This window comes from Cibotium barometz, chromosome 38, assembly GCF_041138505.1.
Source record: "Cibotium barometz isolate CiBa-2024 chromosome 38, ASM4113850v1, whole genome shotgun sequence".
Classification (NCBI taxonomy): domain Eukaryota; kingdom Viridiplantae; phylum Streptophyta; class Polypodiopsida; order Cyatheales; family Cibotiaceae; genus Cibotium; species Cibotium barometz.
In genome coordinates this window covers 43,044,007-43,188,185 of record NC_141083.1, presented here as the reverse complement: position 1 = coordinate 43,188,185, position 144,179 = coordinate 43,044,007, and the positions used below count along the sequence as shown (strand labels likewise).

The 144,179-nt window shown below is 42.5% G+C and overlaps 1 protein-coding gene across 4 annotated transcripts; it reads right to left on the bottom strand.

Moving 5' to 3' along the window:
* Nucleotides 1-50,008: 50,008 nt before the first annotated feature.
* MIA40 (Cox19-like CHCH family protein) lies at nucleotides 50,009-124,383 on the bottom strand. 4 transcript variants are annotated; one of them, XR_015262546.1, is made up of 4 exons: nucleotides 124,185-124,383; nucleotides 55,784-55,909; nucleotides 50,381-50,609; nucleotides 50,009-50,259 (listed from the first exon to the last, which is right to left on the bottom strand). XR_015262546.1 is itself a non-coding variant. In XM_086777808.1 (4 exons), exons 1-4 carry the CDS (start codon nucleotides 124,237-124,239, stop codon nucleotides 50,472-50,474), a joined length of 354 nt encoding a protein of 117 aa, XP_086633934.1. In that variant the 5' UTR covers nucleotides 124,240-124,367; the 3' UTR covers nucleotides 50,009-50,471. The 4 variants fall into 4 exon arrangements, 3 of the variants coding, with proteins under 3 accessions (XP_086633934.1, XP_086633933.1, XP_086633935.1); XM_086777808.1 differs by adding an exon at nucleotides 100,596-100,630 and having other exon boundaries at nucleotides 50,009-50,609; nucleotides 124,185-124,367; XM_086777807.1 differs by having other exon boundaries at nucleotides 50,009-50,609; nucleotides 124,185-124,381.
* Nucleotides 124,384-144,179: the final 19,796 nt, after the last annotated feature.

The following is a 144,179-nucleotide window of genomic DNA, read 5'->3' as shown; positions in this document are numbered from 1 at the left end:
TAATTAAGAAATTATTCTAATTCCTTTGAGAGGTGTTTGGAGCATAGTATAAGCACCTTGCTCCTCATATATCAGCTCATTTGGTCCATGGGACACGTTACAACAATGAAAAACACAGTCGGCAAAATCTACAATTGAAGCTATCCCTCTCCATTAGTAAAAATTGGTCTTGCCATTCTCTAATTAAGCTTATATGGAGTATGCCTAGAAGTTTTCATGCCATTTGGTGACCTAATCAAGCTATAAACTCAACTTCAATTCACTCTGCTCTCCAAAATCCGCCTCTGTTATTATTGCCCCTTAATCCATGCATTTCTTGATGTTTCTGGGCAAGTAAGGGCTCAAATCATAAGGTTAGAAGTTTCTCTACAAGTCTATATCATTAGATTTGATTTCTCCCTTGATTTGAAGGGTCAATAATTCACTTGAACATTGGTAATTTTTTGCATGAAAATAGAGAGCTTGTTTTGGGATTTCATGATTAATCACTTGCATTAGCACTAATCATTCTTGTACTGAGATTAGACATTGACCTTGAGTGTACTCAAGTGTCAAGACCTTCTCAAAACCCTCAATGACTTCTTCATTTGTGATTCAGAAGTTTAAAGGGGAGTCCTTCCACACACGGCAAGTTAAGATTAAATTTATGTTAATGAAGGATGGACTATGGAGCATTGTAAATGAAAGGGAGAAGTGTCTGGAGGATGAAGGGGATGAAAAGAACAGATGGTTAAGACGAAAGGAAAAAAGATTAGCCACCATTGCATTAGGATTGGGAGATGGATTTATTCATCATATTGCATCACAAGATACATCTGAGGATGCTTGGGATGAGCTAGAGAATTTTTTTGGGGAAAAGTAAAAGAATTAAAAAATAAGCTTAAAAATACAATTCTTTGGCTTCGACATTAAGGATAGTGACTCTGTCACATGGGAGTGAGATTTTTGAAAATATTTAATTATCTAATTTTTGTAAAAAGAAAGCTTGTAGAGCAAGCTTGGGCTAAAAATAGCCATGTAATCTATTTTTGATGAAATAAAATACTATAAAAATAGTCAAGTGGGGATGCTTTTATCACACGCTTGGGGGGTAGTTGGGACCCAATTTGGTGTTCTCTCTGGTTTTGTATTTTTCTGTGCGTGCATTTCTCGAGGTCTTAGTATTCCTGTTTTAGTGGTATCAGAGCCAACGTACACTCTACCAAAAAGATGTGTGATTGGGGCACTCAAACGGCCTAGTCCTCTGTGCGAGGTGAGGAATGGCAACACAAAACCCAATGCGACAGCGATAGGTCAGAGCACCGGCACACAACACCTCTCATAGCCGCGAACACCGGCCAAGCACAGAGCACCGCACTGGCTTAACAACGCTGGCACATGATGCCGCCAATAGCACACCTCCAATTGGCACATCACGTCGAACGATAGAAGCAAGATTGGCTGGCACAACACCGACAATGCCTCACTGGCCTAGTAGAAGCAACGACTGTATGTCCCCTAAGAGACAAGTGAAAGACATAACCCAATCTTCTGCCGAGCGATCAAATAATATGTGGGATAATATGAGAGCATTGTGGTAGCACATGGTGAACCGTGGGGGAAAGAAGAAGAAGAAGAAGAAGAAGAAGAAGAAGATAAGGAGAGATGAAAGAGAAGGAGAGAAGAAAGAGAAGAAGAAGAAGAAGAGAAGGAGAGAGAAGGAAAAGAAGAAGAAGAAGAAGAAGAAGAAGAGGAGGAGAGAGAAGAAAGAGAAGAAGAGGAGGAGAGACAAGGAAAAGAAAAAGAAGAAGAGGAGGAAAGAAGAAAGAAGAGAAAGAAGAGGAAAAGAGAGAAACAAGAAGAAGAAGAAGAAGAAGAGGAAGAAGAAAGGGAAGAAAAAAATAAAGAAAGAAAGAAATAAAGAAATAAATAATATGTGGGATAATACGAGAGCAGTGTGGTAGCACCTGGTGAGCTGTGGGGGAAAGAAGAAGAAGAAGAAGAAGAAGAAGAAGAAGAAGAAGAAGAGAAGGAGAGATGAAAGAGGAGAGAAGAAAGAGAAGAAGAAGAAGAGGAGGAGGAGAGAAGAAAGAGAAGAAGAAGAAGAAGAGAAGGAGAGAGAAGGAAAAGAAGAAGAAGAAGAAGAGGAGGAGGAGAGAGAAGAAAGAGAAGAAGAAGAAGAAGAGGATGACAAGGAAAAGAAAAAGAAGAAGAGGAGGAAAGAAGAAAGAAGAGAAAGAAGAGGAAAAGAGAGAAACAAGAAGAAGAAGAATAAGAAGAGGAAGAAGAAAGGGAAGAAAAAAAGAAAGAAACAATTATTCTAGTAACGATTAGTGCTATACTCTCTCGACCAAAATTGTTTGGATTTTGGACTTAGTGACTCAAGATGCACCAATAGATATGCATGGATTCGAGACTAGAGTAATCTTTTGTGAAAGATATGCAAGGATTCGGGACTTGAGTAGATTTTTTGGTTATGCACCTAGATCAAGGTCAACGTTATTCTGGGATTCTTTGATTATTTTTTTAAAGCAGTTTATGTCATAATTATGAAGATAATAGTTTTGAGTTTATGCATAAGGGTAGACATATTGTTATGTGGCTTTTCTTGGTCGCCTAACTTAAGTGAGTGCCCATTGCCTATCTCTAACCGTCTATACAAGGCTTGTGGCTATGGCTAGCTTTTTGATACATCTTTGGCTCTCAACCATATATAATGTGAATAAATCCTAGGTTAGGGGTGGGGATTTTGGATGTATAGAGAAAAGAGTTAACAACCCCCCTCCTCCTTACCTAGTTGCCTATGGAAGCTATAAATGATGGGTATGTCATTAAGAGGATCTTCACAACAACGACCTCATCATGTGAAAGTGTTGCACCGCCTTTGGAGTAGCTTCCCTTTATTGTGGTTGAAGATAAAATTATAGCCAAAGATAATGAACTCGAATAAGAACATCTCCTCGAACGCCTGCATATTGAATGCTTCCAAATATAGGATACACATGACCATCCCTAGCAAAGTGTGGGCCCAAGGTTAATGTCAAAGGGAAGGCCTTGCACATGAGATTTTTTGTACTTGTGCCAGTGCATGGGACCCTTATCTTCTTTGAAATATTGTAAATAGATACAAATTATGTCAAGACACTTAATGGAAGCTTGGATGGCAACACATGGGGCATCCTAATGTGAGGAAATAAACTAGACTATCATCCCACACATCCACTTTCTATTGGGATCATGCCAAATAGTAGAGACTCGAATTCAAGAAAGTTGAGAAGGAGAGGGTTAATCTTGTTTTTGGCTTCATATTCCATCCATATCATGCTCCTGTGCATAGCATGTACGTGGGTTTTACTCTTTGGTTAACTAGCCCAACGTATTGTGTGGCCTAGCAGTCTCAATTGTAGAGGTAGTGGAGCTACCACTTGGGCTGATTCTTCAATTCAGTGCTGTGAAATGCCTTGTCATTAGGGCTAGCCTTATTTATCCTAAATGCTCTTTGATGGGCGTGCTCTGCAACCCCACCACAATGTTTGAAGGGTTGCTTTAGGTAGTGTCACATGAGTGGGACCTCAAGCCTGTGTACACCGTGAATGGAATTGTAGGGGCAAGGAATATTTTTGGCAAGCTTGTAGATGGCTTCTTTATAATCATGGATTTGTGTTAGGTGGGAGAGATCCTTGTTGGGAATCTCATCTTGCATTATTTGTTCTACTTCAAAAAGAACAAGTTGGTGGGATGAAAATGGCCAGGTGGGGGGGGTCACATGCCCAACTATAGTGTGGTTTTCTGATCAGTGTCGAGCAGCGAGACCTCACCTCCTTTGTGTGGTTTGCTATCTTGTATCTATTATGGTGGTTCTTCAAAAACATTGGCATTGAGGTTTGAGAATCCCATCCCCTAGGGCTGGTCTTCTTTCTCTATTGCAATTCCTTGGAAGGCCTCGGCAACCTTTGGGGCCCCAAATTGAGGTTTGGGAACTCCATTCCCTAGGGCTGGTCTTCTCTCTTCATTTGCAGTTCCTTGGAAGGCCTCAACATCCTTTGGGGCAGCAATAGTTATGGTTTTCTAATCACTGGCCTTCTAGGTACATCTCAAGATGGGGGGCCATGGTGGGTGAAAACTTGTTCCATAGTATGGCCCATCACCCTAATCACTAATTATTCAATGATTAGAACACCACTAAGGCCGAGAATGGCTCTTTGTCTCCTTCTTCTAGACCCTTGGTGGAATCCTCAGCCTCTTTGTTGGCACTTCACTAGGTCCTCTAGGGCCTGACCCCCTTGACTTTCCATGCTTATTGAGATAATCTTGTAGCTCCATCTCATCGATAAAATCAAGTGCTTCACTACCCTCCATCTTGTCGAAGGTAGGGTAGGCCACTTACGCTATGGTAAAAAAAGAGTGCATTGGCCACCTTTTTTGTGCCACAATACAGTGGTATAGGATAACCATGAAAATTATGTGGCAAATAATAAACTAATTTATAATGATTTGTATGTGGCCCTCATGTCTAGGCCCTCTTCATGAAATCGCATGGTCCATAACTGCATCCACCAAGGTAGCACACTCTACAAACTATTCTGCATTGTAAATGATTGGCTCTACATCATCCTTTGCACATGGATTCCTTAAAATAGCACACCAAGCATGATAATTAGGATGAATTCTCTAATTGTAGATATTTACTGGCTACTCTAGACTACACCTGATAGATGTCCCCTTTGAAGATCATCATGTTCATCAAGTGCATATATTCTGATGGCACCTTTCTACAAAGCTTGGTGAACATGTGCAGGTTCAATGATTGGTCCATGTCATATCCCTTATATATAAACATGAGTGACATTTCCTAGAGAACAAAGGTGGAGGTATTGGCAGGGTTATGGTGCTACAGCACCAGATTTAGTAAATGGACTACCACGTCAAGGATCGACTGATCCTTTTCAACATCTACCCCAAACAACATGGTTAAGTTTGGTCTGCGGTGGCGGGCACTTGGGAACTTTCTTTAGCTAACTCTTACTACAGTGATGGCATCTTTTTTTCTCATTTCAGCTACATGCAATGCAATGTAGTTCTTCTATTAGTCTAAAGGTCGTTGACCTTGGCCTATTGCTTATGTAAACCTCAAGGCACCCTTTTTTTTCTTCTATAATAGGTTTGTTTTTTTTGTTCAAAATTGTCTGTTTTTCTAAGATCTAGATCGTGACCTATCAAGCTCTGCTTTTGCAAGTTATAATTATGCTTCAAAGTGCATTCTTTCCATCTCCCTGATGGTTACAAGCAATGCATCCTTGGATTTTAGCGTTCATGAATCTGGGCCTTCCATAATCTTATCTACTCTTGTGAAATGGGAATCTGTTGTGCAATTTCTATGGCCCTTTGTGCATGTACATTGTGAAGCTGAGAAAGTTGAGTAGAAAAATGGTGGATCAACTCGATACATCTAGCTTGGATGTCCAATTATCTAGTTGGATTTAGGGCATGGCTCTCAACATCATCGAGCTGGAACTTACATCTTTAGATATCCATTCATCAAGCTGTTTGGCATTTGGGGATAGCGGTTCCATTATTTATGGGACTATATGAATTCTTTTAGTCTCTCATTCTTTGCAATGTGCTCTCTTGCAAGCCTTATCCAGTGATGGTTTCTTGCATGGTCTTGGTAGAGGGGCCTTTTATTTCTTTTCCCTTGCCTTTTTCTTGTGGTTGTGGCCTTTGGGAATAGGTTTTCTCCATGTCAATGTCTAACTCTGAGGTTATCATCACTAACTCCATCCCCCTTAACTTGAACTTCTTCCTTCAGCCTTTGAATTTAGGAGCTTCTTCCTTTGACCTTTGGTTTCAGGAGCTTCTTCAATGGCCTTTGTTTTTAGGAGCATTTTCGGTTATGGTTTGTGCCTCGTCCTCTACCTTGGGCTTCTTTGTCGATGGGGGAGTGAATAGTGATTGCTTGGGTGGTGTCGCCTTTAAGTTTCTTTTCCCTTGCCTTTTTCTTATGGTTGTGGCCCCCAAGAAAGGGGTTCTCTCCATGTCAGTGCCTAAGGTCATCACTAAGTCTATCCCTCGACTTGATCTTCTTCCTTTGGTCTTTGGTTTCAGGAGCTTCTTCCTTCAAACTTTGGTTTTAGGAACTTTGTGGTTTTTGCCTCCTTCTCTACCCTTTTCTTCTTTGTCGATGTTTGATTCTGAGGTCATCACTAAGTATATCCCCCTTAACTTAAGCTTCTTTCTTCAGCCTTTGGTTTCATAAGCTTCTTTCTTCAGCCTTTGGTTTCATAAGCTTTTTTGGTTGTGGTTTGTGCCTCCTCTTCTACAGCTTCTTTGCCTCCCTTATGAGGCATGTGCCGGGTCTTTCCAATCAGCGCGGGAGTTGTTTTGAAGGGCCTCTAGCCTTGAATAGATAGTTCTGGTCAAAAGAAGTCCTACTCCCACATACTGATCTCCCAATGTTAGCAATTTTTCTAGCTCTCTATATACTAATTTTGTGAAATTCTAGCTTGCTATCTCTCCATCTTACTCTTTATAAGCTTGGTAGAGTTTAAGGAGCACCCCGATGTCTACCTCTCTATAAAATGATTTGGCTTGTAAAAAGTGAAGTATGTGCATATTGCTTTGGTTGGGGTGACTAGGTATGGTAGCATGATGTCGAGTCTAGCGAGGCTATGTTGGTTTTCTGAGGTCAAACAAGATTATCCTTTCTACCTCTATGTGGCATTATGCTTAATCCAAACATGGCTCCCTTTGGGAAACCTTGGTGAGTTATGCACTTTCTCCATTATCAACCTAAGAATGACCATTTTCCCACCTTGGCCTTGGACTAGAGATGTACATGGAATGCTTTAGTTGTTGTGTGTTCATAAGATTCCATTGCTTGAAAGCATCATAGAAAGTTCATTCCCCAAGGTGGTAGCCTAAAGAAGTTGAGGAGGCCTATTTTTTGTAGGAGCCTACTGGCATTCACATCCTCAAGAAAAAACATGTGGAAATCTGAAGCCACCATGGCATATTATGCTTTCTCTATGTAATGATCCTTGATATGAAACTTGATCATGTGCCCATTCACCCTTTCTAGCTCTATACCCCACCCTATCATAGTGATTTGAAAAGGAATATACGGGGGATTCCATCCTTGGGTGCAACAATTTGCTTCCTTGTAGGCCTCAAGTCCTAGGCGGTGCTATCGTTTTTGTGACTGTCATTTTGATTCACTCTTTGCATTGATGTAACAAGCTAAAAGTAATGGGCCTTCTTGGCTTGGCAATTATCTTTGCAAGATGTAACTAGTCTTGGCCTATAGCTCTATGTGCCTTGATTTCTGGAAGAGGTCCCTCATGGGGCTTACCTCTTGTCAACTCAGGATAAGAAAGGCAACTTGTAAACCCTAATACACATAGGCACATTCTCTAACCACGCTATTTGTGGGAGCTATGATAAATGGAATAAATATGCAAAGGAGTGTGCACTACAAATACCTTTTAGGATTTAAATGGCTAGCTTGTGATGCGAATCGGTGATTTGAGCCTTGCAACCCGTTGATTTGGTGATGTTAATTGTTGTAGGAGAGTGCTATGTGTGAGCAATTGAGTTGATTTGAGTTGATTTTGGCAAAGATTCGGGAAGATTTGAGTCCAAATCATCAGGCAAAGTTGTGTTATGTCTAGGTCTTATGCCTTATATGGTGTTCCCAATCAGATCGGCCACATGGTAATTCGCTCAAATCGAGTTGATCCAAATGTGAACAATCCGAATGTTGGCAATGTGGTTGTTGATGATGTGAACATAAGGGATTCAAATCAGAGATAATGATTCGAACGTTGATGATCCAGTTGACTCAAGGCGATCTAAAAAATATAATGATTCAAACGATCTGAAACTTGTACACCATCTATCTAACAATGGTGGGCTAGCAATTAAACTACTTCTTGGTTAGCTCTCATTGGGTAATCAGCCACTCTGTGAGGGCCTTGGCATCTAAAGTAGGCTAAAGGAGCTCACATTGGTGCATTAATATATCTTGGTCTATAAGCTCTTGATGCTATTTATATTAAGATGGTCAATTGGTGTGTGTTTATAGCATCAAATATCCTGGTTGGGCCATGTGGTGTTCACCCCCCTTGGGCTTCCACCAGCTATGTCTAGGTACTCAACATAAAATTTAGGTGTGTTAGGAGGTTCATCAATAATTGGCTCATTCTCAATGAGCCTTGTAGGAGTAATTCTTGGTGGGGCTGATTGAGGAGGTAGCATAGGAGGTGAAATCTCCATGTCCCTACAAGGACTCCTAACAACAATTGGGTTGCTTCTCGGATAAGCTGTCGGATAAGCTACATTTTTGCCATTGAGAGGTGGCACTTGCAAAGCTAATGGTTATGGGGGTGGTGCCAATAATGGTGGCACTCCAATCATCCTCATCATATGTTAGGTATGGGGCAGTAGTTGGTTGATTCAGGATTTTCATATCTTCTATAATACCCACACCACGTTTCTCGCCTAATGGTTCTCATCCCTATGGACACCGAATGTTCCTCCCACCGTATTGGGTCTAATGTAGAGGGAAGCCTCACGTTGGCTTCAGATCTGTAGTTTGTTTCCCTTATGCAGTTAAAAGAGAAATCTCTCCTTTTACTACGATGCTTTGTGTTGTCGAGGTGATTTCCTTAGGAGAGGTCCTTACTTCACTTGGCCGTAAAGTTCTATGTTCAAGGTTTATGTTGGATAGGAAAAATCCCCCCAGTTGAGACCTTTCCGTCCTTCTCACTTCCTCGGCAACTCTTGGGATGTATGCATTACTTTCCTCATCTGCATACATTGTTCATTGGTGAGATGATAACATTTGTTGACTAGAGGTGCGTCCATAAACTTGTGGTTTCCCTCTACATCCCTCTGTATGTTGGTGATGTTGAAGAGGTTTCCCTAGGTCCTCATACTATCCCAGATTGCCTTGATTGACTCTAACTCTTCTCAAAAAGAATTTGTTTATCACATTTGGAGGTTGAATCACGATCCCTCCATGTGAGCTCTTGAACTCTCAAGTACTCTATGAGGTACTTGTGCCCCTATTGGCACACCACGGTTAAATACTAAAGGAGTCTTCCATAGAATTTGTGTCCATCTTGCACGAAATGACTAAAACTTTTAGGCTATCCAAAATCTCTGGTTCATGCCCTAGCATAGCTAGAATAGCCGAAAGTGACCATCTCTCCTCCAAGAGAACCCCATTATGGTAAATGTAGGTGAAAACTTTTGCGGTTTCATGATAACGTTGTAGCACATAGGTTTCATTTGTCATTTGAGTGCAACATTCTCACTAATAGCTTGTCTTTTTCTAGTAGGACAAGCTACAGAAGCTCTATAAGGACAATATGGATCGAGTCTCTTTCGTTGTAAAGAACTATTAGTCTTCTTCCGAAATAGTGTTTGGCACTATGAGGGAGATCAATTCTACTTGTGGTCTAGTACCACTCCCTGATGTCGCCGCATGAGACAAGTCTCATATTCAAAGGTCGGGTTGGAATAAAACTGAGCAATGATTCGACTTGATTATAAATGCATAAGCACTTGATCCAGCACACCAGGATTGCTCTTGATGATTTTATGATTTTTAAGTTTTTATGGACCTTTATGGTCTTTTCTAAGGTTTTTAGGATTTTTGAGTTTTTATGGACCTTTATGGTCTTTTTATAATGTTTATATTTTGACAAGAAACAAGAAACTTACAAAAGAAAAGAAAAGCATGCAAGATGCATACAAAAACATGCAAGGTGCATATATAAAGATAATACACTTAAGAATTCTTTTTTATCTTTTCTTGTTTTTTTTCACTCTCTCGAATCTAATCAGATTGACAATCTAGATAATAAATGGGTGATCTAGATGTTGAACGATCCGAACATAATAAGATCTAAACAAACAACGATGTTGAAATCCAGTGACCTAAATATCTTGACAATCCAAGGATTGGATCGACGATCTTAATATGCCTATAATCTGGATTCTCTATGATCTAGAGATAAGATCAATGAATGTCCACGATCTGGAATGGAAATCACTCGATCCAAAATATGTAATAATCTGAAAGACAGGCAATCCAAACACTACACGATTTGATTTTTGGGATAATCTAATTTCTGAAATGATTTGAGAATAGAATTGTTGGTGAGATTGAGTCTCTTGAGCAGATATCAGTGATCAAGATTAAATGTGGGTTGGGTCGATGATCGTGACTTGGGATTAGCAATCCAAAAGTGCATTTATGGTGGTACCTGCCACCGGTTTCAATATATATTTAAGGTACTGTAGGGGTCTTTACTCAACTTTATACTTTCTTACAAGATAATATTTGATTGGTACCTTGTTAGCCTTCATTTTGGTATAGGCGATCCAAATACTACACGATTTAATTTTTGGGATAATCTGATTTTTGAAATGATTTGAGAATAGAATTGTTGGTGAGATTGAGTCTCTTGAGCAGAGATCGGTGATCAAGATTGAATGCGGGTTGGGTCGATGTTCGGGACTTGGGATTGGCAATCCTTAAGTACATTTATGGTGGTAGCTGGCACTGGTTTCAATATATATTTTAGGTACTGTAGGGGTCTTTACTCAACTTTATACTCTCTTACAAGATAATATTTGATTGGTACCTTGATAACCTTCATTAGTACAAGAGAATATTTGATTGGTATCTTATTAACCTTCATTGGTACAAGAGAATATTTGATTGGTACCTTGTTAGCACAAGAGAATATTTGATTAATATCTTGATAGCCGCTTTTAAGTATGTGGCAATGAAGATCATTTACAAAAAACAATACGTCATTAACCACTGTTAGGCTCTGGTTTAGTGATCTGGACGTGAATATTTAATGACCTGGATCTAGACGATTTGGATCCAAGTCAATGACCCAAAAATTCTAGAGAACAAAATCAAGTTTTTACATATTTTTAATTTTGAAATGATTTTCTCAATGTTGTTTTTTGTTTTTTAACATTGAAAAGGTTGCTTAGAAATACTCCAATATCATGATTTTTATTTTAAAAAAAACAACAACTACAAAGATTAATACCTTGATTAAGGTAATCTTGATTAAGGTAATCTTGATTAAGCTAATCTTGATTTAAAATGCAAAAATACTAATGTACACTAATGTCATCTTTATTCTAAGGCTAATGCTCATAGTCATGATAAAATCAACCAAGTGGAGAGAGAACCTACCTCAGTCACACCCAAGAGAGCTTTCTCTTTGATCCACCACTCCCGTGAGACAAAGAATAGAACAAATTAAGCATATAAAACACAATCGGAGGTTAAGGTTGGAAGCATATCCTAATCTAATCATGCAAGTCCACTCCCAATCACACCAATAGCATACACAATCACACAAAACAACTCAAATAGTACTCTAGAACACATTTTCTTAACATTATACCAAGGGTTTGCATTTAAGGGAAAGACAAAGTATCTCTATAGATCTTGACATTGCCCATAAGAGACAATCGACTTGATAGACCACCTACATGACTTATGCCTAGAAAACATGTGTGTGGTGATGGTTTGTATACTTATGGAATATTTTTTTTACTAATTTATTGTTGTTTTTTTTATAGGTGAAGAGGATTCGAAATATTGAGGAGAATATGCATAATATTATTTGTTGGCACAAATTTTTGTAAACAAGCTTTGTATATACATGTGCTAGCTTGTGCACATTTTGATTCATTTTGAAAGCTTTGATTTATCAATCTTAGGCTTAAACTTTAATACTTTTCTAAAGCGTGGTATGCTTTAATCCTAGCCTCAATTTATGGACACTCTATTTTGATCTCATAAGAGAGTGTTGTGCAAGTAAAAGCATCTTTTTGTATTTTTGGAGCCTATGGCCTATTTTGGAATGAAGGAATTATGTAAATACTCATGTGTGGAGAGAGGCCACACATGAGAGGGGAAGATTGCATCCAATGTTAAGTCGTTATTTTGAGCTAAGTATTTTACTTGTTATTTATTCAATTCTTGAATATGTTGAACTTGTGGTTTTTTATGAGTTGAGTGGACTAAATAATCTATTTTCTTGCAAGTCTCTATTTTCCTAGAAGTGGATCCATGTCAATAATGGACCTAGGGCCATTCCACCATACACATTCTTGATATATTATGCATGTAGGGGGTAGAGAATGGCCCTGGGACCATTCTACCATGCACCAATAGTTGGCACAAGGGGATATTCTACTAGTAGGCAGATTAATGTTTTGATGTAGCATGTGGGAATAAAATGGCCCTAGGGTCATTCTAGAACATTGTGCATGGTAGAATGGCCCTAGGACCATTCTAAAGCACATTGTACATGGTAGAATGGCCCTAGGACCATTCTAAAGCACATTGTGCACAGAAGAATGGCCCTAGGGTCATTCTAGAACATTGTGCATGGTAGAATGGCCCTAGGACCATTCTAAAGCACATTGTACATGGTAGAATGGCCCTAGGACCATTCTAAAGCATATTGTGCATAGAAGAATGGCCCTAGGGACCATTCTATCATGCGTACCAATAGTTGGCACAAGGGGTACAGAATGGCCCTAGGGCCATCCTACCAGGCACATATTATGCATGTAGGAGCCATTCTACCAGGTGCTTTCTTAATATATTATGCATGCAAGGGCCATTCTACCAGGTGCATTCTTGATACATTATTCATGCAAGGGCCATTCTACTAGGCGCATTCTTGATATATTATGCATGCAAGGGGGTGGAGAATGGTCCTAGGGCCATTCTACCAGGCACGTTCTTGATATATTATGCATGCAAGGGGTAGAGAATGGTCCTAGGACCATTCTACCATGTAACAATAGTTGGCACAATGGGGGTATAGAATGGCCTTAGCGAATGGACCATTCTACCACACGCAGCTTGATGTTTTAATGTAGTATAAGTGGGCATGGTAGAATGGTCCCTAGGGCCATTCTATACCCCCTTGTTCAAGGTAGTATGATGGCCCTAGGAGGTATAGAATGGCCTAGGGCCATTCTACCATGCATAATGTGCTTGGTAGAATGGCAGATTGATGTTTTAATGTAGCACAACTGAGAATAAAATTGCCCTAGGGCCTTTGTTTCATGCACAAATGCGCATTGTAGAATGGCAATTCTAGCATGAAAATTGATGTTATAATTTAGCACAAATGTGCATGGAATAGCCCTAGGGCCATTCTACCAAGCACATTATGGATGGTAGAATGGACCTAGGAGGGCCATTCTAAAAGCACATTGTGCATGGAAGAATGGCCCTCCGGTCATTCTACCATGAACAAGGAGGTATAGATTGGTACTAGGGCCATTTTACCAAGCATATTCTTTATTTTCTATGCATGTTGGGAGTAGAGAATAGCCTAGGACCATTTTACCATGCATCAATATTTGGCAGAAGGGGGTACAAAATGGCCCTAGGGACATTCTACCAAACAAATTATTATTTTATTATAGCACAAGTGGGCATGGATGGCATTAAGGCCAATCTATCAATTACATTGTGTATGGTAGAATGGCCCTAGGGCCATTCTACCATGCATATTTATGTTTTAATTTAGAACAAATGGGCATGGAATGGCACTAGGGCCATTCTAAAGCACATTATGCATGGAAAAATGGCCCTAGGGACATTCTACCATGAACAAGGGAGTATAGAATGCACATTTATGATATAATATGCATTCAAGAGACATGCAGAAGGTAGAGAATGGCCCTAGGACCATTCTACCATGGTATTTTGTTTTTTCATGTAGATGTTTTAATGTAGCACAGATGGGCATGTTTTAATGTAGCACAGGGTGTAGAATGGCCCCATGTCATTAGGGAAAAAGGGAGCTCATTTTGGGGCCTTTTATGGTTTGGAAAAATAAGCTCTCAACCAATCAATAGAGGGCCAACGTAACGTTGGAAATTCACAGAAATAAGAGAAAATAGATCAAAGAAACAATATTTTATGTAGGTACAAGCGTGCTACATTAATGTGGAGATTGGTTTTTTATTCTCACAAGATCTTTGGACATGAAGATAGAATCTAGTCTGACATTTTCTCTGACAAGGGCCTTCCCGCTTCCACCTTCCTTTGAACTTTGAAATGTTGTGCTGCCTTTCCTTCGAAAGGTCTACCATTCTACACCACTGCCTCATTGTGCAGTAGCCTCTTCTTTTCCAAAACTGCTCCCTTGACTTAGAGTAAGATGTTTCTTGTTAACTGTTTGTCTGCTCCCTTGATCCTGTTTGGCTTAGAGTAAGATGTTTCTTGTCAACTGTCTGCCCACTTTCTCTTTCTTGAAGCTTCACTTTGTTATCTTGTTTACATTACTTTGCTGTGGTTACAGATTCACAAGGTCTCCATGGTGAATAAAAACTATGGCCGTTCTTGTGGAAGACGCTCTGTGGATGATAATGCTATGAAGGTAGAATTATACCACACATCCTTACCCCATCGACCTACTTCTTCTATTAGAGAATTCAAGTACAGTCAAAACAGAAGGAACTTGGGAAAGGTTTAGTGTTTCGAAAGGAGCATGGGTGCTCATGCAACCTAGCAAAAGAAAGAGAACCCAGACAAAAACCATTTTCTTGGCATCATGGAAGGGAAGAGTACGAGATTTTAAAATCACCAGAGGGAAGATATCGGTGAAAGAAGTTTTGATTCAGCATGTGTACATGCATAAAGAACTTGTCTTGCGAGACTATCCAAATGATCTTCCACAACACAGGCCTAATTGTATATTTTTCTATTGTGGTTTTGTTCTTTATGAGGTGTATGGATTTTTAAGATAAAGCTTTCTTTCTTTGCTTATTGACATTCTTGTGTTATTTTATTTCAGATTTATACTCTTCATCGTATGAGACATGGCAAAACATCGATTGTATTCTGGGATTTATAGATGTTTTGCATGGATCGATAGGAGAACAACAATACCAAGGTCGATGTGCAACAGAGCTAGCTCAATCCGGTATATTTTTTACTGATCATTTTTATCAGTTGCTGGACAATGCAAACACACATGGTGTGTTAAGAAAATAAGACATTCCGGCATGGAATTCAGTGGATTGGCCTCTCCCACATGTTAGTGTTACTACAGAGGCATATAGGGCCAAGCTTTTCAAAGAAGTACAGAAAGCTCTGAGGCCCAATATTGCCACAAGGATAATAAAAATTTCTTTATGCATGCCTCTCACAGTTTTTGTAGACTTGTTTAATATCTTTCCAGTGAAGGTTTCAAAAACAATGTTCACAGTTAAAGCAACAAGTCTGGCATGCATGCCACAATTTTTGGATAAAGGTTGGGATAAGAAGACATGTAGTTCAGTGTTTTGTGAGGTTGTCCAACCTTCTATGCAACTGAAGTACATGGTTGCATCACAAAATTTTATTTTTTCTTTTTATTATAAGCGCAGTCAAATGCTAGGTACAAAACTAGTCCCAATGGATCAAGATGAAGATTCTTTTGGTGCAGAAAATAAACTTCTTGATATTGATGTTGTTGAGAATGGTGATGTGCTAGTCAATATCTCATTAAGACAATGTTGCTCCCTAGCTCAATTGCGCAATGACATTCTGTTTGAGATAGAAGGTTCTATTTCAAAGGACTTTTTATTTATCTACAACAATAAGAAGGTATACCATCTGACTTATCCTAGTGTCATTAAGCACTGCTATTAGTTTACTTTACCCTATTGTTTCATATTGCTTTTTTACAGGTGCTCAAAAGAAGAGAGAGTTCAATAAAATGCAAAGACATTGAAAATTTAAAAATTGAGATAACACAGACTCCATAAACAAAGGTATTATATTCAATAAAGTAAAATTCTGTACAAAAGTGTTTAATTATATATGTAGAACATATTCTTGACAACAATTTTCTATTTATCTACAGGCTGATCTAGAGGCTGCTCTACATGGTCCAAGCTCACCGTATCATCTTTATTTGGAGAATCTATTTTCTGTTGCTCCATCCTGTCGTGTACAGTCTCTTGGTGCTGCTCCATTGTCTCCTCTACTTGGAGCATCTGTTTGCTGCTGCTCCATCATCTCCTCAATAACATCAGCAGCAGCAGCAGGTCCTTGTTCTTGTGGCTTCTCCTCATCAGCACTAGGTCCTTGTTCCTGTGGCACCACATCAGCATCATCTATGTCATCAAGGTGTATGACACCTTCTCGAACTTTAGAGCTCTCACCCAACTCGACAGTAGCTAGTACAATAGGTTTGGGGGAGGCATACTTCAAAAACTTCCAAATTGTATCAGCTCTGAAACTATATACATAGTTCGAGCTGAAGCTATCTTCTCTCATCTGCAATGAGATATGATGATTTAGAACACTTTGTACCAATATCAAATTTTTTGAAGCTAAATGAAAATTATTTTTTCTTACAAGCTCTAGCTGTCCTATCTCAAAATAGCTTGAAAGTATATATTTGGCACTAATCAGCACTCTCTAGCCGCAGCTACTTGAATCATCTTGTTGTGGTGTCTGGATAGTTGGAAAGATATTTTAGAAACTGTTAATATCTGAACAAAACAAAATTATTCAATAAGTTCAAAGGCATAGCATGAAATAGACATCAGTAGAGGGAACGACTTTCTACCTCTAAATCTATTGGCTCTATTGAATCCAAAAGATTGACATTAGGAGGACAGTGATCCAATGCATCTAGAAGCGTTCTAATACAACTGCAATACATATAATTCAGTTAGTGTGCATTAAATCAAAATAATGAAGTTTAAAGTTAAAAATAGCACACAAACCACTTACAATTTCAGCTCTCTGTGTGTGTTTCTAAGAGAGTTGAATAAAAAGCATTGCTTCTGCTGGATGTCAATAGAAGCAAAGCTCCAGTGGTCACTGCATAGGAAAAAAAGCATTAAGAAATCAAAGGCTACAAGAGTTCGCAATCTTGAAGAAAAATCCCAAAAGAAGCAGTCACCCACATACTTGTTATGGTAGGGAAGTAGCAAAATATTGACAACATCAAAATCACAGTGTCTGAACCAATTGGAAATATCCATGGGAGTTTCCTTTGGATATCTTAACTTGAAGGAAATGGCAAGATCAATAATATGAACTATATGCTGTACAGCATGGTTCAACCAGCTTCTCATCATGCTACATTGGACCAAACAATAATTAGGGTAGGGTGTAAAGGAGGAGGTACAATAAGGATTGTTTTGCAAACAAATGTAAAATAAAAGACACTTACTAGAGCATTGCAAGAATGATAGTATTTGAGCAATACTCATTCTTATGAGCCAATGCTGCCAAGCATGGTTTTGTCAAGTCAAAATTATTCTCTGAAGTTTCATCTTCAATATGGATAACTATGTTAGGGCCCAGATCCTGCAACCTTCTCTGTATCTGCAGCTCCATCTGTACAGTCTCCACATCTATAGCAGATTTGGATTCTTCTATTTGCTGCTTCAGTGACTCCTCATAAGCAGCTTTCCCTCTGGTGCTCCTTGAGTGGGTTACTTCAACAACCTTCACCTTATCTACCTTCAATTTTCTTGTAGGTGGAATTAATAATATGTCTCTCATTTTTATGTCCTGCCATTCCACAGGATGGACCAGCTTGTCATACCTCCATCTCACTCTGGACAAAGTGTTGAAGTCTTTGGCCATCAGAGTTACCCTGTGAGCATGGGTTGCTACTAGCATTGCATCTTCAAAGTACTTCTCCAAGCAATCCTCTGCCATTTCCTGTAAGGAAAGAATGGCAGTCCTGTTCCACCTGAAACCAAGGTGCCAACTATCACATATTTCTCTCACTAGTCTCTGAAAAGGTGCCTTGGGGATTGCAAAGCCTATAGCTTTCTATTGCTTCCTGATCTCCTTTAGCACACCTGCAGAGTGTTTCAATCTCTTGGACTTTTATTGGAGCAAGCTCATTGGCTTCCCCTTCCTGCCATGTGCAACTCTTCCCTTTTGGAGGCACACTAGATTCCTTGATACCTGCCCCAGCTGCTGCTGCTGCAAGCCCTGGCCCCTTGCCAGCCCTCCTTGCAGTTGACTTGGTTCTTGCCATCACTCTGAAAAGCTGCATACAAAGCAATGGAAAAAGATTACAGCCATGGAGAACATGGAATGATACAAGAAGGCAATGACAAGGTGGACAAAGCAACATTTATAAATTTGTAACAAAACGCGATTATGATAATTTGAAATTCCTAACAGCTCATTATTGCGTTTTCCTGCAAATACTTGAAACAACATGCTATTACATTCCTAGAGTGAATTCTCTATCTTTACAACTACAAACAATATGGATTGAGTTTATGCAAGGAGTATACAACCTTGAATAGCCTAGAAAGACACAAAATCACAATGATAGGGGTGGATGAAGCAACAGTTTTAAATTTGCAACAAAAAGCGATTTGGGCTGTTTGAGATTCCTAAAGCCTCCTCCTCGCGTTTTACTGCAAATTCTTGAGGTAGCATACTGGAGCATGCCTTCAGTCATTTCAGTGTGTTTCCAACTTGATGCAAGATGGATTGTGTCTATAGGAGGCAAGAAGTGATCAAACTCTCACTCAACAAGCCCAATTCAAAAGTCTTCCTGCTTGTTTTTGCAGTGGGAAAAGCTAAGGAATGCATATAATATTTATCATAATATCTAAGCTACATCACATCACTCAGTACCTTATCCTAATATACTATTAAACAAGAAGAAAAGTATATAGAGTGTCTTACTGACCTGGAAGCAAGCTATCTGTAGGTGTGCTATACTGGTGATGAGTACCCTGTGCTGGGGATGAACCTGTGCTACTGGTCAGGATGCTGATGGTGTAGAGTAGGGAGGTAGAGAGGCAAGAGAGCTGAGTTAGGAGAGATTAAACAGAAGTGAATAGATTAGTGCAAAATACAAATAAAGTAGCTAATAAATGCCATACGTGTGGAATGTAGTTGTTTTTTCACATGTGTGGATGGGACCCACATCTTTTGGAATTTGAAATCTGACACGTGTGAATGGCACTTTTTGCCTTGGAAATTGTGCCAATCATGATTTCATAATCAGATCCATTAACACTCTTCCCTCCCCGTCTTCCATCCCTCCCAGCACCCTCCCATCATCCTTTTCCTTCCCCCTCTGATCACTTCCTACCCAACACACTCCATCCACTCTGCAACCTGCCTGAAGACCAGTACCACTGCCAGATCTCTAGGTTACCTAGGCTGCAGCTCAAGTTTGGAAGAGAGCAGGAGAATCACCGGGGCAACTCCAATAGTATGGAAGAGGAAAAGAAAGGTCAAAGATCTATATTCTTTTCAATGTTTTTATATATGTATTTCTTCCATCTATAGAATTCTTGAATCTTACTGCCCAGGATTCTGGTATATCCCCCTAGGATTTGATTGGAGATGGATATGAATAGGACCTAGAAGTTTGCAACAAAATGCGAGGAGAGTGCTTTACATTTTCCAAATGGCCTAAATCGCGTTTTCCTACAAATTCTTATATTAGTTTTAGTTTTCATTTCTTCCTCTTTGTTTTGCTCTCTTTGGCCCTGGGGAATTCCTCCTAGTATCATTTACTACCCAGAACACTGTAAGATGTTCCTAGCATTTGATTGGAGATGGATGTCAATAGAAATGGAGAATTTGCAACAAAATGCGAGGAGAGTACTTTACATTTTCCAAATGGCCCTGCATCGCGTTTTCTTGCAAATTCATGTGTCCCTTTTGGTTTTCACTTCTTCCTCATTGTTTTGCTTTCTATGGCCCTGGGGATTTCTTCCTTGATGATGAGAAAAGTTTTTGCTTTGGAACAGTTGATTCTCAGGCCCCTCCTTTCAAGAGGAAGCTGGACTTTTCTGCTGCTATGCTTAGACCACAGCAATCACCAGGTGACTCACGTGTGCTCATGAAGAGAGTTGTTTGGTGATATCCTATACATTCCCTGATTGCATATGTCAGCATATAGAATTCATGATATATAAATTTTTGTTCAGGCAAAAGCAAGAGACTGGAGCAGAAAGGTGAGTCTTCCCTTTCAAAACAAAGGGAACCAGAAGAGGACAAATCTCTAGATTTGCTCCTATTTGACTTTCTTCACAAGTGCAAGGCTCCAAGGAACTTCCACATATACCACAGTATTTTCAACAGGGAGTTCACTTCTATGAGCTCTGTACTGGAGCATCACAAAGATTTTCTTTTAGATCATTGGGATACCTTCAAGCAACTGACAGAGGCAGGAAGAATTGTGGAAGGTGAAAAGGTTTTTGTGCATATAAATCATATTGTTTCCATTGACAGGCTGAGGTACCATGTGAATAGAAGATTTGTCAGCCTGCCTGAGGAATATAAATTCAGCTGTAACTTGCACACCAGAAAGTGTAGAGTGCTTGAGGAAACCATGGCATTCCTTATGTACATTGTTTTCCATCAGCAATCTCTAGAAGAGCAAGGGCAGGAGGTTGAAGAAGAAGATACATCTGTAGAGCAGAGGAAAAAGCGGATATTCTTGTGGCAACAGATATGGCAGAGCAGGAAGAAGATATCAACCTCGAGGATGAGGGGCTGCAAGTGGCTACTCTTGACCTTGTTCAACTGAGGACTGAAACTCTTAGGGCAGCACAACCAGTTGAAGATTTTGATGTTTAGAGCAGCAACTATGCAGTGCCCATGCTTCCAGGTGTCTTGATTGGTGGTAAAGATTATGTTTTCCTCCATGATATAGAGTGTATGTTCAATTTGAGGGAGGACTATGCCATTTCCCTTATTGCCCAAGCTTCAAGGCTTGACAAGGAGGTTGGCATAGAGGATGACCATTCACTACTGGCTTTGGAAACAACTTTTGATCCTGCAGAGGCCCTTACTATTTGTTTCAAAGAGGCTGAAAATTTCCAAGAGCCAGATGAAGCTGCCTTCCAGCTCACACAGGAAGCTATGAATCTCTCAGCACTTCACAAGGGAAAGCTTAAAGAAGAGGCTGGACTGGAGGGGAGAGGAATAAATCTTTGGAAAGATGAACTTGAAAATGAGAAGGTATGATCTTGTTACTTCAAATCAAATACTTTATCTTGTGTTTAAATGTTTTGTAGTTGTGTATTATTGTCTCACTCCAATCTTTTGATATGTGGTAGCTACAAATTGAGGATGACACATTCCTCCAAAGAACAAGTGGAAGCAGGCCGGCTGGGTTTGGCAAAATGTCAAGCCTAGCTCATTATATTCATGATCAAGGCAGTGCTAAGATCTTGATTTACCATAGGCAGGCAACAATGGAGAAGCCATTGTTTACTTCTTTAAATGTTTGTCTAGGGTTTTAGGTGGACATGATCTTCCATGGCAAAACGAAAAGATCATTTTAATAGAGAGGTTGTCTGCCATAGATATATTTGGGGATTATGTGAATAAGCAGGCCTCTAGGGCCTCTAGGGCCTCTTACTTTTTGTCTTACACTTCTTATGCATTAGCATGTGGTGTTAAGGAGCCCAAATGTCTGGAGGGCTATGGAAAACACAAGCTCATAAGGTTTCGAGAGCCACCCATGATTGCATCAGGCCACACAATCCAAGAAGGAGAACACGTGGAGATAGCTGAAGACAAGGATACCCCTCCCAGACAAGGATACCCCTCCAAGACAAGCACAACAGAGGCAAGCATTGATAAACAGACAGTCGACATCAAGCCAACAAGGAAGAAAAAGAGTCCAATCAAGTTCAAAAAGAGAGTTCCGACTGGCAGGCCGCCCTGGGAGTAATAGGATTTAGTCAACATAATATATTGCACAAACATTATGTTGAAGTTGAACTGATTTGTACAAAGTCTTTGACCCTCATCAGTTCCTTGTCTGTACGGACGATCAGTACCCTTTTGCATTTGTCCCATCACCGTACGACACTTCAGTACTCTTCCCACACTCAGTAGCTTCTAAAAGCGTTTGACACTCAGTACCTTATTGGTAAGGATCAATAGTGTGTCTAGCATAATTAAGTAGTATTGATTGAATTTTTTGTGTGTAGCTCATGGATGTATTGATGCTTGTTAATATAGATCACATGTTTCACAAAAGAAATACTTTTGATGGAGTCTCAAAACATATAGGCATAACACCAAGAGTCACTTGTTTCATAGGATAAAAATCTATTGATTGAGTTTGAAAACATGTGGACATAACACCAATAAGTTACAAACTGCTATTCATGTTTACTTGTCCATTTATGGTTTCTAAATATCTTCGAATCCCTCCATTGTCTATGTCTCTCTGCTGCCATTGAATTGTCCAAAGTTTATCTTTGTCTCTTTTTTTGGGCTAGAATAAAAGTAAGCTTGACTTTGGAACTAGCAACTTTTCTTTTAGCATGCAGCCTCTGTAGAATGCCTCGATAAAACCATTGGAAGACTTCCTTTAGACTATTTGCCTTTTGACTCCCTCCATAGTGTTGTGTGTGTCTGAAAAATGCATTACGTGCCATGTAGTGAGACTTCACCATGCCTTGGGTAGACCAAATTGCTGGGCATCCATACTTTTTGATAAAATAGGGAAGGTGGTTGTAGATGATATGCTGTTTTCATAGAGACATAAGAATGCATAGTAAGTTATAAAAAAAAAAGAGGATCACACTTAAGTAAAAGAAGAAGACATCACTTTACCATGTAGTGAGTTATATTGCAAGTCCACGCGTCTTTCATTGACTTCCCAAAATGTTTAATTGCCTCTTCAAAGTTCTTGTAATCACTCTTTGTCCATGTTACATTGTCACAGAACATGAAGAGTTGATCAAGAGACCTCCACACCTCTGCCTTCATGATCTTTCACGGCATTATGGACTTGCTTCCACAATCCATAATTAATCCTTAAAACTATTCTACCTTGCCTTACTTGCTTACTACTGTGTTTGGGTCGAGACAAGAATCTTCTTGCCTTAACACCACCAATAGAGGGCTTGATTGGTACCTCCTTGCCATTGGTAGACTTTTTAAAATCCTTTGTGATATGAACATCACCTCCATGCAGACCTATATCAGATAACACTTTTTCCAATGCATGAAGAGCATCCTTTCTATTTCTTTCGGGATGGAGTTTCCAAGCAAATCCAATATACAAAAATACCAATTTCTCAATAATTCGACATAGAGCATGCAATGTGCATATGTGAACATTACATAGTGGAATGTCAAGAATGGCCTTGAAGTCAGGGTCAACTTTATCTCTATTAGGTGCTCTCTTCCACCATTTGGAATCCATTACTTGAGCTGATTCTTTGCAGTAAAGACAAGGAGACTTTGAGTTACCTCCTTTACTAACATTATACATGCACTTAAGTGTTTTAAGATCCCCCGCCATGTGCCACTCTACTTGAAAATCACCTTTTCTTGCAACATGGAGATTCTCTCCTTGCACTTGTCTTTTAATTATTCTTGGTATTTCCGTGTGGTGAAACACCCAATCTAGTGTTTCATGGTCTTCTGTCTTCACCTGTGATTATAGAAAACAAAATTCTTACTATAAAAGATTTGAAAACATTGACTAAAATCAAGTACGAAACAAAAAATGATCATACCTGGAACGAGCCTAACCACCATATGTGTTTCTCCGACTGCACACTAAAATACTTCGAACTCGCTTCAGTCAATGATGTATCAAGTGCTCCATTCATCAATGTAATAGTAATCCTTTCCATTTTCTTTTCCTTTACAACCTCACACTCATCCAGTTTGATAACAAATTTCAAAATGCCTTTGCACTCTTCAAATGTTATTCCATAAAACTCGACCATTCTTCTTTGAAGTTGTTGTAGATCTACAAATATATTGTTCCAAGGGTCATACACAGTGGTTCCTTTACCACCATGAAATATTTCTTCAATATGGATATATTGTCTAATAAACTCATCTATACTTTCATTCAAATGACCTCTTATCCTCCACACTCGCTGGATTTGGTAGTAAAACTTGTTTAATCCTTTGATCTCTCAAAGTTGAGGATATCACATGGAAAATCAAACTATATCCCTTCCTGCTAACTCCACTAACATCAAGAGCCTCTTGGATTGTAGTACCATCAACTTGATTATTGGATATAAAGTCCTCTACAACATTGCGTTTGATTGTTTTGTATTTTTTTTCTTCAATCAAACCTTTTGCTACACCACAAGAAAGCAATCCTTTCATTTGTTTAACTGGAAGAAAGTTGGGATCCATATTTTCTTTTGCAGGCTCCAATAGTTTCCTATAGTAACAACACAATATGCCTATATTATTCAACACTTCCAATCTTATTTTGCGTTAATGGACAAAATAGATATAATCATTTGAGGGCATTTTTGAGTATAAAAAATGAAAAATTACAAACTAGCCTTGCTTCCTGAATTCTTCGCTTGCATCCACCAGTCCCAGCCTTCAAATTTGCAATGTTTTTAATCTTCCTGCTTCGTTGTCTATCTCCAAGCATAGTTCTCTTCCTTCTTGCTCTTGTGTCAACTCTTTTTTACTCTTTGAATGCTCCTCAATTTCATTCTGCAACAACTGCTGCTCCAATTTTGCACGAATGGCTATCTCTTGAATCCTGGCCCCTTTTTTTGTAGGTACATCGTTTTATATGTTTCTGCAAATGCAGACTGTGCTGAAATATAACCAAGAAGTCCATTTTGTCCATCGCCCGCAAACCTCAGTAGTGTGGTTGGATTGACAAATGGAGGTGTAGAGTTTTTTACTAGACATTTTGGATATATGCTTCCATCGCACCATAAGTCAATATGTTGGAGCCCTTCTCTTCTCATATTTTCCTGTTGTTGAGCATTTAGCACTGTATCCTTTCATCTTTTTTGTGCTGGAGCATATTGTTCTTCTAAGTCGATGTGAAGATGGTGTAATCGCTTCTTCTGAGATTGTGACTCACTAGTATCGGCCATTTTTTGTGCTTCTGAGGTTGCAAAGTTTGCTTGTCAATTTCATAGTCTTTTTGTAACATGAATCGTGGAAGTGTGGCGGTATCCATACAATCATTAAGTTCAGTGATGGATTCTTTATGAGAGGCCTGCACACGTCGTCAAAAGAGATGCGGAATCTTCGGGAAACAAAAAAAAACTAAGGAGATATTTAATGCAAAATCGTGTTAGTTAGACAAAAGATTATCTTATTCCTTTCTGAACTGACAGTTCGGTAGTCCTTACTGACAGTTCTAAGCCACGTTTCTATATTTTATTATTTTTGAGGTCTTTTAGGAGAGAAATAAATCAAAAAATAGTGAATTTCTTACAGGGCCCCAAAATGAGCTCCCTTTTTCCCTAATGCCATTCTATCAAGCATCTTCACACCACTAGTTTAAGAGTAGTTTTCCTCAGCAGACATCCACTATACAAAACCACAAAATCCTCACATAAACCATAAGGTTAGTTTCTATTTTCGTTGTTGACTTGCACCTTGATCTTGAATGTATTGATATTGAGACATCAGGTGAACTATCGATCAACTTGTTGCTTATGCATATTCCAAGGATTTCATGGTAGTTGACCAAGAGGACACTACACTCTCTAGACGATGGAAGCTATGGATGTAGATAATCCATCTGATATCACTAGTGACATGCTACAAGATGTAATTATTGAATCATTGAAAAAGAGAGTTGCAAAGCCCCGTTTGGTGTTGTATTATCAAGGTCAAAGAAGGAAAGATATTCTCCATAAGGAGAGGCCAATATTTTTGATGTGGATGAAGAAGAGCATGCTACATCAAAAGCTATAGGTTCTCAACAAGTGCCTTCCTCAAACTTGAAAATTATGTACCCCAAATCTTTGGCAAAGAAGGCTAGAAAGGTGAAGGATTCACCTCTAGAGGGTATGGATAAGTATGAAAAATACTTTCCTCTTGGTTTGTACACCGAATTTGAAATCCCAGTGTTGAAGTGTCTACAAGCACCCAAACAATATATGCCACCCATTGGACAAGAAGGATGTGACAAAAATGGTGAATTAGTATATTGATCGCAACTGGGGGGGATTTTTCCTATCCAACATAAACCTTGAACATAGAACTTTAAGGCCAAGTGAAGTAAGAACCTCTCCTAAGGAAATCACCTCGACAACACAAAGCATCGTAGTAAAAGGAGAGATTTCTCTTTTAACTGCATAAGGGAAACAAACTACAGATCTAAAGCCAATGTGAGGCTTCCCTCTACATTAGACCCAGTACGGTGGGAGGAACATTCGGCGTCCATAGGGATGAGAACCATTAGGCGAGAAACGTGGTGTGGGTATTATAGAAGATATGAAAATCCTGAATCAATCAACTGGTGCCCCATACCTAACATATGATGAGGATGATTGGAGTGCCACCATTACTGGCACCACCCCCATAACCATTAGCTTTGCAAGTGCCACCTCTCAATGGCAAAAATGTAGCTTATCCGAGAAGCAACCCGATTGTTGTTAGGAATCCTTGTAGGGACATGGAGATTTCACCTCCTATGCTACCTCCTCAATCAGCCCCACCAAGAATTACTCCTACAAGGCTCATTGAGAATGAGCCAATTATTGATGAACCTCCTAACACACCTAAATTTTATGTTGAGTACCTAGACTTCGCTGGTGGAAGCCCAAGGGGGGTGACCACCACATGGCCCAACCAGGATATTTGATGCTATAAACACACACCAATTGACCATCTTAATATAAATAGCATCAAGAGCTTATAGACCAAGATATATTAATGCACCAAGGTGAGCTCCTTTAGCCTACTTTAGATGCCAAGGCCCTCACAGAGTCGCTGATTACCCAATGAGAGCTAACCAAGAAGTAGCTTAATTGCTAGCCCACCATTGTTAGATAGATGGTGTACAAGTTTCAGATCGTTTGAATCATTATATTTTTTACATCGCCTTGAGTCAACTGGATCATCAACATTCGAATCATTATCTCTGATTTGAATCCCTTATGTTCACATCGTCAACAACCACATTGCCAACATTCGGATTGTTCACATTTGGATCAACTCGATTTGAGCGAATTACCATGTGGCCGATCTGATTAGGAACACTATATAAGGCATAAGACCTAGCCATAACACAACTTTGCCTGACGATTTGGACTCAAATCTTCCCGAATCTTTGCCAAAATCAACTCAATTGCTCACACATAGCACTCTCCTACAACAATTAACATCACCAAATCAACGAGTTGCAAGGCTCAAATCACCGATTTGCATCACAAGCATGGGTAGCCATTTAAATCCTAAAAGGTATTTGTAGTGCACACTCCTTTGCATCATAAGCATGGGTAGCCATTTAAATCCTAAAAGGTATTTGTATCGCACGCTCCTTTGCATATTTATTCCATTTATCATAGCTCCCACAAATAGCGTGGTTAGAGAATGTGCCTATGTGTGTATTAGGGTTTACAAGTTGCCTTTCTTATCCTGAGTTGACAAGAGGTAAGCCCCATGAGGGACCTCTTCCAGAAATCAAGGCACATAGAGCTATAGGCCAAGACTAGTTACATCTTGCAAAGATTATTGGCAAGCCAAGAAGGCCCATTACTTTTAGCTTGTTACATCAATGCAAAGAGTGAATCAAAATGACAGTCACAAAAGCGATAGCACCGCCTAGGACTTGAGGCCTACAAGGAAGCAAATTGTTGCACCCAAGGATGGAATCCCCCGTATATTCCTTTTCAAATCACCATAGATAGGGTGGGGTATAGAGCTAGAAAGGGTGAATGGGCACATGATCAAGTTTCATATCAAGGATCATTACATAGAGAAAGCATAATATGCCATGGTGGCTTCAGATTTCCACATGTTTTTTCTTGAGGATGTGAATGCCAGTAGGCTCCTACAAAAAATAGGCCTCCTCAACTTCTTTAGGCTACCACCTTGGGGAATGAACTTTCTATGATGCTTTCAAGCAACGGAATCTTATGAACACACAACAACTAAAGCATTCCATGTAGATCTAGTCCAAGGCCAAGGTGGGCAAATGGTCATTCTTAGGTTGATAATGGAGGAAGTGCATAACTCACCAAGGTTGCCCAAAGGGAGCCATGTTTGGATTAAGCATAATGCCACATAGAGGTAGAAAGGATAATCTTGTTTGACCTCGGAAAACCGACAGCCTCGCTAGACTCGACATCATGCTACCATACCTAGTCACCCCAACCAAAGCAATATGCACATACTTCACTTTTTACAAGCCAAATCATTTTATAGAGAGGTAGACATAGGGGTGCTCCTTAAACTCTACCAAGCTTATAAAGAGTAAGATGGAGAGATAGCAAGCTAGAACTTTACAAAATTAGTATATAGAGAGCTAGAAAATTTGCTAACATTGGGAGATCAATATGTGGGAGTAGGACTTCTTTTGACCAGAACTATCTATTCAAGGCTAGAGGCCCTTCAAAACAACTCCCGCGCTGATTGGAAAGACCCGGCACATGCCTCATAAGGGAGGCAAAGAAGCTGTAGAAGAGGAGGCACAAACAACAACCACAAAAGCTTATGAAACCAAAGGCTGAAGAAAGAAGCTTATGAAACCAAAGGCTGAAGAAAGAAGCTTAAGTTAAGGGGGATATACTTAGTGATGACCTCAGAATCAAACATCGACAAAGAAGAAAAGGGTAGAGAAGGAGGCAAAAACCACAAAGTTCCTAAAACCAAAGTTTGAAGGAAGAAGCTCCTGAAACCAAAGACCAAAGGAAGAAGATCAAGTCGAGGGATAGACTTAGTGATGACCTTAGGCACTGACATGGAGAGAACCCCTTTCTTGGGGGCCACAACCATAAGAAAAAGGCAAGGGAAAAGAAGCTTAAAGGCGACACCACCAGAGCAATCACTATTCACTCCCCCATCGAGACAAAGAAGCCCAAGGTAGAGGACGAGGCACAAACCATAACCGAAAATGCTCCTAAAAACAAAGGCCATTGAAGAAGCTCCCGAAACCAAAGGTCAAAGGAAGAAGCTCCTAAATTCAAAGGCTGAAGGAAGAAGTTCAAGTTAAGGGGGATGGAGTTAGTGATGATAACCTCAGAGTCAGACATCGACATGGAGAAAACCTATTCCCAAAGGCCACAACCACAAGAAAAAGGCAAGGGAAAAGAAATAAAAGGCCCCTCTACCAGGACCATGCAAGAAACCATCACTGGATAAGGCTTGCAAGAGAGCACATTGCAAAGAATGAGAGACTAAAAGAATTCATATAGTCCCATAAATAATGGAACCGCTATCCCCAAATGCCAAACAGCTTGATGAATGGATATCTAAAGATGTAAGTTCCTGCTTGGTGATGTTGAGAGCCATGCCCTAACTCCAACTAGATAATTGGACATCCAAGCTAGATGTATTGAGTTGATCCACCATTTTGCTGCTCAACTTTCTTAGCTTCACAATGTACATGCACAAAGGGCCATAGAAATTGCACAACAGATTCCCATTTCACAAGAGTAGATAAGATTATGGAAGGCCCAGATTCATGAATGCTAAAATCCAAGGATGCATTGCTTGCAACCATCAGGGAGATGGAAAGAATGCACTCTGAAGCATAATTATAACCTGCAAAAGCAGAGCTTGATAGGTCACGATCTAGATCTTAGAAAAACAGACAATTTTGAACAAAAAAAACAAAGCTATTATAGAAGGAAAAAAAGGGTGCCTTGAGGTTTACATAAGCAATAGGCCAAGGTCAGCGACCTTTAGACTAATAGAAGAACTACATTGCATTGCATGTAGCTGAAATGAGAAAAAAATATGCCATCACTGTAGTAAGAGTTAGTTAAAGAAAGTTCCCAAGTGCCCGTCGCCGCGCAGACCAAACTTAGCCATGTTGTTTGGGGTAGATGTTGAAAAGGATCAGTTGATCCTTGACGTGGTAGTCCATTTACTAAATCTGGTGCTGTAGCACCATAACCCTGCCAATACCTCCACCTTGGTTCTCTAGGAAATGTCACTCATGTTTATATATAAGGGATATGACATGGACCAATCATTGAACCTGCACATGTTCACCAAGCTTTGTAGAAAGGTGCCATAAGAATATATGCACTTGATGAACATGATGATCTTCAAAGGGGACATCTATCAGGTGTAGTCTAGAGTAGCCAGTAAATATCTACAATTAGAGAATTCATCCCATGGTCTCTAATTATCATGCTTGGTGTGCTATTTTAAGGAATCCATGTGCAAAGGATGATGTAGAGCCAATCATTTAAAATGCAGATTAGTTTGTAGAGTGTGCTACCATGGTGGATGCAATTATGGACCATGCGATTTCATGAAGAGGGCGGGCCATGTATACAAATCATTATAAATTAGTTTATTATTTGCCACATAATTTTCATGGTTATCCTCTACCACTATATTGTGGCACAAAAAAGGTGGCCAATGCACTCTTTTTTTACCATAGCGTAAGTGGCCTACCCTACCTTCGACAAGATGGAGGGTAGTGAAGCACTTGATTTTATCGATGAGATGGAGCTACAAGATTATCTCAATAAGCATGGAAAGTCAAGAGGGTCAGGCCCTAGAGGACCTAGTGAAGTGCCAACAACAAAGAGGTTGAGGATTCCAGCAAGGGTCTAGAAGAAGGAGACAAAGAGCCATTCTCGGCCTTAGTGGTGTTCTAATCATTGAATAATTAGTGATTAGGGTGATGGGCCATACTATGGAACAAGTTTTCACCCACCATGGCCCCCCATCTTGAGATGTACCTAGAAGGCCAGTGATTAGAAAACCATAACTATTGCTGCCCCAAAGGATGTTGAGGCCTTCCAAGGAACTGCAAATGAAGAGAGAAGACCAGCCCAAGGGAATGGAGTTCCCAAACCTCAATTTGGGCCCCCAAAGGTTGCCGAGGCCTTCCAAGGAATTGCAATAGAGAAAGAAGACCAGCCCTAGGGGATGGGATTCTCAAACCTCAATGCCAATGTTTTTGAAGAACCACCATAATAGCTACAAGATAGCAAACCACACAAAGGAGGTGAGGTCTCACTGCTTGACACGGATCAGAAAACCACACTATAGTTGGGCATGTGACCCCCCCACCTGGCCATTTTCATCCCACCAACTTGTTCTTTTTGAAGTAGAACAAATAATGCAAGATGAGATTCCCAACAAGGATCTCTCCCACCTAACACAAATCCATGATTATAAAGAAGCCATCTACAAGGTTGCCAAAAATATTCCTTGCCCCTACAATTCCATTCACGGTGTACACAGGCTTGAGGTCCCACTCATGTGACACTACCTAAAGCAACCCTTCAAACATTGTGGTGGGGTTGCAGAGCACGCCCATCAAAGAGCATTTAGGATAAATAAGGCTAGCCCTAATGACAAGGCATTTCACAGCACTGAATTGAAGAATCAGCCCAAGTGGTAGCTCCACTACCTCTACAATTGAGACTGCTAGGCCACACAATACGTTGGGCTAGTTAACCAAAGAGTAAAACCCACGTACATGCTATGCACAGGAGCATGATATAGATGGAATATGAAGCCAAAAACAAGATTAACCCTCTCCTTCTCAACTTTCTTGAATTCGAGTCTCTACTATTTGGCATGATCCCAACAGAAAGTGGATGTGTGGGATGATAGTCTAGTTTATTTCCTCACATTAGGATGCCCCATGTGTTGCCATCCAAGCTTCCATTAAGTGTCTTGACATAATTTGTATCTATTTACAATATTTCAAAGAAGATAAGGGTCCCATGCACTGGCACAAGTACAAAAAATCTCATGTGCAAGGCCTTCCCTTTGACATTAACCTTGGGCCCACACTTTGCTAGGGATGGTCATGTGTATCCTATATTTGGAAGCATTCAATATGCAGGCGTTCGAGGAGATGTTCTTATTCGAGTTCATTATCTTTGGCTATAATTTTATCTTCAACCACAATAAAGGGAAGCTACTCCAAAGGCGATGCAACACTTTCACATGATGAGGTCGTTGTTGTGAAGATCCTCTTAATGACATACCCATCATTTATAGCTTCCATAGGCAACTAGGTAGGGAGGAGGGGGGTTGTTAACTCTTTTCTCTATACATCCAAAATCCCCACCCCTAACCTAGGATTTATTCACATTATATATGGTTGAGAGCCAAAGATGTATCAAAAAGCTAGCCATAGCCACAAGCCTTGTATAGACGGTTAGAGATAGGCAATGGGCACTCACTTAAGTTGGGCGACCGGGAAAAGCCCATTTATATATAAACAAATTTTGATAGTGTGAAGGGGGGAAGTCAATCATTTCTCAAGTGTAAAGCTTTCTTCTTCTCTTGAGTTCTTACCTTCTTACTTGCTTGATTGTAAGATGCATGCTTGTGTGTGTGGATGGAGTGTGTTAAGTGTGGATGCTTGCTTGCTTGAGTGAGAGTGTGTGGATGGAGTGTGCATGCTTGAGTGAGTGTGTGTGGATGGAGTGTGCATGCTTGCTTGCTTGCTTGAGTGAGTGTGTGATTGAGCATGATTGTTGGTGATGCAAGCTTTCTAGCTTAACCATTATCTTTTGAAAGGATTACTTAGTTGATTAGAGAGTAGAGGAAGGTCTCAAACAAGAGGGATCGACACACCTTTTGGACACTTTAGCCTCTTTAATATAGGGACTTCCATGATCTAAGACAAGTGGTCTAGCACTATGGTTCCTTTCTAAAGATCAAGAAGGTTCTTAACATGAATAGATGCAAAGGACTGGGGATGTGGCACATCTACCAGCATTTTTTGAGATGTCAGATGTATGTGAAGCTTGTATGATAGGCAAGCAACATTAGCATACATTTTCATAAAAAAATCAAGAATCGTGTAAAGGCTCCTCTAGAGCTTGTCCATGCAGATCTTTCTCGTAATAACAACCACTATATTGGGTGGTTCTTCCTATTTTTTGTGATTGATGACTTTAGTAGGAAGGTGCGGGCGTATTTTCTATGGGGTAGGGATAAAGCTTTTGAAAAATTTAAAATATGGCATAGCTTAGTAGAGAATGAGACATGAAAGAGGCTAGAAGTTTTGAATAGATCAAGGAGGAGAATTTGCATCGGTGAATTCAATGCCTACTTCTGCAAGGAGCATGGGATGAAGAGAGATTTTACATTTGTTCATCCCTAGCACAAAATAGTATTGCAAAGTAAGAGTGTAAGAATCACTTAATTATGGAAATGGCAAAGAGTATGCTTAAAGGGAAAGGAATGCTCTTTTGGGTCAAGGAAGTTAACAACATTGTAATGCATACCCTTAATAGGAGTGTAAGAATCACTTAATTATGGAAATGGCAAAGAGTATGCTTAAAGGGAAAGGAATGCTCTTTTGGGTCAAGGAAGTTAACAACATTGTAATGCATACCCTTAATAGGAGTTACACAAAGGCAGTGCCAATGGCATAACACCTTAAGAAGCTATTTTGTGGTAAGAAACTTTTAATTGCATATTTCATGACATTTGGTTGTGACTATCGAGCATATCCCAGAACCAAGTGGGACTACAAAATAAGAAGTGTTTCTTCTTGGGTATGGAGTCAAAGGGTTACCAACTATACGACCCGGAGGGCAAGAAGATAATTGTTAGCCATGATGTGGTGTTCAAGGAACAACCTCATCCCTTGAACAAAGAAGTAACATAAAGCCACCACCAATGGCAATATTATCAGCTCTGCAAGAGGTGGACTCATCCAAGATAGTGTGGAGGAGAAGTCTCCATCCACACTATCCTTGAACAAAGAAGTAGCCCTAACAGACATAAAGCCACCCCCAATGTCAGTATTAGCAGCTCCACAAGAGGTAGACTCATCAAATGATGAAGAAGATAAGCTTACAACACCACAAAAATGGCCATATCCTAAATGGGTGAAGAAATGCTTGGATGGGAAAGATCCACTGGCACAAAAGAGCGAGCAACTTTTTGTAGACCCAAGAGAATAGAGGAGTAGAAGATGGACTTTGCTCACATTGTTAATATGGCCTTGATAGCTAAGATAATGAAAGTATAGGAGCTAGGTAGCTTGCAGAAAGTATTACAAATCCAAATGCGAGGGGGGCCATGCAGTCAGAGTATGACTCAATTATGAAAAATCACACTTGTTGGGATCTTATGGATCACCTTGCAAAGCGAAAAGTTATTGGAACCAAGTAGGTTTAGAAGTCTAAGTATAAGTGTCATGAAGCATTGGATAACTAGAAGAAAAGGCTCATGGTACATGGATAACCAAAAGACAAGTCTAATGGTACATATTGGATAAATAGAAGGGAAGGTTCATGGGACAAAAGGTTTTGCATAGGTTGAAGGGTTTGACTTTCAGGAGACATTCACCCCCACAGGTATTTGTATAGTACTAGCCTCGTTTGCTCCTCACGGTGGTAAGTGGCTAGTATTGTAGATGGATGTGAACTCAACATTTCTAAGTGACCATCTTAATAAGGAGGAGGTTTAAATGGTTGGTATTATAGAGATGTATGTAAAGTCAACATTTATGAATGGCCATCTTAAGGCATAGGTTTATGTGGCACAACCACCCGAGTTTGGGATACCCGAAAGGCATTATACAGATTGTAACAGGTCCCTAGGGCATGTTAATAGTAGATATATACTGTATTTGTTAGTATTGTCTTTCTAAAATCCCATTAGATGCAAATTTGTATATTTTCTCTAGGCATGATGTACATGATCATTGTCCTACATGTGGATGATCTCATTATGACGAGGGAACCATGAAGAGAAGATCCAACAACACACACAAGAGATGTTAAGTTCAAATTTTGAAATGATAGACCTTGGGGAAATTCTAAAGGCGTTTGGCATGGTTGAGTGCATGTCAGTGGTGGTTACACCCATGGAGGCTGATGTAAAGATATCTATGGAAGATGCTTCTCCAATTATTATGGATATGAAGAAGTACAAGAGGTTGGTGGTTGGGGAGTTTGAACTTTCTATAAATACATGGCCTAACATCAACTTTGTAATTTTTGTGTCCTTAGAAAGTTCCTAAATCAGACCTGAGAGAACCACTGGAAGGCATGGATATATGTGTAAATTATTGTTAAGATATCAAGCTCAACTAGTGTTACGGACATTGATGACCCGCCTAGGTGATAGCATCCACACTTATGTCACTGGCGGTTGGTGATATTATGGTTGATATGCCACCAATGGACAATAGGCCATGTGACAACCACTTTGGAGTACTAGAATTCTGGCATAGTTAAATATCTAGCTCATGTAGCCGATTGGGTTCACACTATGGACCGACCATTGTATGTTATAGTAGGAGAGTACTTTCCCTTATGTATGTACTCTTATCTCCTTTATGTCAATGGTTGTAGATAAGAGAAGAAGATAGAGGATAATTCAACCATCCATCTTTCTCTTTATGTCTTACTCTCTTTTGTATATGTGTATTGGGACTCAAGCTCTTCCCCTCCTTTGCATTCTTTTTGGTATTAGAGCTCCAGTTTGTGTGAGAGATGAGGCAAGAAAGAGGCAATAACAAGGCAAGAAAGGAAGTGGTACATGAGTAAGGGTATTTCCATCTCTTTCCCTCTTTAATTTTGGAGCAACACCTTTGGTAGCTGTCAACTCTATAGGCAGATAGGGAAGTCATTGTCCTAGATTGAGGTATTCTCCTGGGTGAAGTAAGAAGACCATATTCTGTGTAATTAACATAGTTAAATAATTTCTTGCATGTTTCAGTGTGATTCGGGCACGTTTTAGGCCCCTTTTTGGTGCTGCAAGTTTTTTTGTAGGCACTCTGTGAAGTGTCGATTTTGACTCTGTATGCCCAAAGATTGTCAAAGTTACAACAGAAATTGGACAGTCTATGCAGAGAATCTATGCATTGCAGGTATTGGCAGATATATGTGTATGTGAATGGTTCACATACAATGCATTATAACATGTTTACAGTACTACTATAGAAGGTTGAAAATTTGCTAAAAGTGTAGAAGCTGTTTTATAAGCACTTTTTGGTAATTTACTACAAGTAAAGATTCTGATAGTCTATCACACATTGTGAATGAGAAGCTAGACAAGAATAACTTCCAGGCATGGAAGTTTAGGATGACCAATTTCCTTATGGGAAAAGGATATTGAGAGTTCATCATAGGTGATAATAATAAGGAGTCAGAGATTGTTGAAGAAGATTCAGTCCCTTAGCAAGTGTAGACATATAAAGCATGTCATGAAAAAGCCAGAAAGGTGTTGTATTAGCTGTCTATCACTATGACAGATTCTATGAGTGTGCATATACAGGAAGCACAAACACCTAAGGAGGCTTGGGACACCTTGGTGAAGATGTACAACATAAACACCCAAGATTAGAAGATGCAACTAAAGTAGGAGCTGCATAATGTGACCAGAGGATAAATGATTACTCAATGAAGGTTAAAGGGCTTGTAGATGCCCTTACTTCTATTGGATCACCAACTAGATAATGATGATATGGTGTCCGCATGACCTTGAATGGTCTTGGAAAAAGAATACAACCAATTTAGACCTCCATTGGAGTTCAAGAGAACTTTATTAATTTTTAGGAATTGATTGCTCTTCTCATTCTTGTGAGGAGAGATGAATATTGAGGAGGTTCATTCTTTTTAAATTCAAATGAGCAGGCCTTCTACTCATATATAGGTAGAGGCAAAGGGACATCATCATCTAGAGGCTGAGGTGTAGGCCATTTTGAAAACAAAAATCATGGGAAACAATAATAATAGGATTCAAATGTACAAACAGTAAGAAGAGGCCACTCTAGAGATAGGGGGAACCAGCAGAGGGGCCGAGGTGGTTGTTGACAAAGAAATTAATATAAATAACAAGGGGAAAAGAAATTAGTGTTATTACTATGGCAAAGAAATCATTATGGTAAACCAAGGCACATGACAAAGGACTGTTATAAAAAGTAGAATGATATTAAAAGTGGAAAGTTACGCGCATCATCAATTAAAAGTGGAAAGTTACGCAAGGCAACTATGCATCATCAATTAAAAGTGGAAAGTTACGCAAGGCAACTATGCATCATCAATTAAACAGGGTAATGATAACATAAGTGAGCAGTTATTTGTAATGCAACATATGCTCAGTTCCATAACAAGAGAGGTGTTAGGATTTGGAGATGTTTGGTATATGGATTCTGGCACCTCTAACCACATGACCAATCATGGTGAGTTTTTTAGAGACATGCAGAGAATGGAAAAACTAAGTTATGTAGACATAGGTAATGATATTGCACATCTCATTGTGTATGTTAGAAAACGTGCCACTATCTATGCATGTTCACCAAAATGAGCATGCTTCCTTGCACGAGAGAGAGAGAGAGAGAGAGAGAGAGAGAGAGAGAGAGAGAGAGGAGAAGATAAAGGAGACAATGCAAGGGTTGGTTCGGGAACTAGCATTTAACCAACTCTAATGAGGGTTTTAACTCCGCTAGGGGCTCACTCCACCACCACTTGTGTCACTCAAGTGGAGCTTTCCACAAGCTAGGTGAGGATGAGAGAAGGATCTATGGAGAAATCTAACTCCTATCCAATACCTTTATGTGTGCAAGAGTTAAGGTGAGAGAGAGAGAGAGAGAGCAAGTAGAAGAAGAAGAGGAAAGCAATGAGAACCTCACCGACATGCACACACACACACACACACACACACACACACAAAATCAAGCAAGCAAGCATGGATGCACACAAGCTTACCACCATAGCTGCAAGAGAGTGAGTGAGAGAGAGAGAAACTCAATTGTGATGATGGGATTATCCCTTTTCATATTTCATAAGTCACTTACATACATGAGCTCTCTTTTTACAATGGCCAACCACCTATTCTATTGGGAGCCCAAAATTGGTTCTTTGAGCTCTATATACACCTAGGATTATGCTCATGGCCGAAATTACACAAGTCGTAAGCTCAGACATCCCATATATCTTTTACAGAAAGTGTTTAGCGCAGTTTACACAAAATGAGTTACATGAAGCATAACCACGCTTAAAAATAATGTTAACCAGTGTGGTTAACATACCCCCCTCCCTATTCAGTTCCATTCTTGAAGATGGCAAGGAGAATCAGCGGTAGTAGATGGAGTATGTTTGGATGAAATCGTAATACAATTTCAGATATGGGGGGATGTGTGAAAAGATTTGTAGCTCATCCAGAAGGCCGTCTCCATCATATCTTCAGATGTTTGGAGACACCACATGAGTAGTAGCCAAAGAGCTACTTCAGAGTGGGGCCTTTGTTGAGGTCGAAGGCAAGGCCTTGAGCTCCCTCATGGTAGTGGTGCCACTATGAAAAGGCCTCCAAAAGTGTGATGTGATGAGGTTGAAAAAATGTATGGTGGCCATGATTACTAGATCAGGAATCTAATTGTATGTGGTAAATGCATGCATCTTCGCAACCATGTTGTCCTCTGTGCATGGTCTCTAGGACGTAGGAAGTGCAAACCAGGGGAAGTCGAATTATAATATGGGATTCTCCTTTTTCTTAGTTTGGAAAAGGTTCTAGGCCCAGCGTCGGTGGATGGGGAGGTAAACAGAATTAATCCGGGTGCTTGAGGGGCCTTGTAGTACTCCATCTAGATGTAGGGTTTGAGGAGGAATGGGCGTCGCCAAACTGGCTACTCACCCATGAGGTCAAATGTGAGGGGCCGAGCGTTGGAGTGGGGCCTGACGTAACCTCCATGTTGGCGGTGTGTATGTTGGCACTTCCAGGCATCGTGTTTGGCATCAAGGTAGGGTCAAAGGACATGGATGTCCATGTGGTATGTGAGCTTGGTGCTAGGCGTCTCTCCTAGAGTTGTCAACTAAGCAAGATTCAGATGGCCTACTTGAACTCTGTGTGGTCAAAAGATCATGCTAGTTGAGTGGGTTGAGGGGGGATCCAACTCCTTGTGCTCTTGCGCGAGGGTTGGAGAGGGATCTTGCCTTCCTCTAGGGGGTGGGTGTCTTCCCCATAATGGTCTTTCCTCTCTAATGCTCAATGTTTCATGGATTGCAGTATCGGGCATACTTGTGGCATTGAGCATGTAGGGTTCCTTGGTTTTGTGATGTAGATGCTCCGACGGTAGCATGAGTTGTGGCTCTTCTACTTTACATTATAGTGACCGCATTTAGAGGCATTGTGTGTATGAAGCCGTCTTGTATACTCAGCAAGTTAAGGCTAGTGCTAGGCGTAGTTTCATTCCCTTTCCCAAATGCTCCTATTCTTAATGGACAATCCTCGTACATATGGTCTATGCCACATCCTATGCATAAAGGAGTTAAGGTAGGGGTACTCACATGAGTACTAGCCATCCCTTTCATTACCAGACACTTAGCTACTTGATGAGGTCCAGCACAATGATAGCATTGCATAGGCAATCATTTAGCCATGTTATTCAATTCTCATCCTCTGGGGTTACAACTGCTAGGTACAAGGGTACATGTGTTCACCTACATTACATAATGACTTAGGATTTATGGGGGTGGGCTATCTGACTCAATGGGTTTAACGGTAGTACTGTTAATGGCTTCACCCTCCTCACCTTCTTCAAATATCTCTATCAAGGTCAACTGGTGAATAGGGGTCACTTAAGGTAATGGTGGGTACCGGCGAGACAGAAGAAGTGGGGGTGTTAAGGGTACCTCGGGCACCCTAAAGATTCCTCTCATGGTGTAGTTGAGGTGCATTATGTTGTGCTAGGGCTCGCAAGGCCAGCGGTTGTCTAGGGGGCCAGTGATTGTCTAGGGTTCGGTGGCAAAGCTTGGGGTAGACCCCGTTCTTGAGAACGGCTCTTTAGTGGTAACAATTGGAGGTTTCATGGTAATAGAGAGTGGGTAGGGGTCTCAAATGTGAACACTCTGTACTAGTGTGGTTAGCTCAATAAATGGAGCACCATACTAACCTCTCTCTTAGGGTAAAGATGGGGTTGCCCAACTTGGTCATGGCCTTGGCCTATTCTCCAGTGTTGGGTCATTTTCATGTATTAGTGCAGTTGCTAACTGCTCCACTTATTATCCTCAAGAGGACTCTTTTGCCTTTCCTTAAGATTTCGTGCTAGTAGTTTTGAAGGAAGCTTTAGAAGTGCCCTCGTGCAATTCTTGGGAATGAGTTTCCTTGAAATTATCCTCAAAACCCATGGCACTTCTACAGTATTACTCAAAGGAAGTGCACACAGGGAGTTATGCAAGGCTACATTTTCAAGGCCCTTTAGGAATCTCTCGATCAGTCTTTTAGAGAACTTGTCTCTATCGTTATACATTGAGTGGAGATATCTCACCCAATTGATATATTCCCAGATGGATTCTCCATGGTTTTGTTTTACATCATGTAACTGTTTGATTAGACTCCATCGAGTTCCTTGTCTTGAATATCCAACTTTGAAAGCCTCTTTCAAGGCGTCAAAGGTAGCCTTGTCTTCCACCTTCAGTGAATCGAAACCACTATCCTGCTTTTCCATCCAGGGTGAGGCCAAAGACACTCACCTTAACCTGATCGTCCACATGGCCAAATGCTCACAAATCTAGCTGAACATCTCCAGATGAGGTATGGGGTCTCGAGCCGAATCAAACTTAGTGATAAGTTTGAAGATGTGTGCTGGTTTATTTCTCTCCTGTCTTGGCCATTACACCGACTGAATAAGTACTGGTGGAGAAATTCCTGAAGCTACCCCCTCTCTATTTCCATGGATATCCTCAACATTTTCAATGCCAGTCCTGCCACCATGACTGGAGCTGGTGTAGGTTGGGATATGATAGGTGGGGGAGCTAGTCCTATAGGATAGTATCGCATCTGTAGTCCTTGCATCAATGGTGGGCCAGTGTGTGCTTTGTAGGTATTTACATTGTATCCGAGATACACTCCGCGAGGTGGGTAGTGGTTGTGCATTTGCACCATGTGTTGGCTGAAATGTTCTTGGTAAGAGGTCTCTAGACCTTGGTGAGCTGGCTCTCCAAACCTAGGTTTGGTGTTGGCCTACGATCAGGGTACAAATTTGTCATTACACATTAGTTGGCATGGCTCCCGATTCTGTTGGATTATTCTAGATTGGGTTACCAGGGCTCTACCTCACCTCTGGTCTATGGTCTAGCAGCAGTGTGATGGTTCTCTCTAGTTGGCATTCCATGCTTGTGTCCCTAGGATGAGGCTCTTCCAATTGCGCATTTCCTAGGATAAGGTTTCTTAGTCCCAAGGTAAGACTCCTTTATGAGTGTGTAGGGGATCCTGGGTCTTGCTCGAGAATTGATGGTCTGTCCATGCAGTAGGCAGCAAATCCTCATGCCTCTAGGTTAGGGGTTTTGCATCCCGTGCTTGGATGCTCTTCGCTTTCGCTAGTTCTGTCAAAGGACTAACACCGTTTGATTCCATTTTGTGCTGATCAAAGGATCAGATCTCACAAGTTATTTGTGCGCTTTTGATGGTTCAACGTTGTCAAATAGAGGGTTGTTTCGCACAAATTTCCCTAAGCGTAGGTGCATGAATGTGTCAAGTGAGTGTAGGATCACACTCTGGACAGAAATTTTTTTTGCCCTCTGAAGGCTTAGGTACGGTCATTTTCTCACAGAGGGACGTGGCTTAGTGGAGGTGCAGTCATACGTTAAAGTTGGTATAGTCGTGGGTCTAGAAGAGAATGGACGTTCACAATCTAGAAGGGTATGGACGTGGATATGCTGAGGAACGATCATACATTGGTGAAGGAATGGTCGTTCACTAGGGGAAGGTACAGCTGTGTCTAGCATTAATTTTCAGTATAGGTACAGCAATACCTATACTATTTGTTTTTTGCCATCTGGAGGCTTAGGTACAACCATTTTCTCATAGATGAACATTCGTTCTTTCGTTAAGGTACGAATGTGGCTTAGTGGGAGGTGCAGACGTGGATATGCTGAGGAACGGTCATGCGTTAGTGTGGGAACGGTCGTTCACAATCTAGAAGGGTATGGACATGGATATGTTGAGCAACGGTCATACATTGGTAAGGGAATGGTCGTTCACTAGGGGAAGGTATGGCCGTGTCTGGAATTAGCAAAATAATTTTCAGTATAGGTACGTCCGTTCACTTGGGGAAGGTATGTCCATTCACTTGTTAGGGAATGGGCGTACGTCTGTGAAGGTACGGACGTATGCTTATAGACACTGGGAAGGTATCTTGAATGCACCAAAATGACATATCTTCTGACAGCAGCTGCCTTCAAATATTCCCTCGGGCTGAAGTCTATGTAGGCACAAAATATTGTTCAAGTTTGTCAAAGTTTAAGTTGATGTTGTGCATAAAGTATGTGAAGTATGCCAGTTTGAGTAGATCTAACATGCTTTCCCGCATGAAAAGCATGTCAATGCAAGGCCAGTGGATGTTATACATTCAGTTGTATGGGGACTAGATGTTATACATTCGGTTGTATGGGGGGACCGACTAAGACCAACAATTTTAGGTTGGATGTATTATGTTACATTCATTGATGATCACATGAGGAAAGTGTGGGTTTATTTTATGGAGGAGAAAAATGAGGTACAAGTGATCATGTGAATATACAATGGGATGATGTCTATGTAGGTACAAAATATTATTGCAAGTTTGCCAAAGTTTAAGGTTGCTGATATGGATAAAGTATGTGAAGTATGCTAGCTTGGTAAGTAGGTCAAACATGCTTTCCCACATGAAAAGCATGTCAATGCAAGTCCATTGGATGTTATACATTTGGTTATATGGGGACCGACCAAGACTACAACAATTTTAGGTTAGATGTATTATGGTACATTCGTGATCACACGAGAAAAGTATGGGTTTATTTTATGAAGGAGAAAAGTGAGGTGTTTTCTCACTTTTAGAGATCTAAAGCCTTGTGGTTGAGAAGGAAAAATGTATGTAGATCAAATATCTAATATTGGATGGTGGGGGAGAGTAATTTTTCACTGCGTTCAATGATTTCTTGAGAAAGCAAGGGATTAAGAGACAGTTTACATGTAGGTACACTCCGCAATAGAATGGTCTTGCAAAAAGGAAAAATAGACACATTATAGAAGTGGCATGTACCTTGATGTTTAAAAGAATATGCCAAAAGCTTTTTGGGCACAAGTAGTAGTTGTTGTTGTGTACATTTTGAACAGAAATCCCATTGCAAGCGTTCCTGGTATGACACCTAAATAGAAGTGTACAAGCATAAAACTAGATGTGTCTCACTTGATAGTGTTTGGGTGTATTACATATGTGCATATCCATGATGAAGTAAGAACAAAGCTAGATCCAAAGGTAGAGAAATGCATCTTCATTGGTTATGCTTTAAAGTAAAAAGGTTATAGATGTTATAACCCTACCACTTGTGAGATACGAGTAAGTAGAGATGTTGTCTTAATGAGATGAGTAGCCAATATATACACTAAAGGCAATAGAAGATGTAGATATAAGAAGTAATGATGCTGTCTTACATGCAGAGCAGCAATTCACAAGTGCTTAGTGGACTTGGAGAGTCCTCTAGCAATGGATCCAATGTTATTCCATGGCTAGGCAGGTTGAGGAGAGATGTAGAAATACGTGCATCACATAAAGGGAAGACAAAGATAGATCAACCTTTTATGCCTGCAATATGTCACTCACATGTGGATGATGACTCTGGTGGCTCAGCGCAGAGCCTTGGTGAGGAGCTTGGCATTCTATCAGTTACTCTTGGTGCAAGAAGAACCAGGGCTGTTTTAAAGGGCACATGGCAGTGATCTAGGTGTATATAGATCTAAGAGGGTTAGATATCCTATTGAGATAGATTGAGATATGATGGATATATAGCCCATCATTATTCTTACATTGTGAAAGAAATATAGGAGTTGGAGCCCCCATCTTTTGATTACGCGCTTGGAAATTAAAAAAATGAGAAGATGCCATGAATGAGGAGATAACAACATGAATACAAATGCAACAAGGGAGTTAGTACACCTTTGCCTAAGAAAAAGAAGGCAATTGGAATAAGTGGGTATATAAAGCATAATGTAGATGGATCAGTGAGTAGGTATAAGGTAAGATTGGTTGCCAAGGGTTGTGCACAAACCTATGGCATTGACTATGAGGAGACATTTAACACGGTTGTGAGAATGGAAGCCCGTGAGAGTTATCATTGCTATGGCTATAGGTGAAGGGTTGGTATTTACATTAGATGGATGTAAAGAATGCTTTCTTGCATGGTGATTTACAAGAAGAAGTATATATGATGCAGCCACCAGGTTATGAAAGTGATGCACACCAAGATTTTGGGTGCAGGTTATGCAAAGCCTTGTATGGCTTGAACCAGGCATCTAGAGCATTGTTAAGATTGGGGAGTATCTTGTCACCATTGGATTTTGGATATCCAATGTAGATTCTCACTTTATGTGGAAAAGACAATTAGAGGGATAATGTTATTAGTCTTTTATGTGGATGGATGACTTGGTTATTGGGTGGTGCTAGTGATGCTGACATACCTGATATCAAGAGACTTTTGAAACAAAAAATTGACATGAAAGATTTGAGTGAGCTGCGATATTTCTTAGGCATAGAGGTGGTGAGATCATTTCCTAGCATTTTGTTATTACAGAGGTAGTATGGCTTGGACATGTTGCCCAAGTGCTGTAAGCCTATTTCAGTGCCATTGGAACATAACACAAAGTTGTTTGTACATATACACGTAAGATTTTAGAGGACCCCACTATGTACAAGCGCATAAGGGTAGCTTGATCTACATGACTATTAACTAGGTGATATTTGATCTATGCTATTGGACTTGGATGTGGCTAGACGGATTCTCAAGTATGTAAAGTCCACAAATGACTATGGATTTTTCTATAAGGCTGTCACATAGGGACAGCTACATAGGTACACAAATGTTTATTGGGTTGGTAGTGTCCCAAATAGGAGATCTACCAGAGCAGCTTTATGTTTTCTTTCGGGAGTGTTGCTATGAGTTGGAGTAGTAAGAAATAGCCAACAGTTACCTTATCAAGTACATAGGTAGACTACGTGGCAACTTGTGAGGTAGCTTGGTTTCAAAAGCTACTTAGTGATATGGGTGAGCCTATGGATAGAGTCGTCGTCATTTTGTGACAACATGAGTAGCATATAGCTAGCCAGGAACACAATATGGCATGCTAGGATGAAGCACATTGAGAAGCATTATCACTTTGCGAGGGAGAATGTTTTAGCACACACAGGTGATGTAGATCTAGTATATGTCAACACAGAGGATTAATTAGATGGCTGGACACATTAGGAAAATTTTGGGGTCTCAAATTGATTGTGTAAGAAATGGCACCTTAGCTTAGAGAGGGAGTATGTAAAAATGGTATCTACATCAAAAAACATATCTTTATGGTAAAATAATTAATAATAAAATATAAGAAGGTGAATGTTAAAAAGTTATAAAATAAAAAAACCCAAATCGTGATAATGAAACTCCTTAAAACCATCATGAAACTTTATGTCTTTTCAAATGCATCCCTTTTTGGGTTTTTCCTCCGTTTACTTGTTTTGGCTCCAAAGTTTGAAGGTTCAATTAGGTTTCATGGATTCCGAGCAAGGCAAACCAACAACCTTAAGTAGGTTTTCCATGAATTCCGAGCAAGGCGAAGCAACATGCTTAGTGAGGAGCTTGAACTCAACAAAAAAGGATATTTAAAATTTACACAGATCTTGAAAATGAGTATGCACCAATGCGGAAGTGTAGCAAAAAAAATACATTAACAAGCTTAGAGGTAAATAATCTTCGGCACAGCAAGGAAAGAAGAACATCGACCTTTGGATGGAAGGTACACTATACCCTATCGATCCTGTCACTCACAAGATCTTCATCACCACCATTATGAAATGTAACATCATATGTAAGATTTCTTGGCGATGGTCATACTGGTTTCTATGGTTACACACATAATATGTCAGCACAGATTAATGTTCTCAAGTTAGAAAATCATCTTGCTCATTTGCGAGATTGATTTGCTAAAATAATACTATGAAAAATGTATCCAAAATTTGAAAGAGGACAAGGAGAAGATTCAAGATCTTAAAAGAAAACTAGCTATGGCAAGAGAGAATAATACATCATTAGAACCGCATAAAAGATCAAGGAAGCTAAATAATATTGACAATCTTATGTTGGGGTCATCTTAAATAATTCGTAAAACGTGTGTTTGCTGCACTGTAAGAAGCATGCGGAGTTAAAATTTGTCATCAAGCTAGATGAAGCAAAAACACTTAAAAAACCGAAAGAAAGAAAGTGTTTCAATAACATTAATGAACAAGGCATTGGACCCAATGATTACCAAAGATCATTCAACATCTTAGTGTGTGGTCAGAGAGAACAACATTTGGTGGCTTGGGGCCTTTGAGTTAATTTCCATTCTAAGGTTTATAAAGATAAACAACTTTGATTTTGTTTAGCCATTTGATAGCATAGTAATATTTCTCTATTGATAACATAATAATATTTCTTTATTGATAGCATAATAAATGACTTTGATTTTGTTTAGCCATTTGATAGCATAGTAATATTTCTCTATTGATAGCATACTAATATATCTTTACTCTACTGCCATTTCTATGAAGGTTGATAAAGAAGATCATGCCATATTGCAATGGATCTTTCATCACACTTCAATACCAAAGATCATTGACAACTAAACAAAAGGCTCTTTACAATTTAATGGTTATGGAGAATTTTTTGTGGAATGGCGCTTGGTAGGTGATTTAAAAACAATCAACTGTATGTATAATATTAAAAGAGGTTCAACTATTAAGCATCCATGTATATATTGTATGGGGACAACAGATGAGCTTGATACCAAGTATTGGACCAATCTACCAGATCGACATCTACATGATGATACTTTTGAGCCAATGCTTAATCTTCCATTATGTAGAGTACATATTTATACTTTACATGCTTTGTGCAGAATAGTCGAGAAGTAGGTCTATCTTTACATACGTTTTTCTTACAAGAATCAACCACAATTAGCACACAAGAAAGAGGTATAAAAGTTTGGAAAAGCTTCTATCGGATACAGGATTACATGGAGGAAATGTGCATATTGAAAAAGATATCAAACTTTCATCAAATGAACATGATGTGCCTACTAAACCATCTATCGGCGGTGTGAAAAGCAAAAGATTCGTGTGATTCCACAAAGACTAGAAGAAAGTAGGCAAGAAACCACAATCAACAATAAAATATGGAGCATGGAAGCTTGTACATTACTGTCAAAAATTTAGAGACAATGGAAATGCAAGAAATGGCAAAGCTAACACGTGATTAGAGTTAGATAAAGTTTTACTATTTTGTGAGAAATCTGAGAAGTGGGAGAGTAAAGACCATGAGGAGCAAAACATTCACAGAAGCTTGGACAAGCAAACACTTTACTCTTCCGACACATAAGGAGAAATGGTGGGATAGATAAGAGCAAATAGTTTAATGGAGGTTTTCTAATGGTTTTATTGCAAAATACTTCAAGGGATTAGACTAAAAGAACTAAATAAAGAATCTCAGGTACAATTGGTAATAGAACTTGTTCATAAACAAAGAAGACAACATGCATGGCTAATCTACCAAATTTTTGAGCTTTGCTGGTGTTCCATATGGGCAACCCAATTAAGTATAACTAGCCTATCGAAGTAAGGTAAACACAATGTAAACCTTTAGTTTTTATGATTTAACGTTCATACAATCGCGTTTAAAAGAACCTTTCCATCACGCTTTACATTTTTAACCTTTTCTATACCTCAAAAAACCTCTACAATGCAAATAGAAACTTACTTGTACAAAGAGTTAACTTAATCTTGTGTTGTAATGCGTTTGTACATTTTGGCCTATTGTGTAACTCACAAGATTGCTACAATGTGACGAGACAATAAGTTGAAGTGGTAGATACCTTGATCGCGTTGTAGATCACTATTCTATCTCATTTTTACATTTTGGCCTATTAGGCATTTCACAAATAGGTAACACAAATAGGTAATAAGTTGCACTAGAAGATACCTTGATCGCATTGTAATGCAGTAATCTATTTTGTATGTACATTTCGGCCACTTGTGTAACTCACAAAATGTCTTTCTTTGCAGTGCATCACAAAGCAATTAGCACCAATCGAAGGCTTACTTTATGCTATATTTCTTTGTAGTGAACCAAGTGTGTCTCACAACGTAATTAGCACCATCCAAAGGTTTTCTTTATGCTATATTGCTTTGAAGCGCACTTTAACTCATGCATTGTCATGTGCATAATGACAAAGCGATTATCAACAACCAAAGGCTTTGCGTATATCATATCACGTTGTCAAATCCTGCAATTGCAATTTATATCTCCTCTCTTGGTGCCATCGTATTGTAACTTCTTTATTTGGTTGCAGTATGATTGAAGATGCATACCCTAGTGATTTGCAATATGCAGGGTTTTTATTCTTGATTCTACAATCTCACAAATCCTGCACAATGATGCAAGAAACTTTTTGGATACCTTTAATTGGTTTTCAAGGGTGAACTTTGACGAGATCGAAATGTTAGTTAGAAGTTAGTCCCTTAAATTGTTTGCGATTTGTAGCTTGCATTGAAGCTTGATGATTATTCATTCGACTGTAAGAAATTGTTATTACACCAATTCGGTTAGAGGATTCCATGCTAAAGTAAAATTAGAAGTCTTTCTCTTATCAGTTTATTCTCTTTGTTATATTGATAGATTGAATTGAATATTCAATCTTTATTATGTTTCGTATGTTCAATGTAGGTATGTGCAAAACATTTTAAGTGCGGTAGAGGCAATTACGAAGGAGCCAACATATATGACTACATGACATAGATTAGATGTCAAGTTGCAGTGCAACTTGATGCTCATTCTTGTGGCTATCAAGTTTGTTTAAATGTAAGGATGATGCTAACGTCATTGTTTAATCCGGGATTCAATGAGCAAGTAACTCCTAACTAATCTAGGCATACATTATATCGTTTGTAAAAATAAATTTCCAAACTAAGAAGGCCTGGGCATATTTTGCAAAGGGGGATCTTATCATCGTACAAAACACTTGATACAACAATATTGCAATATCAAGGTGCACCCCTACCACCTTCAAGCCCTGCAAGTTTACAACATGCTTCACCAAATAATACAACAAATAATTTTATACATATAGACCCATAGAACCATTCTGTTACATATAAGATGAAAACTTTAATAATTGATACTTACGTTTGTTAATATATGCACAAAATAAAGTATTTTACTATGTGGTTCCGGATTTTGAATTTTGAAGCAGTTTGGCAGATCTAACTCATCTTCATTTTGTAGGCAATCTTGTATTTGCTCTTCAGTATCATTTTTTCTCATTTGCAAGATTGTGATAAGTTCATTATTAAACCAAACATCTATGTCCTACAAAAAAATTTCTCAAAAATCATCTCCTCATGCAGTGCTTTGATTCCTTTGGATGTACCTTCTCCTCATGTAGTACTATAGCAAATTCGGATGACCTTCTCCAGATGTAGTGCTATGATTCCTTCCAAAGTTGAGGCATTTGAATGCTTTCTTCCAACGGGTTTTTAGAACAACTCAAAGACTTGGTGTTTGCACAGACCAAGCCCAAAGGAGAACCCACAATGCCTTTGGGGGTTATGGCTTGGTGTCTTCCTCTCCCCTCAATGTGGAGAGCCTCTATGCAACCGCTGATGCAGAGGAGTATGATACCACTTGCCACACCAACCACACTATTCATTGTACATGTAGTATGCAAGAGTCTTTTTTTAAAGCATTTTTTTCCTCCATATTTATGATCTTTAATGTACACATGGAACTTTTTGGTCTCATAGACCCATTGAGTCTTTAGTGGTTCTGTTGTCCCTTCCGCACATGCAAACGACAAGAAGCCAAACTCAAGCACAACTATGATTTTTTCACTACATGGCACCCTCTTCATTAGAACTAAGCAATTTGATAGCTCTGAAAGATGGGTGTTAACCTCCAATCAAAAGGAAGTATTTGAAAGAACTAGATGGAAAATAATGTCAAGATCCTTGATCAACTACACATTAATACTCCTTGTATTCAGCAAAGTCCAGCAATCATTCGTGACCAGTCCAACCTCTATCTTTGAATTCTACAAAAACTTCCTTCTAAGTGTGTAATCTTAACGAAAGTTCAAGTCTCTTTTAGGAAGGCACGAATCACAGAGAATTGTCATAAGACATCAAAAGGTTGCTTACTAATAACTAGTGGCTTCACCACTACATTGGTCTCAACAATCTTAAATAAATGAGGCAGGCAACACCTTGTTTTAAGGTATACAAGTGCTAGCCCATTTGGTTAGGGTGTTCGGTTTCCCTGCATGAGGTTGCAGGTTCAAACACCCTGATCTGCCAATGCACAGGAGCACCCTGGCATCTAAATAAAAATAATGTGTAACACCAATCAATGATGGTGTTATAGATATATGATTTGGTAGAACAATGTAACAGTACTTAAAACACAAGGATTAATCTAGCAAGTCATCTACTTTGTGCACCTTGAACACCTGTGAAGCAATCTTGCTCGTCCAGCTCCCAGTTTTCTGTAACCAGCCAGAGGATGAAACATACAGGATGATACCCGGCTTGTTAGTGCTTGGAAACTTCATCTTTTGCAGGCTCAGCATTATCTTCTTCTACATTAGCTTTCCCATGCCTGGCAAACGCATCAGGATTTTCCAGCATGCATGCTTGCATTTTTAGAAAAGAATCCACACAATCAGACCCCTGCACAATCCACAAGATTGGAAAGGTAACAGAACCCAAACATCAAAGCTCAGTCTTCAATTTGGCATAATTGACTCTTACTTCCTCAAAACAGCAAGTGAAAAAGGCACCCTCCAAGAGGCCTTCATGAAACACTCGACGTTTTTGTACATGCATAATCCAACAAGAATTAAACCTTCCTATGAAAACCACAAACAATGAAACACTAAAGAAATAAACCGTTAAAGCTCCTCACAATCATGGTTGTACAGAGCTTCAGACGAGTGCAAACCCATGTGGGTTTCTTCAACCCTTTCAATCCCAGGGGAGGCATTCCATACAGGGATTTGGGTCAGGGGTTCAAAGTTTTGATGGGAGCAGGTTTTTAGAGGCTAAATTGAAATCAGCCCCAAAGTTGATCAATTAAACAAAATTTTAGCCCTCAATTCAACATAAATTACAAGAAATCAGCCAAATTCCTGAGACATCGACTCAACTTTTGTGAAATCAATCCAAAGCTGGACTCGCAAGAAATTGATTTCACAAGGGGTGAGTCTTCAGAGGCGTCTTGAGGTCAGGCAAGATGGAAACTCTTTGTGGCTAAAAATTTTCTGCCTGTGCACTAATCTGGTACACGTTTTTTTCATCATGCAGGCTCTCAAGCTCTGCTATGCCCAATGCTTTGAAAGAAAGCTATGTGCAATGCTTTTGGAAGAAAGATGTGTTCCTCGCCTCCTCTATCCCCTTGTTGGGCCACGTTATGGTCCCCAAGGGGGACATTTGAAGACAAAAAGAGCAGTTGCACATGACAGATGACAGAAAGCATGGTCGAAACGGCATAAGGTTAAGTGGCAAAGGAATGTCTTCAGCACATACTTAGGTTGTGGTAGGTCTATAAAGCATCGTAAATCAGAGCACTATATAAGTGAAAATGAGTCACCTTATCTGGAGAATTCTCGATCTTCTTCTTCATCTCACTTGGAATGAGTGGAGCCATGCGCTTGGGATGCTTATGTGCATGGATAACGTGAGAGAATGATTATGAGTGGTGATTGGTGTGATGTTTAGTAGTGTGACTAGTGAAATGAAGTTCATTAGCACGGTTCATTCTTGTATTTATTGGGTAATATGAGTGTTTGAGTGTGTTCCATGATTTCTTGAAGGTGTTTTGTTTGCTTGTTAGGCTGTTTGTGGGAGTGTTTAGATGATGGACAAAGGCAACAATATGGACGAACATTTGTCCCTTCATACACACTGCCGGGGCGGGTTTGTGCCACATGTGAGGGTCACACGTCCCTGGGAGAGGATCAGTCTGAGATCCCCAACACATCTTGTTTGCATCAATCTTTGACCGCATAGCATAGTGGGAAGCCCGCATGGGGTTTTGACACTGGAGAACAGCTATCTCTTGTATTCACCAGATGCTCATTTAGCATGGTTTTGGAGATTAGTGAGCATTGGGTTCTTAGAGAAAGTTTGTTACACTTAAGAGATTTTGGGTTCACATGCACTTGTTGATGGACCTAAACGGTGCTTAAGGTGGATAAGGGGTGAGGATAAGCTTGATTACTAGATGGTGACTAGGCAAGGACACATGGCAATCATCTATGGTACCTACATTTATGTATATCAAAGGGTGCGGGTCTTTTACAATACATCTCACAACGCATTGAGCTTTGTATTTGGCTTTCTCATTTTACAGTGGATACTACTTTCATTTGCATTATGCTTGGAGCTTTTGGACATGAGTTTATTTGCCTTTGAGAAGTGGTTCTTCAAGTGTGTTCATTTCTATTGCCATTGTTCTTTTGATTTGTGTGTGATTATGCGTTTTTGTCCATAGTGAGTAAGAAAGAAAGAGAGAGAGATATATTAACAACTTCAAAAGACCCAGAGAGTCTATGATGAGACCAAAAAGGTACTATTGTGTATCCATGATGAATCTGAACCATGTAAAAGGAAAAAAACTGAACGAAACTAGCTACATAAGCTCCATGTGATGCAACGTGGTGACACTGTGTGGCTATATAGTGATACCATCCTCCTCTAGAATAGAACACAAAGTAGCCATAGCATCTCCCCTCTGTGATGGGAGCTTGCCATGCCGTCAAAGAAGATTCTGAATCTGCAGCTACCGGGTGAGGGAGGAGGCCACCGAGTTCTGGGGCGTCAGTAGTGACCCCCCGTGTACGTGGGGCCAGAGGATCACGTGTCCATGTAGGCCATCTGGACGTGGCTGGACCTATTGTTTGCTCCTGTCCGGCCACTATAGTCAGTGTTGTGACCCAAAGAAATCAGTGATGGAGGTCTGCAAGGCACCTTGCTGACACCACCTCTCAGAGTGTCTCTCGGATGGCTGCCTAAACATGAGCTCTCTATGAAGGCGAAGCTTCAATAAATACATGCCTAAACATCTCTGATCCTCATACTACACGACTTGTGAGAAGGGGCCAAATATATCCCGGAAGAAAGTGAAATCTCCATCGGATCTCATAGCAGGGTGGGCATCAAAACAAATAGTGTTGCTCGTCCTCCTAGAGGGGTTATAATAATACCTAGATATTGTGTACTTTGACATAAGCAATGATGTCAAGAGATGTACCTTGGAATCTATAAAGGTATTGTACTTGTGTGAAGTAAAATCAATCAACACCATTCAGTTGTGTTTATCATTATCTCTCTCGGGCATAGTGTTCCTCTCTCTAGCTCTCTCTCTCTCACTGGCTGCTCCTTAGCCATGACTGCTCATTGCTTCAAGCCTCCATAACGAAGCTCAGCACTAAACCCTGTATAGACTTGGCCCATAAAGATGTACTAGAGTCTGCTACGCAATTTCCCCACCTCCCATGGCCATTCGGGCTCATCTTGGGCCTCACAATGTCAAGACAAGGTGTCCAAGAGTAAAGTCTACCTACTCCATGTGTGGACTATCATAAGATACCGGTCTAGTGTAGCAAATCTAATCCAAGCTGTCTCTAAACCATCTGGCCTCCTAGGCCACCTTCTACTGTGAATATAAGGACACCGAGCACATGAGCTCCTTAACCATGGCTACTCCTCATAATGGGGCCATTACAACTATGAGCTAGCCCGGATGCCTAGGCAATACAATATAAGGGTGGAGCATTGATATCCAACAAGGTGGTCTACTAAATCCATTGAAGATGCCAAGTGGCAGATGGGAGTATTTCCATGATTTTTATAAGACATAGAGAGAACATGACTCTGTATGGGTAGTAGGTTTATCCATTGAAAAAACTAGCTCACTTAATTCCAACCGCAAAAATGGCTCATTAATTCAAACCTGAAAAAATGTGAAGAATCCTGAATTGGCTCGTCTATTCGTAGAGTGTTTATTTAGACTTTACAAGCCATCAGCCCTCTTTGTTAATGACCCGGATAGTAAGTTTGACAGCATCAATCGGTGTGTAGCCTAGTGGCATGGGTTTACAACCGAGAAGGGAGAGCCTAGAGGTCCCGAGTTCAAATCCCTACAAGCTCTTGATGGCATCCGGGCCTTTTGCAAACATAATTGTATCACCTTCAAGCGAGAGACCAAGCCACCTTTGAGTGGAAACTCAAATTGCTACTACAAAAGGATCTACTCAAGGGAAAAAAAAAAGTTCAACATTCATTTTTGGAGGACTTTCTTTCAAAGGTTGGATACAATGTTGCATATTAGCACGCTTGAGCATCCACAGACGGTGGTCAGACCAAGAGGGCCAATCAGATCACTGCGTCACCACGAAACGTTTCACCAAGTATCTTTAAAAGTACTCGATACCCTAGAGAAGGACAAATGCCCTAAGTTGTTCCTAGGTATTTTGATCCATGCACTATAAAACCCACAGGGTCTATGAGACCAAAAAGTAGTACAATGAATCCATGACAATAATGAGTCAAAAACTAAACAGAAACTAGCTACCTATGATTGAACATGTGAGAATGAAAAAGTAATACACGATTGCCATGTGGCTGAAGCCTATGATGTGGTAGGAGTACATGGTAGACAATAAAGAGACGGGGCACTCCACAGTTTGTGGTGGAGGATCTCTGTATTTTTGGAGGATCTCTTGGATCTGAAATTAGCGTGCACATGGCTGCCTCCTGTCGCACCAAGGGCGTCTACTGTGTTGTAGCCTACAAATTGAAGCTACCAAAGGATAAAGTACATCCAATTGTCGAGCCAAGGGCATCGACTGTGTTGTAGCTTACCGAAGGATAAAGTACATCCAATTGTCGAGCCAAGGGCGTCTACTGTGTTTTAGCTTACCAAAGGATAAAGTACATCCAATGGTTCATGTAAGTTGCTTAAGAAGAAAACTTGGTAATCAAGTAGATGATAAAGCCCTTGTTGAGTTTAAAAAGCCTTGTACTCTTCAGCATGAGCCAGGAAAGATTCTTGATATCAGGACCAAACGTACTCGACATACTGAGTAGTTAGAATACCTGGTAAAGTGGAAGGATAGACCCATGGAAGCTCAATATGGGAGAAGATAACCAATTTAAAGAAGAAATTTCATAATGTTATTTCCAAACGTTTCTGAGAGGGAGGAAGTGTTACATGGGATTCCCCTAGGGATAGGTGCATAATTCGGGAGTCTAGAGGAATAAGACAATGCTTGAGGTGTGCATTGATTGAAGGAATATGGTGAAAGGCCAAAAAGAATTTAAACCTTAGAGAAGTATTTGGCCACATGGCAAGCATTGGGCAAAGGGGTATATGCCTAGCATGTGAAAGAAACCACAAATTGTGAAAAATACCTATTAAGGCTTCCCTTGTAGATCTAGGTTTTTCCATGGATTAAACTAATCTAATGTTTTTTTTTCTTTTTCCTTTAAAAAAAAAAATCTGAATTTTTCACTGCCTGCAGGCACCTGCCCATTTTTATCCGCCCGTTGGTGATGCCCACCGAGGAAGCATCATGCGGGGTTTTGAACCTAGACCTCATCCTAGACAAACATATCTACCACTTGAGGTATTACCAGTGACCACATTGGCTAAACTAATCTAATATTAATGATTCATTTGCTGAATTTAGGGTTTATAGGACTGCTTACCTATAAGTAGATGAAGTTTGTTGTTACACTCTTATGTAAGTGAGGCAAGAAGCATCTAATTTAAGACACATGACACCATCTAAAACATCAAAGCAGCATTGGTCTCAAAAAAGACATTGTTTTGGCATATGCACCTTTTCTTCTGCAGTGCTCTTAATGAAGCATACCAAGGCATCTGAGAAGGCCTTTCCACATGGGCCCTCTCGTAGCTCAGCAACACAAGGACAATCCAATGCTCTTTGCGCCTTAAGCTCCAAGTCCTAAAGACAACACCAGGCATTTAGATAAGTCTTAATCTGTCTTCTGTTATCCCAGAAACGTCACAAATAACAAACAGTTCCTATAGCTTGCAGACATATTTTTGTGAATCCCAAAATTCAAAGTTAAAAATTGAAAACATGAAAGAATCTGTGACACTTGGAGTGAGATGCAGCATATGTACTCTTGTTACATCACATCCAGCCTGGGGGGCTATCTAAATGCCATCCTAACACCCTCAATGAGCTCCAAGCAAAGTGCACCCCAGAAACACTAAGCTGGTAGTTGAGCAACTTACCAGCTCCTACTAAGTGTCCACCACTAGATCGTTACTGTTGTCACTGCAAGTCATCCTGCATCTCAATACTGAAGACATCAACACAATCAATGCACATAGAAACGCTGAGATAGCCTTTGATGCACCCTCTAAGATGCTGCCTCTCATTCTGTCTCTCACGCAATGTGCCATAATTCTCCTGCATTCCTGCTGTGCATGACAAAAAGCATTGTAACCCAATGACTTGTACAAGCAACATGCCCACCTCCCACTAGCAGCCACACAAGGTAGGAAATGGGACTACAAACTCTTTATAATGTACACACAAGGAATCCCTTCTATTATGTGTCATATCATGATTCTCAGCTGGCTCCTATCTACTCTGATCTGCAATCGCCACTATAATACAGCTATGTAACTCAGAGGTCGAAGGACGGACTGAGGATTTATTCTCATTCCCCCTCCAAAATTTTGTAGAAACTGCCTCAAATTTCCTGAATAGCACAAGCTGCTCCCCTCAATCCCATGATATCCATCAGCTAAGCCTAAGGTCCTATTCTTTTTTTCTGCTACACCATTATGCCAACGTGTGTAAGGCACTGTACACTGTTTTTTTTTTCTGGGAAAAAGATCCTTCTATTAGTTAACAAAGAGCCAGCCACGAAGGGCTAAATACAACCATGAAGGGCCAAATACAAACTCGCCTCCATGTCCAGGGCGGGGATTGAAGAATCAAAAGGTGGAGAAAGATGCACTTCGCCTCCGGCTGGCCGTTCTTTGAGGAGAAGGCTATCTCATACAAGGGGAGGGAATAACCACACAGGTGGCCTGTAAAGCCAAGTGGGATCGCCACCTCTATCCGTGAGAAAAGGGCCAGGCCACCAGAGCCTCAAGACGGCTTCCCGCCGCTTCCACATGAGGTCAGAGCCACACTGTAACTTCTCCCACTGGCCACGGACGGTATGAATGATGTCGAGCCAAATGCTCTTGATGGACTCCACAAGCGGAGTGTGGGTGCCTTCGATGGCTTCAGTGCATCAAGCTCTCCAGATGTGCCAGGCTGCAATGCTACTACAAACCCCCCATCTTTGGCACGAACCCGGAGTCCAATGATCAGTAGATGGGGCTAGCACTGGTATTGCTGAAATGCGAAGGTGAGAGACCTGAAGGGCTAGCCCCCCACCTTCCTCCTCATAAACCATGACAAACTCAGCCTCGGTGGCCCCAAGCGACACTGCCCCATGAAATGATATGGGTCGACGAGGTCTTGTCCATCATGAAAAAATGCGGAGAATCCATTTCCAAACCTGCTAAGCCTTCGGGCAATCTCGAAGACAATGTTGTTGAGACTCCTAAGGGTGGCCCCACCTCAAACAAGCTGCTGGTTGACCACCAAAGGCCAACCACGCGCCAACCACCGAACTGTTGTGTGCCACCAACCAAAGAAAGAGGGTGATCTTTTGAGGCCGAAAACTGTCCCAGAGCCTCTTCCAAAAATCTGAGAGAAACCGTTGTGAGAGACCCTGTGTGACTGCCAATGTACTGTTGTTGCCAGGGTGCGCTCGACCTCACGCATCTGGATACTACGGCCTAGCCGTGCGGTGTATGCGAAGAACGGGGTACCCAACATCTCCTTCCTGTCAGCAAGATCACGCCAAGTCCAGGTCCCACAAGAGGCGCATGAGGGGCCGACTCTCCCAAATCAAAAAAACGTCAAAGTTGATGGGGAGAAACAGTTAGGGTTTCACTTGTGGGAGACACACACAGAGAAGAACAAGAGAGAGAGAGAGAGAGAGTTGTGGGGATAAGTCAACTCATCATGTATGAGTGTGTGACTCCCCTATCACACATGTATATTGCACTAGTACACATAGTGCACTTAGTACATTAAAAGTACTAAGTGTACTATGTACTATAACTTATGGGCTTGTACACACTATAAGGGTGGGCATAACGCCTTTACCCCAACAACCTCCCACTTAAAGGCAAAGTGCCCTTAAATGAAAGAAAAAGAAAAATCAGCATGTACATGATAATATACAAGGCCATATCAAGGCTGAAACTGGCCTCATCCAATGCCCATCAAGTGTCTGCAATGAGCAAACCGCTCCGGAGGCAAACTCTTCGTCAGCAGATCAGCCGGGTTGTCATCCGTATGAATCTTAACAAGCTGAATTTGCTTGTTCTCTATCACCTCTCTGATGAAGTGATACTTCACATCCACATGCTTTGTCTTTGCATGAAAGACAGGGTTCTTTGCCAACTGGATGGCACTCTGACTGTCACAATGCAACAATGGAATATCCCCTGTATAGCCCAAATCAACCACTAACCGAGATAGCCATAATGCCTCCTTGCAAGCCTCTGTGGCTGCAATATACTCGGCCTCTGTAGTAGATAAGGCAGTGCACTTCTGCATCCTGGATATCCATGACACAGCACCTCCTGTGAATGTAAATACATAACCGGTAGTAGACTTCCGGTTATCTGGATGACCGGCATAATCCGAATCCGTGTAACCATGCACTAATGCATCCTGTTTGCCAAAGCAAATGCACATATCCTGTGTGCCCTTCAGGTATCTCATGACACCTTTCACTGCTTCCCAATGCTTCTTGCCAGGGTTGGCCATGTATCTAGAAACCACTCCCACTGCAAATGCAATGTCCGGCCTAGTAGCAACCATGGCATACATGAGACTGCCACAAGCTGAAGCATACGGAATCTTGGCCATATCAGCCCTGTCTCTATCTGACTGTGGGCTGTCCATAGCACTGAGTTTCACATATGGAGGCAAAGGAGTACTAGCTTTCTTCCCCCCATCCATATTGAACCTCTGCAAGACTTTGCCAATGTATTCCTTCTGAGACAAATACAACACATGCTGATTTCTGTCCCGAAGTATCCGCATACCCAAAATGTGATTTGCATCACCCAAATCCTTCATATCAAAGGTTTGATGCAGCCTCTGCTTCAAGGTATCCATCTCCTTACGAGATTTCCCGGCAATCAACATATCATCAACATACAAGATGAGAATCAATAGACTGCCATCCAAAGCTTTCTTGGTGTACAAGCAGTGATCTATGTCACTTCTCCTGAATTTCTGAGATTTCATGAATGTATCAAATTTATGATACCATTCTCTTGGTACCTGTTTGAGCCCATAAAGACTCTTTTTCAGCTTGCATACAAGCTTCTCCTTTCCACTTACTGCATAACCCTCTGGTTGCTGCATATATATCTCCTCATGGAGATCACCGTGAAGAAAAGCAGTCTTCACATCCATCTGAATCAAGTCCAGATCATCATGCGCAACCAAAGCCAACACAGCTCTAAGTGTGGTCATTTTGACCACTGGAGAGAAGATCTCATCAAAGTCCACACCATATTCCTGCTTGAAGCCCTTAGCCACTAACCTGGCTTTGTATCTTGGCTTTGCATCTGGTGCAACTTTGAGCCTGTAAACCCACTTGCATGGCAAAACCTTCTTGCCTGCAGGCAAATGCACCAACTTCCATGTTTCATTTTTATGCAGAGAATCCATCTCTGACTTCATGGCACGCTCCCATAGAGCTTTGTCTGCCCTCTGTAAAGCCTCCTTATAACATGAGGGCTCCCCACAGTCAGTGAGCATCAAGTAGTCAACCCCTGGAACAAACCTGTCAGGGGCTCTGGAGGGTCTAGTGGACCTCCGTACCCAATGACCATCATTTGCAGGTTGCTGTCCAGCCTGCATATCACCCATTGGTGGCTCCTGTTCCATGCCATAAGGCTGAAATATCATGCCCGGTATCTCCTCCAACTGTGGTATATCCATAGGGATATCTTCTGCCATCTCTGGCTGTCCATTTGGACCATTTTCAGCACCATTTAAGGGCTGGTTTTCCTGCTGTAATGGCTGATTTACAGCCCTTTGTTGTTGTCCATGATGTCCATCATCATCAAAGATGACTCTGCCAGGCTCCTGTTGCTTTGCAGGCTCCTTATACATGCATGTTTCATAAAAAATGACATCATTGCTGCGTATGATCTTTTTATTTATGGGATCCCAAAGTCTATACCCCATTTCACCTCTGTCACCATATCCTAGGAATATGCATTTGTGAGACTTAGGATCAAGTTTGGTGCGCATTTCCCTGCGTATGTGCACGTACGCAACGCAACCAAACACTCTCAAGTGCTTGTATGACGGAGGCTTCCCTGTCCATACTTCTTCTGGCACTTTCCCACCAAGCCTCGTGTTAGGTGACCTGTTTATAAGGTGAACGGCTGTCATAACAGCTTCAGCCCAAAAACCATGAGGTAATGCAGCATGTGACAACATAGAACAGACCTTCTCCTGTATGCTCCTGTTCATCCTCTCTGCTATCCCGTTTTGTGGAGGATCATAAGGAGTAGAGAGCTCCCTCTTGATGCCTTTAGCATCACAAAAGTCCTGAAACTGTTTGGACATGTACTCTCCACCATTGTCGGAACGCAAAGCTTTCAGTGTTTTGCCAGTTTGATTCTCAACAAGAGCAACAAACTTCTCAAACACTGAGAATGTATCACTCTTCAAACGAAGAGGATAGACCCACACCTTGCGTGTGGCATCATCTATAAAAGACACAAAGTATTTTGCCCCTCCCAAAGAAAGCTCAGGCATCTCACATACATCTGTATGCACAAGCTCTAACTGAGCATCTTTCTGTCCAAGAGCTTTCTTGTGGGGGCACTGTAGTTGCCTACCATATATACAATGCTCACAAAACTGAAAACTTGAAAACTTTAGAGAAGGCAAGTAACCAAAACGAGACAATTGCTCCATTCCCTTGACACTCATGTGTCCCAACCGGCTATGCCACATAGAAATTTCCGGCAGCTCGGTTGCATTTACATTAGCATGGTGACAAACACTTGCATGCATAAAGTAAAGAGTGTCCACTTTAGAGCCTCTGGCAACAACCAGTGAGCCCTTACTAATTTTCCACTTTCCACTACCAAATGTGGTAACATAATCAGCATCATCAAGCTGTCCAGTAGAAAGCAGATTCTTCTTGATCTCAGGCACATGCCTGACATCATGGAGCATAAGTTGTGAGCCATCTGAAAATACAAGCCTCACATCACCTCTGCCAAGAATTTTGCATGCATGGTTATCACCCAAATAAACCACTCCTTCATTGCCAGCAGTGTACCTGACAAACAAGTCTCTGCAACCTGTGACATGAAAGGAGGCACCTGAATCAATGATCCATGAGTGCATACCATGACCACCTGTAAGAAGTGAATGGGCATCAAGTGAAGAAGTAAATAGGACCTCATCCTCACTGCCACCTGCATGTGACACATTGATTTCTTCAATCTTGACTCCACTTTTGCCCTTTGGCTTTACATCTTTGGCTTCATCCTTCTCTTTGTCTTTGCCTTTTCCCTTTTCTTTTTGATCATTTTTCCATTTGTAGCATTGCTTTTTAATGTGTCCCTTCTTGCCACAATAATGGCATTCCAAATCCTTTTTGGAGCGAGACTTGCTCCTTCCCCTTTCTTGGCTTTTCCCCCTTTGCTGGGATCTCCCACGTGCATTCATTGCATTGGACTTTCCAACAGAGTTGTTCTTCCTGTTCATCTCTTCTTGAAGAAGAGCACCCTCAACATCTGCATATGACAGCATAGCATTCGAATTGCTAGTGGCTGTCCTAAATGTGTCCCAACTCTCTGGCAAAGTGCATAACAGAAAAGTGGCTTTGAACTCATCCTCCATTGCCAACTTTTGATTAATGACCTGGCTGATGTTGGGTTTTATGCTGTGTATGCACCCAGAGGAGTGCTAGTGATCATCAGTAGGTTACTGGGGCACTTTTTACTTCAGTTAGTGGAGGTTTTTTCCCCCAGTTTAGTTCATTTTCACTTATATGCAGTTTATAAGTGTTTTGGTCCACCCGGCACATTTATGGCCGGACATGTGAACACTTATCCTTTAGGGGTCACTATCATGTGGCTTGTACTTCACTTTTTTCATTCATTGAAGAGTACAGCAGTCGTGTTCACTCCTTCACCTTGGTTTCCACGCCTGTTTGCTTTCTGTAAACCCTAACCCTAACCCTGTTTTGTCTTCAATTGGTATCAGAGCCATTGAAGCTTTGCCTTTGCCCATTGCTGTACACATTTATCTTTATCAACTGCCCGTACATCTGACCCGTACATCATACGTACACTGCCTGCGCTCAGCACTACCCGTACATCATACGTACACTGCCTGCGCCGACTTCAGCAGAGCATTGAAGCTCTGTGTTGCTGCTGACCGTACAACGTGTACCTGAGCGCCACCTGTAGCGCCCGTGTACCTGAGCGCCACCTGTAGCACGCCGCCTACAACCTCAGCGTACTTGTACCAGCCACCAACAGCGCCGACAGTCAACTGTGCACCCATACGCTTGTAAGTGCCGTCTGTCACCTGCCAGCGCCAACAGTACTGCAAGCGCCGCCTGCAGCCCCAGACAGCGCCGAATGTCAGGTTACTCTGCGAATGTCACCTGCGTAGCCATAAGCCTTCAGCGCAGACTGTACCTGCACAGTACTGTGGTCGCCTCAGTATACCTGCTTGCTTACAGAGGACTGGTTTCGTAAAGTACCTGCACAGTACAACAGTCTACGAGTACAACAATCAACTCATATCTCAGCTGGTAAGCATTACAGGTTTTGAGTTTTGGGCATTTTTATTTTTCTCTGTGAAAAATATACAGGCACAACAGGCAGTTTTTCTAGCAAGAAAAATATACAGGTTTTTAGCACAGTTTGGGTGCAGCCAATTTGGGCATTTTTGGGGCATTTTGGCATTGTGTACGCCATTTGCTGCTCTACTCAGTCATTGGTGCATTGAGCTGCACATTCAGAGGATTGAGAGTGCAGGCAGATTTGGGTGAACTGTATTCAGTGGAGTACAGTTGTTATCAGGGTTTTTTTGCTATTGGGTTTTTTGGTAAACAGGTACAACTTTGTGCGTAAAGCATAATGGCAAATCAACAGCAAAGTGATGTATTCACATATTTGTCTAAGGAAGACAAATTGGATGGCACGAACTACTCCTTGTGGAGTTTTATGCTGAAAAATGTGCTTGTGGCAAAAGGTCTTTGGGATTTTGTTAGTGGTGATGAACCACGTCCAGGTCCATTGGCTCCAGAGACTCCTCCTCAAGGGGGTGCTCGTGGACGAGGACAACAGGTACAGGCTCCAGGACAGCCATTGCCTGTTCAGAGAACAAATGCTCAAAAGACATGGGATGCCAGGGATGCACAAGCATTGTCACTCATTGCATTGTCAGTTCAGAGGTCCATTATACCTCATATTCGTTCAGCTGGCTCTTCACAGAATGCATGGGTGACTTTGGAGCAAATGTATGCTGCTCGTAATGAGGCTAGGATCTCATTTTTGAAAAGAGAGCTGGAAAATCAGAAAATGAATGAAGGAGATGATATGTCTAGCCACTTAAACAAGCTGCAGGATTTGAGAGAGCAACTCATCAATGTGGATGAGATTATTCCTGAGACACAGCTTGTGTCCACCATCTTGCACTCTTTGCCAAGATCTTACTTGGCTTTCCATACCTCTTTGAACCTCAGCATGAGGAATGCTGTAGAACCCCTCAAGTATCAGGAACTTGTTGCTCTCTTACTACAAGAGGAGCAAATGAGGAAGAATATGAATATGAACACAAATGCTGAACAAGCATTTACTACAGGTCAAAAGGGGAAAGGGAAATCTCAGCCAAAGAGTGCAAATCAAAATTCAAGTGATGGTGGTTCTTCACAGGATACAAAGAAAGGTGATGGACAGCCCAAGAAGAAGGGAAAATGTCATTACTGTAAGAAGCCAGGTCACTACATCACGGAATGTAGGAAGAGGATTGCCAAAGAGAAGGCAAAGGAAGCTGGGATGTCTGTTAATGATGCTCCTAAAGCTCCTCCAGAGACTGCTTCTTTTGTTGAGGACAGGGATTACTGTTTTTTTACATGCAGCTATGATGCCTCTTGGTCTTCACAGGCACTCAGTTTGACAGAGCATGCATGTACTTGGTATTTTGATAGTGGTGCCTCAAAGCATATCACATCTCGCAGGGATTTGTTTAGTCATGTTGGCCCTGCCCCTGTTGGCAAAACTGTTCAGTGTGCCAACAATGCTTCATATCCAGTGTGTGGCATTGGGGAGATTCAGCTTACAGCCATTGATGGCTCCATTCTCCGCCTTACAGATGCCTTATATGTACCAGGGATAAAGAAGAATTTGTTGTCCATTTCTTCTTTAGCACATTGTGGAATGCAAGTCCACTTTGATGATGATAAATGCATGGTCAGAGACAAAGCAAATGCCTTGACCTTGATGCTTACTGGTACATTATGTCATGGACTTTATGAGTTGGATGCATTTCAGCCCGTGGATCAGTCTGCTTATCATGCATTCACTCTTACTCCAGCTATGGTTGATGCGGAGTTATGGCATGCTCGCATGGGGCATGTAAATTTTGGTAGTCTTATGCTTATGCAGCGACATAATATGTTTACAGATCTACCTCTCATGGAGAAGCCTCCAGATCACATTTGTGAAGGATGTATTTTGGGAAAAATGCACAGGTTTTCCTTCCCACGTGATCAGGCTCTAAGAGCAACTGCAAAGTTGCAACTTATACACAGTGATCTTTGTGGTCCCATGCAGACGAAGTCATTAGGTGGTTGCTTTTATTTTGCAACATTTATTGATGACTTCTCTCGTATATGCTGGGTCTATCCTTTGACATAGAAATCACAGGTATATGATGCATTTTTGGCCTTTGTAGCACTTGCTGAGACAGAGTCAGGATGCAAGGTGAAGACTCTCCGTTCTGACCGAGGGGGGGAATATATGTCACATGTGCTGAATTCTTTTCTTGGGAGTAGAGGTATAAAACATCAATATACTACTCCTTACACTCCACAGCAGAATGGGGTTGCAGAAAGGAAAAATCGGTCACTCATGGAGATGGCCAGATGTATGCTAAAGGCAAAAAGACTACCACATATCTTTTGGGTGGAAGCAGTAATGTGTGCTTGTCATATTTTAAATCGATGTCCCACAAAGGCATTGGTTTCTATTACTCCTTTTGAGGCTTGGCATGGCCGCAAGCCTTCTGTATCGCATTTTCGTATCTTTGGGTGTCTTGCATATGCACACATACCCAAAGAGTTGAGGAGGAAGCTTGATGATAAAGCCACAAAATGCATTTTTGTTGGGTATAGCCGTGAGAGCAAGGGCTACAGGTTATATGACCCACTATCCAGGAAGATATTCATTAGTCGGGATGTGATTTTTGATGAAAAATCAGAATTATCCATGGCTGGTTATGAGGCAAATCAGGCTGAAAATGATGTGTTTGAAGGTCTACTACCCATGGAGTTTCATTCCACAGTTGGTGATCCAACTCATGAGGGTACTGGACAGCCAGCAAATGATGTAGGTGGTGCAGAAATTCAGCAGCCAAATGAGCCAGAAGCTGAACCAAATATGGGACAGCAGGCACCACAGGTTAGACATATACCTAGATGGTATTTGAGGACATTACAGGACAGCCATTTAGAGGGTCCTCTTGCTGGTCGTACTCGTAGGGAGACAAGGACCAATGAGCATGCACACATCATGGATTTGAATCTGGTTATGGCAGCCAGTTGACAGGATGATGATGAGCCTGATTCATTTGTGGATGCACGAGATAATGTGCATTGGAACAAAGCCATGCAGAATGAGATTGATTCTATTAAAAAGAATCAAACATGGGATTTGGTTGATCTGCCCAAAGGCAAGAAAGCCATTGGTACTAAATGGGTCTATAAGTTGAAAAGACATGCAGATGGATCCATTGACAGGTACAAAGCCCGTCTAGTTGCAAAGGGCTATGCACAGAAGAAGGGCATTGATTATGAGGAGACATTTGCTCCTACATCCCGTATGTCGACACTTAGGTGTGTCATTGCATTGGCTGCACATCGTGGTTGGGTTGTTCACCAGTTGGACATAAAGACTGCATTCCTACATGGGGACCTCGAGGAGGAAGTTTATGTATTTCAGCCCATGGGATTTGCAGAACATGGTCATGAGGGGAAAGTATGCAGGCTGAAAAAGGCCTTGTATGGTTTGAAACAAGCTCCACGAGCTTGGTATGCAAAAATAGATGCTTTTCTACTCACTCAGGGATTTGTGAACAGTCCATCAGAGACCACTTTGTATGTGAAGAAAGAAGAGACAGATCTGCTGGTCATCAGTCTTTATGTGGATGATCTCTTGCTCATGGGATCAAATGATGACAAAATTGCAGCATTTAAAGAGATACTGCAACAGACATTTGACATGTCTGACTTGGGCCTTGTACATTACTATTTGGGCATACAGTTTGTGCAGGATAACAGAGGCATTGGGTTGTTGCAATCACGTTATGTTGCTAAACTTATGGAGAAGTTTAAATTTCAGGATTGCAAGCCTATTAGTACTCCTATGGAGCCTGGGATGAAACTGTCACTACAAGATGACAGTGTTTCCTTTGATGCCACTACATATGCTCAGGCTGTTGGGTGCCTCATTTACTTGTGTAATACAAGGCCAGATATTCAGTATGCAGTCTCTCAGTTGAGCAGATTCATGCACAGCCCACGGTTGTCACATTGGCAAGCTGTGAAGCGTGTATTCCGTTATTTGCAGGGTACCTTGTCTCTTGGGTTGCTTTATCCTGAGGGGGGTGACATGCAGTTACATGCTTACAGTGATTCAGATTGGGCTGGTGATTTTGATACCAGACATTCCACTAGTGGGAATTGTTTCTTCCTTGGCGCTTCATGCATTTCTTGGCTAAGCAAGAAACAGACCACAGTGGCCACTTCATCTTGTGAGGCAGAGTACAGAGCAGCCTACACTACTACTGTTGAGTGTGTTTGGCTGCGTCGTCTTATGACTGATATGGATATTTCAGTGGAGGAGCCTACACCTATCTATACTGATAGTCAGAGTGCCATTGCTGTCGCCAGGAATCCTGTGTTTCATGCTCGCACGAAACACATTGAGATTCACTATCATTTTGTTCGGGAGAGACTCCAGGCAGGAGATATCAGTCTGATCTACTGTCCTACAAATCAGAATGTGGCAGACATCTTCACCAAGGCATTACCACGTCCGAAATTTGAAGCATTCCGCAATGCTTTGAATTTGTTTCCTTTTGGTGGATGATGTACAGTGATCACATATCACTCCAGGGGGGTTTGTTGGGTTTTATGCTGTGTATGCACCCAGAGGAGTGCTAGTGATCATCAGTAGGTTACTGGGGCACTTTTTACTTCAGTTAGTGGAGGTTTTTTCCCCCAGTTTAGTTCATTTTCACTTATATGCAGTTTATAAGTGTTTTGGTCCACCCGGCACATTTATGGCCGGACATGTGAACACTTATCCTTTAGGGGTCACTATCATGTGGCTTGTACTTCACTTTTTTCATTCATTGAAGAGTACAGCAGTCGTGTTCACTCCTTCACCTTGGTTTCCACGCCTGTTTGCTTTCTGTAAACCCTAACCCTAACCCTGTTTTGTCTTCAATACCATTAAACTCATTTAGATGGGCTGTCATAGACGCCCCTTCCTTCATCTGAAGGCCTATGAGTTTCTTCAACCAATACACTTTGCTTGAGGCACTTTGTTGGGCATACAAGTCCTGCAATCTCTGCCACATTCCCCAAGCTGTCTTCTCTTCACGAATGCTGAAAAGTAATGAGTCTGACACAGACAACATGATAGTAGATCTTGCCAGCTCATCCATATCTTCCCACTCTTCAGCAGTAAGAGAAGCGGGCATTACACCCCTTTCTTTGATAGGCTTGTGCTGCTTTTTCTGGAGCAACACATTGTAGCACTGGGTTTGCCAAATATCATAATTATGCGAGCCTTCAAGCTTCTTGATGTGAAGCAATGAAGAGCTCTCACCTGTGGTTGCCATAGCAATATGCAACCTTTAATGCCTGACTCCCTGCAAATGTGCAAACACTGCACCAAAAGCACACAAAGTGCTCACAGTTTTTCTCCCAAGCTTTATCTCCCACTGCGGAAGCAAGAATGCAACTTTTCTCCCACTTTATGTGATGAAAACACCAAAATCTGGTTGCTGCAGATTTTGGACAGCACCTTAAATGTGCTCTGTTGCCCTTCCAAAGTACTGTACAGCAGTACCAAGTGCTCACCAATGATGTACCAAACCTGTACCGGCAAGTACAGCAGCTGAAATTGAACCTTTTGGTCACTCAAAACAGTGTACAGCCATGCCAAAACTTGCACAAAGCTGTGCCAAATCTGTACCAACAGGTACAATAGCAATAAATGCTCTCCTGGCTGTCCAAATGAGTGAAAATCAGACTTTTACAGTCCTGTACACTGCATACAACAGTTCCGAACAGAAATTGGGCAAAAGCCCCTTGACTGCAAGCTGATTTTTGAGGATTCAAGGCATAAATGTCTTGCCTGCTGCTTTGCCAAGCTCAACAAGCATACGAACTTGAAAAGCCCCTTGATTTACAGATCAATTTCTGATCATACATGGTACATTGACGCACATGAAGGCATCCAGAGTGTTCACGATACTTCCTCCTGGCCACATATACATCAAATACATGAAAGCCCCTTGATTTACAGGCACATTGAGTGCTTGTAAGGCATCAACACATTATCCACAGCATCAAATGCGATTGCCTGCATGCAAATCAACCAAATCGGCACAAAAGCCCCTTGATTTGCACTGCAATTTGCTGCAATTTGCTGCAATTTTGCCCAAATGTGCGATTTTTCACATCATACAACATGTATGAGTGCTTAATTGCACAATTACATCAAAAGCCCCAAATTTCGACATCCAATTTCCTGCAAATTGATCCTGATTTGACCAATTTCCTGCAAATTTATCCTGATTGTGACCAATGTCACCCAATTTTGCCAATTTTGCTCAAAATTGAGCAATTCGACACCTGTACCTGCTCAATTGTTGATTGTACTTGCTCAATTGCAAATCCCAAAAAAAAAAATTGAAGCAAAATACCTTGTAATTTTTTGATTTTTCTCTGATTTGCAGGCGGGTTGATGAATTTGGTGCTGATGCTTGATGCTGATGCTGCTGTTCATGCAGACCTTTGTAGTCGGGCATTGGATGACAGGCGAATGACAGTTCAAGGGATTGTGGGTTCGTGTCCCACCAGGCGTGCCAGGAGCTTGTTGCTGAATCAGATATAGCTGGCTATTGCTCAATAGATGCCCAAGGTGTGAGCACAAGAGCTGCTGTGCATCGGGCTCAAGAGAGGCGCCTTTACACAGGTGACTGTTGCGGGCAATGGCAGCCAGAAAGGACACCTAAGCAGTGTCGTGTGTAGCCGCAGTATAAGCGGATGAATGACGGGCACTAAGTGTGCTATCGAGTCGGCAACGCACGGTTTCTCCCGCTCGACGCCCGACTAGTACTCCTGCTGCGCGTGAACCTGTGAAGCTCCGCTGCTCTTCCTACTCGCTCGCCAGCCTCCGTGTCCGCCTGAGTATGGACGTGTGCTGCCTCAGCCACGCTACGGGTCGCCTAGGGCTGCTGTCTTCGCCAATGGCTCAACGCCCGTCTGACGTATTCGCCTAGCGCCTAGCACCGCATACACGTCGACGGGCTCCCTTCGCTACTGGCCGCTGACGTCTTCGCTTAGCGCCAGTCTACACACAGCGTTTGTTCGCCAACGTTGTCTTCGCTCGCTTTGTGGACCAGCCGATCAAATCGCCACTCCACGTTCACCGCACCAAGGCTTCTTTGTTACACTTTAAGGCCACCAGCGCCTTGCTGTAGCACCTGGTGTGGAGGTTGAAGCAGAGAGCTCGCCTTGCCTGGCGTTCAACACAAGCAGCACACTTGATTTGCTACCTAAGCCAGGAGAGAAATCAACGCCTGCACCTTCTTCTCCTCTACAGCAAATTCTGTTGGAAGTTCAGGCTCTGATACCAGTTGATGGGGAGAAACAGTTAGGGTTTCACTTGTGGGAGACACACACAGAGAAGAACAAGAGAGAGAGAGAGAGAGAGAGTTGTGGGGATAAGTCAACTCATCATGTATGAGTGTGTGACTCCCCTATCACACATGTATATTACACTAGTACACATAGTGCACTTAGTACATTAAAAGTACTAAGTGTACTATGTACTATAACTTATGGGCTTGTACACACTATAAGGGTGGGCATAACGCCTTTACCCCAACAAAAGTCTCTCCCTGGCCGCCTTGGTAGGAGGGGGTCAATGTGCCACTCGTGTGCCTAAAATCCGATCACCCTCACCCTTTGTAAGATGCATCCATTGAAGTCATCCAAAGGGAGCTCTGATCTTTATAATCTGCCATGGGGTCCAATCGGAAAAGTGAGCAAAGCACAGCTCTCATCAGTGCCATGAACTGCCAAGAGAATATCATGTCTAGTAAACATGCCCAGCCAATGCGGGGGGTCGGGTCAAGGATAGGGGTCAGCCACTCCTGAGGAATAGCAGAGTCAATGTTGAAGCTGAGTCTGTCTCACGTCCATCTGGCAGGTCCTGTGCTCAATGCTCCCCAAGATACACGAGGTCATGCCCCTAGCGTGTGGCTGCTAGGTAAATGGATCAAGGGGTTCCAGATCAGGGGCTACCGAAGAGGCTCCTTCAAGACTATTGGAACTAACTACTGGAGGGCCAGCCTAAGGTGATCCCAAGCTCAAAGTAGACTAGCAGCATATCTGTCCTCAAAAGCTGGGCTAAAATCGTGGACCCGCATCTCTGTGAAGATCCAAATGTTGCTCTAAGGTTCCCAGTCTGAAAGGGGTCTAGTGGACTCCAGGATGTTTAAATATTTGGAAAGTACAAGCTTTGGGAATGGGGGATTATCCTAGAATACAAAGGACCACAGTCCTAAAATTTAGGAGAGTTGCTATTTTTGGCCCGACTCCGATGGAAATTCTGTTCGCGTCATTACATCTGGAATTGAGCAGATACCCAGAGTTGGCAAAGTGCCTATGATAGAATGTCTACCAGTTGGGATATTTTTAGAGATAAAGTTTATGGAAGGACCCATCTCTTAGATTGGGACATGTGGCAAGAAAGTGGACCAAAGTGAGACAAGTGGCCTCACACTTGTCACTTCAGCTATTGTGTGGCTCTCCACTTGTCATTGTAGCCTTCTCTTGCCATTTTAGCTCATGGGAGGCCCAAATCTATAAATTGGAGCCCTCTCTCTTCATTAATAGAGGCTCTCTTGTTGCACACTAGCCTCTACCACCGTTACACGCTGCCCTAATGATGGCTACTCTCTTTCTCTCTCTCTCTTGAAGGCTGCCCATGAAGAATACCGGCTGTTGGGGACTGTTTTGGAGGCTTCCATCGCGAAGAAATACTGAAGGCAAGGGTATTCAATCATTTATTGTGATTTCTAGCCATTGTACTTGTTGTACCAGCATTTGTACTTGTTGTACCTGCTGTACCAGCCATCGTACTGGCTGTACCAGCCACTATACCTGCTGTACTAGCCACCGTACCGACTGTACCAACCACTGTACCTGCTGTACTAATCATTGTACCTACTGTACCAGCATTAGTACTTGCTGTACCAGCCACCATACCGACTGTACCAGCCACTGTACTTGCTGTACCAGCCACTGTACTTGCTGTACCAACCATTGCACCTGCTGTACCGACTGAATGGAGAGTTGTACTTGCTGTACTAGCTCTATTGCATGAATTTTGGGGAAGAATCAGTACCCACACGGAGGTATATGGATTATATTGTTGGCTCGGCATTTTCTACAGCCTATGTTCCGGCTTGGTAGCCTTGTGTTGGGCGGTGTTATGGCATTTGTATAGGGATAATCCGGCATCTCCCGTGGGGAGAGTAAGGCCCTCAAAGCTTGTACACGATACTATTCTCCTTGGATAATAAAATACTCCAAGGGGGGGGGGTCGGCCCATTCGGGCCTCTATGCGGTGTCACACGTGCAAGCTCCATTTTCAGCATTTGTGGATGTTTTGTCTAGCTTTTATGTTTTATGCAAAGTGATGATGGTGGATATGTGTTAAGGTTGTGGCCATGTTTAAATGTTTTAATATGCATTGATGGTATCAACAAGTGTGTCAAAGGCCCTAGTCCCCCGGGCACCCGCCGTGAGTTTCATTGGTATCAGAGCATAGACTTTCTTGGAAGTGGAGGCTTCCTTCTATCAATAAGGAAGAGAAAAGATCTCAAGTGGGGACCACACTTACCATCATTGCTGTTAAGCATGGCCAGCCACTTCATAACTTATGAAGCAAGAGCATGAGCAGTAGACAACTTGTTGATCTAAGGATTTATAAATTCACAAAATTTTATCTTGGAAGTGTGGAGTTGGCTTTATGTGCACACGTTTAGCACTCTTTCCATATGGATATTGTGGATTATATTATCAAGCTTACCAGCAAGCTATATGGAGATATATCTCGGGATATCTTAAGGATATAGTGAGGAGATATTTCTTTTGGCTTCACGACCAACCTGGCAAAGAAAAGCTAAGTATACTTTGAGTTTGCAAAGTTGGTGCTTTGGTTATTTACTATGAAGTGTTTTTGATGTTCACTAACCCTTGTATAGCCATGCAAGGAGAAAGATGTTGTTGTTTGCCTTGAGATGGTTTCAGGGAAACATTGTTTATGGCTCCCTTTAATGGGATGAATTCTTTTAATGGCTCCCTTTAATTGGGATGGATTATATCTATGGAGATTTCTTTCTTGGACGAGATTTATATAGATATTGGGCTTCACAAGCAATTTCTATGGACGAATCTGTCCGAGTTTATAGAGAAGAAATCTTTGGATATCTCATGGATATGATGCTTTTATGGATAAAGTCCACCTCTACTCCAAGGTGTGTGGTTAGCACAGAGTATGTGGTAAGAGTTATGGTATACAAGGATTATGGTATACAGGGGTATGGATTCCTGGACTTCTTTTCTAGGGATTTGGATCCATCCTCAGGTTTATGGATTATGTTTATGACTCCCTTTAATTGGGATGGATTATTCTTTATGGCTCCCTTTATTTGGGATACATTGGACTTATGGAACTCATGGTTCACATACCTTGTGTAGTGTTCTCTTCTCCTACGTGCTCTCTTAAAGATTGTTTCTACCATGTGTGGGTGGAACAATAGAGAGCAGATGGAAGGGAACATGGGCACTTCAAAGGCTAGTGACAAGCACAACATACCCTGTGTAGTGTTCTCTTGTCCTACGTGCTCTCTTGAAGATTGTTTCTACCATGTGTGGGTGAAACAATAGAGAGCAGATGGAAGGGAACATGGGCACTTGAGAGGGTAGTGTGAGTTGGTGACCGAAATGCCTACAAACTATTGGTGGCCGAAATGCCTATAAACTATGTGTAGCAGAAATGCTTATGGAACACCCGGTTATCTATGCCTGCGACGAGTGATTGTTTTATCTTATTACTTGAGCCCACCTCTCATCCAAGGTGTGTGGTCAGAGTACCAACACGGAGTGCAAGTGGTAAAGTGGACATGACGAGACTTATGCCTATGCCAACGCTCATGTGGACCGATGTCTTGTTGGCAGGAGACTTATTTTGTCTCGCCCATTTACTTGGGACATGGATTATGATATCTGGACTTATGGGACTGATTTGTCTCGCCCATTTACTTGGGACATGATTATGATATCTGGACTTATGGGACTGTTTTTTGTCTCGCCCATTTATCTTGGGACATGATTTTGATATTGGTATTATGGAGACCTATTTAGTCTCGCCCATTTCTTTGGGACATGGATTCTTTAGTTATATTGGATTTTTGAGACTGTCTCGTCTCGCCCAATCGATGGGACATGATTATATCTTGAATATATGGCTTGAAGCTTAAAGTTGCGGACAACTTTTAAGAAGTTGGGGAGGATGTGACCAACCTGGACATTTCCCAGTCTGAAAGGGGTCTGGTGGACTCCAGGATGTTTAAATATTTGGAAAGTACAAGCTTTGGGAATGGAGGATTTTCCTAGAATACAAAGGACCACACTCCTAAAATTTAGGAGAGTTGCTATTTTTGGCCCGACTCCGATGGAAATTCTGTTCGCGTCATTACATCTGGAATTGAGCAGATACCAAGAGTTGGCAAACTGCCTATGACAGAATGTCTACCAGTTGGGATATTTTTAGAGAGAAAGTTTATGGAAGGACCCATCTCTTAGATTGGGACATGTGGCAAGAAAGTGGACCAAAGTGAGACAAGTGGCCTCACACTTGTCACTTTAGCTATTGTGTGGCTCTCCACTTGTCATTGTAGCCTTCTCTTGCCATTTTAGCTCATGGGAGGCCCAAATCTATAAATTGGAGCCCTCTCTCTTCATTAATAGAGGCTCTCTTGTTGCACACTAGCCTCTACCACCGTTACACGCTGCCCTAATGATGGCTACTCTCTTTCTCTCTCTCTTGAAGGCTGCCCATGAAGAATACCGGCTGTTGGGGACTGTTTTGGAGGCTTCCATCGCGAAGAAATACTGAAGGCAAGGGTATTCAATCATTTATTATGATTTCTAGCCATTGTACTTGTTGTACTAGCATTTGTACTTGCTGTACCTGCTGTACCAGCCATCGTATCGGCTGAACCAACCACTGTACCTGCTATACCAGCATCGTACTAGCTGTACCAGCCACCATACCGGTTGTACCAACCACTGTACCTGTTGTACTAGTCATTATACCTGTTATACCAGCATTTGTACTTGCTGTACCTGCTGTACCAGCCACCATACCGGCTGTACCAGCCACTGTACCTGTTGTACCAACCACTGTACTACTTGTACCAACCATTGTACCTGCTATACCGGCTGAATGGAGAGTTGTACTTGCTGTACCAGCTCTATTGCATGAAGACCCGTGGTTTTTGGGGAAGAATCAGTACCCACACGGAGGTATATGGATTATATTGTTGGCTCGGCATTTTCTACAGCCTATGTTCCGGCTTGGTAGCCTTGTGTTGGGCTGTGTTATGGCATTTGTATAGGGATAATCCGCCATCTCCCGTGGGGAGAGTAAGGCCCTCAAAGCTTGTACATGATATTATTCTCCCTGGGTAATAAAATACTCCAAGGGGGGGGGGAGGGGGGGTCGGCCCATTCCGGCCTCTATGCGGTGTCACACGTGCAAGCTCCATTTTCAGCTTTGTGGATGTTTTGTCTAGCTTTTATGTTTTATGCAAAGTGATGATGGATATGTGTTAAGGCTGTGGCCATGTTTAAATGTTTTATTATGCATTGATGGTATCAACAAGTGTGTCAAAGGCCCTAGTCCCCCGGGCACCCGCCGCGAGTTTCACAAGGCCTCCGCCAGCTCCTCTGCTGTGAAGGGAGTCATAGGAAGGTCCAGAGAGCGGGGGGAACCACCTCTCTAGTGTGCCGCCAGACCCTCTCTCGCGCATCCACCATTAGCCTTAAATGCATTTCGCATGTATTCAATGTTCAGTCCCTCTATATGTGCGGAGGGTTTTTATTTTGCACCCTGATTAATTTCCAGTCTTAGTGGAGGCGGAAGACGGAAGATATCGAGGACCAAGGAACCCCCTCTGCACGCTGGTCGAGCACCCCACCCCCCCCCCCTCCTTCCTCATCGCGCCCCTTTTTCCTCGCTCACTTCTGTTCCCGCCCTTGTCATCATCCTTCTATACCCCATCTCATCCCCACCCCCTCCCCTTCCTTGTGCCGCCATCTCCCTTTGTACCCGTTGCTTTTTCTGTCCACCACCGCCCCGCCTATCAGTGCCGCCCTCACATCTTCTCAATCCTCTACTCTCCCTCAGTTCCCGCCTCTTATCAACCCGCCGCGTTCTTGCCTCCCTGGTCTTCCTTCGCACCCCGGCCTCCTCTCAGCCTCCCTCTTCGTGCCCTGCCTCATTCCTCCTTCAAGCCCTTGCCGCCTTCCTCCATCTGCCTTCTACTCTTTGAGCACCCTCCTGCCGCCTCCTTGTAGACACCTATGTCATGAGTGGTGGTGTGTGAACACTCTTGGACTAGCCGGGGCACTTTTTCCCTCTTTAGGAGGTTTTTTTGTACACTATCATTCTACTTAGTAATCATCATCGAATTGTGTGCCTCTCACTCTCTCACTTTGTTTGAGCTCTACTATGACTGTCTTGCTGCTGCTAACCCTAACTTGCAGCTTCCAACATTTGGTATCAAACCTCTAGGTTGATTCTACCTTGAGCGTTCATATAGTCCATACACGCGTGATGCATGTACATGTTCGTACATTCTCCGCCGTCGTACAGTCCGTAGACTCGCGATGCCCATACCTGTCTGTACACGATGTTCATGCATGCCCGTACATCCCTATGTGGCATCCGTACAGTTGTCGTACATGTCATTCATATTGTTTGTACTTACAGCCATACATCCCTAATTTTCGTATTCTGTCCCTAGCCCAGACTAGTGGTAGCACCAGCTGTCACCATTTGGCCACCCGATTTGTCATGTGCATGAAATGCCATGGACATTCTCAGAGCTAGTCCAGAAGGGGCAGCCAAGAAAAAGACCATTAAAGCTAGGATTTGGAGCACAAAGTGTAGTGTGGACTTGGAGCAGGGCATGGAAGACATTGAAGGATGTCCTGTCAGCTGGGTTAGATGAAAGGAAGGACAGTCGGCTGAGACAAGGACCGTCGGCTGTACAAGGCTGCTGTCAACTGCTTACAGGGTGGTCGGCTGAACCAGAGGACAAGGCGGGCTGCAGGCGCATCATGACAAATGAAGAAGCCCAGTCGCACAGCATTTAAAAGCATTTAATGTATTGTAGACTGGCCGACCAACAGTCGGCCAGTATGCCAAGTATTCTAGAAAGCCTATAAATTAGGCAAGGGTGCTCCTCATTGTATTCATTCATTCATTTATGGAATGGGTCCTTAGGGTCCTTAGAGTAGGACAGTTTTGGTGATGTTTCACCTTTTGTAAGAAGGCAGCCTAGGGCTGCAGAGTTAGGTACCTTTTTGTACCATAAGAATATACTGAATTTCCATTATATCTCCCTCTCTCTACTCTCCCCTCTGTCTACGTTTTTGCATCAGCATGTTCTCAGTGGTGTTTAGGGCTAAAAGAAGACCCCAAGAGCTTCTGCGTGTTACATTGGTATCAGAGCATCAGGCTCAGCAAACCTAAACACTGATTTAGTCCCATATGATGGTGTACAGGTCCAAGGTACAGGAAAGTACACGGATACGAAACCCAAGGCAAGGAACACACAATCGGGAAGAGCTCCTGGGAGGTTGGTTGGTGGTATTCCACAAAGCCAGAGGGGATGCCAGTCCTGTGAGCCAGATAGGTTCTCGGGCAACGGTCCCAAGGGAGGAGTATCCTCCAAGGGGTGTTGTGAGAGTGCCAGACTCATTTCTCAGGAATGAAGACCAAGACGGTGTTCAGAGTCAGGGCAGGAATGGATTGGGGACTGGAGGGAACAGATGCATAGATCTTATTCAAAGTCAAAGTGGTTTTGGAGACTAGGCCGGGCTTTCAGAGAAAAGGGTTGCCAGAGATGGATGGATGACAGAGGGACCCCCGGAACAGAATGGGATGATGATAGTCATCCAAGAAAAAAGTTGGAATCCCGTCATTAAGTTTAGCAGAGGGGGATGTCATGTGCATGAAATGCCATGGACATTCTCAGAGCTAATCCATAACGGGCAGCCAAGAAAAAGACCATTAAAGCTAGGATTTGGAGCACAAGGTACAGTGTGGACTTGAAGCAAGGCATGGAAGGCATTGAAGGATGTCTTGTCAGCTGCATTAGATGAAAGGAAGGACAGTTGGATGAGACAAGGACTGTCGGCTGTACAAGACTGCTGTCAACTACTTACAGGGTGGTCGGCTGAACCAGAGGACAAGGCGGGCTGCAGGCGCATCATGACAAATGAAGAAGCCCAGTCGGACAGCATTTATGCTCCTCATTGTATTCATTCATTCCTTTATGGAATGGGTCCTTAGGGTCCTTACAGTAAGACAGTTTTGGTGATGTTTCACCTTTTGTAAGAATATACTGAATTTCCAGCATATCTCCCTCTCTCTACTCTCCCCTCTGTTTGCGTTTTTGCATCAGCATGTTCTCAACGGTGTTTAGGGCTGAAAGAAGACCCCCAGAGCTTCCACGTGTTACACAATTGGTCCACGAGTGCTTTCTCATCTTGTATGTACATTGGACTGGTGTCCATGGCAGTTGTATATGCTGAGGATTGATGCCACTCATGTGATACTGTGGACTTGGCTTTCCGTTGGGACTTGTGCATGTGTACATGCCCGGAAATGCCTGGTGGATTGGTGTTCCATTGGGTCTGGTACCTCGTGTACTTGCCTGGAGCATGTCTATTTTGGTAGTCTCATCAACGGGGATTGTCCATACCAATGCTGCATTGCATAGCATCTTTATGTGCTTGCTTGCAATTGAAATTGCATGCTATTTTCATGCTTGCTTGACCAATGTGTAGTTCCGGGTAAGGGGACGCCCGCGCGTGAACCGTGCATGTGAAACTGTCTGCTGACATGGTTATGTGGCATGTGACAAGTGGTAAGTATTGGTCATAAACCTAGCCTTAGGAGTTAACACTAATTTATAAGTGAGTGTGTACAGACTTCATTAAGTTTTGGGCGACCAAAACTCACTTATAAATTATGACCAACCCGATGTTCACACACACTCATGTCCCGAGGTGGACAAAACCCAATGTCCACTGCCCAGACCTTATCTCCTTTTGTACGAAGGGAGTAACCAACCATGTGTTCTTTGTAGCTTGTTCCACAAAGCACCTGCCTGCCACCTAGAGTGGACAACTCACCACCTCACTCTTCCCTCTCTCTCTAGAAGAAGGCGCCTCCTTCATAAACCTAGCCTTAGGAGTTAACACTAATTTATAAGTGAGTGTGTAGCTTTTGGGCTATATTTTCAGCACTTTCTCCTTCCCAACTCCATATCCAAGCTTGCTAAGGTGTTTCCCAAGCTTCCAAGAGTGTTTCCGGGCTCTAATCACTCTCCTACACACTCCCAATGACTGAAATTCAGCAAAACAGCTCCCTTTCTTGCTGTAATTTCTGGTCTTTTTGCTAAAAACCCTGATTTCAGCCTCCTTTCTCAAGTTGAACGATAGGGGAAGCTTTCCCAGGGTTCCCTTCATCCTCTTGAAGACTTTTGTCGCAAAGAATTGCGACAAATAGAAGATTTCAACACTCCAAGCACTTCCATCGCGATGACTTTCGCTGTCATCGACTCTACTTGCAATTGGTAAGCTTTTATGCTTAAATATGGAAGCAAGTAAAAGGAAGGAGAAACCGGATTACAAGATCACATACCCTGTGTAGTGTTCTCTTGTCCTACGTACTCTCTTGCAGATTGTTGCTACCATGTGTTGGTGGAACAATAGAGAGCACATGGTAGGGAACATGGACACTTGAGAGGGTAGTGTGAGTTGCAAGTCTACACCGACAACCACTTGTTTGCAATATTGTATTCATATGCATTGGTATGGAAATCTGGTCAAAAATACCCATGACACTATGTACTTGATTCTCCCAAGATCAATATACTTTATTTGAGGAAGAGCCCGGCCGTTCCGGCTCATTGTGTGTCTCTTGTCAATTCAACAAATTACTTCTTGTATTGAGCATGTGTCCATCAAATCTTAGTGTATTTAAGTGTTCTACCAAGTTACACCAAGTTCTCTACCAAGTTACACCAGCCAAGTTACACCAGCCAACGTTTTCTTTTTTTTTTTCCAACCCTTTCTCCCTACAGTTTACTGCACATTTTTTGTAGCATCCCTAATCTTTTGTATTCTATCACTAGCCCAGACTAGAGGTAGCACCGTGCACTTAATCGATTAGCCTCTCTCTCCCTTCATTGTGCATCGGGTCGGCTCCCGGCTTCACCTGTGTGCCTTGATCTCCAAAAGGAGTACAATTCTACATCTTCTTTCACCTCACCTAGCATCTACGGAGGAGTGGGCAGCCCCCGAGTACTTACTTACAACCTTTCCGCTATAAATTCAAAAGAAGGATCCCATGGCTTCTACATTGATTGTCATCTCTTCATCTATTCCCGAACTTCCCAACCGACCGCGTAAGAATTGTGGGATGCCATTCAAAGGAGGTATCATAGAGAGAACTCTACTCAGAAGTTGACCTTGGAGAATCAGGTTGCCAGCCTGAAGATCTCCAATTCTGCCACCAGCATCATGGATTCAGTTTGTTACCATCCAAAAGCAATTGGTCTCTTTGGGGAGCAAGGCCACTGATGAAGACTTTGTTCATTGGATCCTCGCTAAATTCCCCGAAACTTGCTCATCTTTCTCTGATACTATTTCACTTCTTCCCTCTTCTCCTGATTTGCATACTGTTGTTGGCATGCTTCAAGATAGAGCTACGAGGAAGAAAACAAGCCAGGGTGCTTCGAGACCCTTCTTCAGGTCAAGGGCAAAGGCAAATGGTAGTCTAAGGGTTCCACCAGCAACAAAGTTGACTCTAAACCTGCTAACAATCCTGCTCATAAGGATCTTACTTGCCATTATTGTGGTCACAAAGGTCACATTCAACCTGACTGTCACAAGAAGATGAGAGAAGGTGGTTCTTCAAAGAAGCCCACCAAGCAAACCTCTCTGTCAACTAACCAGTCCCAAACTTCCTCTTCCACCAAGGAGACTGTCTTCATCGGCATTGAGAAGCTTCCCACGGACTCACATGTTCCTATCGCCTCACATCTTATGGATTGGGTGGTTGGCTGTGGGTGCGCTACTCACATGACTCGTGGCAAGTCCAATTTGCATGATGTTTGGTGATACTTCCAATCTTGAGGCCCCTAGTGTGGGTAACATGTGGCTTAACTCTTCTCCTAGTCAGCTTTCTACCATCTGAGATGTGCTTTATGTTCTCAAGCTCTCTAGCAATCTACTCTCACTGTTTCGGATTGCAAAGAAAGGCTACGGCGTGTACTCTGACAATTCAGATCTTGAGGTCACTGCCACCAGCACCTTGTAGATTCTTGCCATGGGTGTACAGGAAGGTGGTCTTTACAAGTTGAAGGACTTTGGTGGCTCTTTGAATGAGTCACAATCTCATTTTCTACAACTTCTTCAAAGCTATTATGCCTTGGTACTATGGTAGCTCAAGAGGATACAATGTTGTGGCATGCTCGCTAGGGGCACTTGAGCTATGCTTCTCTTCAACAACAATCTTCTCACCAGATGGTCGAAGGTCTTCTGAAGTTGAAACCCTCCCACTCCACTTGTGTGGCTTGTTTACATGGCAAGCAATACAGAGAGCCTTTCCCTCAAAAGGCTACTCATCAGCCTTCTCACATTCTTGAGCTTATCCATATGTACTTGTGTGGTCCCATGTGGACTACTAGTAACCTAGGGTGGTGCCAGGTACTTCATGCTTATTATTGATGATTTCTCACATAAAGCTTGGGTGTATCTCTTGGCAGAACGCTTTCAAGAGTGGGTGGCTCTGGTCAAGAATGCGACCACACAAAAGGTTCGACAAGTTTGTTTGGACAATGGAGGAGGATTCATCTCCAAAGCCTTCCACAACTTTTGTTCACATAAAGGTATTAGCCGTCAATTCTCCACACATAGCATGGTGTGGTTGAACGAAAAAACAGGATTGTTCAAGAGATGGCCCGTACCATGCTTTCTTCTTCCGATCTTCCTCCCTCTTTCTGGGGAGAAGCTGTGACCGATGTTGTCTACATCATCAATTGTTCTCCCACAAAGGTGGTTGCTAATATGATATCCGAGGAGGCTTTTACACGACAGAAACCTTTAGTTTCACATCTCAAGGTTTTCGGTTGTGATCCCAAATCCAAGAAGTGCAAATTCCTTGGTTATAGCTCGATGTCCTTAGTGATTTCCCACGATGCTCACTTTGTTGAACCCTTGTCTGATGATTCCCAGTCTCACCCCGAGCTTACCATAGAGGTTCCTCATCCTCCTACTTCTTCCTCTTCTTCCCCAGCACCCCCACCCCCCTCAGCTTCTCCACCCTAAGTTTCTCCACCCTCATCTTCTCAGCATGGGCTCACTCTTGTATGGAGACAACCAAAACCAATAAATCTTTTACCCACAAGGCATCTGTGCGATGGAGGATTGCCCCCAGGCTTCCCCGATGGCAGGAAGCCACTATTTGTGACTCTCGTCTCTTAGATGTTGATCTTCATTAGCTTGCTACTCCTCAGCAACACCTTTGACACGAACACAAAGCTTACATCAGTTTCGTCACTCCTGTAACCTCACCTTGATGAGTAAAATGGTGTAGTCATATGAGCCTACTACAGCTAAAGGGGCTCTTGCTCTTCCTGAGTGGTGGGCAACCATGGAGGTTGAGATTGATTCCATTGAAAGGAATGGTACATGGGCACTTGTAGACCGGCCTTTGCATAGGCAAGTCATTGCGGTCAAGTGGGTCTTTAAAACCAAGTTTCATGCCCATGGTTCTCTAGACAAACACAAAGACAAATTGGTTGCAAAGGGGTATTCTCAAATTGAGGATATTGACTATGAGGAAAGTTTTGCCCCTGCAACCAAATACACCACTATTTGCACAGTTCTTGCGCTGTCTGCTCATCCTCACTTAGATGTATGTCAAGTCCGCAGTTCTCAATGGCGACTTGCATGAGGTCTATGTTGAATAGCCTCCAGGTTTTCAGGTTCTTGGACACGAGGGTAAGGTGTACAAATTGCACAAAGCCCTTTATGGTTTGAAACAAGCATCCAAGGCATGGTATGATAAGATTGATGCACTCTTTCTTTCCCTTGGCTTCCAAAGGTGCTTTGTAGATAACAATCTCTATGTCTTTGCTCGGGATGCTTGGATCATTTGATTGTCTTATATGTTGATGTTTTGTTGATCACTGGCTCTCATCTTTGTTGGAAATAAGTGCACACTAGGTGTACTATTTCTAGTCTAGTTTCACTTAAGTCTTTGTGTCTTGAGTCTAGTGCCATGTGGCACCTCTACATTTATCCCATAAGTCAGTCTACTCAATCTTGTACTTCTCACCTATATATTGTAGGTGTCACATCAATGAAAGTATCAATCTTGTGTCTTGTCTACACTCATCTCAAGGTAACTCTTTGTATTTCATTTGCTCTTGTTTTATTTCTAGTTTTGCACTTGCTTTTATATTTCCTACATGGTATCAGAGCTAGGTTGCCTGCCATAGCTTCTCCCTAGCTGCGCTCAGCCTGTAGGACCAGCCGGTTCCACTCATCTCATAGCTGCGCCAACCTGAATCTGCTGTCCACCCTGCGCCGGCTCCATTTATCTCAAGGCTGCGCTGACCTGAATCTACTGTCCACCCTGCGCCGGCCTGATTTCAGTAGCTGCTGCATACTTCTGTTGCTTTCGTGAAGCTGCTACTGCTCTCTCACTTGGAGCTGCTGCTGCCCGCCATACTGTTGCAGCCCATCTTTGGCTGCCTTCTTCATCAACTCAAGGGTGTGTATCATCTCAAGGAAGCTGCAGATCGACTATCCTCCTAAACGAGCTATTTTTTTGCTGCATTCAGTTCTGCCATTGCTTCCTCTTGAAGAGTCTACAAGGTAATTGTGCATTGTCTCCATCAGTTTGCTGATTAGTCCTTTTTTATCTACAAACTGCTAGTTCCTCATGCTTCGATAGGCTGTCAAATGCTATGGCCTTGACAAGTGGTGAGAGAGCCGGCTTCTAAAAACAGTTTGGATCTCTTCTTTCATTCATTTCTGCAATCTTGTAAGGGAATAGACACTGCCCTTGCATTTTAGCAAGAGGTAAGACCTTCCCACATGGCCTCTTCTACTCATTCTCTCATGTCTATCGACAAATTCAATGGCTCCAACTTTCATACTTGGCAAATCAAAATCAAGTGCCATCTTATGAAAGAAGGTCTCTGGGACATTGTTCACCATGCTGCTCCCGAAGATTCCGACATTGAGCAAGTTATCACTTATGCTCCCACTGCTAAGAATGACAAAGCCTATGCTATCATCCTGCTCGGTCTTGGAGATGATTACATTCATCACATCTCCGACATACAGTCTGCTTCTCGAGCATGGATCACTTTGGATACCCTCTTTGGACCCCGCTCTAAAAATTCTAAGATTGCACTTATGATCTCATTCTTTGATCTATATATGCAGGAGGGAGCTACTATAGCCTCTCATGTCAATTATTTTCGCAGTCTTATGGTTCAGCTTGCTTCAGTGAAGTCCCCCATCTCCGAAGATATTGCTATTGCTGTGCTTCTCAAAAGCTTACCTGATACCTATGCTACTCTTGTCACTACCTTCAAGTATCACAATAATCCTACTCTTGAAGGTATCATCAATGCTCTCCAAGAGGAGGAAAGAACAAAACAACAAAAGGTAACTGACATTGCATTTTTAGCAAAGAAAGGAGGATCTAAGGTAAGAAAGCCTTGCACCCATTGTGGAAAAACTAATCATTTGGAGAAGGACTGCTTCAAGGCTCATCCATGCACCATTTGTGGCCGTGATAATCACCGGGAAAAGGACTGCTACTCTAAAACCTCTACATCAGCCCCTGCATCTGCCTCAGCACATGTTGCTGCAGCATCTACAACAGCAGATCTTGCTGTTCATTCCTCACATGATGAGGAATGGGCTTTCTGATTACTTCACCTTTCTTGTCTACCACTTTGACCACCGATGATGTAGGTCAAGGGGTTCTAGTGTCTTACTCATTATGCTTTTTGACCTCTCTCTTGTCCCTACCCAAGAGGCAGCGATTGCCCTTGAGGAGGGGTTGTCTTCAAGGTCCATCTGCTTGTCTACAGTCAGTCATCTGTCTATCTATCTGTTGTCTGTCTATCTATCTGTTGTCTGTCTAGTCTTGTCTGTCTATCTATCTGTTGTCTGTCTATCTGTCTATCAATCTGACTGTGTCTTGTTTTAGATCCATCTTGTCCCTACCCTTGTGGACCCATATGAGGATATCACTTGAGGAGGGGTGTCTCAGGATCTTCTTGTCTCTCATGTCTTGTCTCTCAGTCTATCAGTCTTTATGTCTATCTTCTAGTCTTGTTTTTTTTGTCTTCCTCCTAGTGTCCACTTAAGGAGGGTGTTGGAAATAAGTGCACACTAGGTGTACTATTTCTAGTCTAGTTTCACTTAAGTCTTTGTGTCTTGAGTCTAGTGCCATGTGGCACCTCTACATTTATCCCATAAGTCAGTCTACTCAATCTTGTACTTCTCACCTATATATTGTAGGTGTCACATCAATGAAAGTATCAATCTTGTGTCTTGTCTACACTCATCTCAAGGTAACTCTTTGTATTTCATTTGCTCTTGTTTTATTTCTAGTTTTGCACTTGCTTTTATATTTCCTACAATCTTGCCAAGATTGAACAGCTCCAGTCAAATTTAGCTCACTTTTGAGATGACTAATTTAGGACTTCTCCACTACTTTCTTGGTATGGAGGTCTATCAGAATCTTGATGGAATTTTCCTTAGCCAGTACAGATATCTACAACAACTCTTAGAGACATTTGGGATGACAGACTACCATCCTCTTTCCTGTCTGATGGATCCTAACTCCAAGCTAAGAAGATTCTACTCCCATCTTTGAGGACAGTACGCAGTGCCGGAGGCTTGTGGGTTCTCTTATTCACTTGACTTATACTAGGCGTGACATTTCTTACAGTGTTAGTGCTCTCAGACAATTCTCTTCCACTCCTCGACATTCCCACTGGTATGCCGCTCTTAGGGTTCTTCGATACTTATCTAGTACCTTCGAATATGGTCTCTCTTTCAAAGGAGACACTGAACTTGTTGGATAACTCTCATGCTAATTGGGTAAGTGACCAAGATACCACGCAGTCCACTTTTGGTTTATTGCTTCACTTCAGGTTCCAGCCTCATTTCTTGGCAATCCAAGAAGCAAGATACATTTCTTCTACTGAGGCTGAGAATCAGGTCTATTTGGATACTTGATGTGAGCTGTTATGGTTGATGCTGATGCTAAGTAATCTTGATGTTCTTTCGGACTCCTCTTCTCGCATGCTTAAAGACAACTAGAGTGCCTTGGCATTGGCTCGAACTTCATCTTTTCATGGTAGGATTAAACACACTAGAGTGCCTTGGCGTTGGCTCGATCTTCATCTTTTCATGGTAGGATCAAACATATTAAGGTCCATTTTCACTTTGTTCATGAGCTGGTCGTTGACGGCATCATTTCTCTGGAGTATTGTCCCTCTCAGGACAACCTAGCTGAAACCTCTTCCTCAAGATTCTATTAATCAGCTCCCGACCCGTATGGATGTCGGTCCACCGTGCTAGAGCTGAGAGGAGGTGTTGGACTGTGTTCATCTCCAGCATCTAAGGCAAAACCCAATGACACATGCTTTCACAAGACTAGGGTAAGCTCTTGTCATGAACATATATACATACATATATATGTACACAAACACTTACACTTTCATGAATATATATATATATATATATATATATATATATATATATATATGTATGTATGTATGTATGTATGTATGTATGTATGTATGTATGTAATTGCAACTTCTCATGTAGGTGTGCTAGCTTATTTGTCACGTCCTCCCTCTATTGTCACACCAGAATGCTCCTTGCTAAAGGGATGAAGGGATAGCTTTCAATGCCTAGAAAAAGATAAGAAGAGATGATGCTTGTGCTAGCTTGTTTGACACGTCCTCACTCCATTGTCACTCCTTGCTAAAGGGGTTAAGGGATAGCTTTCAATGCCTAGATGGAGTTAAGAAGAGATGATGCTCTCTCTTACAAAAAGCAAAGGAAGAAGGAGCTAATCAAAAAGGGAAGCCTACAATCAAACCAACTTAATGTTATTGTGTTTCAGCCTCCTAGAAACACATTCACAATAGATTACCTTAGCAAGCTACAACCGTCGTGTGGGGATCTTTCTAATGGTCGTAACCCTCAAGGTCTCCAAGCTCCACATCTATTTGGGGAGAAATTTTCGTCACTGTCTCCTACAAGCATTGTCACACCATCGCATTGGACTATAGGTCCATTTCTGCAGCATATTTATCTTATGTATTTTACTTAGTCGTGGTATTTTTTCCCACATTTTTAGGCACTTTTCCCAATCGTAGGTATTTTCACTAGTCGTGGGTTTCTTCTACTGGCCGACTTGGCTATTTGTGTTGTATATAAGAACAGGCTTTTTGCCATTTAATTCATTCATCATTTTGCTCAAGTGTTGGATCATTGTTGGCTGCTCCAAGTCTCTTGCCTGCTTCCGCTTGCTGCCTTTAACCATTCTCTCATGCTTGTTTCACGACAGCCATATGAGGATCTTGAGCCTTGGGAAAGGGCTGTAAATCAGCCATTACAGCATGATAATCAGCTCAATATGCATGTTGAAATTCAGCCAGTTGATCCTACAACGTTTGAGGATGTAGTTGGAGATTTAAGGACAGCCATACACAAAGCAAGGGCTGTCCCCAAATGGCTGTGCAGGACAGCCAACTGACAGCCCCAGTCTCTTGGAGGACTAGATTTGGTTGTCAAGGATATTACTCCTAGAACAAATAGTCCTTCACCACTTCTATGAAGTCCTTCCCAAAACCTGCCCTAAACATAGCTAAAAACCAAACCTTAGTCCTAAACCAAATCATGAGGTAGCAAGCTAGCTCACCTCCCAACCATAGTCACATGAAAACGCATTTCTGGAGTGAGAAACCCCGAAACGCAAGAAACGTTTCAGAAACTCCTGATTTTTTTGGTTTCACAAAAAAAAAAAGTTTCTCAAGGTTAAAAGTTCCTAATTTTCGGAACTTACAGCAATGCAAAATTATATTTAAAAAAATCCGAAACCTTGGCATTTCTTAGCCGAAGGCCAAAACGTTTTGCCTCGAAACGTCAAAAACCCCGAAACATTTCTGGTGACTATGCTCCCAACCACGATCAGCATCCATCAATCTACCCTGAGCCAAGGCTAGGGCTTCGTGCACAATCCCATAGGCCCGTGTCTAACTCCGGCATCCCATACCACCGAAGCTTGCCCATAGGCCTCGACACGCCAACCTACATACTTGCCATGTGCATGGCATGAGCATGTCTACTCTCCAAGCCAGAACTTTAGTGGTGGATCCGCACAACTATGTCTCATAATAACCCAAGCTCCCACTTATATAGTGAAATAAGCCATCGATAGCTAGGTTGCTATAAAAGGCCATTTAGCTTGTTTTATCAATCCAAGAACCCTAGCCAAGTATCTGCCTACTAATCCTTAATCCCAGGGGCCCATAACCTCATTGGATTAGGTCCCTAATCCACAGATTAGTATCCAAGTACTCCCACATGATGATCATTGTATCAGCCTCTACTTTCAGAGAGCTATGCTAATTGTACTTGTTTTGTTTTCCTTTTCCATGATGAGACATACCATGGATAGCATTGTATCACTTTGGTCTCATATACCCATTGGGTCTTTAGAAAACGTTTAATATAACTTTCTTTCTTTCTTCAAACATTTACTCTTAAATGAAATTAGGGAAGCACTTACTCAAACTTGTTGCCAACTCCCAAGTTGAGTCCTCCACTTAATCTTATATTCAAGGCTCAACTTGTTCCTAAGTTGCCATACCCTAAAATATTTTTCCCTTTCGGGTTCATGTGGAACATAGAACAAGTCCTCAACCTCGACAAGTTCTTGAAGGGTAGCACGGTTATCCTCAGCTCCTAGCATCTCTTTCAGTCAACTAACATGAAAGACTAGATTAACTTTCACATTTGGAGGCAACTCTAGTCTATAAGCAACCTCGCCAATCTTTTTCAAGATCCTATAAGGTCCACAGGTTCCAAGGGATAACTTCCCAACCTTCCCCGTCCGTAATGTCTCTAAACTCTTGGGCACTCTCAAATACATTAGCATTCCCTGGGTAAACTCCCTCGGTGTGAACATTGTCTATTAGCATAAAACCATGCACGATCTTATGCACTCTCGATAGCCTCTCGTGTAGTGACTAGTACTTCCTACAAGTTTGATAAGAAATATCTAGCCGCATCAATCTGAATACCCTTAAGTCCAACTATTATACTGGGAGATCTAGGTTGGTACTATTATACTGGGAGATCTAGGTTGGTATCCATACATCACCATGAACGGACTGCAACCAGTAGCCGCATGCTTAGTAGTGTTACAGGAAAACTCGACCATTGGGATGTATTTCTCCCAATCCTTTAGTCTCTTGGAGACGTATGCACGAAGCATATCCTTCAAAACCCGATTCACCCTCTGTTTGCCCATCTGACTGAGGATGATCAAAAGAACTCATACTCAGCATAGTCTCCAATCTCTAGAAAACTAGCTGCCAAAAATGTCCAAAAAAACTGAGTCCTTATCACTAACTATTTCAAAAAGCAATCCATACAACTTGAAAAGTTGCTCAACAAACTATAGCACCAATTCAATTGCCTCTTTCAATGTCACTTTTGCACGTAATAATCAAGCTATCTTTGTCAATCTGTCTACCACCACCCAGACAGCATCATGCCCTGTGCTGGTCCATGGCAAACCTACACTAAAGTCCATGGAAATACTCTCCTATTTACCTCGTGGGATCTCTAGAGAATTTAACATACCTCCAGTCCTAAGGCATTCAGCCTTATTCACTCGACATTGACGACACTTTATACACCTTCATCTTAGGCCAATAAAACATCTATTTTACTAAATCATAGGTCCGTTATACCCTTGGATAACCCGTTTTAGGAGAGTCACGACATTCATAGCAGATAAGTCCAATTTTGGCTTGATTGTAGCCCCCGAGAGAAATATTCTATTTTCAACAACAACAAGACGGGTATATTAATAGATCCCATTGTCAAGATCGCACAGAATACCTTATTTTAGACTCATTTCAAGTTGTGAATAATTCTCTATAAGCATTAGATCCAATCAGGTAAATCATATAAATACAGGGAGTCCCGGTTTCGAATACTCCCCCACGATTTCCGCGAGAGCTGGAGAAGCGTCGGAGAGTAAAGCACCGTATCCATCTCACAGCTCCCTACTAACGCTCAATAACAATATTCTTACGAATACAAGAATTACTACGCCCATTACCAATACTCCTCAATATTCGGCAGTTCTGGGATGCAGAGGTTGAAAGCCATCGCTCGGATGGACTCCCTAACTGGCGGGTTGCTTTTTCTTCCTCTGGCTACTAAGATGTTTCAGTTCGCCGGGTTGTCTCTTGTCTGCCCATGAATTCAGCAAGCAGTTCAGAAGGCCCCTGCTTGTCCATCATAATACCAACTAGCAGGTTGGTGAATCATTACCCTGATTGGATATTCCCATCACTTTGCCTGAGGTAACCGTACGGGCAACTATCTCTGCATACGGTATCCAGTACACAAACCTTCTCATGCCGGATCAGCAATCCATTCCGGATAAGGGACTAACCACCTGTTGCCACACTCACAAATGACATGACTCCTAAGTTTCGGTCTAAATCTATGGAGCTCCCTGCCTCGACCTGCTACCAATACCGACCAAAATGATTGTTAGTCTCAATAGCCCTAAGAGAATCATAAAGGTCAACTTTGATCTCGGTGAAGCTCAAAGAGTTCACCTCGCCAATTCTACTCAAGACATCCGCCACTCAATTCACACTTCCCTTCCAATACTTTATTTCCATATCAATGTCTTGCATGAACTCAGTCCACCGTGCCTTCCTCCCTAACAACTCAGATCTATCACATATATAATTAATCGACTCATGGTCAGTCAGCACAACAAACTTGATTCCATAAAGATAATGTCGCCAAGTTTTCAAAGCGTGTATAAACTGCATATAACTCTTTCTCCTGACTGTGCTATCTGACCTAGGTATTGTCAAGCTTCTTGTTACACAGATCAGCCACTTTGGAACAATGTCATGCCTATCGCGAAATCACTAGCATCTATCTCGAATACATGGTCTACTAGGATCTGGCAAAGTGAATACTGGTACTTCCTTCACCTTAAGCTTGAGAGCTTCAAAAGCCTCATCAAGCTTCTCATTTCCAAGAAATCCGGCTGTTGGACTTATGTCCTCTTCTTGGAAGGAGGTCTATGAAAGGTCAGTTAACTATGAATAATCCCTAACCAACTTCTTAAGAAAGATGGTGAATCCCAAAAACGCCCAAAGTTGCCTCACAGGCTGAGGAGCTAAAACCTTCTATATCCACTCAAGATCTATGCTCGTCCCATCTTGAGAGAGTTCTCTTTTGAAGAACTCACTCCTCGTATACTTGTGCTAGCTTGTTTCACACGTCCTCACTCCATTGTCACTCCTTGCTAAAGGGATTAAGGGATAGCTTTCAATGCCTAGATGGAGTTAAGAAGAGATGATGCTCTCTCTTACAAAAAGCAAAGGAAGAAGGAGCTAATCAAAAAGGGAAGCCTACAATCAAACCAACTTAATGTTATTGTGTTTCAGCCTCCTAGAAACACATTCACAATAGATTACCTTAGCAAGCTACGACCGTCGTGTGGGGATCTTTCTAATGGTCGTAACCCTCAAGGTCTCCAAGCTCCACATCTATTTGGGGAGAAATTTTCGTCACTGTCTCCTACAAGCATTGTCACACCATCGCATTGGACGATAGGTCCATTTATGCAGCATATTTATCTTATGTATTTTACTTAGTCGTGGTATTTTTTCCCACATTTTTAGGCACTTTTCCCAATCGTAGGTATTTTCACTAGTCGTGGGTTTCTTCTACTGGCCGACTTGGCTATTTGTGTTGTATATAAGAACAGGCTTTTTGCCATTTAATTCATTCATCATTTTGCTCAAGTGTTGGATCATTGTTGGCTGCTCCAAGTCTCTTGCCTGCTTCCGCTTGCTGCCTTTAACCATTCTCTCATGCTTGTTTCACGACAGCCATATGAGGATCTTGAGCCTTGGGAAAGGGCTGTAAATCAGCCATTACAGCATGATAATCAGCTCAATATGCATGTTGAAATTCAGCCAGTTGATCCTACAACGTTTGAGGATGTAGTTGGAGATTTAAGGACAGCCATACACAAAGCAAGGGCTGTCCCCAAATGGCTGTGCAGGACAGCCAACTGACAGCCCCAGTCTCTTGGAGGACTAGATTTGGTTGTCAAGGATATTACTCCTAGAACAAATAGTCTAGTTTGATAAGAAATATCTAGCCGCATCAATCTGAATACCCTTAAGTCCAACTATTATACTGGGAGATCTAGATTGGTACTATTATACTGGGAGATCTAGGTTGGTATCCATACATCACCATGAACGGACTGCAATCAGTAGCCGCATGCTTAGTAGTGTTAGAGGAAAACTCAACCATTGGGATGTATTTCTCCCAATCCTTTAGTCTCTTGGAGACGTATGCACGAAGCATATCCAAAACCCGATTCACCCTCTGTTTGCCCATCTGACTGAGGATGATCAAAAGAACTCATACTCAGCATAGTCTCCAATCTCTAGAAAACTAGCTGCCAAAAATGTCCAAAAAAACTGAGTCCTTATCACTAACTATTTCAAAAAGCAATCCATACAACTTGAAAAGTTGCTCAACAAACTATAGCACCAATTCAATTGCCTCTTTCAATGTCACTTTTGCACGTAAAAATCAAGCTATCTTTGTCAATCTGTCTACCACCACCCAGACAGCATCATGCCCTGTGCTGGTCCATGGCAAACCTACACTAAAGTCCATGGAAATACTCTCCTATTTACCTCGTGGGATCTCTAGAGAATTTAACATACCTCCAGTCCTAAGGCATTCAGCCTTATTCACTCGACATTGACGACACTTTATACACCTTCATCTTAGGCCAATAAAACATCTATTTTACTAAATCATAGGTCCGTTATACCCTTGGATAACCCGTTTTAGGAGAGTCACGACATTCATAGCAGATAAGTCCAATTTTGGCTTGATTGTAGCCCCCGAGAGAAATATTCTATTTTCAACAACAACGAGACGGGTATATTAATAGATCCCATTGTCAAGATCGCACAGAATACCTTATTTTAGACTCATTTCAAGTTGTGAATAATTCTCTATAAGCATTAGATCCAATCAGGTAAATCATATAAATACAGGGAGTCCCGGTTTCGAATACTCCCCCACGATTTCCGCGAGAGCTGGAGAAGCGTCGGAGAGTAAAGCACCGTATCCATCTCACAGCTCCCTACTAACGCTCCATAACAATATTCTTACGAATACAAGAATTACTACGCCCATTACCAATACTCCTCAATATTCGGCAGTTCTGGGATGCAGAGGTTGAAAGCCATCGCTCGGACGGACTCCCTAACTGGCGGGTTGCTTTTTCTTCCTCTGGCTACTAAGATGTTTCAGTTCGCCGGGTTGTCTCTTGTCTGCCCATGAATTCAGCAAGCAGTTCAGAAGGCCCCTGCTTGTCCATCATAATACCAACTAGCAGGTTGGTGATTCATTAACCTGATTGGATATTCCCATCACTTTGCCTGAGGTAACCGTACGGGCAACTATCTCTGCATACGGTATCCAGTACACAAACCTTCTCATGCCGGATCAGCAATCCATTCCGGATAAGGGACTAACCACCTGTTGCCACACTCACAAATGGCATGACTCCTAAGTTTCGGTCTAAATCTATGGAGCTCCCTGCCTCGACCTGCTACCAATACCGACCAAAATGATTGTTAGTCTCAATAGCCCTGAGAGAATCATAAAGGTCAACTTTGATCTCGGTGAAGCTCAAAGAGTTCACCTCGCCAATTCTACTCAAGACATCCGCCACTCAATTCACACTTCCCTTCCAATACTTTATTTCCATATCAATGTCTTGCATGAACTCAGTCCACCGTGCCTTCCTCCCTAACAACTCAGATCTATCACATATATACTTAATCAACTCATGGTCAGTCAGCACAACAAACTTGATTCCATAAAGATAATGTCGCCAAGTTTTCAAAGCGTGTATAAACTGCATATAACTCTTTCTCCTGACTGTGCTATCTGACCTAGGTATTGTCAAGCTTCTTGTTACACAGATCAGCCACTTTGGAACAATGTCATGCCTATCGCGAAATCACGAGCATCTATCTCGAATACATGGTCTACTAGGATCTGGCAAGGTCAATACTGGTACTTCCTTCACCTTAAGCTTGAGAGCTTCAAAAGCCTCATCAAGCTTCTCATTTCCAAGAAATCCGGCTGTTGGACTTACGTCCTCTTCTTGGAAGGAGGTCTATGAAAGGTCAGTTAACTATGAATAATCCCTAACCAACTTCTTAAGAAAGATGGTGAATCCCAAAAACGCCCAAAGTTGCCTCACAGGCTGAGGAGCTAAAACCTTCTATATCCACTCAAGATCTATGCTCGTCCCATCTTGAGAGAGTTCTCTTTTGAAGAACTCACTCCTCGTATACTTGTGCTAGCTTGTTTCACACGTCCTCACTCCATTGTCACTCCTTGCTAAAGGGATTAAGGGATAGCTTTCAATGCCTAGATGGAGTTAAGAAGAGATGATGCTCTCTCTTACAAAAAGCAAAGGAAGAAGGAGCTAATCAAAAAGGGAAGCCTACAATCAAACCAACTTAATGTTATTGTGTTTCAGCCTCCTAGAAACACATTCACAATAGATTACCTTAGCAAGCTACGACCGTCGTGTGGGGATCTTTCTAATGGTCGTAACCCTCAAGGTCTCCAAGCTCCACATCTATTTGGGGAGAAATTTTCGTCACTGTCTCCTACAAGCATTGTCACACCATCGCATTGGACGATAGGTCCATTTATGCAGCATATTTATCTTATGTATTTTACTTAGTCGTGGTATTTTTTCCCACATTTTTAGGCACTTTTCCCAATCGTAGGTATTTTCACTAGTCGTGGGTTTCTTCTACTGGCCGACTTGGCTATTTGTGTTGTATATAAGAACAGGCTTTTTGCCATTTAATTCATTCATCATTTTGCTCAAGTGTTGGATCATTGTTGGCTGCTCCAAGTCTCTTGCCTGCTTCCGCTTGCTGCCTTTAACCATTCTCTCATGCTTGTTTCACGACAGCCATATGAGGATCTTGAGCCTTGGGAAAGGGCTGTAAATCAGCCATTACAGCATGATAATCAGCTCAATATGCATGTTGAAATTCAGCCAGTTGATCCTACAACGTTTGAGGATGTAGTTGGAGATTTAAGGACAGCCATACACAAAGCAAGGGCTGTCCCCAAATGGCTGTGCAGGACAGCCAACTGACAGCCCCAGTCTCTTGGAGGACTAGATTTGGTTGTCAAGGATATTACTCCTAGAACAAATAGTCCTTCACCACTTCTATGAAGTCCTTCCCAAAACCTGCCCTAAACATAGCTAAAAACCAAACCTTAGTCCTAAACCAAATCATGAGGTAGCAAGCTAGCTCACCTCCCAACCATCATCACATGAAAACGCATTTCTGGAGTGAGAAACCCCGAAACGCAAGAAACGTTTCAGAAACTCCTGATTTTTTTGGTTTCACAAAAAAAAAAAGTTTCTCAAGGTTAAAAGTTCCTAATTTTCGGAACTTACAGCAATGCAAAATTATATTTAAAAAAATCCGAAACCTTGGCATTTCTTAGCCGAAGGCCAAAACGTTTTGCCTCGAAACGTCAAAAACCCCGAAACATTTCTGGTGACTATGCTCCCAACCACGATCAGCATCCATCAATCTACCCTGAGCCAAGGCTAGGGCTTCGTGCACAATCCCATAGGCCCGTGTCTAACTCTGGCATCCCATACCACCGAAGCTTGCCCATAGGCCTCGACACGCCAACCTACATACTTGCCATGTGCATGGCATGAGCATGTCTACTCTCCAAGCCAGAACTTTAGTGGTGGATCCGCACAACTATGTCTCATAATAACCCAAGCTCCCACTTATATAGTGAAATAAGCCATCGATAGCTAGGTTGCTATAAAAGGCCATTTAGCTTGTTTTATCAATCCAAGAACCCTAGCCAAGTATCTGCCTACTAATCCTTAATCCCAGGGGCCCATAACCTCATTGGATTAGGTCCCTAATCCACAGATTAGTATCCAAGTACTCCCACATGATGATCATTGTATCAGCCTCTACTTTCAGAGAGCTATGCTAATTGTACTTGTTTTGTTTTCCTTTTCCATGATGAGACATACCATGGATAGCATTGTATCACTTTGGTCTCATATACCCATTGGGTCTTTAGAAAACGTTTAATATAACTTTCTTTCTTTCTTCAAACATTTACTCTTAAATGAAATTAGGGAAGCACTTACTCAAACTTGTTGCCAACTCCCAAGTTGAGTCCTCCACTTAATCTTATATTCAAGGCTCAACTTGTTCCTAAGTTGCCATACCCTAAAATATTTTTCCCTTTCGGGTTCATGTGGAACATAGAACAAGTCCTCAACCTCGACAAGTTCTTGAAGGGTAGCACGGTTATCCTCAGCTCCTAGCATCTCTTTCAGTCAACTAACATGAAAGACTAGATTAACTTTCACATTTGGAGGCAACTCTAGTCTATAAGCAACCTCGCCAATCTTTTTCAAGATCCTATAAGGTCCACAGGTTCCAAGGGATAACTTCCCAACCTTCCCCGTCCGTAATGTCTCTAAACTCTTGGGCACTCTCAAATACATTAGCATTCCCTGGGTAAACTCCCTCGGTGTGAACATTGTCTATTAGCATAAAACCATGCACGATCTTATGCACTCTCGATAGCCTCTCGTGTAGTGACTAGTACTTCCTACAAGTTTGATAAGAAATATCTAGCCGCATCAATCTGAATACCCTTAAGTCCAACTATTATACTGGGAGATCTAGGTTGGTACTATTATACTGGGAGATCTAGGTTGGTATCCATACATCACCATGAACGGACTGCAACCAGTAGCCGCATGCTTAGTAGTGTTAAAGGAAAACTCGACCATTGGGATGTATTTCTCCCAATCCTTTAGTCTCTTGGAGACGTATGCACGAAGCATATCCTTCAAAACCCGATTCACCCTCTGTTTGCCCATCTGACTGAGGATGATCAAAAGAACTCATACTCAGCATAGTCTCCAATCTCTAGAAAACTAGCTGCCAAAAATGTCCAAAAAAACTGAGTCCTTATCACTAACTATTTCAAAAAGCAATCCATACAACTTGAAAAGTTGCTCAACAAACTATAGCACCAATTCAATTGCCTCTTTCAATGTCACTTTTGCACGTAATAATCAAGCTATCTTTGTCAATCTGTCTACCACCACCCAGACAGCATCATGCCCTGTGCTGGTCCATGGCAAACCTACACTAAAGTCCATGGAAATACTCTCCTATTTACCTCGTGGGATCTCTAGAGAATTTAACATACCTCCAGTCCTAAGGCATTCAGCCTTATTCACTCGACATTGACGACACTTTATACACCTTCATCTTAGGCCAATAAAACATCTATTTTACTAAATCATAGGTCCGTTATACCCTTGGATAACCCGTTTTAGGAGAGTCACGACATTCATAGCAGATAAGTCCAATTTTGGCTTGATTGTAGCCCCCGAGAGAAATATTCTATTTTCAACAACAACGAGACGGGTATATTAATACATCCCATTGTCAAGATCACACAGAATACCTTATTTTAGACTCATTTCAAGTTGTGAATAATTCTCTATAAGCATTAGATCCAATCAGATAAATCATATAAATACAGGGAGTCCCGGCTTCGAATACTCCCCCACGATTTCCGCGAGAGCTGGAGAAGTGTCGGAGAGTAAAGCACCGTATCCATCTCACAGCTCCCTACTAACGCTCAATAACAATATTCTTACGAATACAAGAATTACTACGCCCATTACCAATACTCCTCAATATTGGGCAGTTCTGGGATGCAGAGGTTGAAAGCCATCGCTCGGATGGACTCCCTAACTGGCGGGTTGCTTTTTCTTCCTCTGGCTACTAAGATGTTTCAGTTCGCCGGGTTGTCTCTTGTCTGCCCATGAATTCAGCAAGCAGTTCAGAAGGCCCCTGCTTGTCCATCATAATACCAACTAGCAGGTTGGTGAATCATTACCCTGATTGGATATTCCCATCACTTTGCCTGAGGTAACCGTACGGGCAACTATCTCTGCATACGGTATCCAGTACACAAACCTTCTCATGCCGGATCAGCAATCCATTCCGGATAAGGGACTAACCACCTGTTGCCACACTCACAAATGGCATGACTCCTAAGTTTCGGTCTAAATCTATGGAGCTCCCTGCCTCGACCTGCTACCAATACCGACCAAAATGATTGTTAGTCTCAATAGCCCTGAAAGAGTCATAAAGGTCAACTTTGATCTCGGTGAAGCTCAAAGAGTTCACCTCGCCAATTCTACTCAAGACATCCGCCACTCAATTCACACTTCCCTTCCAATACTTTATTTCCATATCAATGTCTTGCATGAACTCAGTCCACCGTGCCTTCCTCCCTAACAACTCAGATCTATCACATATATACTTAATCGACTCATGGTCAGTCAGCACAACAAACTTGATTCCATAAAGATAATGTTGCCAAGTTTTCAAAGCGTGTATAAACTACATATAACTCTTTCTCCTGACTGTGCTATCTGACCTAGGTATTGTCAAGCTTCTTGTTACACAGATCAGCCACTTTGGAACAATGTCATGCCTATCGCGAAATCACTAGCATCTATCTCGAATACATGGTCTACTAGGATCTGGCAAGGTCAATACTGGTACTTTCTTCACCTTAAGCTTGAGAGCTCCAAAAGCCTCATCAAGCTTCTCATTTCCAAGAGATCCGGCTGTTGGACTTACGTCCTCTTCTTCGAAGGAGGTCTATGAAAGGTCAGTTAACTATGAATAATCCCTCACCAACTTCTTAAGAAAGATGGTGAATCCCAAAAACGCCCAAAGTTGCCTCACAGGCTGAGGAGCTAAAACCTTCTATATCCACTCAAGATCTATGCTCGTCCCATCTTGAGAGAGTTCTCTTATGAAGAACTCACTCCTCGTATACTTGGCATACAACTTCTCCCGCCTCAAAATCGTCAAGACAATCTGGAGATGTTCAACATGCTCCTTCAAAGTATGACTTTATATCAAGATATTATCTAGAAACACTATGAATTTCCCTAAATAATCTATAAAGAGATCATCCATCATCTGCTGGAAAGTAGCAGAAGCATTCGGGTGATCCGAAAAGGTCACATGAGAAACTCATATGGCTATACCGCATGCGGAATCCCATCTTAAAGACATCTTCCTTGGCTATCCGTATCTCTGGTGATAACCAGTAGGAAGGTCAATCTTCGTAAAATAGGAAGCTCCTATGTGCTGCCACAAGGCAGACCAGGCTGACCAGCATACAGCTGCTGCTGCTCATTAGGAGCTGGCCACAGCTCACCAACAGCTGAAAAGAGGTGGCCTTCATGGGCTTCAAAAAGACCCCTCCCTCTCCCGTTTCAAGCCTCCACTTCTCCAACAACAGCCCTTCTCTCCTTTCTTGTTACTCTCATCTTCTAGCAGATTTCAACAGCCATCTCAGCCCTCTACCTTGCTAGGGCACACAGGTGCAGGAAAATCTCCATCAATTGTAAGCATTCCAAAAAAAAAAATTCTCACATTTTCTTTTATAGTGCAAATGCCTTTCTAAGCCTTGTGTGCAAAAAATTTGAGAGTATTGTGTAGTGGACACCACAGTCCCCTCTTTTCCTACAAGGTAAAGGTTTAAGGAGTGTCCCCAAAGGTCATAAGTGAATTGGACATAAATTATTATGTAATGAGTAGTAAGAAGCAACCTTAAGTTTAAGGATGCTCATCCAATGTCAGTATAGGTGGAGTAAAGGCTCATTATTTGAGGTTCCCACAAACCACAACACACAGGACCAAGACACAAACAAGCGTCGGCTTTGCTGTAGCTATATAGCTGGACAGTGGAACCTTGGTATGGCAGCACATCAGGGAATGGCGGTGTAGGTCTAGCCTTGGGCGCAAGGGTACTTCTCTTGGGATCTTTGACTTGGTTGTGAACTAGCCACCTCTTCCACTAAGGCTCTTCATACTGTTTGTGTTGAATTTGCATGTAAGCAAGCTGAGAGATCAGAGTACAACAATTTAGATATGGGGCCTTCCAACTCTAACTTTGCCCATTTCACTTTGATTGTGCATTTGCATTTTGATCCCTATCATGAATAAATTTTTCATTCAACTTTTTTATGGTCAAAAAGCTTATAATATAATACTAGAAAAGAGCATGAAAACCAGCATGATAGATACTCAAAGAGACAGGCAACAAAACACATAATGACCCTTGAATGTATTCAGGGCCAGCAACAAAAGTAGAGACAGAAAAAAAAATGCTTCAAATGATGCCACTAACCTCCTCATTAAAACTCTCCCCTGAAGATACCGCCTCTGTCCACATCATTTTGAAAAGGAAAAAAGGTTCAAAACTGTCCACTTTACAACTTTTTGAAATGAAACAACTACTAGTGTGTGCTACTAAATACACAAAGGTACTCAATATGTTGGCAGTAAATTGCACGCACAAAACACTACTTAAGTGAATGCACACTACTGACCTATGCCCTGATCCACGACTTGATTTGGCTTCCTAAGCTGCCTAACCTGCCCATTCAACTGCCCAGCCTGCCCGGACTGTCCAGATGAGCTCTGCACTGTCTTGACAGGATGCCTTACTGTCCTAACTTGAGAACCTACCTCTTGCATAATCTAGACTGATGCCGCATGCCCGGACTTGGCCTAATAAGCTACCAAACATCTGTGCACGCCTCAACTCCAAGTGTGTTACAAAATTGTATGGGGCTCACACGCAGAGAACTGCCTAGACTTACCCAAGCCTACTTGATGGTGACTGGCCTCACATGTCCCTGAACTAGGGCTCACAATGAGGCACAGTGCTCATCACTAACCCAAAGTTCACACATAATCAGAATTTGTATGTCCATGTGGCACCCACGTGTGGGTGCATGACTAGTCAATAGCATGTGTTGCAAGTGTAATACATATTCTTTCTCTAAGAGTGAACTGCTATCACATGCATCAGGCCCTAGATGCATATGCCATGACTATTGAGGCCACGTACATTGTGGATTATGACATTATTTTTCAAGCTGATAAGGCCTAGCCAACCTTAGTCCGACCTTGGCATGTCTTTCCTATAAAAAGGATGTTTGGACCCCCATCTGTAACATGCGGAAGCTTACAAACAGGATTATACTTTGATAAGGAATATTCAGCACCTTGGTTCTTGACGATTGCACAATATAGCCGAGATAAGAGTGCAAGAGAGATGGAGAGAGAGAGAGAGAGAGAGAGAGAGAGAGAGAGAAATGAAATGAAATGAAATGATATATTAACGTCTCTAAGAGGCCATAGTGGCCTATGAGACCAAAACTGAGAGTACATCTGAAGTTGGTGTCTCATCAAAGGGAACAACTAAATGAGACTAAAAAGTACAATAAACTGATTGTCCTACAGTTATAAGAACAAAACTGTAAGACTCGGAGATGATACTGAAAATACTGGAAAATACTGAAAAATGTATATCAGGTAGATCCATGTATGCTGATCAGTTGAAGTGTTGCCCCCTCCTTAGATCAAGTATCTCCGCCATGGGGCTGTCTAGAATGGAGAGGCCATAGAAGCGAGGTAGGCGCCTCCGATGCCAAGTAATAATGGCTCTGATCTGGCGACGATGAGGATGCCGTGGGCGTGGCCAACGAGCACGACATAAGATAACTGCTCTATCAGTGGTGACTCCCTGGGAGCGTGGTCAATGGCCTTCAGTGGTGACTCCCTGGGAGCGTGGTCAATGGCCTGATGGCCCAATGGAGGAGGTATCAGGAGGTGTGTGGGCTGGGTTGCTGGTGCTGGTGCCGAAGAAATCTGTCAGGGTCCTCTGTCTAGGTACATCATGGCTCAGCCTCTTGTCTGCCAAGAGAGTCTCTCTGTGTCTCCTGAGCTCAAGTAGAAACAATCCCAGGCATCTCTGATCTTCAAACTCCATGACCCTGCGTAACGGCCCAAAACCCTCTCGAAAGTGGCAGTGATATCTCCCTCGGATCTCATAATAGATTGTACATCAGCAAATGTAGTGTTCCTCTGTCTCTACCTCCTGGTAGCATAGCTGACAAATGCGGTCATCCACGATCTGATGCACATATCGCCTTGTCTCAATCTGCAGCTGGTTTGATGAGGTCCGGATCTGTCCAATGGCACAACGTATCCCATGTGATAGGTGTACATCCATGTACGTCGAGCGGGTGATAAAATCATCCGGTGAGAGGTGTAGAAAATGGCTCTTGTAATGAGCCATTTTCGTGCCCAATGGCTCAAGGGGGCTAGTCCATGTCCTCTCTGTGTCCACTCTGATGATATCCATCCAGATCACGCGGTTTTGCTCTGAGCGTCAATCTTTGAAAACACCTTAGCTCCATTCAGCCTTAATATGTAGTCAATCCAAGGAATTGGAAACTTGCTCTTTATCATTAGCGTGTTAAGCGCCCAATAATCTATGCAAAGTCGAGAGGACTGCTCAGTTCAGAATGCGGTTTTGGGGATGTCCCATCCACAATTCGTACCTGATGGTACCCACTTTTGAGGTCAATCTTTGAAAACACCTTAGCTTCATTCAAACTCTCTAATATGTAGTCAATCCAAGGAATTGGGAACTTCATCTTGATCATCAGCTTGTTGAGCGCCCGATAATCTATGCAAAGTCGAGAGAATCCATCCTTCTTTTTCACAAAAAGAATCGGGACTGCAAACGAAGACACACTAGAGCATATGAAACCAGATTGCAACAACTCATAGAGTTGACGGTCCAACTCTGTCTCCATGGCCTTGCTCAAGCGATATGGGAACTTTCTCAGGGATTCACAACCTGGGAGGAGTTCGATTTTGTCGTCCTCTAGTCTAGATGGGGGAAGCTTAGGAGGCAGGTGTCCCAAAGAAAGATCTTCTGGAACCATTCATAGAGAGCCTTGTACTTCTCAGAAGCACTAGTAACTGTCTGGGTGGTCTGAACATAGATCACCGCACATTGTGCACCTTTCTGAATCTCTGGTTTAGCCTGGATATGGCTAATGACTAGAATGTGAGGTATCCCTGGCTCACATTTAATGATCACGGGAGCCTTGGACACATTTCGAGTAATCTGGAACGTGTACGACTCCTAGTCAACATCTGGGGTGAACTTGTGAAACCACTAGATCCCTATGATGATGTCTACACCAACAAGAAAGGGACAGCCATGAAATCGCGCACAAATTATGTGCCCTAGATGACTAATTTAGCACGACGAGCTTCAAACTTGATTCTCGTTGTCATGCATGTGCTAAATCCCTCCTCTACTGAGGTCCACGAGAACCAAGCTCACCGACCGGTCTGTTCTATAGCCACGTCCTCTGTACTGCCGCTGTCAAACAGGACAACAACTCTCTGACCACTTATGTAGCCAAATGTCTTGGGCAACTCATTTCGCACATACTCCTGGTCGTGTTTGCCCTTCTGTTTATCTTCGAGCTCCCAGCAGACAATGGCACCAATTGTAAGAGTGGGAGCTGGAGGACTAGTGACAACCCGGGGGTCGGTGTGGGAGACTCGCCCGCCACAGAAGTTGTCAAGGCCAGGATGGTGGTCTGTGAAGGAATCTTATTAGGGCATGCCTTAAAAGTATGTTCTTTTGTAAGACAAAAGAAACATCACCCCCCTTTATATTGTTCGTGTTAGCACTTCCATCCCCAGTTTCTGTTCTTTTATGGTGCCCATTTGGTCCCCTTTGGTATGGCCCTTGCTTGTGGGCTGGCCACCCCTTTTTTACTATTTTTCTGGGGTTTTTCCCAGCCATTCTGGCATTTTTCCAGTCGGCCATGTCCAACAGCTCCAGTCGGCCATGTCCAACAGCTCCAGTCGGCCTGTTTATGAGCTCCAGTCAGCCAGCACTTCCCCACTATAAATAGTGGGTGCTGGCCTCTCATTTCCCAATTCAGTCTTGTACATATTTTGCTCCCTCACTTATGAGACTAATAGTGTCTCTTGCTTGGGACTGTTTTGGTTCAGTATATTCAGCATAGTTTGCTCCATATCTCTCTCTCTCTTGCGCACATTCTAGTGCCACTCTGCTTCCGCTCTGTGCACTCTTTCATGGTATCATCGCTCCCGGTTTAGCAACCTTTCTGCTGCCCCAGATTTAGCCCTGTTTTCAGCACCTACTCCTCTGCGTTTTCTTCCAGATTCATAGCTTTTGCTGCTGCGTTTTCTGGACAGCACCCTGCTGGTCGCTTTTCCTTCAGATTGGCTTAACCAATTCAGCCATCTGGCTCTTGTTGATCAGCGTTTCATTGCCCACTTGGAGATTGGACTGCAGGCGGCCTATTTTCTACACGACAGCACTTGTTCACTGCTGCGTTTTCCTCTCCAGTGGCCCTTTCCCTTTGCAGAGGGGGCTTGTGGTGTTGCAGGCTTTGGTGGCACTCTTGGTACCTGTGGAGGACACCTTTTCTTCAGAGTTTGTGCATTTCTTGAGATTGAGCCCAAGCTTTTGTGATGGCTGCTCCCACTTCTCTTCATATGTTTGCTGAGTATGCCAAGTTGGATGGTTCCAACTACACCCTATGGAAGGTGAAGGTGAAATCGGCCTTGCGTGGCGTGGATCTTTGGGATTGGCTTGTTACACCGGCCAATGCCACCCCTCCCACCCTTGCTTCCGGTGGTGTGACTCAGGCACAGATTGATATTTGGCAGTCGAATGATCGACGTGTTTTCTCCTTCCTGATGTTGAACTATCAGGATGCTGTTCTCTCTCATCTGCACAGGAAGTTTGGAAGGCTTTTGCAGATCTCTATGAGATTAAGTCTCCGGGTCAGATTTTGGCATTGGAAAAGCAACTTATGAACTTATCAGTTTCCGCGTTTCCATCTTTATCTGCTTTCATCTTGAAGATGAAAGATCTCCGGGACGAGCTTGCTGTTTGTGGCAAGGACATCTCCACAGAGGATATGGCTATTTGGCTGCTCTCCAAACTTCCAGAGAGGTTTGATGCATACTTTCAGTCTCTGGTTTCTTCTCCTCGTCCTGTTCCAAATACTTGGGAGAAAGTTCTCCCCTCCGTTATGCAAATTGAGTCTCGCTTTGAGGAGCGGACTTGCACCTCCAGTGGCCCTGATGGAGCTTTGGCAGCACGAGATAAAGGGAAGACTCAACAAAAGAAAGGAAAAGGGGGTTCTGACAAGAACTCCAAGGATTCCGATAAGGATAAAGACAACAAATCTTCAAAGAATAAGAACATTGAATGTCATTATTGTGGCAAGAAGGGTCACAAGTCACCCCAATGTCACAAGAAGAAGCGTGATGAAGCAGCAAAGAACTCTTCCTCAACGGCGGTGTCTCAACCCAAGAAGGATGATGGAATTCTTCTCTTAGCAAGTACTCGGCGTATACTTGCTCTTGTGACTTCTCAGTCATCACAGTCTTGGATTGTTGATAGCGGTGCTACTGCTCATATGAAACACCATCGAGATTGGTTCGAGGACTTCACTGCCAGATCAGGCGAGATCACTCTGGGTGATTCTTCTTCTGTGCCAGTGCATGGTTATGGCACTATCCCCATCCGAGAACAAGAGGTACTTCTCTGACGTTCTGTATATTCCAGATTTGGCTTTTAACCTTTTGTCAGTGAGTGCTCTTACAGCTCAAGGTGCGGAGGTGATCTTTTCTCGTTATGAGATTACCATTCGTGATAAGGCGATTGGTAGCATCTTGGCTCAGGGAGTCCAAGATAGTGGCCTCTACAAATTGACCGCTGTGCTTTCTTCTGGTGCTTCTTCTGCTCTTTGGCATGCTCGGTTTGGCCATTTGAGCTATCAACTTCTACAACGAGCTTCGAAGGATGGGTTGGTTGATGGATTGCTGACCATCAAGGCTCCGTCTTTTGCTTGTTCCTCTTGTTTACAGGGGAAGCAACACCGAGCCGCCTTTCCGAAGGAGGCGACACACAGATCTTCGACATCACTTGCTCTCATTCATGCAGACTTATGTGGTCCTATGAGTACCGCGTCTTTGAGTAAGGCGTTGTACATGATTTTACCAGATATACTTGGGTTTTCTTTCTGAAGACCAAGGATGAGACTTTTCATCACTTCTGTGATTGGAAAGCCGAGGTGGAAAAAGAGACCGGTCACTCGGTCAAGGCTCTCAGGACCGATGGAGGGGGTGAGTTCACATCCCAGGAGTTTCAGCAATATTGCAAGACACATGGCATTTGGAGACAGCTTACTACAGCATATACTCCATCACAGAATAGAGTTGCTGAGAGGAAGAATAGGACCATTATGGAGATGGCCCGTGCTATGCTTGAGCATTCTTCATTACCTCGACGTTTCTAGGCTGAGGCGGCTTCCACTGCTGTCTACATTCAGAATAGGTCTCCTACTGCTGCTCTTCTCGACAAAACTCCATATGAGGCTTTCCATGGTGAGAAGCCCTCCGTTGTTCATTTCCAGATATTTGGATGTACGGCGTATGTTCATGTGCCTAAGGAGCACCGCTCCAAGTTGGACTCGAAGTCTCAGCGCATGACTTTTCTCGGATTCAGCACTGTGTCCAAGGCATATCGTCTTTATGATCCTCAAGCCGGTAAAGTTGTTGTGAGCCGTGATGTGGTGCTCGACGAGACTCCTACATCTTCAGAGGGGGGTGGTGAGCTTCTTCTTCTTGCACCTCCTTCTTCTCCTCCTCCTCCTGCTCCCGCTATTACTGTTACACCTCTAGCTGAGGATACTCAGTCAGATGATGATGACCCTGCTCCTCCTTTGGCGAGTTCGAGCAGATCTGTACCTAGTTGGTATTATCAGACAGTTCATGACTCTCGGTTACGTGAGCTTCCTTCTGCTCCTCCGCCTGGTTCTCTTCGGCGTTCTTCCAGAGTTACAGGGAAACAAATTCATGAGGGCAACATGTTTGTTAATTATGCTCTTATGTCTACAATCATTAATGGTCCTTTTGATCCCACTTCTGTAGACGAGGCTCTTTCACATGAGTCTTGGCGTCATGCTATGCAGACAGAGCTGAATGCTATCGAACGGAATGGCACTTGGATTTTGGTGCCTCGGCCTCTACAGCGTAAGGTGATGGGTGTGCGTTGGATTTTCAAATCAAAGTTCCAAGCTGATGGCAACTTGGACAAGCACAAGGCGAGGTTGGTTGCCAAGGGTTATGCTCAGCACCCTGGTGTCGACTTCGATGAGACCTTCGCTCCGACGGCCTGGATAACTACCATTCGCACCGTTCTTGCACTTGGAGGACATCATAGATGGCCCGTTTTCCAGATGGACGTCAAGTCGGCTTTCTTGAATGGAGAGCTTACACAGGAGGTTTATATTGATCAGCCACCAGGATTTGTTGTTCCGGGCAAACAGGATCATGTGTATTGGCTGAAGAAGGCTTTATATGGTCTAAAGCAGGCTCCGCAGGCTTGGTACCAGCGGATTGATGAGTTCTTTCAGAAGCTCGGCCTGCGCCGTTCTCATGCAGATTCGAACCTTTATATCCTCCTTGAGAGGGGGTTGATTGTTATCATTGTGGTCTATGTTGATGACTCATCTTTACAGGTTCTTATTCTGTGCGGATCCGTTCTGTTATGGATGCTTTGGAGACAGAGTTTGAGATGACGGATCTTGGCCTCTTGCATTATTTTCTTGGCTTTGAGATTTGGCAGACCTCGAAGGGCATTTTTTTCTCTCAGCAAAAGTACACTCGGGAGATTCTCGACAGATTTCCAATGACTGGGTGCAAACCAGTATCTTCTCCTATGGATATTGGTGAGAAGCTTTCTTCACTTGATGCTTCTCCAGGGACTGATCAGGGATAGTATCGGGTTCTCGTTGGTTGTTTGGTATGGTTGACCTACTCCCGATTGGACATATGCTTCGCAGTCAGTTTATTGAGTTCCTTCTCATCCAAACCCCGTCAGCAGCATTGGCGGTGTGCTCTCAGAGTTCTTCGGTACTTGCGTGGCACTCTGGATTTTGGCATCTTTTATGGTCAAGGACGCACTCTTGTTGGATGGTCTGACTCAGACTGGGCTGGAGATCCAGATACACGGCGTTCGACCACTGGTTGTGTTTTTTCACTTGGGTCTGGAGCCATTTCTTGGAGCAATAAAAAGCAGCCTTCTGTGGCGCTTTCCTCTACCGAGGCGGAGTACCGTGCAGTTTGTTATGTTGCATGTGAGGCGATATGGTTGCGGGGATTATTGGAGGAGCTCGGCTGTCCTCCTACCGGATTTACTCTTCTTTGGTGTGACAATCAGAGTTGCATCACCATCGCCAAGAACCCTGTGTTTCATGTTCGTACGAAACACATTGAGATTCAGTATCACTATGTTCGTGAACGGGTTCTTGCTGGAGATTTGCGTTTGGAGTATTGTCCTTCCGTGGAGAATGCTGCAGATTTGTTCACCAAGCCGGTTTCTCAAGCTTCCTTGGCTCCTCATCTTCGGATTCTCGGAGTTTGTTTAGCATCTGGTGCTGAGAGGGGGTGTTAGCACTTTCATCCCCAATTTCTGCTCTTTTATGGTGCCCATTTGGTCCCCTTTTGTATGGCCCTTGCTTGTGGGCTGGCCACCCCTTTTTTACTATTTTTCTGGGATTTTTCCCAGCCATTCTGGCATTTTTCCAGTCGGCCATGTCCAACAGCTCCAGTCGGCCTGTTTATGAGCTCCAGTCGGCCAGCACTTCCCCACTATAAATAGTGGGTGCTGTCTCTCATTTCTCAATTCAGTCTTGTACATATTTTGCTCCCTCACTTATGAGACTAACAGTGTCTCTTGCTTGGGACTGTTTTGGTTCAATATATTCAGCATAGTTTGCTCCATATCTCTCTCTCTCTTGCACTCTCTGTTCAGCACATTCTAGTGCCACTCTGCTTCCGCTCTGTGCACTCTTTCAGTTCGTGCTCTTTGGGATTGTCTTGCAGGCCACAGCCTTCTAGTCTGGAGTACAACGAGGTCCATTGTTCGAGTTCTTGGAGCCATAGGCTCCCGGGGTAGACCCTAACTGGGTCTGGTTCTAGCCCTTGCCATTGGCAATGGCTGCCTTGGCTACTCCGGACTAGGAGGTCTTCGGTTTTCCATTATTGTAATTCATCTCGGCACTTTGTGCAAGTGAAAGTGCCCGATCAAACATTGTTAGGTTGAGCACAACAAAAACAGGGCCTCTATAGCAAACCCAACCGTACACCATTGAACACCAACGGAACCACAACACCCAACCACAAGAACATTATTACACTAAATCCTTCAACACCCAAGACACACCGAATTACAATGATATATGAGAGGCTATATGTTTCATGCAACTACAACACCACAACAATTGCAGTCTTTCACTCAAGGGCCATCTTCTGAGCCACAACACACCACACACAACAACTAGGTGTTTTTATAAGACAAGATGTTGGGTACAACAAGGGCTTGGATTAAGCTTAGCAACACACTCAAAAGAACTTCTTCGGACACCGACACGACGTCGCACACAAGCAATCACACCAAAATCCAGGCTCAAGATCAGATTCTGGCACATGCGGAGTTCATCCAACACGGATGCTCAAATGGCTATGGGTGATAAGCCCTAACAATTACAGGACAATCATGATTGGGCACACATTGGCCAAACTCTATGGATCAATGCTAGAGACGAAGCTCAGTTCATTTGCCTCTAGAGAGCCAGGGATGCAGAGCCTCAGGATAGGTTGGCTTTCGGAGGAGCTACTCTACCCTTGATCACATCTTTGTTAGCACATTCATCCCCAATTTCTGCCCATGTTTGGTGTCCTTTTGGTCCCTTTTTCATGGCCCTTGATTGTGGGCTGGCCACCCCTTATTTACATATTTTTTTGGGATTTTTCCCAGCCTGGATGCATTTTCGCAGTCGGCCAGCTTTATTATGCCAATAGGCCAGTTATAGCATGTCCAGTCGGCCACCTCTTCCCACCTATAAATAGGTGGGCTGGCCTCTCACTTTTGTATCTTGCCTAGTCTATCTTTTGCTCCCTCACTTATGAGACTACTTCTGTCTCTTGCTTGGGACTGTATCACTTCAGTATATTCAGCATAGTTGCTCCATATCTCTCTCTCTTGCACACTCTACTCAGCACACTCTAGTGCTTATTTGCTTCCGCTTTGTGCACTCTTTCTTGGTATCATCGCTCTCGGTTCAGCGATTCCCTCTGCTGCCCCAGATTCAGCCCTATCTACAACCCGTTCACCTCTGCGTCTTTCTCAGATTTGCAGCCCTCTGTATGCTGCGTTTTCTCGACAGCTTCTGCTGATTGCTTTCCATTCACTTTGGCTTCATCACTTACAACCTGAAGGTAATTTCTCATCAGCGTTTTTCTTCTACTTGGAGTTTGGATCTAGACGGCCTGTTTTTTCAGGACAGCAGCCCCTCTTTGGCTGTGTTTTCCTCTCCGGTGGACATTCCCTTTTGCAACGGGTGTATTGTGGTGATTCGGGCTTTGGTGGCAAACTTGGTACCTGTGGTGGACACTTCTTCCGAGATTGTGCATATTTCTGAGATTGAGCCCAAGCTTTTGTGATGGCTGCCCCGACTACACTTCATATGTTCTCTGAGTATGCAAAGTTGGATGGTTCCAACTACACTTTGTGGAAGGTGAAGGTGAAATCAGCCTTGCGTGGCGTGGATCTCTGGGATTGGCTTGTTACACCTGCCAATGCCACCCCTCCCACCCTTGCTTCCAGTGGTGTGACTCAGGCACAGATTGATATTTGTCAATCGAATGATCGTCGTGTTTTCTCCTTTCTGATGTTGAACTATCAAGATTCTGTTCTCTCTCATGTACGTACAATAGATGCTACACATGAAGTTTGGAAGGCATTTGCAGATCTCTACGAGATTTAGTCTCCAGGCCAGATTTTGGCGTTGGAAAAGCAGCTTATGAACTTATCAGTTTCTGCCTTTCCATCTTTATCTGCTTTCATCTCGAAGATGAAAGATCTCCGGGACGAGCTTGTTGTTTGTGGCAAGGATATCTCTACAAAGGATATGGCTATTCGGCTTCTCTCCAAGCTTCCAGAGAGGTTTGATGCTTATTTTCAGTCTCTTGTTTCTTCTCCTCGTCCTGTTCCAGTTACTTGGGAGGAAGTTCTCCCCTCCATTATGCAGATTGAGTCTCGCTTTGAGGAGCAGACCAACACCTCTAGTGGTTCTGATGGAGCTTTGGCTACGCGAGATAAAGGGAAGAATCAACGGAAGAAAGGGAAAGGGGGTTCTGACAAGAACTCCAAGGATAACGACAAAGACAAAGACAAAAGCAAATCTTCTAAAAACAAGGACATTGAGTGTCATTATTGTGGCAAGAAGGGTCATAAATCGCCCCAATGTCACAAGAAGAAGCGGAATGAAGAAGCAAAGAACTCTTCCTCTACAGCGGTGTCTCAAACCAAGAAGGATGATGGTATTCTTCTATTAGCAGGTACTCGTCGTATACTTGCTCTTGTGACTTCTCAGTCGCGGTCTTGGATTGTGGATAGCGGTGCTACTGCTCACATGACACCCCATCAAGATTGGTTCGAGGACTTCACTGCCAGGTCAGGCGAGATCACTTTGGGTGATTCTTCTTCTGTGCCAGTGCATGGACATGGTACCATCCCCATCTTCCGCTCTTCCGAGGACAAGAGGTACTTCTCTGACGTTCTGTACATTCCAGATTTGGCATTTAACCTTTTGTCAGTGAGTGCTCTTACAGCTCAGGGTGCGGAGGTGATCTCCTCTCGTTATGAGATTACCATTCGTGATAAGGAGACTGGTAGCATTTTGGCTTAGGGAGTCCAAGATAGTGGTCTGTACAAGTTGACCGCTCTGCTTTCTTCTGGTTCTTCTTCTGCTCTTTGGCATGCTGAGTTTGGCCATTTGAGCTATCAGCTTCTACAGTGAGCTTCGAAGGATGGGTTGGTTGAGGGTTTACCGACCATCAAGGCTCCACCTTCTACTTGTTCCTCTTGTTTGCAAGGGAAGCAACACCAAGCCGCCTTTCTGAAGGAGGCGACACATAGATCTTCGACATCACTTGCTCTTGTTCATGCAGAGTGGTCCAATGAGTACCGCGTCTTTAAGTAAGGATTTGTACATGCTCGTGATGGTGGATGACTTCTCCAGATATACTTGGGTTTTCCTGAAGTCCAAGGATGAGGCTTTTCAGCACTTTTGTGATTGGAGAGTTGAGGTGGAAAAAGAGACCGGTTCCTCGGTTAAGGCTCTCAGGACCGACAAAGGGGGTGAGTTTACATCCCAGGAGTTTCAGCAATATTGCAGGACCCATGGCATTCAGAGACAGCTTACTACAACATATACTCCATCACAGAATGGAGTTGCAGAGAGGAAGAATAGGACCATTATGGAGATGGTCTGTGCTATGCTTGAGCATTCTTCATTACCTCGACGTTTCTGGGCTGAGGCGGCGTCTACTGCTGGCTACATTCAGAACACGTCTCCTACTACTGCTCTTCCAAATAAAACTCCACATGAGGCTTTTCATGGGGAGAAGCCCTCTGTTGTTCATTTCCGGATATTTGGTTGTTCGGAGTATGTTCATGTGCCTAAGGAGCATCGCTCCAAGTTGGACTCGAAGTCTCAGCGCATGACTTTTCTCGGATACAGCACTGTGTCCAAGGCATATCGTCTTTACGATCCTCAGGCCGGCAAAGTTGTTGTGAGCCGTGATGTGGTGTTCGACGAGACTCCTACGTCTTCAGAGGGGGGTGGTGAGCTTCTTCTGCCTCCGCCTCCGCCTCCTCCTCCTCCTCCCTCTGCTTCTGTTACACCTCCAGTTGTAGATTCTCAGTCAGATGATGATGACTCTGCTCCTCCTCAAGCGAGTTCGAGCATATCTATGCCTGGATGGTAATATCAGACCATTCCTGATTCTGGGTTACATGAGCTTCCTTCTGCTCCTCCGCCTGGTTCTCTCAAGCGATCTTCCAGAGAGTTACAGGGAAACAAATTCATGAGGGCAACATGTTTTTGTTAACTATGCTCTTATGTCCTCTATCATTCATGGTCCTTCTCATCCCACTTCTGTGGACAAGGCTCTTTCACATGAGCCTTGGCATCGTGCTATGCACGCAGAGCTGGATGCTATTGAACGGAATGGCACTTGGATTTTGGTGCCTAGGCCACTGCAGTGTAAGGTGATTGGTGTGCGTTGGATCTTCAAATTGAAGTTCGGAGCTGATGGGGCAGCTTGGACAAGCACAAGGCGAGGTTGGCTGCCAAGGGTTATGCTCAGCGCCCTGGAGTCGACTTCGATGAGACCTTCGCTCCGACGGCCTTGATGACTACCATTCGCACCGTTCTTGCTCTTGCAGGACATCATAGATGGCCCATATTCCAAATGGACGTCAAGTCGGCTTTCCTAAATGGGAGGTTTATGTTGATCAGCCGCCGGGAATTGTTGTTCCAAGCAAACAAGATAAGGTGTACTGGCTGAAGAAAGCTTTATATGGTCTGAAGCTGGCTCCGCGGGCTTGGTACCAGCAGATTGATGAGTTCTTTTAAAAGCTCGGCCTGCACCGTTCTCATGTTCGACCACTAGTTGTGTTTTTTCACTTGAGTCTGGAGCCATTTCAGGGAGCAGTAAAAAGCAGCCTACTGTGGCGCTTTCCTCTACAGAGGCGGAGTATCGTGCGGTTTGTTGTGCTACATGTGAGACGATTTGGTTGCGGAGATTATTGGAGGTGCTTGGCTGTCCTCCTACCGGATCTACTCTCCATCCTCCTTCCTTCCTTTTCTAAGGTTTAACACCTTAGCTATATTTTTTATATTAAAAAAATCCACCACTAGCCCTTGTTCATGTGTGGGCTACCAAGCACACCCCAAATCCCCAGTTGCGAAGGTTCCCCTTGTTTACAGAGGCCACGCCCCCAACACCGTGAGCTCCCTCCACCAAGCTCCCATGGTTAATGCCAGCACCTCCTTCAGAGCAAGAGCTAGCATTCCAGAACAAGACCTTCAAGATAGCCACCACTCTATCACTATGTCCAATGATCGAGTGAGCCAATGGCACCATATACCATCAAAGTCCTCCGAGACCAAGAGTGCAATGTCATCGAGAGCTTTTTTTTTCAAAAGAGTCATCATCATTTCTTGAGCCTTTTCACAAACACACAAGCAATATGCTATATATACAAAGATGAGTCAATGCATCACTCAAATCACAATGCAAACATATTAGTCGATCATTAGTGCACCCCCGTCAAAGGATCCTACTACTATTCCAACACAAACACAAAGCAAGAACACCTGAGTCTACCAAAACCAAATGCACATGCCTTGGCCACTCCTGTAAATGATTTTGGGTTTTGCCAATTTCTCCTAACGTCTCTAGTTCAAACATGTACACATCCCACTAGATTTGCGTGTCTAAACTATATAGGAATTGACCTCGTTTGTCCTCATCTAATTTTTGCAATTGAAAAACCAGGTGACTGACTTTATTTGCAAATTGGAGGACTGGCTGCACGTTCTCAATCCCCGATACTCATCCTCGAGCAGCTCAAGATAGTGAAGCGGTAGGAACCGCATCTAAAGGTCCATGACAAATCGTTCACATTCGTAGACAACAACTCCATAATTGGAATTTGCTTAGGCCCAATGGCTTTCCCTTCGATGTAGCAACTAGCTAACAGAACCTTCTCTATATACCAATAGCAAAATAGGCTTCAAACTGATGAACCCAGGAGTACAAAGCCGTGGGGTCGAGTTTACCGGTATACTCACTAAAATTCACCCTTTCGTGAAGGTGAGTTGAAGAAGTGATGGGTATTTTCCTTGCGTCCAGAGCTGCAAGATATTGCTTGTGCTCCACGTGTCGTCGTTGTTCCTATTGTGCAGCAACAGTGCGAGCTACCGCCTATGCTCGAAGCTCTACCTCTCGTACCTGTAAATCATGTAACACACAGGACGGTTGTGTTTCGTAAGGAAGATAGCCGAAGTAGGTATCTAGGAAGGGGTCTGGAAAGGGATCTCGGTGATGACTGGTGCCCTGGGAGGGTGGCTGGTGTCCTGATGGCCCGATGGCCCGATGCAAGAGGTATCAGGAGGTGTGGGCTGGCCTGCTGGTGCTGGTGCTGGTGCTGGTGCTGGTGCTGGTGCTGGTGCTGGTGCTGGTGCTGGTGCTGGTGCTGGTGCTGGTGCTGGTGCTAAAGAAATCTGTCAGGATCCTCTGCCTAGGTACATCATGGCTCGGTCTCCTATATGCCAAGAGGGTCTCTCTGTGTCTCTTGAGCTCAAGTAGGAACAATCCCAGGCATCTCTGATCCTCAAAGTCCATGACCCTGCGTAACGGCCCAAAACCCTCTTGGAAGAAGCAGTGATATCTCCCTCGGATCTCATAATAGACTGTACATCGGCAAATGTAGTGCTCCTCTATCTCTGCCTCCTGGTAGCATAGCTGACAAATGTGGTCATCCGAGATCTAATGCACATATCACCCTGTCTCAATCCGCAACTGGTGTGATGAGGTCCGGATCTGTCCAATGGCACAATGTATCCCATGTGATAGGTGTACATCCATGTACGTCGGGCAGGTGATAAAACCATCTGGTGAGAGATGCAGAAAAAGGCTCTTGTAATGAGAGAGAGAGAGAGAGAGAGGAGAAGAAGAACAAAGACAAGTACATCCAATAGGGTCCCAAATACCCTCTAAAGGGCCCCCACCAAGGACTAGTGTATTCGCTTTATTGAATGATGAAAAACAACTGACTTCCTATAGGTCTTCCTTGGCTGTAAATCTGCAGCCTGTAATAACCTGACTCTTGACCTTCAAGTTCAGCTTGCTTAGGTTCTCCCTTTGGCTGTCCTGGCCCTTGGATCATTTCAGCACTTTGTGAATAATGAGATGATTTAATCCCTAGACTGGCCCATGCTTATATAGTTCTCATATATGCTGGTCGGTTTGCTACAGAGGAGTCAGCCAGTAGATAGTTCCCCATGACCTGTTTTTATGCACCAAAGAGGCACCTTTCACACTGGGCAGCCATGATGCTGCTGGGGTCGACTAGGGTCTGGCTAGCCGACTGGGGTCTGGCCCCTTCTTGGGCTGGCCAACTGAGACCCAAGCTCTTTTGAGGCTGGCCGACTGAGGCAACAACCCTTTTTGGCTGGCCACCTTGCTGCCCAGGCCTTCTAGGCCTGGCCGACTGGCTGCCCAGCCATTCCATGGCTGTTGGGCTCGTCCATGGGACTCCTTGGCCCCTAGGGTGGCCCACAAGATTACCCTTCATGTAGGCAAGGGCATTGAGCCCTTTTTCGGTGGCCCACAGGGCTGCCCCTTTGCCTACCTGCCCACATACCCAAATAGATATGCCACAAGACCTTCTAATCCTATGACTGGTGCCCCAAGCAGTGTCCGATACACCTCTACATCATTCCAGAGGGTGAGTCACAGTATGGAATTGCAACCTAACCCTAGAAGCTTAGAGTGGAACCCTGGCTGACTCACCCCGTACTAAGGCTCACAAGGGACCAGTTACCACTCCAAGTCCTGCTTTATAGATATGCCCACATGGCATCCAAGTGCGGGATGCACGTGACACCATCATTCCCCATATAATCATTGAGCAACAAAATCCCTCCTAGGCCCTCCTAGGCAGCCAAAGGTGGAAGGCAAACGCATGGTACAAGAGGCCAAGATCTAGGCTGTAGCCAAAGGGCAGCAATGAAGGTTAACGCTGTCAGAATATGCAGCGGAGATGAAGACAAGATCTGAAAAAACTAGAGAAAGTGCACAACAGAAAAACGCAGAGAAGAGAGAGAGAGAGAGAGAGAGAGAGAGAGAGAGAGAGGTGTATAACTCTGCTATATACACAAGAAATCCTGGATACAATGATATAAGTGTGGGGGGGGCAAGGGGCCACTTTATATGGTCCCAAGCAGCCAGTCGGCCTGCTGAAAAACAGCCGACAGGAGCAACAAATGTCCACGACCTGCTCTAGCGCAGTCGGCCAGCATAGAGGCAGTCGGCCAAGTCAGAGCACTCAGTCGTGAGAGAATCCAGCAGTCAGCCAGCACACAAAGGTAGCCCACAGCCCTCCCACACCCAGAATAAAATAGGAAAAAATAGGGAAAAATATGGAGAGTGGGGAAAAATGAGAAAACACCTAAATCGGGCAGGCACACCCACAACAGAGGCCCTGGTGTAAATATACAGATAGGAGATGACTGCTAACACCCCCTCTCAGCTCCTAGATGTGGAACCAACCCCAGTGAGCTGGAGTGCCGCCAAAGCATAGTCTGAGATAGAGACTTTGTGAAGAGGTCCAGCTCCATACATTTACAAGCTCAGACTAGGCTAGATATTATGACACACGAGTGTCCATGAGTGGTTTTTGCTTTCGCCTTGGTGATTCATGTATATCATGGCTAGGCAAGAAGCAACCCACTATGGCTACTTCTTGTCAGAATATGCAGCGGAAATGATAACCAAACTTGGGTTGACAAGAGCAAGTAGAATGCAGAAAATAGACAGCACAAGAAACACAGAGAGATAGGTGTGTAAACTCTTCTCTATACGCAAGATCTTGCAAATAACTGAATGATACAATGGTGGGGGGCATGGGGCCTATTTATATGCCCCATGCATGCAGTCGGCCTGCTGAAAAAGCACTCCACGACTGCATCAGCAGTCTGCCAGCAGTAAATGAAGTCCACGACTGCATACAGCAAGTCGGCCAGCAATAAAATACTCCACGCTTGCTGATGGGCAGTCGGCCAGTCACACGACTGCTGAAGCGACAGTCGGCCAGCCACTAGGTGCTCCTGCCAACCATCTAGCATCCATCCACACCATGGAAAAAATGGGAAAAATAGGGAAAAATACGGGGAGTGAGGAAAAATGATAAAACACCTTATACAGGGCGGGCACACCCACAACAGAGGCCTTGGTGTATAAATATAGACAAGAGATGACTTCTAACACCCCCTCTCAGCTCCTGGCTGTGAAATCAACCCAAGGGAGCTGGAGTGCCGCCTGAGCGTAGCCTGAGGTAAAGACTTCGTGAAGAGGTCCACCACATTGTCCTCCGTCGAACAATAAAGTAGCAAGATGTCACCAGCCAAGATCTTCTCACGTACAAAGTGATACTGTATCTCTATGTGCTTGGTTCGGGCATGGAAGACCGGGTTCCGAGCAATAGCTATACAACTCTGGTTATCGCACTGGATGACTATGGGCTCCTTCTGTGGAAACCCAATCTCGCCTAGCAGCTCCGCAGCCACACAACCTCACAAGCAGCACCACAAGCAGCCCCGTACTCTGCCTCTGTCGAAGAAAGGGCAATAGTTGGCTGCCTCTTGCTGCTCCAAGAAACTGCTCCTAAGCCGAGGGTAAAACTGTATCCTGAAGTAGATCTCCTCATGTCTGGATCTCCTCCCCAATCTGAGTCACTCCAACCTTGGAGCCTGACTCCATCCCCTCCTGTGTAAAAGAGTCCTTGATCCTTCGTACTTTGCAGATACCGCAAGATCCGCAATCCTGCGTCCCAATGAGACTTCAATGGCGTCTGCATAAAAGAGCTCAACAGCCCCAGGGAGAAGCTCAAGTCCAATCTGGTGTTCAGCAACCAGATCAATGAACCAAACAACTTCCGGTACTGTGAGGCATCAACCGGCTCACAAGGATCAGTAACAATTAACTTTGTGTTCGGGTCCATCGGCGAAGTAATAGGCTTGCAGTTCTCCATCCCAAAGGCCTCAAGCAACTCATGAACATACCGCTGCTGAGAGACGAAAAACCCCCTCTGGGTCTGCCAGATCTCCAATCCCAAAAAGAAGTGGAGTAAGCCTAAGTCGGTCATCTCAAACTCCTTTGACAAAGCAGCCTTCGTCACTCTAATGTGCTCCACATGACCGCCACTGAGAATGAGATCATCCACATAAAGGATCATAAGCGTGACCATGCCGCATTCTTGAAAGAGATACAGGTTTGGATCTGCAACCGATCTCTGAAATCCAGTCCTAATAAAGAAGGAATCAATCTTCTGATTCCAAGCCCTGGGAGCCTGCTTAAGACCATACAAGGCCTTACGTAACCTGTAAACCATCCCTTCAGATCCTGGAACAATAAAGCCTCGAGGCTGCTCAACATACACCTCCTCCTACAGGTCACCATTAAGGAACGCAGATTTTACATCCATTTGATACACGGGCCACCTCTGAGAAGAAGCAAGGGCAAGAAGGGTCCGAATCGTGGACATCCGTGCTGTCCGTGCAAAGGTATCCTCGTAGCCGATGCCTGGCCGCTGAGCATAACCTTTAGCCACAAGTCTGGTTTTGTGTTTGTCCACCGACCCATCAGACGCATATTTGGTCTTAAAGACCCATTTGACACCAATGACTGACCGCTTCGACCGCCTCGGTACCAACTCCCAAGTGTTGTTCTTCTCAATGGCATCAAGTTCCACCTGCATGGCTTGCTTCCAAGTATCCTGTGAAAGGGCTTCCTTTACGGAAGTGGGCTCCTTGTCCCACATAATACGAGACATCAAAGCATAGTTCACCTGAAGAAGCTCCGCTGTATTGCTTTTATCTCGGACTCTGTGTGATCTTCGAGGGCCGTCCTCTCTGGTCCACTCGGAGGGTAGCTCCGTGACACCTGACTCCCGTAGGGTATCTAACAACCACCTAGGTACTCGAACAGATCGTGGAGCCACCTGTGGTCGCGGGGGCTCTACTCTAGCTGCGGGCTCTCAACCTCCTGTACTGACTGAGGTTGATCAACTGGAATGATGGTCTCGGAATCATCATCAGACTCCTCTGGATCTCCAAGAAGTGGCGGCTCCTCGACAGTGGACACTGGAACATGCTCATCAAAGACCACATCCCGGCTGACAACAATCTCGTTCCTGTCTGGATCATACAATCTGTATCCCTTGGAAAGAGAATTATACCCCACAAATACAAGCTTGCGGGACTTGGAGTCAAGCTTCCCCCTCTGCTTCTTCGGAATATGTACATATGCCTCACTCCCAAAGACACAGAAGTGTGAGACATCAGGTTTCCTGCCAAAGTATGCCTCAAATGGAGTCATATGGAGTACTGAAGTCGTCGGAGATCGGTTGAGGGTATGGACAGCCGTTGCCACAGCCTCTCCCCAAAGTGGACGAGGAAGATCACGATGCTCCAGGCTCCAGCATGGTCCTCGCCATCTCCACCACAGTCCTGTTCTTGCGTTCGACAACTCCATTCTCCGAAGGCGATCCTGTATTGGCCACTTCCCTTTTGATGCCATGATCCGCACAAAATCTGAGAAATACAGTCGAGGAGAATTCACCTCCTTTATCAGCCCTGAGAGTCTTGACCTGAAATCCAGACTCTTTCTCCACCATCACGTGCCAATCCTTGAACCGTGCAAAAGCTTGGTCCTTCTGGGAAAGAAAGTAGACCCACGTGAATCTGGTACAATCATCAACAAGCAGCATAAAGTAAAGAGATCCTTCCAAAGATGGTGTCTGCTGAGGTCCACACAAGTCAATGTGAATCAACTCCAATGGTTTCGAAGCCCGCCTGGAAGCCTACTTCGGAAAGGATTCCCTGTGCTGCTTACCACGTATGCAAGAACTGCAACGCCCTTGCCTACTACCAACATCTGGCAAGCCAACCACCATCTGGTCTCGGAAAGCTCGCATCAAAGCATCCACATTTAAGTGGCCAAAACGAAAGTGCCACAGATCTCCAACCTGAGAACTTGTCAATGAGGAGAGTGCAGAGAGCTTGTAGATACCATTCTCCACACCGCCTTCCCAAACAACCTGGCCAGTCTCACGGTCCCTTAGAGCAACTGAATGCTCCTCAAATTCCACCCGAAAGCTAGTCTTGCATACTTCATGCACTGACAAAAGATGAAAACCCAGAGCAAGGACATAAAGAACACGGGAAGCATGCTTGCCCCCCTTGCCGTCACGAATAATCTCCATCCGGCCCTCACTGTGTATCGGAATAGATGCGACCTACCAACACAGGACAATATAGCAGATTTATTCACGAAGGCTCTCTCATGAGAGAAGTTTGAAGCTTTTCGCAAAGCTTTGAACTTACTTTCCTTCAGAGATTAGTCTGGCTCCCTCTCACAGTCCAAAGAGCCTAGTATATCTCTACACTTTTAATGCTAGCTCACCCCTTGTTCACATCATCACTCCCAGGAGGGATTTGCAGTCATATTTGGTAGTGATGTGTGTGAACACACTAGGACCAGTCGAGATACTTTTTCCCTCTTTAGGAGGTTTTTTTCCCATGCTAGTATACACCCATCTTGGAGTAAACTTATAATCTTTGTATAGCACACATTCATAATCTACCTATCATCTCATTGTGTGCTCCGTTGAGTTTCTCCACTGTGTGTGCGCGTGCGCACACATTCTTGCAACCCTATTTCCAAGACGGTGGATGTATGTTTATGTGACTAGTTCACATACAATTGCAAAAGAACAAGTTTATAGTACCACAGGAGGTGACTATGTCAAAGATTGCAGGTTTGCTGTTGTAAGTACAAGAGTTTTTGCAACCGCTGTTTAGTAAGTTGTTGCAGGTAATCATGTCTAACAGTCTATCCCAGATTGTGAGCGAGAAAGCTGGACGAGAATAGCTTCCAAGCATGGAAATTCAAAATGAGAAACTTCCTTATGGAAAAAAGATATCAGGAGTTTAATTCAGGTGATGAGAAGAAGCCCAAGCTTGACAAAGAAACTCCTCAACAGGTGTAGGCCTTTAAGGCTTGGCATGAGAAAGCCAGCAAAGTGATGCATTGGTTCTCTGTTAGCGTGTCGAATGCTATGATCGGTCATATATAGGATGCAATGACACCTAAGGATGCATGGGATATCTTGGTTAAGTTGTATAGCATAAGTACCAAGACAAGAAAGATACAGTTAAAGCACAAACTGCGTAATGTACAGAGAAATAAGACGAATTTCAAAGATTACTCACCGAAAGTGAAAGGGCTTGCAAATGCCCTTGCCTCTATTGGAGCTCTTGTTGATCACGAACTTGTGTCAGTCACATTGAATGGGCTTAGTAAAGACTATGATCAGTTTTAGACATCTATCCGAACCCGAGAAAACTTTCCAAATACTTTGAAGACCTTATAGCTCTTTTGATCACTAAGGAGATAAATGGTGGAAGTAAATCATCTTCCAAAAATATGCACGAGCAAGCCTTCTACACAGACACATGAATCATGGTCAGCAACAACAAGAATCTAATGCTCAATCAAGTGGAAAAGGCTCCTCTAGAGGCAAGGGGAGCCAAAGAGACCAAGGTGAATGGCAAAGAATTCAGAGTGAAATGCTATTATTTTGGCAAACCAAGGCATATAGCAAAGAAATGCTATAAAAAGTAAAATGCCATCAAAAGTGGAAAGTTGCAGCAAGGGAACTATACATCTTCAAGCAAGCAAGCCAAAGATAGAAGTGAGCAGGTTTTTGAGATGTAGCATATGCTTAGTTCCATGTCTACAGATGCACAAAATCCTAGAGATTTACGATATGTTGATTCGGGTGCTTCTAACTACATGACCAATCATGAAGGATGGTTTAGAGATATGCAGAAAATTTTTTTTAAAAAAGCAAGGTATGTGGAAACAAGTGATGATACTACGTGTGCTATTACGCACGTTAGTAAGGTGTCATTGTCTGCAGGATGGCAAAATGAAATACCTGATTGACATATTTCATATTCCAAACATTACAAAGAACCTAATTTCTATTGGATAAATGGTTAAGCAAGGTCTGCAGTGAGGTTTAACCCTCATAGATATCAATAACTAGTGCCCCCTAGTCCTAGTTACAAAGGGGAATAGAATTGAAAGAATGTTTACCGATTCTCTCAAGACTAGTCTGGAGGGTCATGTCCAATTGTAGTTGAAGCTGCTTTAATTTGAAATCGTGCTCAAGCTACACTCATCTCACCTCTATAGCAATATATTGCTCTGAGTAAGCGAGGGGGTTGGGGTCCAGAAGGATTGGGTTGGGTGGGTGATCATACAATGGATTGTGCACTAGGTGTTTGAACTTTGGGGTTGCACACTGAGTGGTGATGGTTATTGTTAGGGTGCGGGGGGACGTGGTGGTGGGGTAGGGGTGGGGGTTGTGCAACCACTGGTTTGGCTTTTGCCACGGCCTCTGCCACCAAACTATCATGTTCCTCCTATGTCATCACAAGCTCAGGTGAAGAAGTTGCCATTATGAAAGTGGTGGTGTCAGCCAATGTAGGGCACATCTTCGTAGAATGCAGTAGACTCAAATTGCTCTCATCTTGGGTTGCTTGTCCATAGTGGGAGTGTTTAGGGTTTTCCCAAAACGCAAGTAAACCATCCACTACGTGTATGGAATCACTACTTACACGTGCCCTAGAGCGAAAGAAACCATCCACACAAGACAAAAAAAAATTGCTCTGCAGCAAGGTTATCAAGCTCAAAGCTCTCATACTAATGTTACATGTGGAAGCTTTGTGGAACCTAAATTACCAGAGAACAATCACAACCTGAAATTATACAAGAAAGATATAGAACTGAGAGCGAGAGAGAGAGAACTGTACACACGATCGGATGGATCCCAATAATCCCCACCCGTGGGTGTTATTTGCTTGTATTTGATACATATATGTGTGACTGTGTGACTATGTGCCTATGTATGTATGTGTGTTTGTAGAAGCTCTCTCTTCTCATGCCACAGCCACCCACACGTTCTCATTGGAACTTGTTTATGAGCACGCTCAAATGACAAAGTATTATGTGCATTGCAGCAGATGTATGCATTGTACGTGTGTGTGTGTGAGAGAGAGAGAGTGAGAGAGAGAGACAGTCTAAGACGCCTGCTTGTAAGGCAAGGCTATACAAGTCGCAATTAAGAGTACATACAGAGAAGCACTGCGTATACCTTGAGCCAAGCCGTAGAGAGGGTCGGATTCAGCTGCGGAAAGCGAGGGGCCCATAACTTGTTCAGAAGTGAGAAACAGTACTTTTCGTCCACGCGCTTCGTTGTGGTTGGCCTGCTTCTCCGAAAGGCAAAAACCATACGCTAAGCAAGAATAATGCTAAGAAGTAAGATTCGATTTTTGTCAGGATTCGTGTTATATATATATATATCCTCAACCCGCGCGTTGTTGTCGTATGTAGAAGGGGGGTTTCACTAGGAGTGCCATAGACTAATTGGTGAAGTGTGTGTGTTAGAGTAATTGGTGAAGTGTGTGTGTGTTTGGGGTGATTGAGTCTTACTTCCAACTCTCATCTCTAAGGACACTACAAGGTACAAATAAAAATCTCGTATTGAAAAAAAAAAGGAGGATTTGCATAGATTTTCTTTCTGATAATCCTATATAAAGTGAAGATTCAGAAATCACGTCCCAATTAAGATTTTTTTTATAGCACGTGCTTTTCCTAGCACACTTCATTTGACATGCATGTCCACAAAGGAATTGTGAAAGTATTGAACTAACAAATGTTGACATCATGGTTTGTTAGCTACTACACATAGGCCTTCAAACTCCATTAAGAAATAGGAAGCTTGTCAAGTACTCATGCTACTTTTCTGAGTGTGCTTGTTCACCTCTATGTCAAGAAATTTGTCCATCTTGTCAATTGCTACCCAATGCCAAATTGTGTAGCCTAATGCCAACCACCACAATCAAAATACATGTCCACCAAGGCATTGCCAAGCTTGACATAATCTCTGAAAAACCACTAATACATAATTGATTCGTGAACGCACATATTTTGCTAAGGTAATGACAAGGACTTTTAAAAGGGCCTCTAACCAACAATCGCATCATAAATTTTGTTTGCACTTGTTAGTTTCCCTACCTTCAAATGCAAGTGAAGGTGACTACCTCTAGAGAAAAGAATTAGGTTGTGTCCTTTGAAAATAGAAAAATCTTATAGAGAGGCCTTAGCATTACATTGTAAATCTTTTGCAAATGGTGCTACCCAAGAGTTTACATCTCGAGACTTTAACATGCTTCAAAACTTGCAAATTGATGTGTTAATGTCTTTCAGGGATATCTTGGGGTTGACACAAGACAAAACTGAGTCTTTCATTTTGACTTGGCTTGGGCTCCAATGCTAGTCTTTCCTAGATAGTAGATAGACCCATGCTTCGCACGTCTTTTGAGACCTCTAAATTCAAGTTTTACCTGAACCTCCTCAAACCTCCTCCTCCCCTTCCCAAACCTCCAAATTTTTGCCACCTGGAAGCTTTGTGAAACTCTTTCTTTATATAATCTATATAATATATAATATATAGAGACATAGAGTTAGAGATGAGATCGGATAGCAGGAAGGGGTGTGTGTGACGCTTCTCAAGGTGATAACCTTGTATCTCATCTCTGTGCGACGCCCTTTCTCTCTCTTGAGTCACAAAGAGTACCTCCTTTTTTTAAAACCACTAGCGGTCAAGCCAATCCCTCCTCTTTTTTGTTAGCTGCCATGAGAGAGAGCCACCCCTCAGCCGTCCTTATCATCTCCCAACCACTCCTCCACTCGTCCTTATGCCTACTATACAGCCAGTATCATCCAACCCCTCCCCCTCTCGACTCCTTGTTGCAAGTCTCTCTCTTGCTTCTTAGCTAGTTTTTTTCCTTCCCATGTCCTTGCGCCTATGGCTAGTATCATCCAACCCCTCCCCTCCTTGACTCCTTGACATAGATTGGATTGGTCAAAGGTGGCGCCAGGTCGGGCTGGTAAAGGCAGAGATAGAAGAAGAGAGGAGAGTACCCATGCTCTTGCTTGAAGGGAGGGGAGGGAGGCGGGGCACATGACAAGATAGGGCCTTTCCAAACAGGACATGGGAAGGAAAAGAACCAGCTACCCACAAAGATACATAAGTGAGAGAACCGGCTACCCACAAAGATACAAAAGTGAGAGAGACTCAGCATATCAAATCCATTTATTTCCAAGCTTTCTCGTGTATGAAAAGATAAAACAAATTGTCAGAAACTCGAATTCAACTCCTAATACCTCCAGCTTGCCACGTTGCTAGAAAGATGTCTCTCAATAATAGATAGAATAGATACACACACACACACACACACACACACACACACACACACACACACACACACAGAGTATGTTATATATGTGTGTATGTTATATGCGTGTGTATGTGTACATATATATACACATACACATATATTTATATATATGTGTGTACGTATGTATATAAATATATATATACATATGTATGTGTATGTGTATGTGTATGTGTGCATGTAGTGTGTGTATACATACAAACATATCTATACATATATGTGTATATATATGTACACATGTAAATATATGTACACATACACACACATATATAACATACCGTGTGTGTGTTCCCCCTTACCAAAAAAAAAATGGCTAGTCCACAACAACAATTTTACAACACAAAAAAATGGTTAGTCCCTTAGAACAATAACAATTACAATTAAAAAAAGGGTTGTCCCTTACAATAGAAAAAAGTGTAGCCCCTTTTTAAGAAAATGGTGGTCCCTTACAACAACAACAACATTTTTTTTTTGCATAGTAGTGATTTGTGGATTCATTCATGTCAATATATCGCCAATACACACACACGCACGCATGCACGCACGCACACACATTATTATTGTTGGCTTGTGTTTGTCAAAAGTAAGAGTTAGGGGAGTATAAAGTTTTGTCAAACTCAACATGTAAAAGTCCATTTTATTAAACTTGACTTGTAAAAGTCCATTTCAACATATTATTTCTTGTTTTCTTTTTTTAACTCTTTCTTTTGAATCCTTTAATTTCTTTTGAATCCTTTAATTTCTCGATCTCCATTTTAACAAGTTATAATGCTCTCATACATGACCGGGAGTAAGCCATCAATGCCACTACCATAGTATTGCTCTCATGCATGACCGGGAGTAAGCCATCAATGCCACTACCATAGTATTGCTTGAGTTCATAGCAATGCCACTACCATAGTATTGCTTGAGTTCATATCATGCCCTCATGTTTCAGGCCATCATATACATACAACGCGTCTACATTACATAGAGAACACCTCCCATGATTGGCCTTACACTCTTTTAGGCACATGAGGGTCATCACAATTGTTGGTATGCATGCACCACCGATCCCTTTTGAGTACACTTTAAACATGCCTTTTCTTGATCTCTCATGGAAGAAGATCATCTGTCTAGATATTACTTGACTTCATATAAAGAGAACATGGATATCCCACGGCTAGCTTTCCCTGAAGCTCCAATACACAGAGAGCACTTCCTAAGGGTCATTGAGAATGGATTCATTGAGAGGCCTAGTTATCTCCATAGGTGCATGTTGGAACACTACCATTGCCCAATTGAGGGTATCATCATACGACCTTCACATTGAGACGAGAGAGTAGAGGGAATCCTTGAGACATAGTACTTGGAAGCTTGAGTCTAAGGAGCAATACATACTTAGATGCCTAGTTTACTATGAGTGTGGATGCCATCATTGTTTGTTTCTTCTAGGAGCGGGAGCCCTTGTCTCACAAGTGATGATGTTGGATATTATATAGTTCATGATGATAGTCCAATCAAATGCATCTTGAAATTAAGGTTAAGAATAGGTGCACAGTGCATGGAAAGCATGAAAAAGTGAGAAGTCTTGGTGGACATGCAAATTGATATTCCTAAAGTTAAGGTGCACGTAGGCTTTGTAAAAACTCTATTTAAAAGAGCTCTTGTTTAATGAAAATTATCAAGATGCAAACGTACAACAAGATCTTAGTGTGTAGCATTAGGTTTAGTTGTATAAATCTCTCCAGTTTATCCTACAATCAAAGTCAAGTTAGATCTAGGCTTGATTAGGTTTATGCTGGGTTTTGCTTTCTTGTCCTTAAGTGGTTCTGCTTTCAGGGTGGCTATAATGGCTTTTTACATTCCCTTTTTAAGGTGAAGTGTAGCCATAGGCAAGGGTTTCACTCAAGAAACTGATGCTACTACTGGATTGTCTGCTTCGGCTAAGGACCTGTTTACATGGCTCATGGTGGTGGCCAAAACACTACGTGGACGTGCTATGTGGACTGGACATCCTCACAGACTAGGCATTGCCAGGCCTCCCAAAAGATCTAGACCCTTGGTTTGAAACCCCCAACCAAAGATTTTGATAGTCGTACTGCCTTCCCCATGTGGGTGGTTCCCCTCCTCACTATATGCCACAGTGTCTTGAATGAAGCCATGGCGGTGGGATTGGCGATGTGGAAGCCCAGGCACGAATCTGAGGTAGTTGACTATTGATTTGAGTTTTAGCCTCACATGCTGACACGCTAGCCTTGTGAAAATTGGCATGTTGTCTTCTGGTGCTCGTGTTGCATTGATTCCGAGGACGTTTAGGATTTGAATTTTAGCTTGGTTTACTAAAAGTAAACCAAAAAGGGGATGCCGACTATCGATTTGATCTTTAGCCTCATGTGTTGACACGTTGGCCTTGCGAAAATTGACGCGTCAAGTTTCTACATTGATTCCAGGGACATCTAGGATGTGAGTTTTGTCCCGGTTTACTAAAAGTAAACTAGAAAGAGGATGCCAAAAAATGGCCCGAGGCGAGCGCTTTTTGTAAAATGGCCCGTGGCCCCTGTGTGCGCAAATAGTCAAATCAAAGAAGGGGTGCCACGTGCCAATTTCAAATCAAAGAAGGGGTGCCAATTTCTAATAGGGCATACCCTATCTACATGCCAATTTTTTGCATGCCCTTTCTCGTAGATGACCTTCCCACTAATCTCGACCATTGCTCTCGTCACCATCCCTCACTACCTACCTAATGTGCATGCTTCAAATGCTTGGAACGTTTCTAAACCCGTACTTCAAACACACATAAACAGCTTTTCCCGGGTTTACAAGAATTTGTTGATGCCCCAACTACTCAATCCATTCAATTGACCCTGGGCCAACACATGATTTGTGTTTGTCTTCATGTGTCTACTGTGTTTGTGTGTGGGAATTGTTTGCACTCATTGCATGGCTTGGTTCTATTTCCTGGTTTATTGTGTGCCCTAGTTTTTTGTCACACACACAATTCTCCTCAGATATGGCACGCAACTCTTCGCCATCAAAAGAAGAGACCAAAGGAAAAGGGAAAGGACGTGCTCATGGTAGTAATAAGGGGGGACATCACCAAAACCCTTGTCTACAAAAGAAGAGACCACATGAAAAGGGAAAGGATGTAATTAGGCCGGTAAAAAAGAAGGGGGCAAAGCACCAAAACCCTTGTCCACACTACCCATCTCGGATGCTCTTGACATGTGACCATCTCCCCCACCAAAAGGTTGGCAATCATTCATGCTTTTCATTAAGCTTTGTTTTTTTATGTGTGGGTATATTACTGTGGCATGTGGCTATACTTCTTGCTTTGTTTGTCGCAACAAATATGGCACTAAAGGATTCCCCAATCAACAAAGAAGAAGACGAGGACAAAAGGGATAGGAGGGGCTCATGTGGATAAGGGGGGACAAAGGAGATTCCTCAACCATCTCCACCAAAAGGTATTGTATGTGACACCATGCCCACCCAATATTGGTTGCTTTGGTTTACTCTGCTGCAGAGATTGAAATTAGCCTGGTTACTATCCTAGGATTCTATTTCTATCCAAATATTCAATTCATTAAGCTTTGGTTTTTTATGTCTAGGCATGTGGCTATGGCATGTGATTTTAATTCTTGCTTTGTTTGTTGTACATATGGCACTGAAAGATTCCCCGTCAAAGAAGCAAACAAAAGGAAAAGGAGGGGTTGGACATGTGGATACCTCAGTGAAAGAGGGCACAAAGGTTGAAGAGCCACAAAGGAAGCCTCGAGCAAAAGGTAATGTATGACACCATGTACCACTCAATTGCTTGGTCAATACTATACTGTAATGGTGAAAGAGGGCACAATGGAGGTGCCCCTTGTTAAAAAGCCACAAAGGAAGCCTCCAGCAAAAGGTAATGTATGACACCATGTACCACACAGTTGGTTGGTCAATACTTTAATGTATTGGTGCATGGTTTGATTTCTTGGACCCCTGTTGGCTATCTTGTTATCTAGCAGATGTTGCTAGGAAGAAAAAGAGAGTGAGAAAAGCAAAAGAAGAGGCCAAAGATGTGCCCCCTATAAATAGTCCTTTAAAGATCACCCCGCCATCGAATGATACATCCCCCTAAAGGCTAGGGTGAATAAATTGCCAATTAAGTGAAAAATTATCAAGGATACCGACTATACAACCTTGTGGAGAGGAGGAAGAAGAGAGGAACCTTGTGGAGGAGGAAGAAGAGAGGAAACTTGTGGACCAAAAAGAAGAGTTAGAAGGGATAGAGAAGACCAAGAAGAAGATAAGTGGTGTTGCAACTGGTGGGAGGAGACTAGTTGTATTTTCCTAGTTTAATGTGTATGATCACCTTCTGTGTAAGGTTTAGGGTTTAGGGTGTTACATGTCTAGCTGTGGTTTTCTTTTGAAAGATCAACAAGTAAGTGTGTTGGCCATGACCAGTTTGTCTTCATGGCAAGAGTGTTGGAATTAGGGTTGCAGGAAAGCACACAAAGCTTGGAGAAGAAGAAACAAGAATGCACACAACACCAAGTATTAGATTGTGTTAATGTACAAAAGATAAGTTAGTCCTAGAATGATGGGCGTATATACAAGCCGGGGGAAAAAACCTCCTAAAGAGGGAAAAAGTGCCCCAGTGGTCCTAAGTGTGTTCGCACACATCACTGCCTATGTATATGGCAACAAATCTCCCCTGGGAGTGATGGTGTGAACGAGAGCTGGCACTCATGTATAGGGGAGTGCCATGCCCGAAGTAGATCAATCCACAAAGGGAAGCAAGCCCAAAGCTTTGTGAAAAGCTTCCAACTTCTCACGAGGAAGCGCCTTTGTGAAAAGATCGGCGAGGTTGTCCTGTGTTGGCACATAGGCCAAGCTGATCTCTCTTGCTGAGAGTCTCTCCCTGACATAGTGATAATGCACCTCAATGTGCTTTGTGAGAGCATGAAAAACTGGGTTTCTCGCAACTGCCAATGCGCTCTGACTGTCAGTGTAGATAGAGGTGGCAGACTCCTGTCCAACACCCAAATCAGCCATAAGCCGTTTGAGCCACACACACTCAACCGTAGCTATGAAAGCTGCCCTGTACTCAGCTTCACAACTAGAAGTGGCCACAGTAGGTTGCTTCTTGCTCAGCCTCACAACTAGAAGTGGCCACAGTAGGTTGCTTCTTGCTCAACCAAGATATGCATGAGCTACCAAGCATGAAACAAAAACCACTTGTGGACACTCTTGTGTCATAGCAACCAGCCCAATCTGAGTCCGAAAAGGCATGTAAATCTGGCGGCAACGATCCCCCCTTGGGATAAAACAACCCAAGATGTATGGTGCCACTCAAGTAGCGAAAGATGCATTTAACTACCTTCCAATGCTGAGACCCTAGGCTATGCATAAACCTGCTCACCTGTGAGACTGCAAACTGAATGTCCGGCCTCGTAATGCATACATAAATGAGACAACCAACAGCTGTCTGATAGAGTGTGACATCAAAGTGATCTCCAGCATCATGAAGACTCAACTTCAAACCTGTCTCCATTGGAGTAGCAATAGGCTTGCAGTCTTCAAGGCCAAATCTCCGCAATAATGTCTCAATATACTTTGTCTGACACAAAGCAATACCTCCATCACACTGCTTAAATTGTATCCCCAAATAATGATGCAAATGCCCCAAATCTGACATCTCAAAAGAGGTATTCAAATCAGCCTTAAAATCAGCAATATGACTCTCATTTGGTCCTGTGAGCAGCATGTCATCGACATAGAGAGCAATGATTAGATGTACATCATCCACACGTTTAACATACAAAGTGCTTTCTGTTGGAATATTCTGAAAACCATGTGCAGTCAAATATGCATGTATCTTTTCATACCAAGCTCGTGGAGCTTGCTTTAAACCATATAAAGCCTTTTTCAACCTGCACACTTTGTTTTCCTGCCCTCTTTGAACAAAACCACGAGGCTGCGATACATACACCTCCTCATGCAAATCTCCATTCAAGAACGCAGTCTTTATATCCAACTGATGTACATTCCAACCATTATGAGCTGCCAATGCACAAATGCTACGAATGGTAGTCCTACGACAAGTGGGAGCAAAGGTCTCATCAAAATCAATGCCCTTTTCTTGAGCATAACCCTTTGCAACAAGCCTAGCCTTATAGCGATCAACACTGCCATCTGGCTTTCGTTTCAACTTAAAAACCCACTTACATCCAATGGCCTTTTTACCAATAGGCAAATCACACAAAGACCATGTACCATTCTTCATTATACCATCATATTCACTTTGCATTGCAGCCAACCAATTTTCTGAATTTTGTGCCTCATCAAATGAAAGAGGTTCTTCCTCTTCACACATACTAGACACAGCCAAAGCATAACAATCTGATGCATAAGAGGCATGCTGAAAACCTGAACGAGTACGACTAGACATAGGTGCATCAATTTTACTATCACGCAAGGTTTGCACCAGCCATTTAGGCATACCTCTAGCCTGCTCATTTTCAACTCTATCCTCATGAATTACATTCTGTAAATCTGCATCAGAAATAGGTTGATCTATGATGTCGTTTGAAATTTGCATAGGCTGAATATTTGCCTCATTAGGACTTACATTTGAATTCCCACCTGTAAAGAGAGGCAACAATGTATCAAATACATCCCGTGAGCTCACACCTGTCTCTTTGGTACATGATAACATAGGCTGCACAGCATCTTCCACAAAAACATCTCGACTAATCAAGATACGCTTTGACTATGGATGATACAATCTGTAACCCTTGCTCTCAGCACTGTAGCCAACAAAAATGCATTTAACAGCCTTATCATCCAATTTCCTGCGTTGTTGCACAGGCACTAAAGCATAGGCCAAGCAACCAAAGACACGCAAGTGACCAATAGAAGGCTTCCTGCCATGCCAAGCTTCGTATGGAGTAATAGACTGCAAGGCCTTAGTGGGACACCTATTGAGTACATATGCGGCACACATGACAGTCTCAAGCCAAAACGCATGTGGCAAAGCTTGGCTCTTGACCATACATCGTGCCATCTCCATAAGTGACCTGTTTTTTCTCTCAGCAACACCATTTTGCTGAGGGGTATACGGCACTGTACATTGGTGTTTTATCCCACGACTAGCCAGAAATGCATCAAACTCTTTAGACATGTACTCCCCCCCTCGATCAGAACGGAGGGTGCCCACAGTACAATTGGATACATTTTCAATCATAAGAAAAAACTGTTTGAAGCACAAAAACACTTCGGACTTTGCCTTCAGTGGATATACCCATGCATGCCTTGAGTAATCATCAATGAAAGTCACGAAGTACAAGTGTTTACCAAATGATGGAGTTTGCATAGGCCCACATACATCACTATGTACTAGTTGCAATTTGCGAGCGGCCCGCACAGAACCATCCTTTGGAAACGCAGAACGCTGCATTTTGCCCAAAATACAGCCTTCACAAACATGTTTCAATGGTGCCTCAAGAGGGGGCAATGAAGCAACCATATCAAATTTCTGCAAATGCAGCAAACTAGCAAAGTTCAGATGACCAAAACGAGCATGCCATAGTTTTGCATCTGAAACTGCCTTTTCATCAGAAACTGCATTTGCTGAATCTTCCACACACTTGTCATAAGAATTGAGCCTATACAGCCCATGAAACAAGGTGCCAGATGCAATAATTGTATCACTAGAAAGCCAAATCATGAACAGTACATCTGTCATCCACAAATTTGACTACAAATCCAAGTCTAGCAGCGCAGAGAAGACAGACAATAGATTCTTCTTTATCCGTGTGGCACATACAAAGCATTTGAAAGTGTGAAAGCGCTGCCATTTGCAGCAGTAAGCATAATTTTACCAACGCCCTTCACTGGGTAAGAAGCATTATTGGCACATGTGACAGTATTCCCATTAGAGACAGCCTCAAGACAAGTGAACATATCATGATGCGAGGTAATGTGCTTTGTAGCACCATTGTCAAAATACCATACATTAGAGTCAACAGAAACTGCCAAACATGCATCATGTACAGATGGGTCATACTGGCAATACACGCTAAACGCCCATTCTGTATCCTGCACAACATTTGCAGAATCTGCATTTGTAGAAGCATCCGCTATTGTGGCTGCATTTGACTCTTTCTTCTTTGCCTCTTTAGCCTTTAGCTTACCACTTCTTCTTTGCTGCTGGGCAGCAATAAATGCTTGATCAACTGCATGCTGCCTGGCCCTGTTTTGCCTGGACTGCGCTTCTTGCAAGAGTTTGTTGACTAAAGTATCATACTTGACAGCATCAGGTCTGTCCTCATTAAGAAGTCTCCACGTGGAAGCAAAAGTCTGATATGTCTCAGGTAAAGCATCAAGAACAGTTTGCACAAGAGAATGATCAGGAATAATCTCACTTGCAGAAATCAACTGTTCTTTGAGATCTTTAATCTCAGCAAGAAAAACATTCATGTCATCATCTTCTTGCATAATCTTCAATTCTAGCTCTTTACGCAGGTAAGCGATTTTTGCCTCGTTACAACCTGCATACAAACCAGCTAGAATATCCCAAGCCTGTTTTACTGTTTTAGCTGAACGAATATGTGGGGTGATGTTACGTTTGACAGAAAGTGCAATCAAGGCATGAGCCTGCGCATCTTTACCATCCCAACGAGCTTGTTCAACAGTGGGTAAAACAGCAGCAACAGTAGAGCTGCTAGAACCTGCAACATCCTCAACACATCCTACATCCACAGAACCTGGACGTACATCCATACCCTGCACAATGTTCCACACTCCTTTTGCAACCAAAACATGCTGCATCATGTATGCCCAAAGTGGGTAGTTGTCTCCATCCAATTTGTCATCACAGCAGATAACATGCGAAATACATCATTGTTGTTATCAGCCATGGCCACTGACTGAAACTGATGCAAAAGCTACCTGTAATGAAGCAAAGACTGAACAGAAAACAACTCGTGCTATGTAGCACGGTCTACAATAGAGTACGTATGCCTGTTTTGCAGAAAACTACACTGTCAAAATTTCTGTAAAAAATGACGAAAACACCTGTGCAGAACTTGAAATGCAAAAACGGAGCCCGAAACGACCTCAGATGCGATTTGAAGAGTATAGGGACCTGGAAGCGCTCGAGAAAGCTCACCTCAATCGGAGAACATGTCGGAGGGTGCTGGCGGCGTAGCCCTAGGAGCCGATACCTGCTCTGATACCAATTTTTGGAATTAGGGTTGCAGGAAAGCACACAAAGCTTGGAGAAGAAGAAACAAGAATGCACACAACACCAAGTATTAGATTGTGTCAATGTACAAAAGATAAGTTAGCCCTAGAATGATGGGCGTATATACAAGCCGGGGCAAAAACCTCCTAAAGAGGGAAAAAGTGCCCCGGCGGTCCTAAGTGTGTTCGCACACATCACTGCCTATGTATATGGCAACAAAGAGTTAATGTATATTTGGTATGCAGGCCTAGTTTACCATAGTGCAACCTCTATATAGGCTAGGTTTACTATGTAGGTTCTAGTATAAGACATGGTTTACTATGTCCTAGTTTACTACTTTTTAAATGGTGCTATATGTCATTGTTAACTGTTTTAACTTGCTGCTGTATGGTGTGGTTTAGGTGCCACCTTATATCGAAGATCAAATGGAAGATGGTAAGCTGGCTCATTTGTGTCAACCTTACGCCCAATGCGCGCAATCTTCATGTTTTGAAATGAGAAAGGATCCAACAACATTTGAGTCTAAAGCATGGGTATCCCACTACCTAGTTTTTCCCCCTCTTCAAGTACGTGCAGAGAAGATGGTTTGGACATCAATCCGGAGGAGTTCTTGTGGCACTCTAGGGAGTGGTTCCGCGATGTGGAGTGGAAATTTGCCACCAATGCACGCAATCTTCACATTTTGAAATGAGAAAGGATCCAACAACATTTGAGTCTAAAGCATGGGTATCCCCCTACTTATTTTTTCCCCCTATGCAAGGTGTAGTTGGTCTTGCAAACAAGAGTTGGTAGCACACTCACTCTAGGGAGGGGTTGTTTCATGGGTGCACTAGAATAAGATTTGATCACTCTAGGAATGGTCATACCAGATATGCCAGGCGGCGCAGGGAGCTCCACGTGTGAAGTGGTGTTGGCAAGGAGGTTTTGAGCAAAAGAATCAGAGATGAAGGTGAGAACGAAAATGCAAGGTCAACACAACGCTTGTGTACAGGCTTTGAGCACAAAGTCGATGCAAGATAACATAAGTATTTAAAGTATCTTTATTTGAAAAAGTTGTGTAGCTTTGCTTTTTGTTGTGCCAATTGCAAGGTCTCTTCTTCCTTTTCTCTAGCAGCTTGGATCAATGCCTCTATTGACTGCACTTCTTCTAATGTCCTCCCATTGGGCATAAACACTTGTGCAGGGGGTGGTTCGATGTTCATAGTAGTCAACAGGTGCAACAGGAGTTGTATGGATATGGATATCAACACGAACGCTCCCTACTTGCAACGATGAGAGTACACTAGGTGTCTCCCTAGATTTAACCTCAACTCCTTCATTATATGGTCTATAAGTCGTAAAGTTTGGCTTAGAGGTAGCGGTTGAGGCTAGACCTTTGAGGTAGCTAGCTACTCAGCTAAAAAGACTGATAGCTGGCTTGGTTGGTGAGACTTGGTTAGGGTTCTCACTTCTTGGGGCTGTGGATCCTTCCATTGAGTCAAAGTCTGATAATGTGTCACTTGTCCCTAGTACAAGTCCTTATACAATGCTAAATTGGTTTCCGACCAAAGGTCTTGAGCCCAATGTATACGGGTACGTACCCTAGTCCGATAGATGCACTATCATCTATTTCGGCCTCTAATACACGCCCAAATCGTAGGTGCATGTGATTATAGGGTGCAAGAAGATCCTACGAATGCCACGGATAAGTTTAGAAAATTTTAAAATTTTTAAAATAATTTTTTTTCCAAAAAAAAAGGTTTGGTTAAAGTTTTTTCGAAACATGTCTTTTGTGTTTCTTAACCCGTTTGGCACTAGAAATAGTGTATTTTTTTGGGTGAGTCAAGCGTTGCAGGTGGGCTGGCTCCCATAGTTAAGGAAGCTCAACTATGTAAAATTGTAAAATTTTCAGGTGTCACAGAAGTTGCGTCAATGTGATTGCAACAGCCTAAAATATATATTAGGCAAGTTTGTGCGAGCACTTTTCAAAAAATTTCTATACTCTTTTCCCTCCCCGACCTTTTACCTTTCCCCTTTTACCTTTTACTTTTTACTTTTTTTACTTGTTTACTTTTTTTTATTTACTGTTTATGATCATTTTTCGGTTTCACCGAAAGGGGGTTTTCCTAGAATCTTTAACTTGGGGCTGCATGCATTAAATGCGTCCAGCCACACATGTGGCTAGTGGCCTAAAAGCCTGCATGCACTAAATGTAGCTAGCCAATCAAGATGCCCTGAATTAGGGAGAGGATTAAGTGTAATTAACCCGTGTTAATAACACTAATGCAAGAATGCAAAAAAACACATCAATTTTTCTCGGGGGGTCCACTATATGGAAACCCCTCCTACGACGTGCGTTCAAGCGGTATTTAAAAATCCCCGTATCTGTGAATTTTGAGCTAATAAAACTACCCCTTTTTCTTTATAAACTTACGGTTTTTTTTCCAAAGTACAATTAAAATACCCCACTTGTAATTGTATTTCTGTAAATTTACCCAATATTTTGGATTAAAAAAACCCCAGCTAATGATCGCACGTGGTAGACTTACATATTTTGAGGTGCACCCCAGCAATTTTTGTGTGTGCCAAATCCTCCCCTAATTTCTGTTATAATCCCAATTTTTCCATATAAGGAGTCAAAATTGGGATAAATCCTATGCTAGGAAACTGATTCTATGGTATTTTTTACCCAATTCTTTCAATTCATGCTCAAATGACTGTTTTTAGATTTCAAAATTGAAAAAACATGCAAAAACCATAAAATACAGAAATTAGAAATTGGACTTGCAATTGAAATGTGGAAGAAGAACTAATCTGAATGAACTAATTGCAGCACTCATAGGAAATGAAAAACAAGCAAGAATTGGAAAACATGTAGAAATTGAACAAAGTGTAGAAATTGCAAAAAATGCAAAAATTATAAAAATTCTAGAAAGTAACAAAAATGCAAACAATGTCACAAAATGGACACAGTTTCATCTATTCAGTTATACCCTTCTTGCAAAAATAGAAAACAAAATTAAAATAGAATTCTTTTATACACATGCATTTAAAAATGCATTAGAGTTATGTGGTACGGCTATTCCTCAATAGCGGTGCGATTTATGGGAAGCCCTTGCACCATAGAAAGAGTGCAAGAACTAGCCAATGTCATGGGGCTTTGCCTCACCACACTCGAGAGCATAAACAGCTCAAACCGAGAGGTTAATCTACCATAACCTAGCCCACAATTGCATAAACAAGATGTGTCACTCACCTTGTTGATTGCTTGTGCTCGGATTCTCGTAGAAGAGCTTGTTGCTGCATATCCACACTCCAAACTTAGCTCCAATGCCGCCCGCCGCACTCCAATGGAAGCTCGACCCTCCTCTCTCACTTAGTCACACACATTCAGTCTCTCACACACATGCAAGCAAGCACACAAGAGCTCAAATCAGTAAGAGGAAAGCAAGAAAGCAATAGCATAAGAGAGTAGATAAGAAGAGAACTCTATTGAATTAGCATAAAAGAATGAATGGTGAGTATACACAATGACCCTTATCTTGGCCCATAGCCTTCACACCTTGGGCGACCATAGTTAAAAAATAGTTCCATGGCTATCCGCGACGACTGCCTAGGCTTATGCAAATACTTAATCTAAGAATACGATATCCATTATTAATCTTGTGGCATGCCTTTCATAGACAAGGGGTAATTGCACACGTAAAATATACAATGACACTGAAGAGGTATCCGATGAGGATTAACAATGTGTTTTCTTGTATATAATTGTCAAATACCTGGTTTATGCATCAGGACATGTGCACGTTGAGAGAGCAGTTGTATGAATGGTTGTAAGGTGTTCTACAGCAATGGCCTTGTCCTTAGAAGTGTTTTGTTAGTCCACCGACCCTATTTGTTTTAGTGCCTTAGATGGCTTTCTATAATCTATTTAGAAACAATGACCACGTTTTAGAACAATGCATTGGATATGTTTTTGAATTCGTAAAGGCATCTTGTATGGCACACTTTTTGTACATGGAATTTTTTGAATGCACTAAAGCAATTCCTGGTTCTCTTTCATAAATTTGTGCCTCACAACACATGGTCTAAATTGGTCTAAAGATAAAGGACACGGAAGTAAGAGTAATGAACAATGGTTTTTTTGAACAAGTGTAGTATGAGATCTTTATACCTCTTTCTTGTTTGCTTTCTTCTCTATCATTGGTACCTTTTAAAATGAGCATCGTATAACTATGTTATCTATTTTTTATGCCCCACTCTATATTCACTTGTAAATGTAATGTTAGTTTATTGTTTCAATCTCATCTCACTAAAATCCCAATATTGTGAAACAATTATCTAAATGCTACATATACACTGAATGAACTTGCAGATATTATTTATAAAACATTACCCAAAGACAAGCTAAAATAACATGTGGTGATTATATCTATATTAAAGGTTTTAACATATTAAAAATTTAATGAGTGTAGTGGTGTTACTCCATGTAAACAAGTAATTTCCCTACAATGTGTATTTAGTAGATGATGGTATTGGTTAGTTAGGGTAAAAAACTGCATTTTTTCAACTCTCTCGCATAGTTCTTTCCCCTACAAGAGATGGGAATCTTTTTAATGTTAATATTAGCATTATATAACCTTATGTTGAGGGAGGAAGTTGTTGAGATTTGAGGTGATATGTGAGCTAGAGAGAAGAGTTGAGAATTATCACACATTGATGTATAAGCCCAAGAGTGTACCTCCTCATATAAAAGGGGACCATTTCAAGCAATGAAATATGAAGCAAGATCTCAAGCCTCTTTATGAGTACAAGTCTCAATCTTGTAACATGATTTTGCTTGAGTCTAAAGCTTAATTAGTTTAGGGTATTTATCATGATTGTTTTTAGGTATCATCCTCTCTAGTTTTGATTAGTATTAATTAGGTTGTTAATATAGGATTAGTAAACTCTCATCATCATCATCTCCATGGGAGCTTGATCCTCAAGCTTTAACATGGTATCAGAGCCAAGTCTCTTGCTCCCTACACATTAGCATTCAACTTCTCTAGTATCATTTTTTACATCAATCTCATTTTATTAGTTATCATTTCTCACTACACTCCAACCTTATCCTCTACTCAAGAAGAGAGGTTGAGATTACAAAGCTCCAATCTCCCTATCCTCTTGACCATTGGACAAGTTCTCCTAGGCACATCTTCTACCTTACTAGGTGATCATTCACACCATAAGGAATCATCTATTTTGCCTCCTATCAAGCGAAATCGTTATACGGCCGCTTACTGATTATTTGCGCCATTCTACCTCTACACAACAAACTGAGAGAAGAGCTCTTAGCTATGGCTAGAGCATAGTACAAGAAGGCCACAATTAGAATCTCATCGAGTTTCATCAACACGCCGAGGAGAAATAGTAAAAACACTAGTTGATTTTTCAGAGATTTGCGCCCGATTTTTCCAAGATTGAGCAGGTTATTTAACTCAAACCAAAGCTCCTCATCAAGAGGAAGAGTTTAATGCAAAAATCCCCATCATAGCTCTCACCATTGAGCTTAATTAAGTTTTACAGATTGGACAAAGAAGAATCTGACACAATAGCAACTCACATCAGCAATTTCACATCAGCAAGTTCAAGGCACTCAAGCAACAACTAGCAGGAAGAATCAAGAAGAAGATGAAGTGGTTGTAGTTCTTCTCAACATCAACAAGTTTAAGGCACTCAAGCAACAACTAGAAGGAATCAAGAAGAAGATGAAGCGGTTATAGTTCTTCTCAACAACATCGACAAAACCCCATATGATGTTTTTGTGTGCAAACTCAAAAATGTCAACAAAACTCTAATTATGTTGAGTCTTCACTACTTGAGCGCACGAGTCTAAACTCAAAAACACATCAAATGTCACTCAATCAAAATGCTTTGTATGTTGAAAAAGGAAAAACTATCACATGTAATCACTATGGCAAGCTTGGTCACATCTTTGTAAATTGTCATTTCAAAAATAGGCCAAAAAGAATTTGTAATGCTTGTGGAAGGATTGGGCACTTGGAAGAACATTTCTACTCCAAACAAAATCAAGAAAACAACTATGTGGAAGAAGATCACTTTGTGGCAGAAAATGTAATTCAAGATGCCTCTAGCTCCTCCAAAACTATCCTCTAAATATATATATATATGTTGTATGTGCTACTCTCTAGCACCAATGATGTAGCCAAGGTAGAAGAAATAGCTAAAATTTGTAACCCTACTCTTAGAAGATACCTCTAGACCTCAAAGATATGTTAAGTCTCTATCAAGGGGGGGACCTCACTCTTAGAAGATACCTCTAGACCTCAAAGATATGTTAAGTCTCTATCAAGGGGGGGACCTCACTCTTAGAGATGACCTGTAGGCCTAACAGATAGGTCAAGTCACCATCAAGGGGGGTGTTGAGATTTGAGTTGATATGTGAGCTAGAGAGAAGAGTTGAGAATTATCCCACATTGATGTACAAGCATAAGAGTGTACCTCCTTATATAAAAGGGGACTATTTCAAGCAATGAAATATGAAGCAGCAAGCCTCTTCATGAGTACAAGTCTCAATCTTGTAACCTATGCTTGAGTCTAAAGCTAATTTAGTTTAGGTATTCATCATGATTGTGTTCAGGTATCATCCTCCCTAGTTTAGATTAGTATTAATCATGTTATTAATATACACTCTCATCATCACTATCTCCATGGGAGTTCGATCATCAAGCTTGAATGAAAGTAAGGGGAGAACTAATATGAGCATCCATAAAAGTACTAACATTATTTTAATGTTTATATACATCACTATGTTGAAATTTATCACCAAAACATCAATGCATTATAAAAAATAAGAGGCAAAGTTTTAAAAAAATTCTACAAGTGTAGAGATGCATTTATGATATGTGATAGCTTGCATATAAGCAAAAGATAGCTAGTGCATAAGCAAAAGATAACTTTATTTGTTACCTAATATAATCTGGTGGGTGGCTTGGTTTATTATATAGTAATGCATGGTGTACTTGGGTGGCCATGTAAAGAGTGGCTGTAAGCAAAAGATAATTAACTAGCTTGTGACATGATGTAGTGTCACAAGCTGTATAATGTCTCATTGGGTGTCCAGCTTAGCTCTGCAATCATGTAATGTCTGGCGTGCCCACCATTAGTGGCTTGGTCTACTATGTAGCCTTATATGATGAGAAATACATTTGATGTGTATTAAGTAGAGAGCTGCATAATGATGAGGCATAAAATAACATGACATGAAAATGTGTATAAATACAATATGATATAATGTTTGATGCCTTGGGTTGTCTACTATATAAATATAGTATAATATAATGTTCGATGCCTTGGATTGTCTATTGTAGATCATACTATATAAATATAGTATAATATAATGTTCGATGCCTTGGATTGTCTATTGTAGATCATACTATATAAATACAGTATCATACAATGTTCGATGCCTTGGATTGTCGACTGTAGGCCATCATAATGTGTACAAATAGCAAAACTAGTGTTCTGTGTAGCAAAGCAGAACAGTTGATTGGGGTAGAACTAAGAAAAGTGCTTGAAAAAAAATGTTTTGAACCTGTGCTAGGTAAACCAGGACACTATATATAAACCAGGTTTCTCTTAAGTAAACCAAGTCAGAGAATAGTGAATTGGGGTAAGCCCAAGTATAGAGCAGATGAATAGTGTTGATTGCTGGATCGAGATATATCTCCAAGGGGTGGCTAGCAGATAAACAATATTACCAAGTTGGTACATATACAAGGGGTGGATAGCAAATACAATATTGTCATCAATCCTATACAATGTATGTAAACCAAGTCAGGTCAAATCCTCGAACATGCAAGGTTGGTACGTCGAGGTGGTTAGAATAACTATAAAGCAAGTCATCAATCCTCTATGTAGTAATAAAGCAAGTCCTCAATCCTCTATGTAGTTATAAAGCAAGTCATCAATCCTATGCCAAGAAATCTATCCCCATAGTACAATTAAAAAAGGCACCAATAGAGTGACCATTGCAATGAAGTAGACTAGTGAACAGAAAACCTGACCACTATACATGGCACATCTAGGAAATAAACATGAATTATTATTCATAAATTATGGTCATTAGAACATAAAATTGCCTAGAAATTTTGTTGCTCACAATAGAGGAAAGGCACATTAAAAGCACAACCAACTAGTATAGAAGCATGATCCTATGCTTTGAAGCATACACTTTTTCAAGAACACCACCACCTACAAAGCTTAAGGTAAAGTGTCTCTCTTCCTCATGTTGAGCCTCATAGATACAAGAAGTAATTGTTGCCACTCTAGCAGGGTGTGGCACGTGTGACAAGAGGTATTCTCCAAGGGGTGTAACATAAGTGTCTTACTACAACAATGACCGCAATAAATGTGAGGCCTTTTTTCAAATGTGACACGATTTCTGCCACATTGATGCTTGCGTCGCAAAACACTAGTTAGCCTCGCCTGCCTAGCAGATTGGTTTGATACTCCCTCTACATCCAATATGGCTCATTGGGTGGTCCCATGCCCAAGCCTTGTTTGCATCACATTACCTTGAATTTATGCAATGCTTCCCTACTTTGGCATGATAATCTCAGTCAGTCTAAAGACAAACGTCATGGTGTCCCTTGAA

What these genes read in the sequence shown, in the direction of transcription:
- MIA40 (XM_086777807.1), bottom strand. Translation starts at nt 124,322, where the DNA reads ATGGTTTTTGCCTTTCGGAGAAGCAGGCCAACCACAACGAAGCGCGTG. An exon ending in TCTCTACGGCTTGGCTCAAG is followed by an intron (nt 55,910 to 124,184) that starts GTATACGCAGTG and finishes TGTTGTCTTTAG; the next exon opens with GACTTGGAGCTTAAGGCGCA. An exon ending in AGAGCACTGCAGAAGAAAAG is followed by an intron (nt 50,610 to 55,783) that starts GTGCATATGCCA and finishes TGGATTGTGCAG; the next exon opens with GGGTCTGATTGTGTGGATTC.